The 144,179-nt window shown below is 45.4% G+C and overlaps 4 protein-coding genes across 23 annotated transcripts in view; all 4 read right to left on the bottom strand.

Annotated features, from left to right (window-relative positions):
• Nucleotides 1-14,105, bottom strand: part of ABTB1 (ankyrin repeat and BTB domain containing 1) — a 23,897-nt gene extending 9,792 nt beyond the window's left edge. For 3 of the 7 annotated variants that reach the window (XM_078874815.1, XM_078874820.1, XM_078874821.1), the window contains exons 1-7: nucleotides 13,870-14,105; nucleotides 8,645-8,707; nucleotides 6,734-6,789; nucleotides 4,514-4,658; nucleotides 2,814-2,973; nucleotides 1,255-1,300; nucleotides 383-499 (exon numbers count right to left, since the gene is read on the bottom strand). In XM_078874815.1, the coding sequence (XP_078730941.1) occupies nucleotides 383-499; nucleotides 1,255-1,300; nucleotides 2,814-2,973; nucleotides 4,514-4,658; nucleotides 6,734-6,789; nucleotides 8,645-8,707; nucleotides 13,870-13,925 (643 nt within the window). In that variant the 5' untranslated portion in view covers nucleotides 13,926-14,105. Of the gene's footprint in view, nucleotides 1-382; nucleotides 500-1,254; nucleotides 1,301-2,813; nucleotides 2,974-4,513; nucleotides 4,659-6,733; nucleotides 6,790-7,841; nucleotides 8,004-8,644; nucleotides 8,708-13,869 lie in introns of those variants that run through there. The other 4 variants (XM_078874816.1, XM_078874819.1, XM_078874818.1 and 1 more) reach the window with 4 other exon arrangements.
• A 2,295-nt stretch (nucleotides 14,106-16,400) lies between these two features.
• Nucleotides 16,401-43,316, bottom strand: CCDC66 (coiled-coil domain containing 66). 3 transcript variants are annotated; one of them, XM_078874812.1, is made up of 21 exons: nucleotides 43,090-43,316; nucleotides 40,673-40,737; nucleotides 40,345-40,370; nucleotides 39,139-39,587; nucleotides 37,787-37,953; nucleotides 36,666-36,750; nucleotides 36,096-36,217; nucleotides 35,109-35,248; nucleotides 33,626-33,814; nucleotides 32,489-32,620; nucleotides 29,646-29,839; nucleotides 28,831-28,915; nucleotides 27,539-27,700; nucleotides 26,906-27,050; nucleotides 26,292-26,426; nucleotides 24,149-24,467; nucleotides 22,945-23,206; nucleotides 22,736-22,803; nucleotides 22,135-22,481; nucleotides 20,321-20,442; nucleotides 16,401-19,568 (listed from the first exon to the last, which is right to left on the bottom strand). In XM_078874812.1, the coding sequence occupies exons 1-21, from the start codon at nucleotides 43,098-43,100 to the stop codon at nucleotides 19,470-19,472; spliced, it is 3,324 nt and encodes a 1,107-aa protein (XP_078730938.1). In that variant the 5' UTR covers nucleotides 43,101-43,316; the 3' UTR covers nucleotides 16,401-19,469. The 3 variants fall into 3 exon arrangements, with proteins under 3 accessions (XP_078730938.1, XP_078730940.1, XP_078730939.1); XM_078874814.1 differs by having other exon boundaries at nucleotides 22,135-22,451; XM_078874813.1 differs by having other exon boundaries at nucleotides 24,167-24,467.
• A 21,189-nt stretch (nucleotides 43,317-64,505) lies between these two features.
• LOC144946098 (parapinopsin-like) lies at nucleotides 64,506-83,642 on the bottom strand. The gene is made up of 5 exons (XM_078874811.1): nucleotides 81,467-83,642; nucleotides 67,812-68,140; nucleotides 67,245-67,388; nucleotides 66,491-66,580; nucleotides 64,506-64,682 (listed from the first exon to the last, which is right to left on the bottom strand). Exons 1-5 carry the CDS (start codon nucleotides 81,819-81,821, stop codon nucleotides 64,584-64,586), a joined length of 1,017 nt encoding a protein of 338 aa, XP_078730937.1. The 5' UTR covers nucleotides 81,822-83,642; the 3' UTR covers nucleotides 64,506-64,583.
• Nucleotides 83,643-86,050: 2,408 nt separating this feature from the next.
• LOC144946097 (leucine-rich repeat and transmembrane domain-containing protein 2-like) lies at nucleotides 86,051-139,621 on the bottom strand. 12 transcript variants are annotated; one of them, XM_078874808.1, is made up of 5 exons: nucleotides 139,606-139,621; nucleotides 136,884-137,187; nucleotides 100,801-100,940; nucleotides 95,523-96,122; nucleotides 86,051-91,843 (listed from the first exon to the last, which is right to left on the bottom strand). In XM_078874808.1, exons 3-5 carry the CDS (start codon nucleotides 100,811-100,813, stop codon nucleotides 91,167-91,169), a joined length of 1,290 nt encoding a protein of 429 aa, XP_078730934.1. In that variant the 5' UTR covers nucleotides 100,814-100,940; nucleotides 136,884-137,187; nucleotides 139,606-139,621; the 3' UTR covers nucleotides 86,051-91,166. The 12 variants fall into 12 exon arrangements, with proteins under 12 accessions (XP_078730934.1, XP_078730924.1, XP_078730927.1 ...); XM_078874798.1 differs by lacking the exons at nucleotides 136,884-137,187; nucleotides 139,606-139,621 and adding exons at nucleotides 110,227-110,387; nucleotides 112,789-113,121; XM_078874801.1 differs by lacking the exons at nucleotides 136,884-137,187; nucleotides 139,606-139,621 and adding exons at nucleotides 110,279-110,387; nucleotides 112,789-113,039.
• Nucleotides 139,622-144,179: the final 4,558 nt, after the last annotated feature.

Below are 144,179 nucleotides of genomic sequence, written 5' to 3'. Positions count from 1 at the left end.
CAACCCCGCGAATTCCATATAGCACTACGCTAAATTTGCCGTGAATACGCAAAACGGCAATCATAAAACCCGCGAAAATTAAGGGTTTATTTGTACTCGTTCTCTGCAATATTGATGCTTTTGTTTTGTTGCCGCCGTGCTCAGGCACTACGGACCTCCCCTTGTAAGATAGCTGGGAAACTGGCAACAGGTCAATATTAAACTTAAAACTAAACTCTGTACAGCATCAGTTTAATGCTTAATTTATTTATTGGGTACAACTGTAAACAACAGCCATGTCAGACATGAGTACATGGAATCGGCATAAGCGTTGGTTCAATTTCGACGCCGTGGGTTAACTGGGTAAATGCACAAACCCTGCGCCAGCAACGTCGCCACTCACCAAACTCGTACACCTGCTTGCACTTGGAGTCGAGCTCCTCTATCAACTCCAGCAGCTGGCACTGCTTGGCAAGGCGTCGGCAGTCTTCGATGTTCTCCACGTCCGTGTCCATACGACCTTGCGCACAAACACGCGGCGTCAACGTGAGGTGGGCTTTGTGACGAAAGATAACACCAGGGGAGCCCATGGAGACAAACGTCTCTTTTGCAAAGTCAAGACTCTCCGTGCGTGCAGACGGATAAAGAAACAAAATTGGCTTTCCATTCAATTGAGAATTATCTGCAGTGCCAATTTTCTGTTTACAGCCCCGCAAACAGTGATGGTAATTCCACATTCCCATGGTAGGGAACAGTCTTTCTGCAACACCTCCCCCACAAAGCAATACTTGTTTCATATAGCCTGGACTTTGAAGACATTATGTATACAGGTTTCCCATCGCTTTATGCGGGTTCGGTTTGTGCGATTTCTCATATAAACAGCTAATCCAAAAATTTGATACATGCGGTTTGAATTCACTCATACGCAGCTATGCGGTCGGACACGGCACAACGTTGCTTGCCTGTACTGTGTGTGCTGCTCGGCAGGCTGCTGTCCCGTGCGGTGCATTGCGGCTCAGGTGACTGTACAGTCGGTCTATGCTTTCGTGATTATGCTTTGTGTGCCATTCTTTTTTTGGAATGCATCTACCGCATAAGGCTAGGAAAACCGGAATATATTGTTTATTTTTCTGCACACATGAAATACTGTCGTAAAGGTGCGGAAATTAAGTGACATTCGTTTATCCACTGTATTATTTATTTTAGAATAATCTCTTTAACATTACAAATTCACCTTGTAAGGAAATGCATTATTTGATGTATGATAACACTCACCTGTATAAAGATACTGCAAAATTGAGCCAAAGGCAGCAGGATTGACCTGGAAAGAACATGTTGTTGAATCAGTCATCTTTTTAAGTGAGACATGTGTAGTGGGTTCTATTGAGACGCACGCTCGAGTATGAAGGCAACATGTTTGATTTACTAACACAACAAGTAAGTCTACACTCACCGGGATAACGACTAAGGGCGGTGACCACCACAGATAGCTACATAACCACACAGGAACTCTATATAGTCGGCCGGGTCAGCTAACACGCTGCCTGGCTCTCGACGGCTTGTCCGACGCCCGAAGACCGAGGATCCAAGACCTGGCTGGCAAATTCCATTCCCTGGGACAGCAACAACAACGACGAACTGCCTGCTTCTCCGCACCGGCTTTTATCCGCCCCGGCGTGGCCGGGCCACGTCCCATTCCAGATTCTTCGAGGGTTTCTGGTTCCCCATCACGTGTCCCTTTCACCTCGTCCGGTCACGTGTCCTCCCGGGTTCACCCACAGGCCATGTCCTCACGTGCCCTCTATCTCACCTTTGCCAGGGCTATGCCCCTGCAGTACCCTACGTCACTTGGGACTGCGGCTGCCCTCTAGTGACATCGAGTATGTCACTACACATGTACACATGTGCATATAACCCAAATCACCCTGAATGTGCCTAATGTCGTCACATCTCAGAAGCTAAAGAGTGTTTCAGCCTGGTTAATGCTTGGATGGGAGACTGTCTTCAAATACCAGGTGTTACAGGCTTGTGCTGTGAGGTGGCCAGGAGATGGCAGTTCGGCTTGGTAAAGACAAATTGCTGCAAGGAATGATGGGCGATGGTCAAGAATAATAACGAAGTGGCAGGCAAGGAATGGAACGTGTCTGAGAGGATGTCCACCCAGGACACGGAGCGATGAGATCAGCTGGCGTGCAGGTACTAGCTTTAATTATTAGATAGCAGGTGGAGTTAATGCAGACCTGATGTCTTGCAACAGGTGTCTCTTTGGTGTTTGATCATCTTACCACCTCCTGTATTATTGCCAGAAAGGTTAAAGGGCTATTCCTTTAATAATTGTTTTTTAACCCTTTTATCTAGCAACAAAACTGACACTTTTTTTTACAAGGAGCCATGTTTGCATTGACCACAATACCTGCAGTCGGAATGCAAAAAGGCATCATCTGGTCCAACACCATGTGAGACTAGGCTCTAAGAAAAGCTGTCTCGTGTGTGGACCAATCAATTTCAAGGACAGTGCATACATTATCAGAGTTGTGTTTTTTGTTTGCATTCCGACCGCAGGTATTGTGGTCAATGCAAACATGACTCCTTGTAAAAAAAAGGTGTCAGTTTTGTTGCCAGATAAAAGGGTAAAAAAACTATTATCATATTTTGCTACTGGCAAAGGAGGTCCCAATGGCTATTCCTTTATCATGATCTTGACGCCGATAAAAAGGGTCCCATAGATCGTGGATTCGTGAGAGACGGCGAAGACTTGGGGAGATCTTTATTGAGCGGTGTATTGACCATGGCTGATGACAATGGTGGTGATGCAAGTCATGCCGTTCACCTACCAGTGGGTGCATCAGAGAAATTATGTTCTTGCCCTTCCACTTTGACTGGAACTTCTCAGCGAAGTAGGGTGAGCGGGCGCAGAGGACGCAGCGATGCGTGCGGAACGACTGCCCGTGCACAATGAAGCACACGTCGCTGTAGAAGCCCTGCTCTAGCAGCCTGCACGCGACCACAGCGGCACGTGTCAACGCAAACTCAACTCCGCCAAAAAAAACACACGCGGGAGGAATTTTTTTGTAGCGCAAATAGAAGCCCTTGAAAGACTGTCGGTAAGAGAAACACAAGTGTTGTTTACAAGTGAACTTTTATCAACGCTTGTTTTCCCATTCATAATTGCAAGCACGTACACACACACACAACTGCAGGAGGTGGCCAGGTGGCTCAAGAGGGTAATGGCTATGTAGGTTGCAAAAAAGGTTAAATATACAAACACACAACATCATGTTAGAGCACGTGGCTGGCACCCGTGATTCAACTAAATATTCAAATGTAGCGAGTTCATCATCTCAGCCTGGTTACATATGACTTGCACTGACAATTTAATCTTATGGTTTTAATTGTATGAGATAAACAATGTTGGAAGAGGCTGATAACCCGATGTTTAAATGTGTTATTGGCATTGTCATTAGATGAAGAAATTCGAATTTTGAACTTTCACAGCTAGCTCAGCAACATCCTACGTTAGAGAATGATTAACAATTTTTCACATTACTTCAATAAGGATCTTTGTCCACATTAGGGGCTTTCCCTTAACATACATTGCACGGAATATTGCATGTAGAAAGAGTATTGCGGGTAGAAATAGTATTGCACGTCAAACACATTGTTTTGATAACAAGAGCTGGTAAGAAATCAATTAAGTAAAACTCAACATTAATGTAACAGGGTTGGTTTTTCCCATGAAGTAATTGGAGAGAGGAGGCTGTGACCATCAACTCACTGTGTAAAAAGCCAGCCTAATCATTGAGTGCTTCTGATACCTGAACTCGGGTATCAGTCACCTGACTCACTTCTGATGAATGCAGAACCTCAAGCCAACCTAAAACACACGAAACCGGTGCTGTGGCAAAGAGACCGACAGACACTCCCACCCATGCACACGGGTGCAGTATAGTATCAACAAGGCTCGATTATATGATCGATTATTGCAACTCACTACCCTACGGGACCCTCTGGAAAAAACATTACCAAGCTGCAGAATGTATAAAATAATTTGGCACGCGCCGTGACGGATATTACAAAATCAGACCAAGTCCGTCCGGTGCTCGGTGAGCTCCATTGGCGTCCGGTTGCCCAACGAATACGTTGAGGTCGCACTAATTACATACAAAGTGCTTGCCACAAACGAACCACACTATACGTTGCAAATCTCGTCAAGGAGCATAAACCATCATCACACAAACTCCGGTTATCCTCGCAGCGACTTTAGGCTAACCTTTCAACAAAGACGGTCACAGCATCGTGCACTTTCAGATGCACTTCTGTGGCCGTTTGGAACGCTCTTACTTCCAATATTAGGAAGCCTCTGAGCAATGCACTTTAAAATCTAGATTGAAAACTAATTTCTTCAGAACTGCTTTGAGTTTTTTGCTTGTTGTCCTTCCCCCCCCCGCACCTCCGATTAGTACGTACCGTACGAAAAAAGTTCAGCATACATATATACAAACACAAGCACGGGCAAATTTTATCTGGTGCTCACCTCTCCAGGAAATCATCGTAGAACTCGCGCACCATCCGCCGGGACGTGATCTGCTTGTAATCGCGCAGCAGGCGCCGGATGCGGTCGCTGAGAGCGCCGTACAGGCAGCGCTCGCCGTCAAACGTGTTTGCCTCACACTTGGCACCTGCAAGGTGGCGAGATGTTAACTACCTCGTCAGGTATACAGGAGATCGTGGGTTCGATCCGTCGTGGGTTCGATCCCTACCCTGACGCCTGTGTATTTAAAGTGTGCGTGTTTCTCCTCCCGTAGTGGCGTGGATTTTTCTCCGGGTCCTCCAGGTTTTCCCCTCCACATTTAAAAAGATGCATTGAGTATTTGGCTGTTATAAATTTCCATGTGATAAGCCACTTCGTTCAGCTATCATTTGTGGCCAGGTCACTTCTGAAAAAAGAGCTACATAGCTCCGTGGGCCTTATCTGGTTAAATAAATATTCTTGGTTCTTTCGGTAAAGTCACGTAGAAGGGAAACAATAAAAATATAAAATATAAAACAATAAATAAAAAATAAATATGGACTGACAATTGCCCAAGCTTAAGATCTTCTTCTTTTGTATGGCTCGTGTAGATGCAGAGCAACTAAAAGTTCACACTCAGGTGGTCAAGCCAGCAGCAGCAGAATGTATCGTTGCGATGTCTCCTTCGTATTTGTGGATCAGGCATTGCGTCGTTATGCGTTGTGTATGGTCTGTTCTGGATAACCACAGATGAAGACGAGTTCTGCCAAGGGATGAGTGTTTATGCATGTGGGAAGAAGCCGAAGCATGTGGAGAAAAGCCACACGTTGAGAGGAACACTCTATCCCAAAGGGGGGCACATGATTTTCATCTGCAATCTGCTGTACCGTGTTCTCCTGGAAAGCCATGGCAAGGAAGCACCCTCAACGTCCATGGGACGTTTTGCAACATTGTGCGGATCCACCCACCATCACCTCCACAGTGCTAGATTACAGGAATGTCAACGCCGCCTGGCTACAATTTTAGACATTGGTGACTGGGCTGAAACCATTAAGTCACTGCACTTGAAAAACCGGATTCAATCAACGGCAGCTGCCTGGATTTGAACCCAGAAACTCAGCATTGCCGGCTGAGCTACATGGCCACCTCAAGAGCTTTTATCTTACAGGTAAGTCCATAAGGCTGTGTGTTCCGTGAGGTGTTCATCGGGAGTTTTAAGCATCACAAAAAGGAAAAAAGCACTTTAAAATCACAAGTCAGGCTCTGTGTCATAGTGCTGTAGAGATGTCACTGCATTGACACGTTAAAGCATATGGAAGTGACATTACAGTGATGTCATGAGTGTCATCATGGCGAATTTGAGTCATACCTGTCAACCCCTTATCAGTGCCCTATCTTATTACAGTCCAATTCAGTCCTTATTGGTCACCCCGTGCCCTTATAAATCTCAACGTTCATCCTACAAAGTCCCATCACAAGGGAGAAACACAAACAAAGACACATTTTTTTTAAAGAATACGGGTAAACCGTATGGGTTGACAGGAATGTTGACCGCAACTTGAAACAGTCCCGTTTCTAATAAATGAAGCTTTAAAGTCACGTGAGGCATCCCACAGCCTTGTTTTTCTGTTTACATCTCTGTATAAAAAGTTTAAAAAGTCTGATTAAACACAAGACAAATACATCAATGCCACATAAAGATTAGAACTAATAGCAAAAGCTATAACACAATTCTAAATATAAAAAAAACATAACACAGCTTGTGTGCATTATTAAAAATCTCAACAATTAAAAATGGCAAGTAGATTTAATGAGCATTTTAAATTCGGTTCCGACGGCTTCGTTGCAAGGCCGCACAGGCTGTGCGCATAACGGTAACGTTTCTGAGCGCAACCTCCAACAAATTTATTCTGGAGCCATTATGAAGAAAACAAATTGCAGCCCCATCAGCTGTGCACAAGCCAGCCATGTTCCTTTCCCCATCCCCTGCCGTTAACATAATTTTTTTTACTTTTGGAAGCTTAAATTTTGATTTAAAGCTTTCGTGACTGCAGGGATTCATATTCTTGGTTCTTTCGGTAAAGTCACGTAGAAGGGAAACAATAAAATAATAAAAAATATTAAACAATACAATTCTCACAACGTTTTGACTTTTGGACACCTGATGATGATTGCTTGTGTTGCAGTCAAAACGTCGTGAGAATTTTATTGTCTAATATTTTTATTATTTTGTAAGCTTCTTACCATTTTCCAAAAGGTATTCCACGAGCTCTTCATGGCCGCACAAACAAGCGTAATACCTGAGAATACACAGCATGCTTATTAACATCTTATTATTACACGCTTTCGTTTTCGTGCGTATTATACATTCGACAAAATTTCCTTTTTGGCTCGAACTAAATAACTCGATTAACGCTCTTGTAATGTACCGTGCAGATGACCTCAGCACAAACTGGTAATGGAATACTATAGCTCTAGCAACATCAATTAACAAAAATCCTCTTCTTTGCGACAGTATGGAGGGACTAACATCGGCTGTGCCATCAATCGTGGTGCTGACCACGAATGATGTTTAGCCGCTTATCCACAGGAAAAAAATGCAGATAATTGGGAGTAAATGCCACTCATCTCCTCTTATTCATTAAAATATGCAATGGTTAGCAAGCTGCAACTTGCAACCAAAATGTTACTGCCAGCCCAATCTCGTGACAGAGCAGTTGAGCCAATGGGGACGTTTTCCTCGCCCCTTGTTTTTATTTCAAGTTTTCCTCCACCCATCAGTACGAATGGGTGCACAACAGTTAGGCATATTCTTGGTTCTTTCAGTAAAGTCACGTACCGAAAGAACCAAGAATATGAATCCCTGCAGTCACAAAAGCTTTAAATCGAAACAGTTAGGCAATCGGTAGGTCGCACGTGGTGGGGTAAAGTGTGGTGCACTTCCATCTTTTCTGTGCTAAATAGCCAGTGTGGAAGAGTAGGCCAAAATGCAATACAGAGGGGCTCTCGAGCTTCCTCCAGAGGAGGCCCTTCAGCAAGCAGTGGCATAAGCAAGTGATAGCAGGGCTGCACCTTTACCTTTTATAAAAATATATATATATATGTTTAGCTGTTTAAAATCTCATTCTGAGTGTCTGTCCATATAAAAGACTAAAAACATGCACTGGTCAGCAGCTTAACTGTAAAAACAAGTCACCATGTGCCAATACTGTAAGAAACATCGCCAAAATATTTTGTGTTGCGTGTGCCTGTGCGCGAACTCGGTTTGACTCCTGCTCACAACCAACACGAGTGACGAGTAACTCAAACGGTTTTGGGCCACGTCTAAGTTGACTCGGCCTTAAGTGAGTACCTGGTGCAGTGTGTAAACACCATCACTGTGGAGACAAAGGTGGCCGGGCGTGGTGCTGGTCACAGCACACCGTTGTACGCTGTCCTGGGCTTAATAGGCGCTCGCCAACAGCACTTGCCCCATCCTCAGCCTATGTCGGCTATACAGGGGACCTTCGCGTATCTGTGTGGGGAGCCATGGCGCAGTAGTTAACACACTGCATTATGGACCCGGCAACCTGACTGACCCCTGACCCCTGGCCACGGCTAACATCAGTGGCGAGCGATAAGTAATCAGTTCTGGGCTTGCCTCGGTAAAATCCGCTTCCAATGAGTACCTGCTGCAGTTTCTAAACAGCACTGGGGGAGCCAAAGGTGTCCAGGCATGGTGCTGGCCACACCACCCACCAGAGAGAAATTTCCAGCTATGATCGATGTGCTACAGAGGGATGCTTGTATCTGCACGTGTATCTGTGTCTGCATGGCGAGTGGTGGCACAGGGGGTTCTGTGGACCAGGTAACTTGAGTTCGATTCCCAGCCACGGCTAATAATAACGAAGAGTGGTCACATCATTTGTCCTCGGTCCCCTTGAGGTCCACACTCAACCTTCTACGAGTACCAGGTGATGTGTCTAAATATCAACACTGGGATAATAACAGGCACGGTGCTGACCACGCTGCCCCTTCACACGCCACCGACCATAATAGGCGCTCGCTAACAGCAGTTGTCCCAACAGACTAATGGTATTAAACGGGGCGTTTGTCTTGTTTTGTCTATGTCTGCGTGCATCGTTGTGTTTGTGTGCGCGCGTGTGGTTTACGTACAATGGAGTACTGTCCCATTTATCTCTCACATTCAGTTCCAAGTCCCTCTCTTCCACAATGTCCCTGGAAGGAAGCAGTGGTGGCAATTATGTCAGAGTTGTACTATTGTACACAGCATGAGCGCGCGAGACGTTTAACGAGATCACACATTCACAAGGGGGACGGATGGTCAGTAAAGTCTGGGTGTGGTGACACTCTCCTGACTTGGGAGGTTCACTTAGAGAGTGGGACCAGTCGTAAAATGCCGTACTTAGAATCATTTATAAGCCTGTGTCAATCCACCGGCGGACGTGGGCATCTCCGCACCTTCGATTAGCACGGTTGGCTACGGACGGTGCGAAAAAAGTTCAACATACATGCATGCTTTTAAGTCACGGGGGTTGTTTAACCACACTTCATGAAGCTGGTCAGTGCGGATTGATGAGAGGGGTTGTGGGGTGGGGAGTGGTGGAGGAGAACCAGTTCAGGTATCAATGGCCACTGACGATAGCCATAACCAGAAATGGACCTGAGGCTATAAATTCACAGCAGGGTACAAGGACCCGCTGCATCGCCACTCCCTCCCCGTGGGACCACTCTTACGTCTCCATTAACGTAAGCTCTGGAAACAAATTGTATTCTGCGCTTTGCATAGTAATTATAGTCCATATATTACATAGGTGCGGAAACTCCAGGGACTGGATTGAACTATTTATTATCCTGGGTTGAGAAGGTGTTCATTCATTACGCGGGTCAAATTCATCGGGGCACATTTTATCGAGGCACGCAAAATCAATTAATTCACGTATATTTAAAAGCCAAACTTCCAGTCCGTGAAGAAAATGAGTCGAGTAACAACAGCAATTATGAGTGGTATTGAGGCACAACTCATTTAGTTGACACTGCTTTAGAAAAGGGAGCTGGCTGAAGTTTTGGGCAGACGCAATTTCTTTGGAGCAGAGCGAAGGCAGAGACCGACGTGACACTGCGAGGCTTTGATAAAACTGGGATCTTTTGGTCTTTTATAATTTTGTGCTTCCACCGAGCTATCCGTGTCATAGCATAAGACAAATCAAAGTCGTATCTCTCGCACACCGGTGTGACCCTTCTTGTTAGAGAACAGCCCACAGAAGCGGACACCAGAGAATTACTTCTGAGATCCCTTCAATTGATCTCTAGTCAACAGAGTATTGGGCAACACTTTCCCAACTTTCCTACCACTGAAATTAATGTACTGTATATGTCACAATAGTCAAATCTATATATTGGATTCTCTCAGAGTTGGAAGTTAAAGCGATGGTCATTTGCGTGCAGTCATTACTGACGGACCTGAGTCTATCAACTCACTACTCTTGAAAAGTTGATTTAATACTGGTAGGAACCTCCTGGTTACACCCACCCACAGGGGATTATTGTGTCCGACGTGCAGGGAGGGGCTGGGTGGGGAGGGGCTGGGTGGGGAGGGGCTGGGTGGGGAGGGGCTGGGTGGGGAGAGAGGGGCTGGGAGGGGTGGGGCTGGGTGGGGAGGGGCTGGTCACCCCGTGGTGCCCTTATAAAACTCAACGTTTAACCTACTCACGCCGGCTTGTGCCCGCCCTCACAGTCGGGCATATTTGCGGAATACACCACGCCGCCGTTGACCCTGGCCATTGACCGAGCAACCCAACGTTCCGACCAGCTCCCTCCGCAGGAATGTGTTTACAGGAATCTGCCTGTATTCGAACCCATTACCGGTGATGCGAGCTCAGCACGCCCGACCTAGGAGCCACCCCAACAAACTCAATACAACCGGGAATTTCTAAGAATATTAAGCGCTGTTTTGGCCTCAAACCCCGACGAATATGCTTTTGTTTCGCGAAATCTCTTTCCTAAAGCGTGTAACAGATCTTCCTCTCTTTATTTTCAAGTTACTAGAGCCAATAACACACGGAAGTGCAAAGTAAATGCTTGTTATGTAACCAAACGAGTCATCAAACACCACAATGTGAAGCCTAACAAGTGCAGACAGCTTTTAGTGTTATTTGTCAACGCTACTTTGAGTCGATATTTAACTCGGATGGATTAACAAGCACAGCCACAAAAGACAAAGATCCCCCCGTATAGCCTTAACAGACTGGTAGCGAGCACCTATGAAGCACAGCAACACCATACACGACAACACATCACATTTACGACTATAATGAGTCAAGAATGTCAGTGTGTCCCGCGCATGACGTTACTCCACGTCGACCAGCCCCCCTCATTAATAATCATGAGCTGGTGACGTCACTCCACATGGGGAGCGAGGCGCCTCCTCCCCCCTCCTCAGCGTCAACTTACAACCCTCACTACAAAGGCAGAACCCTCACGTCACGCGATCTCCGTAACGCTGTTGAGACATCAAAGTAAAAAGGACGTCATGATGAACAAGGGATTATCACCTTTATAAATGAAATAAGTCTGTGTCACCGCGGCCTTACAAATTGTATACGAATGGATGCAATTAATATCACATCGGGGTCTGCATTTCACTTGCAAGTTTCAGACTTACTGCAATACACCCGTTCTTGAACGGGCAAAAGGCTAGCATCAGGATAGTGGTGTTCGAAGCACCGAGGTCCAACATGCCGTGTTGGGGGGGGGATGTTTAATTAAATTGACCAAGAGGCCTGCTTGTTCTTTACGTTCTATCACGTCAATGTTGGATTGAGTGTAGTCCCTTCGCGAGACATTCATCTCATTAGGCTAGGGTTCAATAAGGGAGCAACGACAGATTATGAAAACTAAGTGCTTACATTGTTAATGGACGTATGTTGAACTTCTTTCGCACCGTACGTAGCCAACCGTGCTAATCGTAGGTGCGGAAGGCACCTCCAGAGGAGTTGAAGTAGCAGTGGAGTAAGTACAGAATGTTAAGGGTTTTCCTCTTGTTTGGTTATTGACAGGAACTCCTGTTTCCTTCCAATCGAAACACAAAATCTCAAATATAAGGAAACCGGCCAATAAAACCAAGCAAACCCCTATTGAAAATGAGTTATAAGGCTCAGTGGGGAATTATTTGGTTCAAGATGCTATCACACGCAAGTCAAAGGGATTTCCTGCTCAGATAAGTATTCAAGCTGTGCTCGTCACCTGTTTACAGGTCCGAGTCAATGGGCGCTGCGGTGGCGAGATGTTAACTGCCTCGCCTGGTATGCAGAAGGAAGTGGGTTCGATCCCAACCCTGGCGCCTGTATATTTGGAGTTTGCGCGTCTCTCTCCCCGTGGTCGTGTGGATTTTTCTCCGGGTCCTCCGAGTTTTCCCCTCCACATTTCGAATGAACGTGCGTTTGTAGTATTTGGCTGCCACTATCAATTTCCACGTGATGATTAGCCACTTTGTTGAGCTGTCATTTGTGGCTCAGTGGGCCCTTACCTGGTCAGGTAAAAGTTTAGTTTGTGTAAATCCCACATTCCTATGAATGGGGGCGAGTGTATCCATAGGACGACCACTGTTGACTTCCCCCACGAAGCGGTGCTACATATTGACAGCTGAGAGATGATAGGATGGGTCAACCTCCCACCACCACCGCAATCAGTATCTGACCATACAACCTTCCCAATTGTCAGCCTCACTCTACCGCCCAGTTGCCAACACGTTGAACCGAAATTTAAACTTCACCGCCACGTGGTGCAAAGACAAGTGCTCTCGTTGAATATCCATTTGGACAACTTATCCAAGTTGAGTTTGAGGTCCTGGGAAGTCTCAACTCCAGCTTACTCTGGATGCAGCTGCGAGGAGTAATTAACGCGCACGCACTACCAGTCAAGTTCTCGAGTGGACTAAGAGTCTGCTGCTGACCTATGAGGCTCTTCTTAAATGGGTTAGTCCCACAATACCCGCAGGGACTGGTCCATGGTATAGTCTCCAACGAGGGCCCCGAGATCCGCGGCTCGCCTTCTTCTAAGGACTCCGAAGGTCGAGGCTTTGTTCCGGGGGTGATCGCGCTTTCGCCAGAGAAGCTTCCAGACGATGGGACGACGCTTTTGCCTTTGGTAGCCAGGCAATCACAGTCACCAGAGTTATTGGAATCTCTCTCGAAAACTCAAAACTCTTTAAATTTGCCCTTCACCCCCTAGTTCTGGTCGTTTGCCCCGATTCTGTTGTGTTTCCTGCTTCATATACACCACGGCACATTGGGATATACGGATGAAATGCACCGTACACATTTGAATTGCTACTGTATCTGATGATGACATCTGCTGTTGCTGCCGTTCGCAAAACTTGAATGTTTAGTTTTTTGTGTTTGTGGAAGTCTCTCCCTCCTGAAAAAAATACTCAAGTACCCTCCTACAAATTACACTCATAAAGTGTCAGTTCAAAATAGTAGTATTAAAGTACCGTGCGTGTGGTATACAACGTGGGTATTTAGACAGCAAAAAGCTCATTTAATGCCGAGTTCTGTGGTTCAACTCGAATTTTGGACTAACTTCTGCTGTTGATATTTGAGACGCAGTCGTACTCATGAGAACTACTCATTTATCCGCGATGTCCCTTGCCAATCCACCGCTGGTTCAATATCGATCTAGGTGGGTTTATTTAACCATACTTCACCACGCTGGTATGCGCGGGCTTGATGAAGTTGTGGCCGCAAACATCGAACCACGGGCTTGCGTCACCTTTCCAGCCCAACGTCCACACGAAATGGTACCCATTTTACCGACCACGATGATTTCCAGTCAAACTGAACTCAGAGAAGTGATTAAAACAAGTAACAGGTCTCTTTCCCTGCTCAGACGGGCGCGGTTGGCCACGATGCGGTTGTGGAAATTCCACATTCATGCGGCGGGAACAGGACAGCTCGCTCGGGCAATCCCAACAGAGCACAGTACCGTAACGGAGTGATCGCCGAACAGTCGATCACAGTAACGGAAACCCACACCGATGGGTTTAAGGCAACACAGACAAACATTGCACTCCGATTGTAAATGTTGTGGCTTTGCTCTCCCAACACGCAACTTGTGTGTGCTGCACACCGGTAACGAATTGGCACGTGTACAGCTGTGTACGTGACAAACCCTTTAACTAATTGGCTGCGTCGGGTGGTGGCGGGTTTAACGACACATTTATATATTTACGCGATGCGACTCCCCCAAACCCCCCCCCCCCCCCCCGTATTACATACTGTACGTTATAGTTCATGGCGAAAGAACCTCGCTGCGATGTGTAAACACACTCGATACGACGACGATGATAACAACACGGCGTAACAAGCAAACACACACACCTGACCCTGCAAAGGTCGCCTCGCCTGCAACTCACGAACAGCTCGTTAATCGCCATGCCCGCTGCCGTATCTTGCCCTCTCGTCTCAGTGTCTGGCAGTGGTATTAGTATTGAAGTTTGTATCTCCTGCTGCTGCTGTTGTTGATGTTACAGTATTTCGTGATCGCCGTTTAGAGTGGCGACCTATCAGCTGTTCCCCTTGGCCCCCAACGTAAACACCCACCACGCGCTACTGCGCATGCGCCGATTTAAGCTTGCGGGGGGGCGGGCGGTGGGGGGGACGTAATCGGAAATCTAGCGACGAGAGAGCGCTCGCTCTCTCCCACCCACCCACCCACTCTCTCTAGCCCCCACCCCACAGCACAATTAGAATGGTAATATTGTTGGTTCTTTCGGTAAAGTCACGTATATCGAAATAAAAGCAAAAAAACCTACGATGTTTCGATCGCAACACAAGCGGTCTTCATCAAGCTTTATTTGGTGATTTCGAAAACGTTTATTGGTTTGGCGATTTTTATTTGTTGTAGTACGGAGTTAGAATGATGGCTTTAATCTAAGTTGTCTTGTGGTTGTTTGACTTGCATCCCACTGGGATTTTTGCACAGCGTTGGTGTACGGTGCTTTTTTTCTGGAAGACTTTGCAGTTTTTCCTGGATTTTTCTGTTTGCGCATAGTCACTTTAAGATGTTTTCTTGCTCATGTTTTTGTTTGTTGCGGTTGCACCCGATTCAAGAGCCGAATGGTTCACAGGGCTATACCAAATAAATGAAACTGAATCAGGCGGTCTTCATCATGCGCCTGATGAAGACCGCTTGTGTTGCGATCGAAACGTCGTGGGTTTTTTGCTTTTATTTTTATTTCAATTAAATTTTATTATTTTTATTGTATTTTATTATGCTTTATTTTATTTTCTATCTACGTGACTTTACCGAAAGAACCAAGAATATGAATTCCTCCAGTCACGAAAGCTTTAAGTGAGAATGATGAATCTTGATTGAAAGCTTTGGTTACTGCAGGAATTCTGACTCTTGGTTCTTTCGGTAAAGTCACGTAAATAAAAAATAATAGATCACGACGTTTCGATTGCAACACAAGACGATTGCCTGACGATTGCTGATGTTGCGATCGAAACGTCTTGATCTATTATTATTATTTTATTTACGTGACTTTACCGAAAGACCCAAGAGTCAGAATGTAAACTTGTATTATAAGACTATAATGAAGGAAGCTACATGGCAACCTCAAGAGCTTTTATACTGGTAGGAACCTCCTGGTTACACCAGCCCACAGGGGATTATTGTGTCCGTCCGTCGTGCAGGGAAGGGCTGGGTGGGGAGGGAGGGACTGAGTGGGGAGGGAGGGGCTGGGTGGAGAGGGTGGGGAGGGGAGGGTGGGGAGGGGCTGGGTGGGGAGGGTGGGGGTGGGAGGGGTGGGGCTGGGTGGGGAGGGGCTGGTCACCCCGTGGTGCCCTTATAAAACTCAACGTTTAACCTACGCACGCCGGCTTGTGCCCGCCCTCACAGTCGGGCATATTTGCGGAATACACCACGCCGCCGTTGACCCTGGCCATTGACCGAGCAACCCAACGCTCCTACCAGCTCCCTCCGCAGCAGGACGTGTTCTTACAGGTAAGTCCATGAGGCTGCGTGTTCCGCGATGTGTTCATTGGGAGTTGTAAGCATCACAGAAAAGGAAAAATACTATAAAATCACAATTCAAGCTCTGTGTCAAAGTGCTGCAGAGATGTCACTGCGTTGACACATTGCAGCATATGGAAGTGACATTACAGTGATGTAATGTCACTTCCAGGTGGAGCTGAAGGTGAGGGCAAAGTGACATTACGGTGATGTAATGTCACTAGAGGTGGAGCTGAAGGTGAGGGCAAAGTCCAAGTGTGTTAGACAATGGGAGAGGGAGGGGGTAGAGATGGGGGAGAGAGAGGGGGGTAGATATAGGGTGAGAGAGGAGGGGGGTAGAGATAGGGGGAGAGAAGGGGGTAGAGATGGGGGGGAGCATTGTTCCTCGCTACACACACCCACATTGCTGACGGGAGAGGTTGACAAGAAAACACAAATCAAGTCATGACCCAAAGTGGTTGATGACATCTTTCCAATGATTGCTGAGTTTAAAACCGTCGTCTCGGTTGAAATTATGTCTGTATATATGGGTGGCTTCGTGAACGAATCTTTGTTGATAGGTATGATCTTTGAATTTGGTGATGCTGCTGCTGCTGCTGCGTTATCAGTGGCACACCAAGACAAAAAATTAAGTTTTGCGAACAAATGTTATTTATAATAAAGGTTTTTTTGAGGTGGTTAGATGGCCAGAATTGGTCGCGAAAGCCTACGTGTTACATTGTCTTCTCATTTGTTTGTATGTAATCCGTAGAACCTGTAGTCCACAACGTAGCATCAATACAACTTTGTCAACACATTTACGTATTTCGGAATCTAAGGAGGCATTTGTGTGTGAGAGCGGTTGTAAATAATATTGGGCGATACACGTCTGCATTTAAACTCTTTATTTTTCTAAGTTGAGCACGTCAATTAATACTCTGTTGCAGTATTTGCAATCCACGTCTTTGCATTTTTTGGCAATCATTTAATTATAATAGGTGGTAAGGATTTGTTTGTATAGAACAAGATTCACAATTTCGATTTAAAGCTTTCGTGACTGCAGGGATTCATATTCTTGGTTCTTTCGGTAAAGTCACGTCGAAGGGATAAAATAAAGTTTCAAATTTTCTTGCTGTGGTTTTCACACCTGATGATGATTGCTTGCGTTGCAATCGAAACGTCGTGAGAATTTTATTGTTTCATTTTAATATTTTATTATTTCCCTTCTACGTAACTTAACCGAAAGAACCAAGAATAAGATTCACAATGCTATGAACATAAAGCACGTCGCATATCCACCCCAAATTACACTGGTCAACAAAAGAAAATCTTTTTTTTTCTGGCCTGGACTTTTGCAGCTGTTTTAGACTAATTTCAGGGTGCTGATTCCAAATCTGATGTCAGATTTGCTCTATCACATCTCATTTTTATGCTATCGGCATACCCCATTTTCATTGATTTTACCCGAAATTAACTCTGTCACTTATGATTGCAAGTTGTTGCGACTCAGTGACTGCTTTAGTGTTAAAATATGGTGCTGTATTTTTAGGATAGTGTGTTTAAAATATAATTTTATGTAGATATCCACATTCATTTAATATTTTTCTTCTGCAGTTTTAATTGAAAATGCAATATTTGATATCTCAAAAACCTGATGTGATAGACTGATGCCAGATTTGGAATCAGCACCCCAAAATTACCTTAAAACCGTTGGAATACCTTATGCCAGAAAAAGTGTGTTGACCAGTGTTATCAACTGCTCACCACCCAGTGTGTGATTTGTGCATAGAGTATCTGTCATTTCCCAGGGATGTTCACAAATCCCACCGTTTCATTCAGTTCAGCAATTTTAATCTCACATACATCCGCTTAATTATAAAGCACAGTAAAGCACTTTCTGCTGTTTGCACTTCAATTTAAATCCAGGAACCTGTTTGAGCATGCATGGTATCCTATAGATGTTCACGGATCTGACCTTTTTACCCATTTGCCTCACCCTCCTCCCCCTGCAAGTTGGATATGCGAGCACGTTCTGTACAATCACGAGACAAACATCCAATTTTTCACAGTTAAAAATGTCAATAATTACAGTCCAGTTTGTTTTTAGACATCACATTTTGCTATGGTCCACTGCAAAGGGTTACAAACTTATGCAATCACAAACTACATTTAGGCAATTGCTCACACAAGTACAGTGGCCGTCATCTTCTGCACCCCAATTGTAGTGGAAATACACATCCACCACGTCATGTGCAGCCCTTTGGTCAACCCACTGCTAAATGAGGGCCTCCCTATGCTGTCGGGGTCACGGGGGTTATTTGACCACACTTCACCATACTGGTTGACGAGGTCAGATAACAACACTTCACCAAAGTGGTGAGGTGTGGGTTGGTGAGGTCAGAGGTCACAGATGTGCCAGCACAGAAGTACAGCACAACGGATTTCACTGCCTCGCTACGTAAGTTCCTATCACATCACGCTGTTTAAAAAAACTGTAAATGATGCCATGCAGAATTGTCTGGATTTGAAACATTTCGCACCACTAAGACATATTGCAGTACAGTGTATATACAAATGTAGACCTAGACGATGCGATATTCAAAATGTTTAAATGTTACGAAACTTACAGCGAATAAGCATACAGTAGTTTTCACACGAGCCAGGGTTGGATTGACCCCATAGGCAAATAAGGGCTTTGGCCTTCATGCTTTGTAGGCTCTCCTTTTAGGTCCTTCATTTGACACTAAAGTAACAGCTGAGCGACGGTGGCAGCAAGGCCATCGGAAGTGGTGTTTTGTTTTTGAATTACGATGACGGAATTCGTGAATTCGTGACTTTGCCACAGCTAAAGCCAGGGGAGGGAAAAAATTTAGAAGAAATAGTGTCGTGATTCACGTCTGATTAATTTACCTTGAGTGGAATACATGTCAACTTTACATGGGTAAATAAATATTTGGTGACTTCATACACCTTTGCAATATGTGATACATACTTCGACTCTTTCCCCTCCTATTAACCTGAGGCCCTTCATAACCTTAATCCAGCCCTGACAAGAGCAGCTTACTTTATATAAGTCGTTACACCCATTAGATATTAAAGTGCTAATGTTAACAGAAGTACACAATTGGTTTCCTGTAAACAACTGCGGTGATGGTAATGGCCGGGGGTCGGCAACTTTCGGCTCCGGAGCCGCGTGCGGCTCTTTAAGGGGCTGCTTCGTGACGCGTTGTTCATCAAGGACGACCGTCTCGTATCCACCGCGTGCATTGCGGCCCTTGAAATATTGAGTTATTTTTTTACCGAATTCGAAAAAAACGGCTATTATTACCTTGGTTTCCGACTCCCTGGTAATGGCCAATCGGCAAAAGCTTCCATTGTTTTGTTCTATTCCTGGCATCATTGGACTGTTGCACACGATGTAAAGATTTGTGTGCTTCACCAGGAGGATTAACGAGTGAATTGTTTAATTTACACACTGAAAAAATTAAATATACACTTTACACGAAATTTATCTTTATTAAGTTCTCACATACAACGCAAATATTACTGCACATTATCTTTGTTTTCTAAAACCTCTTTTTCACTGTACAACTGAGCCACGCTAGAGCCGTGCGGAGCCAGCTCAGCATGGCTCAGGAGGCGCCAGGTTATTTTTCCACTGCACAACCCGAGCTGTGCCGCTGATATCACACGCAATGAGCAAGTGGAGACAGCATGTTTGAGTTGTACTGACTGATGTCACACACTGCTTGGCCCCAAGCCAGATTAAGTTTTCTTGTGAGGACAGTTAAGTTCTGGCTCAGGATGGAAAATAGCCAGTGGAAAACCACCTGTATGGATCATTTGGGCCCTGTGCTGGTGTGGCTCTGATGTGCCAATGGAAAATAAATATATTACAAGTTACTCTTAGAGATAACAAAGAGATGTTGCTATAAAGTGCAGAAAGTCTCATAGGTTAAGAGAGCTGGCATCTGCTGCTGTGGCTTTAGCTGGGTTCGCTCTGCATTGGAAACTGAGAGACATCTTCAGCAAGCATGGGTGATGACAGGTAGGTCTCCACCTCCCTTTGCTTCATCAGCAAGCCCTGTCGGTGAAGCAGAGTGGAAAATTACATTAGGAATTTATAACTCAGAAATTATAATGCACATCGTTTCATTCACTCTCACAGGGACAGAATGATTCGCAGGAGCAGAAAACCACAGAGAGTTGGGAATGCGGCCAGAACTGGCACCAACAATTACTGTGGTCCATTATTGGGATGTTGGCCAAAGTCGACCAATGAGTTGCTCCTAATCCCTCTAGCAGTGCTCAACTTCCCCTAGCCTACACCCCCCTCTCTATCTCTCCTCCCTGGCTCCTTCCCCCTCTCTTACCGATATAACCTCTTGTCACGACAGCCCTTTTGCCCACTTCAGCAATTGTTTCTTGCTGTGGTTGTTCCACCTGATGACGGACGCTTGTGTTGCGCCCAAAACGTCGTGATTAAATTTATATTTTATTCCCTACGTGACTTTACCGAAAGAACCAAAGAGTATCGAGCAATAAGTGTTCGTACATGTGGGAGCAAACCAGAGATTGAAATGAACACGTATCGCAAGTTTGTTAATCCACTACTCAATGAGGGCTTCAACATGCCGTGCATGTTATTTGATCAAACTGGACCACGCCGGACAGCGCGGGTTGACAAAGTTGGAGAGAGCATAGATGTGGAAGTACAGTGCAACAATGGGGTTTGCTGCACTGCCTTTTATTGCCCACACTAAAGAAATGTAAGAATTAGATGTTGAAAGCAGTATAATTGAAATACATTTTGTATGCTTTAATGCCATACTGTACCTGTCTGAGTTGAGATAGCCCCTCAAGAATAGCCTTTTGTCTGTCCTTAGACTTCAGCAGCTCCGGGTTGAGAAGAGGATCGCGTGACTGCTCTGAACTATGCCTCCGCTGCTCCAAATATCCTGTCCACAGAACAGAGGTAGCAAACGGGTTTTGATTCCTTACCCGTACCCGGCTGCACCAGGGTCGCAAACGGGTACCCGTACCCGGCTGTACCCGTACCCTACCCGTACCCGGCCAGGTACGGATAGGGTATCGGGTACCTGATTGCGACCTCTGGGATGAAGCCATGTTGCAGGCGCGGGTGGGTTGATTCTAGGAACTTGAATTGTGAGAAGAGACAAGACGATGGGAAATGAGTGACAAACAGTTACTGACCAGTGACTCACGGTCTACCCATACCCGTACCCGGCCGCACCAGGGTCGCAAACGGGTACCCGTACCCGTACCCGGCCGGGTACGGGTAGCCGGGTATCGGGTAGGGTACGGGTATCGGGTACCCGGTTGCGACCTCTGCCACAGAAACAACAAAAACTAATTTTTAATGAGACTGGCAGCTGTTGAGTTTTCAACGAGAGGCATGTCCCGAGCCAACCTGTCACGCGACTTGTAAGGACACAATCGCACAGCACACACACACGCTAATATAGTGAGTAAAGCGTGTTATTGAATCAAACAAGAGTGTTCTTTGCATGTCAAACTGGAACATGTATGTTTCGGAGCTGAAAATAAATGAACTAAAAGGCAACCTTAATATAATCCGTTTATATTTTCCTGGTGCAGTAATTGGCGAGCAATTCCACCACTTGGTTCTGGGCTATATAATGGTGATGAGCAACGTCTGAAGGCTCATTCGAGCAGGAATTCACTTAAGACTTCGTGGTCATTTGAGCCATTGGTCCTAAAAAAAATGTTTTAGTTCCAGCTACGGTGGCATACGCTAACAGTGATTTTAGAGCTTTCGTCTCTCGATCACAGAAATGTATCACAGCAAGTTCACTGTGATAGTTTTTACGAAAAACTAAAATCATTAAAAGACGGGTTATGTGGCAATTTTGGAAGAAAAAAACAAATACGATATGAAAAATCTTCAGAATATGAAAATTATTTTGAAGTATCCACATAAAACATAGTATATAGGGTAAGCGCTCTGCCCATGATCGACTCTCCATGGTGGATACTAGTTGCATTTGCCATCCCAAGTGGTACAGACCAAGCCCATTTTCGATTTAAAGCTTTCGTGACTGCAGGGATTAATCTTCTTGGTTCTTTCGGTAAAGTCACGTAAAAGGGAAATAAAATAAAACATAATAAAATAAAAATTCTCACGACGTTTCGGCAGCTGTCTTTCCAACAGCTCTGTTTCTTCACCTGGCTGGCTGCTTGTGTTGTGGGTCGTGATAATTTTTATTTTATTATGTTTTATTTTTATTATTTTATTATTTCCCTTCTATGGGCAAGATGTGAACTATTTTGCCTGGTATACAAGAGGTCGTGAGTTCGATCCCAAGCCTGACGCCTGTATATTTGGAGTTTGCATATCCTTCACGTGGTCGCGTGGATTTTTCTCCGGGTCCTCCGGTTTTTCCCCTCCACATTTAGCAACACGCGTTTAGGGTGTTTGGCTGCTATCAATTTACACGCGATAAGCCACTTCGTTGAGCTATCATTTATGATCAAGCCGCTTCTGAAAAAGGTCTACGTAAGCTCAGTGGAGCCTTGCCTGGTAAAATAAAAAATGTTTGGTTTAATAGTTTAGTTTAAATTGACGCCGAGTGTGTCCATCGCGGAGGTGCAGAGACATCTCCACGTACCACGGCCGTATCTGTACTGCGACTCGTTGGTTGGTGGGCGTGACATGGGCGCGTCGGGGTCCAGGTAGAGGACATCATCGCTGCGCAGGTATGGCACAAACGCCGCGTTCGGAGGGGAGGTCTGCCCGGCCCTGCTCGCTGGGGCTTGCCGGCTGCGTTGGCCTGTCCCAGCTCCGGCTTCCCCGGCATCGTGCAGCGGAGCCAAGCGGTGGGAGGCGATGTGAACCGCCTCTGGCGTGTGGCCGGCACCCCCCCTCTCTGCGTGGTCGCCACCTTCGCCCGCCTCCTCCTTCTGCTGCTGCCCCTGCGTTCTGTGTCTGAGCGCCGGAACTGGCGGTGAGTCCAGTCTAATTTTCACAGTGTTCAATAACACAGGATCGATACGTAACAGTGAGCGTCAGCCCTCCCTGGAGACTCTATGGAGTGTCAAGACTTAATAGAACCAGCACAGTCTTTATTTAAATACTGTAATATCGAGACTTAATTTCAAATGCCCCGAGCACCTTTACAGATTATACATATGAAATATTCCTGTCACTGTGCAAATTGTGACGAGAGAAGTCTGTGTCAAATAATTTAGTTTCGTAGCAATTCAAAGTACCTGTTTGAAAACTCGGCATTGCTTTGTTGAGTTCTCTGGGTTGCATTGTTGTGTTCCGTCAATGGTTTCTGTAAGAAAAACATGTTTAGCTAAGCAAATTACACTTAAGTTTACACAAAATAATGATGGAAAGGAGGCGTCTTGTCCGATAATTATTTGTTTACATTGTACAAGTATTACATTTGCTGGAAAAAAAAACACTCGCTCGCCTTTTTCTGCACATCCCTTGTCTGGAGTCCCGTCTTGTCCGCGAGTGACGGCAGTGCCCGCGAGGCCTTCTGCTTGTGTGCGGCCTCCCCGGCGTCTTCCTGGCGGGCGGCGTCGCTGGCGGGGGCCTGTCCCTTGCTCACGACGTTCCTGTTGACCATCGCCAACAGCTGCTCCTGCCGCCTCTGCTTGCGCGCCTCCCGCTCCATCTCCCTTTTCCTCAGAGCCTTGGGGTACTTATCAGAGGCTCGGGTTGCGCCGCCTCTGCTCGGAAGACACAACCAGCGCGTCTTCTCGGCAGAGGTCGCAACCGGGTACCCGATACCCGTACCCTACCCGATACCCGGCTACCCGTACCCGGCCGGGTACGGGTAGCCGTTTGCGACCCTGGTGCGGCCGGGTACGGGTACGGGTAGGCCGTGAGTCACTGGTGAGTAACCGTTTGTCACTCATTTCGGGTAGGGTACGGGTATGGGTAGGGAACGGGTACCCGTACCCGGCCGGGTACGGGTACGGGTACCCATTTGCGACCCTGGTGCGGCCGGGTACGGGTACGGGTAAGGAATCAAAACCCGTTTGCGACCTCTGCTTCTCGGGCTCACAGCTAAGGTGCTTGTTAAGGTCTTGAACTGCTCGGGAAATGTTACGGTAATCGTTGCCAGCAACCATCACCAGCAATGCATCAACCATTTTCGACTTTTGTAAGCTGGCAGCCTACGAAATGTTAATAAACAGTCACCTGGTCACGTAGCACAATGGCGTTACAAGATGAGCTTTTCTTACGGGAAAAACAATCAATCAGTAGGCTTTCTCTTTCATCACCTCTGATAAGCACTGCTGGCAACGTACGGTGCGAAAGAAATTCAACATTGTGGCTAGCCATCGAACAAAGATGGTCACCGCATCACGTGATTTCAGATGCGCTTCTGTTGCCGTCTGGAACGCTCTTTCTTCCGATATTAGGAAGCCACTGGACCTATGCAGTTTGATATCTACATTGAAAACGAATTTATTTCAAACTGCTTGATGTGTTTAGTTTGTTGTCCTTCCCCCGGCACCTCCGATTAGCACGGTTGACTATGAACGGTGCGAAAAAAGTTCAACATACATACCTACGTACGCACCTAACCTTTAACATCATCACACGTGATCGACTGCAATTCCAGTAACCCGCCGAAGAAAACAGTGAAGGTAATCGTTACTGACCCCGCTGGATTAACGCACCCCACAACAGGTTTGGTGGTCATGTTCCACGCCGGCTTCAGTTCAGCGTCATCTCTCGGGCTCTTGCGTTTGGCGGCATCGCTCTGGCCCAGCGTCTTGAAAGACGCCTCCTCATGGTGGTGGCCGCTCTGCTTGTCCGCTCCCTTTCCTCCGGGCCTCTCCCTGTCGATGCGACTCCTGCACATGACTCCGGTGTTGCTGTACTCTGCGGGGACGTGCGGCGTGGCGGGAGGGCGCGTGGAGTCCGCAAAGACGCGGCCCGTTCCGTCGCCGCCCCTTGCCGATCTTCCAGTGTCCGCATCTTTAAAGCAACCAGCCAAAGGCAAGAAAAGTAAATATTTATATACGTAACAAAACTCTGGGCAACAAACGTGAAAAAGGGTGTTCCTATATGAAGTGCAAGCTGCAAGTTCACGTGGTAGACAGCAGAGGGCAGGGCAGCAATCCATTGCTGTACAATCTGGGCGTGCCAAGAAATAATTAAATACTGCGCACGTTTCAAGTTGAAACACATTCTTGCATTGCGGGCAACTACTACCTAACCATACCAGTCAGTCTGGAAACCCAACATCCCTGCTATAGGAAGGTGGAATCGTGGGGATATTGTGATAAAAGGGGACCAATTACTTAAAAGGGGTGGGGGTCAAATTAAAGACACGTTCACATTGCAACTCCACTGTCGGAAACAAATGCACAACAATGTTATATAATTACAACATAAACAGTAGATTACAGCAACAAATCAACAAAATGTATTATACAGCACCAGGCCACCAGCCATTAGTATAAATAACAACACAAATAAAACACACTTCTAAAAACATTGCATATTTTGTTTATGGCATCTTAAATTGTTTAAAATTCACTTGCAGCTACCTGGGTTCACACCCAGGATCTCTCAGCGGTTCCAGCCCAGCGCTCAGGCATCCGGGTCAGCTGGTCATTTAAGATAAATAAATAATTCTAATTATCAAAGAACATTTAATGAAACATTTCAAGGAATCTTTAAAAAATTCCAATCCATCCCTTTTTCAGCTGTAAACTAAAGATAATTACTTGCTCATGCCACTGATGGTGGAAGAGCCTCCGCTGGAGGGGGCTGCAGAGAGCCCTTCTCATGGGTATTTTGCCTACTCTTCCAGGCTGGCCAGATATCTTGGACGAGGGAGTGCCCACTAACACACACACACAGCCTGCCGATCGACTCTCGTGTACAAATTGATATCGCTGGGTGGACCGAGGAAGAAGGGGGGTTTAAGAAACATGCCGATCATTTCAACTGCCACGTCGAGAGAGGCCCCAGGGCAGCCCCTGGACTGTAAGCCCGGTGTGCGAACTATTACACCGACACAGGCGTACCTTCATCGATATGTAGTGTGTCCAACTGAGCCGCAGACGTTGCTCCTTTTAGAGGCTACACTTTAATTTGTAACGCCGTAACACAAAGAGGTAACTGCCCCTTGACCAGACTACACCCTAGGGTGGTGACCACCCAGCTAACTACACTATTACAGGGGAGTTACTGCTAGGAAGGGTTGGGTCTCCGACCACGTGGTCCCTCGTAGGACGAAGCGCTTCCAGCTTGAGACGTGGAGCTTCCAGCTTCCAGATGTTGAGCTTCCAGCTTGTAGAATGCAGCGACCCCAGTCCCTCTCAGGGACCCGCCTTATATCCCCCTACGGTCGGGGCCGCTCCGCCCTCGGCCCCGCCCGCCTTCTTGAACATTCTCGTTCCCTCTCGATCCTTCTCAAGAGCTCTCTCCGGACACTCGTCCCCCCCTACCTGGGGCCCCCTGTGTGGACATTCCGGATCACGTGTCTACGGGTCAACCAGAGTGCCATGGCCCGGGGCAACCCTGCCCCTGGGCTGACACTCACCCCCTCCCCCTCGGGAGAGCCCCCACCACACGCTGTGCGTGGTGCCCGCACTGTCCCCGTGCTCGCCAAGCCCCGCTAGGGCTGGTGCGAAACACAGCCACCAACACGGTGCTGTCCACGATGTAGGAACATAGAACGGCACGATCCTTCCGGGCCGGCACCATACAGTGACATCCCCGATGTCACTGCAGATATACACAGCACAGCTTTCCAGACTACAAGCATGTTAAGTAATAATCTGGTCAAACCTGTCTGCACAGCCATGTCCTTCATGGACGACTCTGGTTCGTGGACACGCAGAGTTGAGCGGGAGTGACCATCCCTCTGCCGAACCGTTCCTTCCTCCACGGCCACGTAAACTGGGCCGTCACGAGTCGGCATCCCTTGAAATTGAGAGTAAAGCAAGGGTTATATGTCGACTATAAGTGTTCAAATGAATGATACAAACTACAAGGTGTATTTTGCAACTTAAAATTAAGCATATAAATACATTTTACTCTAAAATGTACATTAAAGAAACATTAAGCTGTGTACATACGATACATGTCATATCTAATTGTTCAAGTCAGTTATGAGAATTGTTCTTCAACTTACTGGTGAGCTGAAACAATAAATAAATAACTGGCCGAAAGAATACATAATCGGCGAGTTAAACGCCTATATTGTTTTTTGGCTATGTTTGGTGTTGGGAGTATTTTAAACGAGACAAATTTGGCAAGATCAATGTTACCTTAATCCAAAAATCTATTATGGATCATCAACATGAAATGATTTTTCTTGCGCCCTCCTTCTCTGGCCAGTGTTCGTTTGCTCTGGCGTGTGCTCCTTTCTTTAATTAACATACCAATATTCAACCACTGACCTTCCCTGCTGCGACGGAGGTTGGAGACGTCATGCCCTTTGCGAGCTAGCTCCCTCATTCTCTGCTCCTGCTTATCACGGAGGGCCTCCTCCTGAGCCCTCTGAACACTCTGGTACAGGTTCTCCGTCTTCCTGGTCCGATTCTCCTGCACGGGAAAAACAGGAGGCCCACAAATGAGTAAGGCCCAGACATGCTTTACGTTTGTATGTATGTTGAACTTCTTTCGCACCGTACGTAGCCAACCGTGCTAATCTGAGGTGGGGGGTAAGGACAACAACATTTCCAACACACCGGTGTTCAGTATTAGTAACGAATTAGCATGTTCTGTTCACGAGAAAAAACCTGACTAAAGGCGGTGTTGGGTGGTGCCGGGTTTAATGACACATTTACATTTACACGATTTAACCCAAAAAACGTAAATTGTGGATATTGGTCACGAAAGCATACATGTTAGGCTGTGATCATCCGGCAACACAATCAACGCTTTAGAGTCAATCGGCATTTGTTCATAAAGCACGTGCATATTCAGGGCCTAGAAAACTCAACAACACCAAGGCTGTTTAAGTCATTCACTGAAACACAAATGCAGCGCGTATTTTTCATTCTTCGCCAATGTGTGAAAAATCGCCGCACCTCTTTTTGCCGCAGCTTGGCTTGCTCCTCCTTAAACTGGCTGTTAAGGCGATGACGTTCCTCGGCGATCCTCCTCTCCGCCTCCTCCTCCTCGTACCTCCGTCGCTCATCCTCCAGGAGCTTCTGACGACGTCGCTCCTCCACCTGGCTGGCTATCGCTTTCTGAGAACAACGCGCGACGTTGCACGCTCAACTGCAGTAACCCATTTAACAACAACAACAGGTTAATGGGCTCTCCGACTGTGCCTTTGACCACGTGCTGTTCGACATGATGTCCACACATCGTACAACCCGAAAACACATCACAGAGCTATGCAGCATAACTGTGAAAACCTACAATTTAAATGCCCCTTAATATCACGTGTCCTTTCATTGAAGTGGTTAATTGTGATAGCTGCTTAACATTAAGTTGTCCTTTTAATTTCTTATTTATTGTTTATTTCTTAACCAGCAAGGAGTGGTGGTGCAGTGGTTAGCCTATTGCATGAAGAACCCGGAGACCTCGGTTTGATACCCGGCCATGGCTGACTCCAGCGGTGAGTGATATCAGAACGAGTCCTGGGCGCTCCCTTTCACCAACTCGCAGCAACTAGGGTGCCGAATTATGATCAGACAAACCTCAAGACTGACAAGACACGGGGCAGTCTTCATCGAGAAATGGATTGAAAAGGGACTATACGGCTTACACTACTTTAAGCAACTTGTCACTGCTCCATCCCCACCCATTATATTCTAATCGCACACATTTGTGCCCATCAGTACTATACATATACATGTGCAGTGACTGACTCGGAGACACTAAGAGTAGGAGGCACTCGGTTTATTAACACGGCCTGACTATTAACACTTCGTAACTACGGTTCCCAGGCAAGACAGCTGGTAGACTGCCTGACTGTGGCGACGCCGAGACGGTGAAGACTCCAACAGCAGCACGACGGGGACCCCACTCCACACGACAGCCCCGAGCTCCCCTCCCGGGGCCCCTCTTATAATGTCAGCGTGGCCTGGCTCTGCCCCCGGCCACGCCCCCTTCTGGAACCTACTAGCGGGTTCTCGACGGGCCCTTTCCGTGACCCTTCCTCTAGATCCCTCTCTGGTCAATCACGTGGCCTGCTGTCAATCAGGGCTGCTGTAAGCTGCAGATCCTCTTCCCTGCCAGCAGGCAGCGCTATGCTGCCACGTGACCGATTCTATGTCACTATACATGAACCAAACATAATACCATATTTTAAATAAGCAATACGTTGAGCTATTTGTGCAAGAATGTAAAAAAAAAAATGTGTGACTAATACCTGATGCTCCAGTTGTTTTAGCCTTTGTCTTTCCCTCTCATCAAGCTGAGCTGGATCCAGAAGGGCTGTCATTGTTCTCAAGTGGCTGAAAGTCAAAACAACAGTGAAACCAAGGTGACAATAACTAAAAAAACAATCTGAACGTCATCTGCGGTTCACACACTCGTTATGCACGTGTCGTTCAACAATTGGGGCTCCTTCCAAGGTGTAATAGCACAGTGGCCCTCAGAGGTCGCCGGTTCCATTCGATCTTTCGGCGCGGCAATGGTGCAAGTTCTTAAAATCTCCCTGCGGTGGCGAGATGTTAACTACCTTGCCTGATACACAGGAGGTCGTGGGTTCGATCCCGACCCTGATGCCTGTATATTTGGCATTTGCATGTTCTCCCCGTGGTCATGTGGATTTTTCTCCGGGTCCTCCGGTTTTTCCCTCCACGTGCGTTTAAGAGTATTTTGCTGCTGTAAATTTCCACGTGGTAAGCCACTTCGTTGAGCTATCATTTGTGGCCAGGTCACTTCTGAAAAAGAGCTGTATAGCTCAGTGTGTCTTACCTGATCAAATACAAATATTTTTTTTTTTTATAAATCGGTGCACCAGTTTGTCGATTGGCAGGTGGCATGTGGTGGGGTCAAGTGTGGGTACTCCTACCTCACCCAAGTTGTCTGGCCAGTGTGGAAGTGTAGGCCAACTACCCTCTACAGCGACTCCCGAGTGAAGACCCTGCCGCCAGTAGTGGCTTGAGAATTGTAGGGCTCCACCTTTCACCCTTAAAGCACGATTAGCGTGGCTCCATCAATGTCAACTTTCTTATTTACCTGTTTCTCGGCGAAGGAAGCTTCGAAGCATCGGTCAAGGGCACATTAGGACTGTGGAGTGGATCCTGGGGATGAAATGTCCTCCCCGCATCAAGGCGGACCGAAGTTACCGCACCGTGGGTTTCAGCCTGCGCAACAGAGGGCTTCTGGCTGAACGAATCAAAGTGCGCCTCCCATTTTCCTTGATCCGCTTCCTGTGGATAAAGAAGGCATTCTGCATAAGCCCGCATGAGCTTGCATAAGCCACAATTAAGTGTACCAAATCGATTCCGTCCCTTAATCATCAAAGCGGGCATACATGTCCCAACGATAACACGGCAATGGCAAGTAACTTGAAAATGACATACAGCAAGATGACATAACTCGCCAGAGGCAACTTTATGATGGGAGAGGGTAAAAAGAAGGATCAAGCGCTCCAAGAAATTAGAAAGTCAGAATTATATAAATTGCCTGCAGTTTTTGGCAAAAACACAACAGTCGTATGTCGTGTGCTATCAGCCCGATAGCAGTGCGCAATAACCCCAAGTTATGGGTTTGCGCAAAACTACATATATTGAGACTCACGCAAAAACTATATGATAGGTACACACATTGTCCAGGTGGTAATGCTGATCTGTGCACCAGCACACCTGAGTTCCCATGTACAAGCGATCGGCTCAGGTGTCACAGCCACTGTGGGTGTACGGACACCCCCCCAACATATTTAAATATGGCTAAGAGACACCCAAAACATCTTGGTCAAAAATGATGGGATTCTTCACACACATTGTCCAGGTGGTAATGCTGATCTGTGCACCAGCACACCTGAGTTCCCATGTACAAGCGATCGGCTCAGGTGTCACAGCCACTGTGGGTGTACGGACACCCCCCCAACATATTTAAATATGGCTAAGAGACACCCAAAACATCTTGGTCAAAAATGATGGGATTCTTCAGTCTGCATTATCCTGATCCTTCAATGAGGAGATGTAAATGCTGAACGTGCCGATGACAGAGGGATTAATCAAACAGAAGTGCATGCACAGTAGGCTCAGTACTGAGGCAGTCACCGGTAGATGAGCAGATCATAATGCAGTAGAACTCATCTCATCTGTGACAAAGCGCGGGGGCAGAATTCCATCTGTAATCTGGCCAATAACCAGGAATGCCCAACTCCCATACTATGGGTCTCTCCCCACATGGGATTGGGAAGCTCTCCGGCTGTTAGGAAGCTCATAATGACCATGTTAGTGCTCCGATTAAGCACACGTAAGCTCTAGGACAGGGTGTACTTGATGCCTATATTAGAGCACTGATTCAACACTACCAATAACCTATGTTAAAGCCTCGGGGCTGGGTGTCAGAGGATTCAGAAATGTCATGTCAGCACCGGTGCGCTGAGATTATTATCGTGCTATACCATGGAAAGATTGCACAATATGGCGATTGCACAGCCAGAATAACAATTAATTAGGACCACGAGATGCAGGGCAACATCACATGGGAGTAAAATGTTGGGCGTCGTGCTGAGCAACGCGCGGTACAACGTGGAAACACATCGGAGAGCTACACAGCACAACCGCAAAAACCTAAGCGGTCATCAAGCTAGAATTTAGGGTAATGCTAGATTTCTTGCAGCCTATGAAGTGGATCAGTGGCTGAGATGATTAAAAGCCTGTCAGAGCACAGAGTTGGCACTGCTGACATTTTGGAATCAAATCCATGCAACCAACCATGAATAAATCTGTTCATCAAGTGGTGGACTTAGGCTGGACATCAAAGGCAGAACAAAAAAAAATAGTTGAAGTACATTTTGTTCACTTCATTCGGCATATATATCCAGCTGCGTGGACACAAAAAAATATATATAATTATTTTGATAGCCACAAGACTCGCTCCTCCACAACAGGTCACATGAGAGACACGCGTGTGGAGAACGGGCAAATGAAGGGATCTCATAAGTAGCTGAGCGATGTCACCTCTATAGCCACACTCGAATGCACTGCTGGCATGACTGATAGAGCAACTGGAATATGATTTGGACAAAAACACAACAACATTTTAAATACACAATGTCTATAGCTCAAACGATACACTCTGGAGAGTGTGAGTGTGTGTGTATTTTTTGTGTGGTAATGCAGCGATTAGCGCACTGCACTATGAAGCTGGTGACTCAAGTTAAATTCCCACTAATAACCAATAACAGCGTTGAATATTTGAACCAGGACCGGGCCTCCCCTATATTGACTCAGCCTCAAATGGGTACCTGGATGCGGTGTGCCAACATCAACATTGGGGAGACAAAGACGGCCGCGCACGGTACTAGCGACCCAGGCCCTCATGTGCCGTGCCCGACTTAATAGGCGCTCAGTAGCAGCACGTGCCCGAATAGTCTGTTGGAGGCTATACGGGGGATCTTTGTGTGTTCACAAGTACTCCCCGCTGCTGGCAGGCAACGGGAAGTGGGCAGACAGACCACGAGAGACGCACCGCCACGTGGCACTCGGAGCCCCGCTCGCGCGTGGCCCTTCTCTTCCTTCGTTCTTCGTCTGACCACGTGTCGTTCATCTCCCCCCTTATTAAATGCCTGGGTCGCGTGGTACGCTCCAGCCAATCCTTGGTAGCCTGCGCCGAATCTTCTAGATTCCCCATCAACTCCCGGGACCACGCCCCTGACTTGTCTTCCCATTGGCTGAGGCCAAGACCAGCAGAACCAATCACCCTAGCTGGCATCCCTTGATCACGCCAGGGCCATGCTCCCAGGCTCTCCCCCCATTGGCTGTAAAGCAGGACCGGCAGAGCCGATCACCACGTGAGCCGGACATAGGCTCTTATTACATGTCTGTGTGGAGGAGAGTACTCACCCCCTTGAGCCAGATTTTCTCTTGCTGTCTGCGCATGCGCTGCTCTTCCCGCTGGTACTCCAGCTCCTCTCGCCAGCGCTGCTGCTTCTCCCTATTGGAGGCGCTGAAAGGTTTATCCCTGGGGGCTGCCTCCTGTTAATCCGAAAGAGAGATGTTAAATATGATTTGGGTCTTTCGGTAAAGTAGATAGGTTCAAATAAAATAACAAAACACACTACGACATTTCGATCGCAACACAAGCGGTCGTTATCGGATGTTAAATGCCTGTAAATATATATTCACTAACGAAACGAATGCATTCACGCAGAATACATGCGACACAATGCTGGTTGGATTTAGAGGCACTTAATAGCAAAAGCAAGCTGTAGAAAAAGGTGAAAGATGTATAAAAACAAGTACACGGACTAATTAACGGAGTGGGTGAAACTGCGCCAATATGCAATGGTTGGCGCAGTTTCAGGCTGCGTTCCCACTTGTAAATGTGTTTCCCACGACACTCAATCATTATCTCTCTCTCTCTCTCTCGGAGCGTGAACGCAAAGTGTGTGCGTTAACACATTTTTAATAATTGTGTGGATTGGATCCATTCTCAGTGGTGAAAGCTTAATTAAGCAAGTCCTGGAATGCAAGGATGCTGGGACAGATGCCAAGAGAAGAAAAGTTCTGGCTGATGACGTGACATTAAGCAGCAAAAGAAAGCCCAATATCAGACAGATTGGAGGGAGTTTGAGCAAAAGTCCCGGCCATTGGGCCGAGGGTTAAACAACAGAAGGTGGAATAGAACATGGACAAGTTACGGCCATTTTTGACACTCCACTGCTTCCTGAGGGCCTACCCACACCGTGTGGGTCATGAGAGTCATTTAACCATGCCTCGACACCCTGATCAGTGCAGGATGGTGAAGGCAGCAAGCATACAAGTGGGAGCATATAAAAAATACAGTGCAACAATGTATTTTGCTATACTGCTTTCTGCTGCCCATCACATAGCCCTGTGATATCTATGACAACCTGTTTGATAGATGCTGGTCACCTATCCAATGACTTTGCACGCTCGATCCTGCTTAGTTTCTGATCATTTGGTAATATACTTTCATATTTATGCAAGGTATAAAGTATGCATCTTGAAAGTACTCACCCCAATGACAAAGGAAGAGCGAATTGCTGCGGGAAGGTCACTGGAAGCAAAGCTCTGTGTCTGCCCCATTGCCATGGAGTCCTGGGCAGTGTTCCTGGCACCACTTGCTGTCCCCTGGGCGGATGTTGCAGGCACTGTCAAGTAGCCAGATTCTGGCTGATGTGCTGGAAGGTTCAAAGTGGCCTGCAGCTGCAGACACAGGCGGATAAAAAGTATGAAAAAGATTCTAATTTTTTTTTGGCCCAAGGATGGCCAGACTACAGCAGGGCAATTGGAATTGTCCTACGAGTTGCTGAGCCATTTAAGCACCGTAAAAATGCACATCCTGATCCTGAAATGAAATGTAAAATTATCTTTATAATCACAAGCTAGCCCGTCAATAGCAATAACAAGTCAAGTTTGAACTTTGTAATTAAAGCATACATTTTCTCTTTCAAAAAATTATGATTACTACCAAGATCCAACCGGATGGCACAATGTCAGAATGAGCGGCTCGCAATCGGAAGGTTGCGAGTTCAATTCCTGATTGGGCTTGACTCATCATCCATGCAGGGTCGATAAAATCAGTGCCACTTTGTGGGGAAGTCAACAGTGTTGACCTATGAATCGACTCGCCTCCGCCAAAGCAATGTGGAATTTTCACCATTGGCCCATGGCTATAAAAAGGAGATGCTCAATTGAGCAGGAAATCACAAAATATGTTTTTTTTTTACAGGAGATATAATAAAACAAATAACTTACAATGATGAAATTCACACAATGTATGACATATGAAGTCTGGTCACCACTACTACATGGCTTCATTAAATAATTAATTTACGTCATATTGTCAACTAAAGTTATTTCATAGTCAGCTTTCAGCAATTATAGATTCACATTCACAACATAGCTCACATCATTTGCAGCGTGGACAAGTGTCCACTTTTGCAGCGTGGATAATGGGAAAGTGGTGAAAAACTTTGTGAAAAAGATAGAACTTGTTGGAACTATCATGCACATGGGGCGAGCTAATCATTGGCACTAATGTGACTGCGAGAAGCATGAAAAGGAATGTAATTTGAAACCCAATGATGCCCTTTGAAAACACCGAGGATAAGCAGTCTTTGGCATACCTTGGAGTGATCTTTATAGAAGATTGAAAACTGGATAAGGAGTTTTACAACAAAAAACATTAAAAAACCATGCAATGAGAAAAGTGTGATTTGAGTAAGATATTTGTTCATATATTGGTATTTGCCACACACAAAAAAAATCTAATTGTGATTTCCATATGCCGAATGCATAAAGGGGTGACTATTAGAACATTTACTTGCAGGTACTACTTCTAAAAAGTGGTACTTTTAATACCAATTTACATCAAACCACTTAAAAAAACGGATGAGAACTCCCTCGAACTAACTTTAAAATCCAACGATGAAGCTCAAGTTTTCAATTGATTCTGATCGACAGCTTAGATGATCCTCTTGTATTCCATTGAGCATACCTTCTGATTGAACGTGGTCAGCGGCTGTCCGGTGGCTGATAAGACCGGAGCTCCTGCCCCTGGCTTCCCAAAGGGGTTCCACTCTTCCCTGACCTCCAGCTCCTGTTTCTTCCCACTGTTTTTCAGCGCCAGTTGTTGATCTGAAAATGTGCGCAGGAAATAAAGAGACGCGACAAAGGTATGTGTGTGGAATTTTAATACGTGGGACACTGCACAAAAGCATTTAGGCTTCCCTTTGAATCTGACTGAGCATTTGCCCTCACTTTGAGTTTCATTGTATTATTGCATTCCATTGACAATTCCAAAATGCAAGTTCACCGTTAGAAAAAATGCACATGCAGTACTTATGTATGTTGAACTTCTTTCGCACCGCACGTAGCCAACAAAGCTAATCGGAGTTGCGGGGGAATGACAACAAACTAAACACAAAAAGCCGTTTAAGTAATTCGTTTTCAATTTACATTTAAAAGTGCATAGCTCCGGTGGCTTCCTAATATCGGAAGGAAGAGTGTTCCAGATGGCTGCAGAAGCTCGCGATGCAGTGACCGTCTTTGTTCAATGGTTAGCCAAAAGCCGCTGCTGTGAGGATGACCGGAGTTTCACGTGAGTAATTATTGCAATTGTTTGTCAACCCGCTTATGGATGAAGGCCTCACCAAACCGTGTCATGGGGATGCTTGTCTGACCATACATACTTCGCCACACTGTACGGTACAGGTGAGTGAAGATGAGATGAGGCCTAGTGCTCGTTCAAATATCACTTGCCACTGGTGTTAGCCATGGCTGGGAATGGTCGATGGATTCACAGTGCAATGCGTTAACCACTGTAGCACCATTCATATTCTGGAAAAACACAAATCTTTGTATTCGTAGAGCATACGTTCTTTTATAATAAGTGTAAAATGCTCAATGCAACTACTATTATTATTCAGTGCACGTGTATGTATGTAGCTGTGTGTGTGTGTGCGTCAAAATGTGAATACATTACCCAGCTCTTTTTTCCACTGTGCTTTCTTTGCCTGAAGTATTTCTCGGTCTTTCTCCCTCTCTCCCAACATACCAAAGACACTGCCCGATATTCCTTGCGTCTTCTCAAATGGAGCAGCCGAGCTTAAATAGAAACAACGAAATGAAGCACCAGGTTAATTTAAATGATTGTAAGCAAGTGAGGGCCGATTTTCCTTTATTTAAGTTACCCCAATCAAACTAAAAGCCTCACAAAAAATAGCATTTCAGATGCCTTTTCCAAATCGCTAAGCATAGGAGGGGTCCTTGTGTTGGCATTAAAACTACACTTCAAGACTCCATGGGTACAATGTTTAAAGTACACACTCAACTCTCAGTATATGTGCACTGATGCATCAGTCATTCGCAGGTAAACTCTGTTCAACCAAAAAAGAATGATAATCAAACCTAATGACGTAAACAAATAATCCGTAAAAAAATTGCAAGTGGCACTATTCGAAATTCTCCGCTCTAATGATAGCATATTTTATTTCAACAATTGTACACTCACAAAAGCAGTTCCTAAAGCACCCATAACCACTCAGTTGATTACCTTGAAGCATCTCCAGGCTTGGTTTCATTGTCATACTGAACAATATCCTTTTCCTTGTCCAGCTCTGTTTCCAAAGGTGCTGAACCTAAATTGTATACAAAGACCATCACCTTATTTATTGTGATGTGTTGGATCAGTTTAACTCGTAGGCTTTCGCGACCAATATCAACCATAATACAGGTTTTTTTTGGTGTGCTATACTATTAATGAATTGGTATGTTCTGTTTACGTGACACACCCTACTAATTGGCTGTGTTGGGTGGTGGCGGGTTTAACGACACATTTATATTTACACGGTCTAACCCCTCCCCCCCAAAAAAACCTGTATTATGGATATGTTGGATGTTACGAAAAAAATTAAACTAATCTTTCAACATTTCAAGAAAAGACAATATCCATTGGGTAACCCTGGTTACTCCTCAGCCATAGCCTGTGAAGTAGTTAATGAAAACATAAATCACTATTCATAAATAAACTAATAGATCAAGGTTTTTAATGCGGTGTGAATGTTTATATATAAGTGTGTACTTTAAGAGAACATTCAGCTATTGAGTAACGTTTTAATATGACATACACCAACAGCAGATATACACCATTAACCAACGCCATTTAAGTCTGACTTCTGTAATTTTTCTTCAGGATAAAGCCAAAGAACAGAACACGTCTGCTACTTATAGGTACCATTGAACCTGTCCGGCTTGGTGTCAATTCACTGCTGGATGAGGGCCTCTCCACTCCGTGTGGGTCATGAGGATTGTTTGACCACACCTCACCATATTGGTCAGTGCAGGTTGAAGGGCAGGGAGTGTAGTTGTTGGAGTAAAGTATAATACAAGCAGGGACTGTGGTGCACTACCCTCTGCTCCCAATGTGGCCCATCGTTTTAACTGCCGCGCCGGGCGATTGAATCGAACCACTGACCTCTGCATTGCAAGTCCAGTGTGCAAACCATCACACCCTGCCAGGATCTTCAACTAAACTGTTTTTTTTTATAACCTAACTCAGATAATTTTACATGATCCGTGTTTTTGTTTTATTCTTGCAAATCCCTCCCCACCCATGAATCCAGAAATCGACGGTCGTTGGCCGTATTAACTTACGACACACGGTTGGCTGCTCACCATCAGTGTTGCTGCTGTTCACGGATTGCCCGATGGATGCTAGAATCTGCTGCAGCTGTTCTTGGGTGAGGCACACTAAGCCATTGCCGAAGCTCCCCGTCTGGGCGTTATCGCCGTGCCCCCGCGCGTCTGCCGCCTTCACTGGCCTCCCATTGGCAAGGCCGCGCCTATTGCATGCGACGAGGGAAAAGGACAGATTAGACACAAAAAACAGCAAGTTTCTTTTGTTTAAACAGGTGGGAACTCAACACGCAAGAACGGTCACATTTGCGAAAGTGACATCAGCAATGATGTAAACGATGAAAGCTAAAATAAATCGGGGCGAAAACCATCAAATATAATTCACAGAAAAATGTACGTAACAGAAAAAACACACAACAGTGAGATGCAACGATGGGATGGTAAGCAGGTCGTGTAACAAACGGCATTCAATACGTGTTCAACACTATTAGGTGATAAGTATGTTCATAACAAGATCCCACTTGCTATTTTAAAAGGTCGTGTAACAAAGGGCATTCAATAAGTTTTCAACACTATTAGGTGATAAGTATGTTCATAACAAGATCCCACTTGCTATTCAATTGTAATTTACGTAGCAAATCATCACCCCCTACTGAAACATACTTGGCAGAACCCTCCTGAAAAAGAATCAAGGGACTCAGATTGGCTTTCCTGGGTAGACAAGCAGAATAATAATAATAAATCCCACTATGCCATATAATTGCTAAAGTTTTAGCGGTTGTGCTGTATAGTTCTCCAATGTTTTCAAGTTACCGCCCATTGTCCGGATTGATGTCAAACATTTGGCTCAGTTCCTGAATATTCCATTCCTGAAGCTCCAATCATGGGGAGCAATATGTTGAATATCGTACAGAACCGAAAAGAACATTGGAGATCAAAATGGTAAATTTGTTTTTAGGCGCATTAATGCAAGCTTTAGGCTCTGTTTTAATTTTTCACTGCTGACAATAGTATTTAGGAGTGTAATTTTGCATACATTTATAGATTTCGAGTTTTCTATGCTCAGTATTCATGTGGCAAATTGCATAAGAACGGTTTTTTAATGTGTGTATGTCCCATGCAATGCTTTCACTTGATCTCCTAAGTCACTAAAGTCCTTTACATGAAACCAAAAAATTTACATCGAATTGAAGCGTGAGTCTAATCACGATCCTGACCAGTGACGAATCACGAATTGCGCAAAGGTAATGATTTGTTCCTGCACGTCTCCTGGAAATGACATCATGAGGGAAGTTACAAAATACGACTCTGATATTGAAACATTTCAAATGCTAGAAGAGAGAACTCGTACATAAACTTGCACATTATGAACAGTAAATCAAATACCGTACCTCTGTTTCACTTCTTGCTGGGCTGTGTTTTTGTCCAACCTGCCTCTATTGTTCTTCCCCATCTGCTGAAGATTCTGTCCATTTTCGAGTACGATGGTCTGTCCATTTACAATGGCCCTTTGCTCTTTACTTTGTTGATTCAATTGCAGCAACTTGATTTGTGGGCCATTGGTACTTATATTCTGGTTGAATCTTGCCTTTTGAGTGTGATTGTACTGGACTGGACCCTGGTCTGCCTGTGGGTCACTGAGCCTTTCGGTTGGATTCGAAGTCCTCTGATCGATGTCCGCACGACTCTGTGCAGCTTGACTGTTCCCAAAGGGCGTGGGTTTTGGCCCTCTGCTTGAACTTCCATCACTTGCCGCTCCGAGCCTAACACTGCCATTATGTGCCTCCCTCACGAGCCTCGACCTAAATGGAGATCTCCGTTTCTTCAACTGGGAAGTGCCCTAAAATAAGTGTGTAAATTAGGGCACCATGCACAACACCTATCCGTTCATCACAGCAGGTAATGTACATTGTGAGCAAATGGTGTTCTTCAGGCACAATGGTATGCTGCATTTCATATTTAAGTTCAGTTTAGGTTCAAGTTTAAGTTCAGCTATTCGAGGAAAAAAATAAAAAAATAAAACAACATAAAAAAAAATCCCCAATAATAAGTAAAAGTGCATACACGTCTGGAGATGTACATGCTTGAAATTACAATGAGAGAGAAATAGGACTACATGATTAAGAGAAAATATGCAAGTTCGAGAAAATGTATTGACTGTTAAGAAAACTAAGTGGGCTTGCTTGGGCAGAACGCAGGGCTAGAAGAGTTTAATGATGATAGCCAGTGGCTTAGACTAACAACAGTGGTAGCCAAAGTAGAAACACATCCAACTGAAACGTTTGCCGTGGAGATGGAGAAATGAAGTCAGCTCATTTTCAGGCGCTAGATGGACTGTTGCATCGTAGAACTCTGAGGGATGAGCTCAGAAAAGCCTTATTCCAGCAGTGCATTCATCCTGGCTGATGATAAAATACTGCATTTAATTATTAAACAAAAAATAAGGGATTGCACCGATAGTGGTGTACAAGCACAAATAATAATAAAAACTGTCCAATATTGGAATGCGAACTTAACATGAGAATGAAATGGTATACATTTTAAATTAAACAGAATGTAAATGACAATGCATAAGCCTATGCTTTCTGTATAATTACCTTTGCAGTTTTATTCAAGGGTTCATCTGTAAGAGGAAAAAAAACATCTTCATTCGGTTTTGAAAACAGGATTATATTACCATTTATATTTTACAAATAGCACACTGAACACGTTGTAATGTGCAGGATGACCATATTTACCAGATTATAAGATGCTATGGAAAGTGAGGCGCACCCAAAAGTAATGCTCGGTGTCAAAAAAGTTATACGATTCACTCACATACACACACATATCTGATTAAAACGTACATTTTCAAGTTTTGCTTCAAAATACTGGGGAAAACTGCATTTAAATCTGCAAAAAAATAGCCGGTAAAACATTTTTTACCATGAAATGCTATCACAAGCCTTGTCTTGCCATCCAATGTCTGGGTTTCTAACTTCAGACCATCCCTGTAAATCAACACACACATTTTCAGTGGACTTTACTACATTGCAGGCAAGAACAAACCGCCAATAATAAATAATGTATATGTAGAGTCCTTTCTCAGTCGACTGATGGATGCGGGACACTCCGCATGGGACGAGTTGGTGGAGGTCATTGTACCATACTTCACCACGCTGGTCAGTGTGGGTCGTAGATGGGAACCATAGTCGTGGGAGCATTGAACCAGAGTCCAGCAATTGATTTTGCTACACTGACTTCCTTTGCCCACCAACTATTCACAACAAACTGACCGTAGCGGTCACCTATCCAAACACTATCCAGGCTATCCAAAAAAAGGTGTCAGTTTTGTTGCCCGATAAAAGGGTAAAAAACCAATTATCATATTTTGCTACTGGCAAAGGAGGTTCCAATGGTGTAAATGCTTACCCCGAGCTCTCATACTCTGATGGTGCATTGTCTTTGAGCTGTGCGCCTTTTGGCGTCATCTGGTCCAACACTATGTGAGACTAGACTCTAAGAAAATCTGTCTCGGGTGTGGACCAATACAATTTCCAGGACAGTGCATACATGATCAGAGTTGTGTTTTTTGTTTGCATTCCGACCGCATGTATTGTGGTCAATGCAAACATGGCTCCTTGTAAAAAAGGTGTCAGTTTTGTTGCCAGATAAAAGGGTAAAAAAACAATTATCACTATCCAGGCTTTTAAATCCTGCTAAGCTTCTGGGAGCTGTTGAGATCAGGCACATTACATGTGATTTGGTCAACGTCAATTCTTGCTCAAATGAGTTTCTCTGCTGTTTACACCTCCTAACCAGTAGTGGGATTCCACGTCTCTGTGTCCGTGGCGAGTCTATCCATAGGGCAACCAACGCCGACATTCCCATAAAGTGGTACTCAATTTGTCGGCCCCAGATGGAGCCAACTCCTAAACCAGGGTTGGAACTCACAACCTTCCGATTTCGAGCCAATAGTTCGAAATCGGAAGGTTGGCCATAGGATAAAATAGAATGAGCTGTAATGCTGCATAAAAATACCGGAGTTCATTTGAACATACTCACTTAGCCTTGGACTGGTGCAGGCACACTTTGGAATTGGTGTTGTACTTGGCCATTCCACACACAGTGGTGGCATTCTTACCAACACGTGGAGCTCTTTAGGGGCACTTGTCACAGTAACTTACACACTCGATGAAGCTCCATGAGGCGCATGGTCGATGTCATTGGCAAAGCCCACGATTAACAGTGACCTGCGCTACGAACTCGGGACATATATTTAAATGCGGAGACCCAAAATGTAGTTAATCTCATTTAGTATGTCCCCCCAACCCCCCCCCCCCCCCCCGTATATTATGCTGCACGCCAAGGCATAACGAGTTTGTGTTGAACAGGATCCCATAGTTTATATGGAATGCTCTTGCCAAGAACATCTGGAAATCTAGCCACATTTATCAAACAAGCTTGACTTTCTGGGGAGACGCAGAATGTTGAAATCGCGAAAGAGTTGTGTAGCTGATATTCATTTTTTTATGAATATACATTAAATGGAGAAATGCGGTGGAGTTCTACTGACAATTTCCTTTTTTCCCAACCTCAGGTGCATTTCTGGCCACGGATGACACCAGAGGCAAGGTGATGTCCCAATCACGCTGCCTTGGTGCCTTCTCCCCCAGGTTAACTCAGCCATAAACGAGGATTGCGCTTGATGTGTAAACATCACAAAACCCACGTGTGCTGTGCCACCCTTAATAGGTAGACTCTGCCTGAAATTAGTACGTCGTCCCAACAGCCTGCACGGTAAATGACTGCATGGGACATGTTTGTTTATAATACTACACACTACATTATCCGCATTTCTGCTAACGGGAGCGGTGATGCAGCGGTTAGATTCTCGGTTACGGATAACATCAGCGGCGCCTATCAGAACCAGCTCTGTACATCCTCGTTCACCAACCCGCACCGCCGCCCAAAGTGGTGAAGGATGGTCAAACAATCGACACGGCGTGCAGAGCTCTTCCTGCAAGCGGTCGACAATTCGGCAGCTGTAATCGTAGTCCACGACACTCGGACATTAACAGGAGGCCCACTGTACGGCTCACTGTTCGCGAGCACCTATGAAGGTGGGAACGACACACGACACGAGGATAGGTGGCCGGGACACCGCCCAGCCGGCGATGTTTACACAACGCGCCAGGTACGCATTTGAGGCCGAGGCGACCTAGGGGAGACCCAGGACCGGTTCAGATAATCGTCAACGGTGTTGGCCGTGAGCTGGCATCGAACTCGGCTCCCGTCTTACAAACACACACACAAGCGTCAATCGTCAATCGCTGACAACAGCAGCAGTAAAGATTCCGTACCCGAGGTTCATGGCACGTCGTTCATCAGCAACGACTGTCTGCGGCAGGGTCCTCAATTGACAACGCGTGCGACATTAACGCGAAATAAACAAAGCAAACAAAACGAATGCGGCTTCCGTGGCCACTTGAGCGAAGAGGCCTTTGCACAGCCCAGAGCCTTCAACGCTCGCGTGGGTTTCCATGCGAACCCAGCAAGAGCGACGCTCATTGGCCCCGTGCCCTTCGGATTCTCCGGCCAATTGGATGGGCGTCAGGGGGTGGCACGTGGGTTGGGGTGGGTGGATTGTTGCAGCAAGAAAGTCCCCCCTGGCATTTCATTTTTATAATAAAGGTTTTTGGGTTAGATCGCGTTAATTATAAATGTGTCGTAACCCTCCACCACCCGACACGGCCAAACAGTAAAAAAATATGTCACGTTTTTCAATGGACTAAATCATTCACTTCTTTAGCCCACCGGTGTGCTGAAGAGATAATCAACAGCATTTTAAAATTTAAGTATTACGACGTTTCGCTGATAATTACAATCAGCTTCATCGGGCAAGTATAGTGAAGCTCTCCTGTTGCTTCCGGTCTTAAATAGAACAGCATCAGGGTGACGTCATCATTTAATTCAATTCAGTTCAATTTCACTGGTATTGACCAGGTCCCCAATTCGCTGGCTCATGCCCGAAGTCAGTGAATTTGGGCCCCAATTGACTGACTTTGACCTGGTCCCAAATTCACTCACTTTGACCTGGTCTCTAATTCGCTGACTTCCGCCCGAAATCAGTGAATTGGGCCACAATTTAATGACTTGTGCCTGAAGTCTGTGAATTGGGCCCCAATTTAATCGGGCCCCATTTTATTGGGCCCCTATGCACTCACTTTGGCACCAAATTCGCTGACTTTTCCATAGACAGTGATAACGTGATTAGTCTAGCCTTTACTTATTGATACATTGTTTAGCCTCGCGTTTACAGTACGTTAGCAGAGCCATTTAGAGTAAGTGTTGATTTAGGCTTTTCGGAGGTTCTCCAATTACACCGTTAAAAGGCTATGGCCCAACGGTTTAAAGAGCCGTTATGCTTGTGAATACGCGACGATCCTGAATAATTAACAATCACGAAGCAGTTGCCGACCCCTGCCCATGGTAAACTGGACTTCCATAGTAAACTGGATTTCAATGGTAAACTAGACTCCCATGGTGAACGGGTTTTCCATGGTAAACTGGACTCCCATGGTGAACTGGTTTTCCATGGTAAACTGGACTTCCATGCAAAACTGAACTTCAATGGTAAACTCGACTCCCATGGTGAACTGGTTTTCCATGGTAAACTGGACTCCCATGGTGAACTGGTTTTCCATGGTAAACTGGACTTCCATGCAAACTGAACTTCAATGGTAAACTCGACTCCCATGGTGAACTGGTTTTCCATGGTAAAATGGACTCCCATGGTGAACTGGTTTTCCATGGTAAACTGGACTTCCATGCAAAACTGAACTTCAATGGTAAACTCGACTCCCATGGTGAACTGGATTTACAGAGTAAACTGGACTCCCATGGTGAACTGGTATTCCATGGTAAACTGGACTCACATGGTGAACTGGTTTTGCATGGTAAACTGGACTTCCATGGACAGGGGTCGGCAACCAAAATAACAAGAGCCATTTTCTTCAAATTCTGGAGAAAAAAACCCGTTGTATTTCAGGAGCCACAATGCACGTGAACACAAGGCGGTGGTTCTTAATAAATACCAGTCACGAAGCAGTCCTTAAAGCCGCAGGCGGCTTTGGAGCCACAGGTTGCTGACCTCTGCTCTAACCCCATACCCCAACCCTCAACAAGCTTTCCACCTGAGTCTGCAGAGAACCAATTTCATGAGATGGATTTGTCAATCTACGGAAGTCGGCATCGGCAAGCATTATAGTCGTATCCAGGCATCTGAATACGACACAAAACCACAGTCTCCTATTCTGCAAGCAGCACAACCGGATCCCCCAGTGTCTTGTGTAGGGTGGGATCACAGTAGCCTGCAAACTCTATAATTCAAAATTATATATATTTTAACCCCTCCACATTGCAAAAAGACCACACTCATCTTCGGAATGTGAACATTGTGTATCTCTTGAACAACTATGTACTGAATTACAAATAATCTGCCAGCTTCTTTGAAATGCAGATTCTAGATTTGCCATATTTAAGTACTTCGCATTAAAGAGATGCGGCCGACTTTCTTGCATTGTGTAGTTTATGAGGCGTTTGACCAGTTTATCTGCAGTATACAGTATTGAGGAGCTGCAGAAATATAGATGACATTCCAGTTTGTTTTCGCATCGGCATAGGCTAGTTCTTATTTGATGTCTTTTTGCAGACTTGCATATCAAGTGTAAAAAAATACATTAACAGACCCATTTACACCTCATGGATATTATAAAACCTGTTAACCTTATAATCCGTAAATTTATTAGATGAAATCAGCTGCAAGTCCAGTTCTTGTGCGTCCCTAATCCATTTTTTTTGCGGATTAAATTAATCGCACAACCCTTTCCTACCGTAATCCACAGCACACCATGTCGGCACGAAAATGCTTTCGTGCATTAATGGGCTCGCATCCGCGATGCCCCCCTCTGCATTATGGAGTTCTGCTGTTCACCCTTGGAAATAAATGATCACTCACCTGAACCATGTGTGTGCCCCTGCCTTCTGAAGCCACACCGAGCTTACAGGATGACGATGAACCAGGACACAACGTAGGAGTTTCGTCTAAACAGTTTCCATGTGTTGTTTTGTATCGGCCTGTGCTCTTACGAATACAAGCTAGAGAAAGAGGGGACAAGGCTGGGCCGGCTACACAATGCCAAAAGCAAGTCAGTCTAACAACACGGATACATCTCCCGCTTTATTATTAAAGGTAAAAGAATGACTAAACATGTGATATACCAACAATAGGTTTATGTAATTAAGAACGTGTATGACCTGTAACTTTGGGCAATGTTTATTGTTGGGACTGTACTAGGCATCAGAAAACATGAATAAAAAAAATAAACAGCAACATGTAACACATTACAGTACCACACTAAGAAACAACACAGACCAGCACAACCCATTAACAGCACAATAACACAATCCAGTACACCCTGATGCAGTGTTGTAAATTTCGCATTCCTCTTGCATGGGTAACTTTATCCATTGGATGTCATTTTGATGTCACGTGACATCCCAATTCCATCACCAAGGCGTCACTATGACGTCAATGTTGCAACATTTTAAAGAATTAAAAATAGTACGTTTATTGCACGTTAAAATATTGATTAACATTGTTTGCTAATGCAGGATATTAAATATAAAAGTTTTTAAACATGTTTAATTATAATCAAACATATCCACATATGCTGCATTTAAATGTCGATTACGCATTAATATGCTGCATTGGAATGTTGTCGAATATCATATATGTCCCTCATAACGAGCGACATGCGTTTTTGAAAAACAGAACACAACTCGAATCGCGCTGTATGAAGTCTATTGTCCCATAGACATACATGTTATAAGGGGGGATTGCGTTGGGGCATTTATTAAAAAATTTACTTTAGCCCTTTATTTACGAAATACATGAGTGTAACACGTAATATTAACATAAATCATAATTAAGATTGAAAAGATTACTACTGACAAAGATTACTTAACAAGGAGTAACTTCTGGGCTTATTGAATGCTTCCGTGGGCAGCAATTCCAAGGAGCACCGCCCGGGCCCGTGACACCCGGCGCTGCCACAACGGCGGTGACGCCATCAGAATTTTTATTTTCACTTTGAAATTTTGTCCTTGAAAATTATTTGGAAAAATGTAAATAAAAATTGAGCACACCACTGTGGAAGGCATAGCAGAAAGGTGTGAAGTATGTCCCTACAAGATAAATCGCTTAGCTGCAAATTCGCGCTATGGGAAAGAGGGGTGCATTTCGCGATGGACTGTTAATTTAAATATCGATTTTTCAACTGCTTCTTGCGCCTAATGAATCGATAATATACAATAAACTTTTATAAATGTAGTTCTGCTTGGATAGTGTATGGGATGTATGTCTGTGCTGTGGCAGCCACAAACCCACCTTCCCTCCACAAATCAGGGCACCATCTTCGGAGAGGCAAGTGTGGGTATGGAAAACAACTTCCTTTATAACAAAAGGATGCATTTGGCCGTGTTATTGCTGACAATACTATCATTTTGTTAACTAAATTAAACAAAACAGTTGCTTGCTTGGCATTGCTTCCTTATTTTATGCTCGTGGTACTAATGTAGGCCCACATCCACAAGCCTGTTTGACCGATTTTAATTTTACCTGGGATTGGAGTGGCTTGCTCGGCTGACTGCAGTCTCCTGCATCTCCCTCGACTATGCTCTAACATTCCTAGTGGCTCTTGGCTTCCATTCGTCAGTATATATAAAAAAAAGAAAATCAAAAAGAACACATCAAGAATGTATTTGTTTACAGGAGCACAGGGCTGGTTCAGCCTGGACCAGACAACAGCTGCCAGGGGCATCGCCTAGTTCGTACGAGCCCTGTAGGATCTGCAACGGGGCCTCCTGCCCACCTTTCTTGGTCTTAGTAATCTGGTATCTAGGACTTCTGGTACATGGGCTGTAGGGCAGTCATACTCATCCTGTCTTAATACAGAGATGGAACGATGTTAACAACCTCCATGACAGACTCCCACCTCTCATGTGCACGCCTCCTCGGATATTGACATGGCCAGAGCACCAACACGGAGCCCCCATCAAAGGCCTCCGATCCTTCCCACTACTCCTCGAAGCAAATTAAGAGGAACAACACCGACCATCATCACAGACCCCCATCCTTTCTCTTCCCGCAACATGTCGAGTGTGGGACCCATGTTCGTGACCCTCATCTCACACTCCCGCTCCTGTCCATTACCGATACAAACAAAATCTGACGCCAAATGGAGCCCATGACTCCCTCCAGCTCCATGCCTTGACTCAATTCCGTCCGTGCTGAAACTGCACCTGGCTAGCTTTTGAAAACGTGTGCAAATTACACGGGATTTTGTTGCAGGAATAACGTGTTTGCTTAAGGAATGAAATCCCAAGATTAGTCTCAACTTTCGTGTACATTTTATTTGTTTTAAAAAGGTAAATGTTTTATTGCACAGAGGTTACAGTCCTCATGAACCTTAAGCATGAACAAGCTATTTGTAATTTTCCATCGTCCCCACAAAAGGCAAGACCACTTAACAATGCTTTTTGGTACCAATTTATCCTCAGCACCAAATCGTACTCTTTTGACTAAAATCAAGAATAACACTTACATTTATTTCTAAAGTGTCATCTAAAGTTGTAAATTCATTATGACAATGGCATATTTGCCACATAGCCTACAAGAGCAACAGCAACCACAGGAGCACATTAACCAGTGAAGGGCGCTTCAACAAGATGTAAATGTCATTGCTTTAGAATGTCTTATAACCACACCACCAATTTAAGACAGCTTTACATCCCACCAGAGTCCTGCAAGAGGTCGGGTCACCGTGGATGACCCACACAGCGGATTGCTGTTCGGGTGCGGGTCGGACATGTGTCGTGAACATGCGATTAACATGACCGAACTCGCACCCGAATGGCAAGCTGTGAAAACTGTTGCGTTCCAGCTCACCTGTGCGGGTCAACTGTGGTAGCCCATAGGTAACTCAACCCATTGCAGTGATCTTACCTCCACCGACGTTGTTGCCGACAGGTGGTGAATTTGCCCATGAAAACCTCTTACTCAGTCAACAACTGTAAATAAACTTCTGAAAGAACTGATGTTGACAAGTTTTTAAATCGACATTTGCAGTGGTATTAACACAGGATTCGCTAATATGTGGAGTTTAGATAAACAGTAACTTTCTTCTGGATATCATAGTTGTCTCTTAAATTTAACATAACGAAATATAAATTGTGTTCTTTTTCCAAAATTATGGAACCCACTCAAGCCAGATCTCCATAGGCTTTACTTAAATGAAGCATATTAATGGTTACAAAGAAAATCGGAGAGCTACAATTGTTGCTCATGAATGAGACATTGCTTTTCAGTAGCAAAAATTATATCGTTGCAGTGCATCAACTCACAAACCAAGGTATCCTCAAGCGAAAGCTATTTTGTTGAAGAGCTTTGCATCTCAGCACTGGACAAAGCTTTTGGTAGGCTGTAACAATAATGATCAGAAAAGTTTAGACTTGATGTTACAATGGGAGATTGGAGTTTGCATTTTCAGTCCCGCTGGTTCCACGCTATCGGTGGGCTTTGCCAACGGGACGTCACACTCGGCAGCCACAGCTGCAGCGCAACTCCTGGGCGAGGGTGAAGAGTGACCCGTCACAGCGCCAAAGTTCACGTGCACAGCCCGGTGATTAGGACATCTGTGAACAAGCGCCTATATCCAGGGACACCACCACCCTCGGCGCCTGCCTTTTGAGACAGGCGTTTACCTGCAAAAAAAATATAAGCATGTTAAATCATAAACTTGTACCTTTGATATTTAATGCTATGGCCAAGTGGGGTAGTGGTTAGGGCAAAGGTGGTCAATACATGGATCAACATTTTTTTGTGGGCTCTCATGACAAAACTGAACAAAGGCTAACTAGTATAAAACAACATTTGTTTCTGCTGATGGCAAATAAAATGTCTCAAAGTTGCACAATCATCACATCACGGTCCACGGGCAGATAGCCCGAATGTGTCCACTGCAGATTTCGTCATTTGTTTACACTCTCCCCTGTCTTGTGCCACTATGCTCAAGTAGTGCCACATCTTTCTGGCCCCAATCTCTTATGTCATCGTTAAGCTATTCATGCAGCCAGCTATGGCTACAGGGTTTGGTGGTACATGTTTATGTCGTTTATTGTGAAATTTCGGTCACAGTTCCTATGATCAGTGTTACATTGCTTATGGCTTTATTTTGGTGATTTCGACAACGTTTTTTGGTTTGGCCATGATTGTTTGTCGTAGTACGGAGTTAGACTGATGGCTTTAATCTAAGTTGTTTTGTGGTTGTTGTTGTTGTTTGACTTGCATCCCACTGGGATTTTGCACACATCGTTGGTGTATGGTGCTTTTTCTGGAAGACTTTGCAATTTTTTCCTGGATTTTTCTGTTTGCGCATAGTCACTTTAAGATGTTTTCTTGTTCATGTTTTTTGTTTGTTGCGGTTGCACCCGATTCAAGAGCCGAATGGCTCACAGGGCTATACCAAATAAATGCAACTGAAAAAACTGAAAAACTAAAACTGTTAGGTCCTTCCATTTTTCCGAACAATACACTTTTAATATTCCAGAATTCAACAATAAAAACACAATAACTTGTGCCAATAGATGGTGTTTGGTGTATTGGCCACCACTGGGATAGGTGATGTGGTTTGAAATCGAATTATATGATCAAATCGTGTCACGGATCTAACTTGGCCATTCATCTCTGGAGGATCTACACAATGAGTGCCACCTTGTGGTAAAGTCGACAAAAGTCGTTCTCACAATAGGAATGTGGGACATCCACTACTGGTTGATGGCTGCACAAAGTTCACTTTCCCCACGTGTATTTTTTTTCCCCGGAAACCACATTAACTTGTTATAGTCTCGTACTGATAATAAACAATGGCCGTTTTGTTTCTATGTTTTGATAATTTTTTATAGGGTTCAGATGTATTCTTTCGTTCTTTCGGTCAAGTTACGTAGATATAAAAATTCTAATAAAAAATAAAGTGAATAAAAATGTCTTTTTTTTAATTCTCTTTATTATTATTTTTTATTATTTTCTATCTACGTGAATTTACCGAAAGAACCAAAGAATATGAATTCCTGTAGTCATGAAAGTTTTAAGTCAAGGTTCAGATGTGTTTAATGTTAAATGTGCTCTTTAACATTTCTACACTTAAAAGCACTCAACAATATTTGCAGCAATTCAACAAAGGGATTGTCCACAGATGTCAACATTTGAACGTGAAGTAATTATATCGGCAAACGAGATATCACCTTCCTCATCCACCCCCGGCCATGGGTGGTGCACCGGGTCCACTACCATGGTTTATCCTGCCCATCCGTCTCTGGGGACCTCCTGGTGGGGGCCTGCAATACAAAGCAATTACATCGGAGTTATCAGTGATAGCATAAGGAGACAGTTTGCCGACGGCGACAGGATGTTGCGCATTTGTTACTCAATAGTGGTGCTAGCAAACTACTAAACAACATCTTAAAAAGACTCAAGGTAATATCTTGATAGTGTGGATGTGTACAATACATTCAAAAAAATCAACTAGGCTATTCTGTGCAAGTTGCTGTATTCTAGTCTACCAAAAAAAAACACTCAGCTTTGCACTTATAAAAGGTCAAAAAGATTTTAACATTATGTGAAACACGTTTTAAATATAAATTGTTCACCAAACCTGCTTAAGTGTAATAAACCTTGCTCGACACTTTTAATAGGCTACATCAGCTAGACATCTGCTTTCAGGTGCATTGATTAATAAAGCGAAAACGCTACTTATTGCTGTGACTAAACATTTAATATGCATGCAATAAAGCAAGGACACATCACCATTTTCATTTACAACTAGACACCCCCAAAAACAATCCCTCCTAAACTTACCACACAGCTTACCAATACAATTCCATTGCTATTTTCTATTTATGAGGCACCTTCACTCAAGGAGCTTCAGGAGGGTGACTGCTTCATGTACAGGGAAGGTTTTTTTCCAGTGGAGGGGTACAAGGAGGACCGAAATCAGGATTGGGCCACAGGGAGGCAGAACAGAGTCAGAGAAGATTGGAAACGAAGAGGATGAGGGAGTCGATCTTGATTTGAAGCTGTCGTTAGTGCAGGAATCCATACTCTTTGGTTCTTTCGGTAAAGTCACGTAGGTAGAAAAATAATAGATGACGACGTTTCGATAGCAACACAAGCCATCGTCCTCGGGTGAAACAATACAGGACGAGGGAGGACACAAAGAAATGAGAGAGGCAAGATGAGGTGGCGAAAGGTCATGGAGAGATGTAAATACTGGCGTCAGGTATCTGAAAAGGCAGCGGTAGTAAACGGGGTGCCAGTGACGTTGAGGGAGAAGAGAAGTGTGAGAGTTAAAGCGGAGATGGAAAACAGCTCGTGCCAAAGCATTTTGAATTTATTAGAGAAGAGTGAGAGCATAGGTAGGGAGGCCAAGAAGAAGATCATTACAGTAGTCCAGATGGGTAAAAAAACATTTGTGTTGTTTCTGGTGTGGGCTAGGCTTTGAAATATCCATCACTCACTGGTTTGGAATCCAATTGTGGCACACACTACTTGAAACTGACATGGTGGCCCCTTTAAACCTATTCTCCTACATATGGGTACATTTTTTATGAGAATCAGAAACCATAGAGTTGTGTGTAAAGCCTTACAGATACATAATCCCAACTTTATAAATTATACTCTTTGGTTCTTTCGGTAAAGTCACGTAGGTATAAAACAAAATAAAATAATCATTAGCATTCCCAAAATGTCTCAAGGTATGGCTTGGGCTGACGGCCGGCCAATAATATGAACTCGGGGTTAACCTTACTGCTCCTGTGTCAGAGGACCCCAAACAGACCACCAACAACATTTATGGAGAAATGATTGCACATTATTTCAAGACTTAATGTGTGCATTCCTGTGCATGCCAATTCATCGTAGAGTTACTTAAACTCACCCTCTCCCATCCTGCGACGGAGTGTAGTTTGATGTGTATCCACGACCCCTTCTTGTCAAATCTGGCTGGAACATTGTCTGAAAGCTGTGTAAAAAGGATGTATATATTGATAAAATAATTTGCATGCTAACGTTTCAACACCAAATAGTCATGAGGTATTCTGCAGTATGCTCCAAGCAATTTAAGGGAATACTTCTAAATTCATTTAAGTCAAAGATCAACTTACGCTGAAAACCATCCTCATTTTTAAAACATCACAGCACTCATTACATGACAGCTACTGTGGTGTATAATGGACAGCCTACTGAACTTTCAATCCACCAATTTTCAACAACGCATGGCATATATTAAAGTTTTCTTGAGAACACCATAAACGAAAATGTTTCCCGGTACCATACTGCATTGTGCATTATTCCAAACATTATCTTGCAAAAATAAATGTCCATCAAAAGTGCTGTGCAAATACTGGGGTATAAATATGTAATCGTACATCTCAGAGATGCACTACTTGTTGTCATCATTAGACCTCCTTTGCCAGTACCAAAATATAGATGCTTACCCTGAGCCCTCATTACTTGGATAGTAAATTGTCTTTGGGCTGTACGCCTTTGGCGTCCTCTGGTCTAGCACCAATTGAGACGAGGCTCAAAAGAAAGCCGTCTGATGTGGACTAATCAGTTTCAAGGACAATGCATATATTCCTCTTCTTGGTTCTTTCGGTAAAGTCACGTGGAAGAGAAATAATAAAATAATAAAAATAAAACATAATAAAATTCTCACGACATTTCGGCCACAACACAAGCAGCCGTCCTCAGGTGAAGACAGCTCTGTGAAGACAGCTCTGTCTCCCATTGCCAGTCTTCACCTGAGGACGGCTGCTTGTGTTGTGGCCGAAACGTCGTGAGAATTTTATTTTATTATGTTTTATTTTTATTATTTTATTATTTCCCTTCTACGTGACTTTACCGAAAGAACCAAGAAGATGAATCCCTGCAGTCACGAAAGCTTTAAATCGAAATTCAATGCATATATTATCAGAGTGTGTTTTTTGTTTGCATTTTGACCACAAGTATTATGGTTAATGCACACATGATTCCTTGTAAAAAGGTTTCAGTTTTGTAGCCAGAAAAAAGGGGCAAAACCCTTTAATTATACTTGTTGTCACTCACAAGAGCCCTACGAAGTTCACGACGCTCCAAAACAGTTCTGGTATCGCCGACAGCCGCCACAACGACTGATGCCGACTCTCCATGACTCGTCCTAAGAGGGATAGGGAACAAAGTATGACAACAATGAGACGAGCACAATGCACTATTCTGTTAAGAGAGCAATTAACTGATGCGTATTACCATGTTTTTTTAACATCATTTAGTCTCATAGTGAAGTCAGAATATATTTTGCGAAAAATTGGTTGAGAAAAATAATGGCATGGACGTAAACAGATAAGGTATTAATAATTATCACAGAAGAAATAACAGTAGAGTCATATTCTTGGTTCTTTCGGTAAAGTCACGTAGAAGGGAAAAAAAAATACAATTCTCACGTTTCGATTGCAACACAAGCAATCATCATCAGGTGTGAAAACCACAGCAAGAAAAGGTATTTAATTGCTTGATTTTTATTATTTTATTATTTCCCTTCTACGTGACTTTACCGAAAGAACCAAGAATATAATCCCTGCAGTCAGGAAAGTTTTAAATCGAAACAGTAGAGTCGTTATGACAACGGATATATATAAAGCAGGCAGCAAAGTTTGGCTCAATAAACATAAGCAAACAAAAAGTCATGTGTACGTGTAAAGTAAATAAATGGTGAAAGGACGCAACTGGAAAACACAACAGAGTTACTGTATGTTTATGTACTGCAAACGGTAGGCAATAACCAATCCCGGATATGTAATGCACAGTATGTGTGCTTACATTCCTCATTAGCATGGAGGAATGTGCGCCTAACAAAGACTTAAATAACTGCAGTAACAATGTATTAAGATTTTGTTAAAAAAGAAAATCACCGACTAAATTAGTGTTGTGAAATATTTAAGAAATAATATGTAAGCTGGGACGATTTGTCTTTTATGTAGATTGATTTTTAAAAAACATTGTAAAACCACTTCATTGTCAATTGATTACTCGGGGCTCTTTCAAAAATATTAGCCGCCTCTACATCCTGAACGCTGACAAGGCCAACAGCATCAACAAATATATTTAGAAAATATTTGTTTTCATTAATATTGGTCATTAACGAAAATATAAAACTTAAAATTGCGCTAAAAGAGGTGTTCCTACTGGACATGTGGACAGATAAAAAATTAACCCGTAAAAACAAAGTTTTTCACTATAAATCCTTTATATGCGTGGCATTGGTTTTATTTTATTATTCATTTCTGTTTTTCTTGAGTAAGAGTTTCACTTTTATCACATTGGTATTGTAAATTAAATATGAAAAAAAAACTTTCCCTAAAAAGTGGAAAATTTTGGAAAAAATGTTTCACGAAAATAAATTGTCACGCACGAGTCTGTGTGCAAAATGTCAGCTCGATTGGATCACGGGAAGTGGGTTAAAAAACGACCGAAAGGTTTGCACGGTCGTAAGCGCGCAAGCAAGCAAGCAAGTGAACTTAATATAAAAGCTTTAAAAAGAGCTTCATCATAGCTCATCGGATTCCTCCAGTCCGATTCTGAAAATATTCTGAGGTGTTTTAGGAAATGATTGGACTTACATTGAGAGACATAAGGAGAGGAACACGCGGATTGGACTACATGAGGACATCGTTCTGTTAGGTGGGCTTTGACAAGAAGTGTTTTAGGATATGCTTGGACTTACATTGAGAGACATCAAGTTAAAGTTCATTTATTAGGTATAGCCCTGTGAGCCATTCGGCTCTTGAATCGGGTGCAACCACAACAAACAAAAACATGAACAAGAAAACATCTTAAAGTGAATATGTGACTAAGTGCAAACAGAACATTCAAAAAAAGACAGCAAAATATTGCAGAAAAAACACCGTACACCAACGCTGTGTACAAAAATCCCAGTGGGATGCAAGTCAAACAACAACAACCTAGATTAAGGCCATCAGTCTAACTCCGTACTACAACAAACAAACATGGCCAAACCAAAAAACTTTTCGAAATCACCAAAATAAAACCATGAAAGCAATACAACAGTGATCATAGGAACTGTGACGGAATTTTCACAATAAACGACATAAACAACATGTACCACCAAAACCCTGCAGCCATAGCTGGCTGCATGAGTCACTCCACAACAGCAGGAGCATCAGTCGGAGTATCATAACTTTTCAATGGATCGGACTACATGAGGACATCGTTCTGTGAAGTGGACTTTGGCAAGACGCGTCGCTTAGAAGGGTTGAAGGCCAATGGTCAAGAATGACAACGGAGTGACAGCCAAGGCATGGAACGCGACCGATAGGGCATCCTCAGAGATGGAGTGATGAAATCGGCTCTTGTGAAGGTGCTTGCTGGATCATTACACAGCAGACGCGATACCTTCATCTAACAGTGGAATGACCATGTCTGCCGATGATGATAACATAGATTCATATTGAAGCACCCCCACCGTCGCCGTCTAACCGGCAAGCCAAGAAAGCCTCGGGCCCCGGGTAGAGAAACAAGGTCAGACCGAGGCCTGAGTAACGCCACCAGGCCGCATCCGTGACAACTTCGGGGAGGGGGGGGGTGAACATCATCATTGTCCATAATCGAGGTTTTTAACGATCGAATGAGCCATCACTCGCTCACGTACTTACTATGTGTGTGTGTGGATGAATCGAGACTCGGTGGGGCGAGTAAAAGCCGCAATGTTACGATTTGAAAGCGACACGCGCAGCGCCCACTCACCATTGACCACGTACGCCATGATCGCGCGACGGTGACGTCACCCGAACGGAAGGCCACGTGACTCGGAATCAGATTCCTATGTATATCGACTTGGAGGAGAAATCCGATGATCTGTAAAGCTCTTTGTGTCACAGTTGTTCCAGTCGGGGGGCACCGGGGGTCAGAACGTTCACAACAACAAACACAATACCAAAAAAAACACGATAGGAGTGCAAAGTATAGGAAATGTAAACAAATCACTTTCGTGACTGCATGGATTTATATTCTTGGTTCTTTCGGTAAAGTCACGTAGAAGGGAAATAATAAAATAAATAAAATATAAAACAATAAAATTCTCACGACGTTTCGACTGCAACACAAGCAATTATAATCAGGTGAGAATCAGGTGTGAAATCCACAGGAAGAACATTTTCTTGCTGTGGATTTCACACCTGATGATGATTGCTGTGGATTTCACACCTGATGATGATGATGATGATTGCTTGTGTTGCAGTCGAAACACCAGTGATGAGTGTTTGAACCGGTTTTGGGCCTTCTATAGGTCGACTCAGCCTCAAATGAGTACCTAATGTGGCGTGTAAAAACATCAGCACTAGGGAGACAAAGGCGGTCGGGCGTGGTGCTGGTCATCCATACTTAAAGATTAAGGAAAACCCCATTCATTGTTTTCCATAGACCGTCTGTTTTTAGATCCACGGAAGTAGAAAATGCTAACGTTGACATGCAGATTGTTGACAGCTCTTACGAGGTCTTTTTTTCCCCTCCCATCGATGGGGTGTGGCCTACGTGCATCGTCTCCACCAAGTAATTTCACTGACTTATCAGAAACCTTTGCTGGGTGTTCAGCCAATGGAAAAAAGTTATCTTTTGAATTTCAAGCAACATAATTCTCTCTGTGTCAAGCAGGTCTATGAGACATTTCTTGGTAGGAAAAGCCACAGACAGATGCCCGTTTTCTTGCTTGGTACGCCACAGAAAATATATTCAGAGACTTTTTAAATCTTTTTCTAAAACAGCAGCCTTCTTAAAGGATATTTCAACAATCCCTCCTCAGGGCTATTTTCTAACAGCCTTTTTAAAGGGTTAGGGTTACTTTCTTTTATGTGCTTTTCTATTTTATTTGTATTTTATCTACTCAAAGCTGCCTTTAGGTACAAGTAGACTATAAAATACTACCACTTGATTGTAATTTCCAACAACAGTATTTGAAGTGTGTTGTCATTATTAATATATATTAATTCAGTTATTATTTAAGAAGTATTGAGATATGCTATAAGTATATTCATATAAAATAGCATACTAGTTCTGAAATATGGACCACAAACGTTGGAATAGTGGTGCTTCCAAAGGGAAAGGCAAAAAATAAAAGGAGGAAAGAAAGGAAATTTTGCTTCAAAGTGTTCCACTCATTGCCAACTTTTTTCAAAAACCCTTTGATAATAATAATGATGACAGCAGCACTATTGTCAGCTGTGAGGAAGAAATTAGCACTAGTTCAGTTTCCAGTAATTTTGTCACTCCCCCAGAGCCATCCTTTGAAGGCGGACCCTCAACAGATAATGGTATATAAGAACCATCAATTCCACCTCAGGAGCAGTTGTACAGTTCACAAGAATCAAATCAGCAACCAACCCATTCCTGTTACTATGAGGTCACTGACCCTGCATTATGGCAAAGCACTTACAGTGGCATTGTTAAGTCAGTGCTTATTGAAAGAGGAGCAGTCCCCTTCCAAAACCGCAGTGAAAAATACCCAGCTTCAGTCCGAGATGGAGCATTTGGTGGAAAGACAAAACATTTCAACAATTAACTTCTGAACTGTATATTGCCAAATGGGCAGAAGGTTTCTAGACAGTGGCTATTGTACTCACCCTCAACAGGTTGTGTGTACTGTTTTGCATGTGTGATGCGAGCGTAAATGGGCAGGCCGGATGTGACGATCCGAGAGGGAGGAGTCAGGGTCACGTGGGAGAGGGAGGAGTCAGGGTCACGTGGGAGAGAGGTTATAGGAAGGAGACCGGAAGACATCTGGAGCAGTCGAGGGAGTGAAGAGGGAGACCACGTTGGGTGGCCGCCGTGCCCTCAGCCGCGAGGCTGATAGGGCTCGCCAGACGGCGCCAGCCAGCGGTGGTGAGGAGAGAGCGGAGTGCGCGGGGCGCACAGGGCGTGCGAGGTTGCACGGGGCTAGCAGAGTGGCTAGCGGGACCGTGCGGGTTGCACGGGGCTAGCGGAGGGCTAGCAGAGGGCGCGAGGTTGCACAGGCAGCAGAGTAGCTGCAGGGCTAGTGGAGGGCTAGCAGAGGGCGCGAGGTTGCACAGGCAGCAGAGTAGCTGCAGGGCTAGCAGAGGGCTAGCAGAGGGCGTGAGGTTGCACAGGCAGCAGAGTAGCTGCAGGGCTAGTGGAGGGCTAGCAGAGGGTGCGAGGTTGCACAGGCAGCAGAGTAGCTGCAGGGCTAGCGGAGGGCTAGCAGAGGGTGCGAGGTTGCACAGGCAGCAGAGTAGCTGCAGGGCTAGCGGAGGGCTAGCAGAGGGTGCGAGGTTGCACAGGCAGCAGAGTAGCTGCAGGGCTAGCGGAGGGCTAGCAGAGGGTGCGAGGTTGCACAGGCAGCAGAGTAGCTGCAGGGCTAGCGGAGGGCTAGCAGAGGGCGCGAGGTTGCACAGGCAGCAGGGTAGCTGCAGAGTGCGCGGGGCGCAAGGAGAGACGACGCTGGGCCGAGGAGGAGGCCAGCGGGGTGAGGAGGAGAAGAACATCAATAAAGGACCAACGGAGACCAACATCGTGTGAAGGAGTCCTTTATTACACATGCAAACTGTTCTCCAGCAAGCTCGGTGGCTTTAGTCAGGGGTTTAGTGACTGGAAGCACTCTGAAAGAATGGGGGAACACGAAAAGAGTGCAGAACACAGACCACGCATGCTTGCCTTGCACCAGCGGACAAAGGGCAGTGCTATAGATGCAGACCTCATGCAGCAACTTGATGGGGAACGTAAATACTGGAGGGACATTTTGAAAAGAGTAGTAGCAGTGATCAAGTTCTTGGGTGAAAGAGGACTTGCGTTAAGGGCAGATGATGAACGGTTTGGGTCAACCCATAACGGTAATTTCCTTGGCATCCTAGAATTGTTATCACAATTTGACCCATTCTAAGCTGAACATAATACAAAGTTTGGTGGAAATTGAAGAGGCACAGTGTCCTATTTGTCATCGACAATATATGAAGAACTGATTGAGCTAATAGGTCAGAAAGCTCGCCAAACAATAGCAGATGAGATTCGGGATGCCAAATATTTTTCAATAATTGTTGACTCCACCCCAGACATGTGGACCAATTGAGGTTCATATTCCGGTTTGTTAACAGCAGCGGGAATGTGGTGGAGCGATTCCTGGGCTTTGAGCCAATTGAGAGCCACACTGGTAAGAGTTTAGCAGATTGTGTGACTTTGATGGTGGATGGCCTTGGGTTGGACCTCTCAAACTCTAGAGGTCAGTCATATGACAATGCAAGTGTAGTGTTGTGGATTCAGGAGACGGCGGAGACGGTTCTTGGAGGCAACACTTTATTAAACCACCTCGATCGGCAGTACAGTCCCAGAACACTCAGGGTTACTGTCCTCCTACACCACTGTCTGGGGAGGTACTGCCTCCGGGCTGACTCACCCTGACACAGGACTACACTCGGGGTCCTCCGGCTATGGGTGCCTAGGGGGAGGCTATTCTAACTCGCCCTAGCCAGGGTGCGAGTTCCGACCAATGACCCACTGGACCCGGCCTTGACAAGGACATCGGGCCAGGGCTTCCCAGGGTCTCACCACTGAGCCGCACAGCGTCCCGGCCCTGATAAGGACAGCAGGGCTAGGGGTCTCAGGGTCCTATCTAGCTGGTCTTCGGCTTCGGTCTTCAACTGGGTCCAGATCGGCTGGGGAGGTGCCCTTTTATGCCCCTTGCCCATCGAGGGGTGGGGCTGCGTGGGATCCTAGATCCCCCGCCAACGCCCCCCCGTTGGGGTGCCAAGGGGCTTAGCTGTGTGGGATCCTGAGTCCCCAGCAGCCCCTCCCCTGGCGGTACGAGGCACCGCCCTAGATGGGCCCCGTCTACCATTGCAGGTAAGTGTGGCCCATCTACGGTGCTACACAAGCAACATGTCAGGAAAATACAATGGGCTACTGAAACAAAAATCCCTCCGATAGAGTATGTGCCTTGCGCAACGCATTCACTTAACTTAATTGGTGTTAACACCTTAGACGGCAGTAGCCTAGAGGCTGATGAGTTGTTTTAACATGTTTCAGTCACTGTACACATTTTGCTCTTCATCCACACACAGATGGGGGAAAGTCTTTCGGAAGAACGATGTCAGACTGGCATTAAAATGGTTGTCCAGTACTCGGTGGAGTGCTCGGGCAGAGTCAACCAAGGCACTGTGGAGAAAATACACCTACATTAGACAGGTCTTCGGTGGTATGTGCAATGATGCTAATAAGAAAAGAGATAATAGAATTGAGGCCGCTGGGCTATGTGCTAAATTTGACATCTTAGAGATGTTGTTCATGACACATTTCTGGGACGTCCTACTTGACCGGTTCCACGCTACAAGCATGCACCTACAGAAAAGTGACATTGACATCTCTGTAGCAGCACAGCTTTTGTCTTCGTTGTGGGATTTTGTGGCGGGACAGCGAGACCAGTTGAGGCTTTTGAAAGGGCAGCCTTAAATGTGACATGTGTCTTTCGGTCATATAAGCACGATCTTCAGCGACAGAGGAAACGCAAAACATTTGCAGATGAGAGCTCAGAGCCAGGTGTGACACTTTTATGTGGTCATTGATAAGCTCGCGGCATGCCTTGAACATCGCTTGGACGCTTACAAGCGTTTGACCAGTCTCTTTGGAGTTTTGTTTATGTCAGATCATGTGTCTAACAGTGATGTCACAGTGGAAAAGGTAAATGCGCTCTCCGCTGCATATCCATCAGACCTGAACATGAACTTTGCCAACGAACTCATCCAATTCAAGTCTTTCATGTCTGACTCTGAGGGTGAGAAGAGGCCAACTAAATTGCTTGAGACGTTGCAGGCACTTCATCTGCAGTCAGTGTTCCCCAATGTTTTCGTGGCACTTCGGATTTTTCAAACTTTGCCAGTGACAAACTGCCAGGGTGAAATGTGCACTCACCCTGGCAGAATAAAAAATGAGCCTCGGAGTAGCGTGTGCCAAACGCGTCTCAGCTCATTGTCACTCACGTCAATAGAGTCAGACCTTGTCAAACAGTTAGATTTTGACAATCTAGTGGATGATTTTGCGAGGAAGAAGGCAAGAAAGACACCAATATAGGGGGGGGGCTCCAAAAGACATGCGCCCAGGGGCCTCACGGGACCATGATCCGGCCCTGCCAGTAGCATCCCCCCCCCTATTCACTTTTACTCCCTCACACCCCCCCACCTCCCCCTATGTTACAAAAAAAATCGAATGTTCTAACCCGCGCGATTTTCCTACGTAAATGAGACAAAAGTCTATCTTCCACCCAATTCCCCGTGTTGTCTATCCCCCCCCACTCCCCCATCATCAACCAGGACGCGTCGAGGACACTCGGTCCTGGCGGATTTTCCCGTGCCGCTGTGTTTTTTTAATTGCGCAACATTTTTGCAGCGTGCCCTTTGTTCTTGTGTACAGCAAAAATCTAATAAAAATATTTTAAAAACTCAACAAGCAGGCGGTGAAATTAAAAACACATACTTCCAGGGCAATCGCACAAGTCAATTGTGACAGCAATCGTTTGTAGTCACACGTACTCCACATTTCAAGCTGTGTTTAATGAGAAACATAAAGTACACGTTGTCCAAAGATCACAGTTATTGAACACGGAGGCTTTCGCGACCAATATCCATTATCGAGTTTTTTTTGGGTTAGAATGCATAAATATATAAATATGTCGTTAAAACCCGCCACCACACGACACAGCCAACTAGTAAGGTTTTTTCACGTAAACAGAACGTGCCAATTCGTCACTAGTACAGCACGCCGGTGTGTTGGAGAGCCAAGCCGCAACATTTGCGATCTGAGTACGACGTTTCGCCAGTAATTACAACCAGCTTCATCAGGCGACAGCCAGATTTGCAATGAATCTCGATACATTTAGCCAGCACTAAATTCGGAACAGTCCAAGAACCTTGTTCCAGGATTTTTTTGCCACACTACATCCATCTTGCCTTATTTCTGTCCTTGTAATTGTTATCAACATCATCTTTATAGGCGTATAAGATATATGGTAGAATAATACAGGACTGTTTAGGGTTATTATGAATTCGCTGTACAATAGTGACAGTGGTAATACCAGCCCACTCCAAGCCAAGCCTAGCAGCGTTTTCACAAATGTACCGAGAAATTAAGCCCCGCATTTGTCCCACCTGAAAATAAATCAATATTGTGCCACAGTACATTTCTGACGTCACCCTCCTGCTGCTCTATTTAAGACCGGGAGCAAGAGGAGAGCATCACCATTCTGGCAAATCGCCCGATGAAGCTGGATGTGATTACTAGCGAAACGTCGTACTCAAACTTTAAATGATTTTGATTCGCTCTTCAACACACCGGTGGGCTAAAGTAGTGAACTATTTGTCCCTTGTAAACGTGACACATGTTTTACTCTTTGGCCGTGTCGGGTGGTGGAGAGTTACGACACATTTATAAATAACGCGATCTAACCCAAAAACCTTTATTATGAACAACTATATATGTTTTGCGTTGTGTTTACAAAATAAACAATTACAAGTCACTCACGACAGTAATTCCTAGGTATACACTTTATATATACAGAGAGACGCCAAATAGATCAAACACTTTATTGAGGAAAATAGCATAGGCTACTTCTACATATCAATAATGCAACACAATTTAACGTTTATTTTGCAATCACTGGCAGAGATGCCATCACCACTCGCTACATATTGCGAAAGATAATAACAAACTCACACGCACATGACGGTGAAACACTGATTATTAAGTGATCTCAAGTGAAATGATAATTTTCTCACAACATGCACAAGGCTTGCTCATGAAATGTCCTAAACTGCACAAGAAGGGGTCGTGATAGATGCGCTCGGAGCTGTTCATATTACAGTAGAAATGTCGACAAAAAAACACAACTGTTATTTTTCAACATCACTGGGAAAAGTTTTCTTTTTGGCAAAAAAAAAAGTGGCCAAAAATCATGCGCTCCAAAGCCAATCGCAAAAAAAAATCTAGACTTGTCACAAAGACACAACCTGAATGCATATCTGCAATTCATGACAAAGGTGGACATTCACGTTTTGTTACGCAGTGTGTTAATACATCTCCAATTAGAACCGTTGGCTACGTACGATGCAAAAGAAGTTCAGCATGCAAACATCGAATATAATCCAGATGATAGCGGCTGTACGTCACAATACTTCGTCTATGGGGAGGAGTGGTGGCGCAGTGATTAGCGCACCATGCTATGAACCCGCCAACCTGAGTTTGTTTCCCTGGCGAGTGATATCTGAACTCGCCCTGGGTTCCTCCCTCTTCGTCAACCCACACTCACCACGGCGAGATGACGCAGGGTCGAACAACAGTGGGGAGAATATCAGCGGTCACACGGAATCATGACCGAGTGAGTTTGAGGGAGGCAATCATCCGGCAATGGATGGGCAGAGAGCAGTGTTTCTACTCTCTGGTTCTTTCGGTAAAGTCACATCGATAGAAGTAACAATAATAGAATAGTGTTTTATTTTATTCTATTATTTTTTCTATCTACGTGACTTTACCGAAAGAACCAGAGAGTGTGGATTCCTGTAGGCACGAAAGCTTCAAGTCGAGCGGTGTGTATCTTCATCTCGGTGTATGCGGGGGGGGGGGGGGGTGTTGCTAACGTTGATCCTTGGCTTAAAACGATTTCTTCATCCACCCCAAGTGATCCCGGTGACTTTAAGCGGGCTGTAGCCTCTGCATCGTGTTCTCTTCGGGGTTTATTCGGCTGCTTTGGTTACGATGGTCACAAAACATGCGTGAGATGTGCTCCCGGAACTGAAGCACACAAGAACACAAACACCCGCGTCAATGCGAATAAGGCAGCACTTTAACAACCAATCATCAATTAACCATGTACATAAGCTCATAAGCCGCTTATTGTTACCGCATTGTCTGGATTTTAAGATGATTCGATGAGTCAGATGCACCCCAAACTTTGGGTGAAAGCAAATAAAAAATGTAACTTCCATGCCGTCTCTCCATATATTTATCTTTTTATAGTCCATTGGCCTTTTGACTTCCCAGAACAATATTTCCAAGCAGCAGCCTTCTGAGTCTCTTAAGCAGTCAGGCATGTAAAAAATATACAGCGTATAACCAGGTGTTATCGGCAAGCTCACTCCATGTAAATGATGGGACCTGGTTAAATGATAAAAATGAACTGTACTCAAACTCATGATGCGTTGCTGTGGAGAATTGTGGGTAAAAGCAAATTTAATAAATATTCTATTGTCTACAAATATGTAAAACGATATTGTACATTCCATTAGCTTTGGGGGCCATTTTGAAAATAAATATTCTAGAAGATATGTAGCCCTGGGAAAGTGGGAAACAAGGGTGTAAAATATAGTGTTACAAGATATAGAATGAGCATGGGGGAAAAAAGTGTGTTTTATAATCGGGAGAATAGAGTTCAATGGAGAGCCACGTGTCAATTCATGATGAAGGCGCTGCTTTAAAATGGGGGAGGGGGGGGTGTCTTCTGGAAGATTATTCTGACCGATCAGGATAAAACATGTTCACGGCAAGATGATTCATTCTCAGGATTACAAGCCAGACTCGCAACGTTTTCGATAAAACACAGGTCGCAAAGACACGTCATAGTTGAGACACTGCGGTAATTTAAGGAAATATTATGGAGCTCCTCCCACGTCATATTCACATTCTTTCACATAAACTACAGAACCCCTAAACCAATCGCTTTCAGACAAACTGGGCATCTTAGAAATATAACAGCATTAGGCAGATTTGTATCGTTATGGGCGACATTGACCACAACATTCTTACGAACAAGTTTTTTTTTAAATTACAAACACGATGCCGTGAACAGCGCATAATTGGAGCATGCATGTTAAAACATCAGTGCATGAGTGTAGGTGCAGGTACTTAAGATGTACATCCACTTGAACACTGGCGGAGCCAGTGGGGGGGGGGGGGCACGTGACCCCCCAATGATCCGATCGAAATCCCTAATTTCGATTGGATCATTGGGGTTTATTAGTAATAAATCGGCATTTTGCGACCCCCACTGCCACTGTGTAGCATATTATTATGTGCCAGGGACTCTATGAGATGATAGGACCATAGTCTGAGTCTATAATTGGCAATAAGTAACGGCAAAGCAGTTATAAGTGACTCAAAATTGTGCGCAGTTGCGTATACAGTACACGACTTCCCTGAAGACATTCCTTCAGCGAGCGCGATGCTGATCACACACGGTTCGAATTCGACCCTCGATCGATGGCTGTGCCATCGCCGCACGCGCATCGAATAAAAAGCAAGGGAAAAGTCCTTACTTACCAACAACTCCTATCATTTTTCATTGCTGGAGGGGTTGCCCCCCCTTCCTGAAAATCCTGGCTCCACCATTGCACTTGAATGGCCGTTGGCATTTTGTCAGCTCGCACATTTCTCTGTGCAGTGACATTGACTATAGGATGAAGGCCCCTTCAGTGGAGTGGCTTGTCAGCTTGCTAACAGGATTTGCTATCGCTACCTCCGCTATTTGTGTAACATGTCATTGCAGTGTGCGCTAGCAACGGCTCTTTTCGATAATTACCATTTCAAGTGACTATGTGGTTTACCTGTCTGTGCATGAAGATGTATATGATGGGGTTGTAAGCACCACTCGACTTGGCCATGTAAACCGGAATAGAGGCGGTGACAGGGGGCACCTGAATGGTTCACAAAACACAATCGGAATTAGTAGGAACTGCATCTGATTCAAATTATTAGGCAATTTGTGAATAATGTTTTTAAACTTACCAAACTTGGGCCATGATGAGGGCACACACGGCTAATAGTTTTCGCATATTGTCACATGACCTCGAACACCCGCTGTGCAACATACAGCTCGTATTTATTTGGTCAATACACCCAGAGTATTAACCAGGGTGGCCACTAGGCTCGTACCACAAACCTCTGCAACAAGAGCCAAACATTATTCTGCTCAGCCGTGTTACTGCCCTGGCAAATCCACTGCTGGATGATGGCCTCCTTATGCCATGTGGTTCGCTGTGACTATTTTATCATATTTCACCACAAAGTCAGTGTGAGCATCTGACCCCGGGGTGTAAAGACCTGGTAGCATAGAGCCAAATTACAACTACACATTATTCTGCACCGCTTATGGCAAGTGCATTGTGGTCACCCATCCATGCATTAACCAGCCTCAAACCTGCTTACTATCGGAGATCTGACAAGTCCAGGCGCAATCTCACCAATTCGGTCATGTGAGCCCACTGATACAGCAATCGGTTTCATCGCTTGGGTGCTTGAGCGGAATGCGGCAAGTCAAATGTGAGGAAGAAAGCTGTTAAAGAAGAAAAGGCCATAAACCTTCAGGTCCGGCTTGATGACAACAGCAATGGCCAGTGCAGCGTAAGGCAGCCAGCAGAGGAAGAAGGCAAATATCATCACGACCACCATGACTCCGACCTTCCTCTCGGCTGTGTCATTGGCACTCAAGCCAAGCTTTGAGACCTACGCACAACCATCGACCAGCAATGATATAATCAGACACTGGGGCATTGACACTGATATAATCAGACAATGGGACATTGACCAGCAATTCTATAATCAGACACTGCGGCACTGATCAGCAATGATATATCACACACTGGGACATTGACACAACATGTAACGCTTTCAGCTTTTCCAGTAACTTAAAAATAATCATTTTCATATTTGCATTATAAAGCAAACCTTCATGCTCTGGTTCATGTCACCAAGCTGGGCAACCGATCAATTTGGCCGGTTTTCAGATGACGGATGGAGCCAACGCATTCCCACTTTCAACCTTACTTGAAATCACTTTAACAAGCACAAAAACAATTCAAAAAACCCCAAAAACAACGAATCACAACCGCCGGCCGAACGAGCCTCTGCGCGCATTGCGGGCACAACCTTGTGTATGGAGATCATCAGCTTGGTGTAGCAGAACAGTATGATGATCATGGGCAGCGCGAAGCAGAAGATGAAGTACGCGGTCATGTAGCTGCGTCCCGACGGGCTGCTGTCGGCCCAGTCGGGCGCGCAGGACGTGCCCACGCCCTCGTAGTTGTAGCGGCCCCAGCCGAAGAGAGGCGGCATACTCCACGCAAGGGCCCAAGCCCACGAGATGGCCACTCCGCAGAGGCCGTGCTGCGTGCCGAAGTGCACACTGCCGAGCGGCTTGCAGACCACCACGTAGCGCTCCACGGCGAGCACGCACACCGTGATGAGCGCCGTCATGCCTAGCCGGGCGTGGGGACAGAACGCAACAACCGTGATGTTGGTGGTGGTGGTGAAGGGGTGTTGGGGGGGGGCCGTGAGGATACTCGCGGATACCTGCGCACGGTCACGTGCGATCCCACGTGCAGCGCGCTCGTTGATCCCACGTGCGCGCGTGCGTTGAACTTCTTTCGCAACCGTGCGTCAAAAACCGTGCGAATCGGAGGCGAGAATTAATATTTTTTTTGTTGTCATCGTCATCATCAGCCCGGGGGTCAATCGAGCGCCGGGCGAAGGCTTCCCCGAGTCTCCAAACCGACAATGTCAATAATCCGCCTCGCACCTGCACACAAACTGATTTCATCGCTCCATCTCCCAAGAGGGCCTAGGTGCTACGAAGAGGGGAGACATTGGACAGGGGAAGGCAGGTCAACACTTGCACCTGGGCCCGAGCTAATCACAGTTTCCCGCAGGTACACATCAAACGGTTGCACACAAATACCAGCTTCAACAAATGTACTCCGTTGAAGCTGGCATTTAGAACAGACAATTTCATAATAGAGGCTTTTTGGGTTAGATCGCGTAAATTTAAGTGATCTCACTATAATCAACGATTTTTGGGTTTAGATCGCGTTATTTATAAATGTGTCGTAACCCTCCACCACCCGACACGGCCAATCAGTAAAAAAAAAGTGTCACGTTGACAAAAGACAAATAGTTCACTGCTTTAGCCCACCGGTGTGTTGAAGCGTGGAACCACAACATTTACAATTTGAGTACGACGTTTCGCTGGTAATTGCATCCAGCATCATCGGGCAATTCGCCAGAATGGTGAGGCTCTGCTGTGTCTCCCGTTCTTATATAGAGCAGCAGCAGGGTGACGTCATCATTAACTCATTAACTCATCAGGTGCAAAGATTTGAGGGGGGGGGTTATTGTAATTATATACTAGATTAGTAATCAGGCTATTGTTACGATGCGAGTTGTAGATTAGTAATCATTTGGAATGTGTTCTATTGTGATTATGCTACATTAATAATCAGTTAGTGCTTGTTTCCCTCATAAGGAATTGTAATGCATCTTATTTAATAATACGCTTCCAGGCCGCACTAAGCCTGTAGCTGTCTGAGCGATTAAAGTTATTTCTGTTTCTCTCAATCTCAATGGATTCTCTAATTAGTCTTTGCCATTAGTAACTAGTTTTACACAACACTTCAACGTTGTCAAAATCAATTGAGTGTCCCTGTTGGCAAGCATGTTCTGCCACTGCCGACAGTTGTGTTTGCGATAGTTTAATATTTCTCTGGTGTTCTTTTAGTCTTACACTAACGTTATGCCCTGTCTGTCCAATATAGCATCTGCCACATACACAATTAATCCGATATACACCTTCTGTTGATAATTTAGGTAATTCGTCTTTAGTGCACGTTACTAGTTGTTGAATTTTGTGTACTGTACCAAATCTTACTGTAATGTTTTGCTTTTGCAAAACACGGGCTAATTTATCAGTTACTCCTGAGATAAATGGTATTTTTATTGTTTTAATAATCTGATCGCTTTCAGCAGTGTTGCTTTGCGATCGTGATTTGGCATTTAGTGCTTTGTTAATTTGAGCATTATTGTAGCCATTCTGTCTTAGTGCTTCTTTAACATGTTTAATCTCTCTCACTAGACTTTCATCATCTGACACTGTTTTAGCCCGATGTATGAGCGTCTTGATTAGAGAGGATTTCTGAGCTGGGTGATGATGCGATTTCGCATTCAGATAGGCATCAGTGTGCGTTTGCTTTCTGTAAACGCTGTGTGTTATTTTACCATTTAGGCCATGCCCAAGTAAAATATCCAGGAACGGGAGTGTGTTATTCACCTCCATTTCCATGGTGAACTGAATGGCCAGGTTTTGTGCATTGAGATGATTTAGAAAATCGTTAAGTGTATCTTTACCATGTGGCCAGACAACCAAAGTGTCATCCACATATCTAAACCAAAAGGATGGTTTTAATGTGCTCGAGGCAAGTGCTCTGGTTTCAAAGTTTTCCATGTACAAATTTGCTATAGCAGGAGATAAAGGAGAGCCCATTGCTGCTCCCTCCCTTTGTTTAAAGAATTCACCTCTCCATAAGAAGTAAGTGTTATTTAAACAATGGTCTGCGAGTTTCGGAATATCTTTTGGTAAATCTGTATTCTTTACCAGTGTATCAAGTAATTTAAGCGACTCGCTCACTGGAACCTTAGTGAATAGCGAAATCACATCAAAACTCACCAAAATATCATTAGGGTTAAGTTTAATATCTTTGATCATATTCACAAGATGTTCTGAATTTCTTATGAATGATGATGTCCTACCGATGTAGGGCTGTATTTGTTTAGTTACATATTTTGCTAATTTATATGTGGCAGAGCCAATTGTACTGACTATGGGTCGTAAAGGGATGCCGATTTTATGGATCTTTGGTAGCCCATACAGTCTAGGTGGTTTTGAAGCCCTTGGCTTAATTAGGAATTGCTCATTTTTTGGGATTAATGAATTTGCAATGATTGCAGTAGTCTTACGTTCCAGAGTATTTGTTGGATCTCACTATATTGTTTGCCAGTCCTAGGACGGAAGCTGTAATATTTACGAAAAAATTGTCCAGAGTATAATTGTGTCTTGTGTAAGTTTAATGGCAGTGAATCTTGCCCGAAAGTATGTCATCAAACACGTCACTGCAGTTCACTTCAGCACTGTATTAATGGCAGTGAATCTGGCATGAAACTACGTCATAAAACGCCTCACTTCATGTCACTGTAGCGCTGCATATAACTGAGCTTCAATTTGTTCAAATTTCCTGCTCTGATACTTTATTCTCTTCTGCTTTCGGTCGCTGGGGTTGAAATAAATTAGAATTCGATACAATATCTGGAAAATCACCGAGAAATGTCTATTTTACCATAATGTATAAGCATAAATGAGACTTTCCTTTTGTCTCAAGTGCTGAAGAAATTAATAAAGACATCAAATCCACTTTGTAGCTGCGTAGAATTATTTATTAGATTCACTTTCAATAACGAGACGTCAAACTTCAAGCGAATTTGCGGGAAAAAAAATTCCACTCGACCTTCTTCTGCGTGAGTGTAAAAATCTCCACCGGCTCATGAATATTAATGACACACGAACAGAATTCTTGGCTCATTATAGTAGTAATTAAAAAAGTTTCTTAGTTCGTAAGATATCTAAATTTATTATGGAGAAATTGGGTTTTTACTGTTCTAAAAACTAGTTTTGTTATACTGCATAGTGCTCTGAAACCTCTTTGTGGTCTATTGCATTTCATATATATTTTTAATAACTTTAAATATAAATGTATCTCCTGAAATAATTGATTAATTGCTCTGTCCGTAGACAGGTTCAAGGTAACGAATCTCCTCTCCATGTCCCGCGGGTTTCTGCTGCTCGCTTAACCTGTCCACGCGTTCATAATTTCTGAACATCATCTAGCATATTGGTTATTTTACTTTTAGAAATTATAGTTACATGGCAAACAGATTATTTCGTAGTAAAAGTTTATTGTGTGTGCGCTAGCCAAGGCCGTAGCCATGGGGTCAACATTGGGGGGAGACCAAATCTTCCAGGGGGTCTGGGGGTCCCAACCCAGAAAAAAAAATCTAAATTTGAAAACGAATTTCCTGCATTAAATATAAAAAAAATACTAACACATGGGATGGACTTTTAATTTATTTTTTACAATAATGTCTAATAGTGTATTGTATTACATTCCTCTGTTTTTACTTTTAATCATTTCTTGTTTCATTGCATGTAATGTTTGAGATTAGGGATTAATAAAGTACAACCATAACCACAATCATATAAACAGCAATCTATGCATTTATTTATATGAAGACAAGTCCAGATATTGTGGCCAAGGTTCAGCAAATTGTTATTTTTATTTACATAGCATAACAATTATGATTACTTTTTCACATTTTTATAGCAATATATTGGGGGGGGGGACATTTTGAACATATTTGAATATTTGGGGGGGGATGTGTCCCCCCCAATTTATATTATGATTACGGCCTTGGCGCTAGCATCTGTGCACCCGTATGTTTTCTGACGTGATTGTTTGGATACACGCTGTGGTCATGGCACTTGGCCAGAAGGGACGATAACCCATAGACGAGACTGATGATTGAATGGCAGCCCACGAAATAGAGCATGCACAACCGTGCAGATGGAGAGGTGAGATCGGGAGTGATATGGATTACATCAATGCAAGCATCCCAATGGATGCAAATAAAGTTGAGGGGGTCCTTCATCTAGCAGTGGATAGATCACGGCTGATGTTGATGACGGTCAACACAGATGGCCACGCACAAAATACAAAATAACTTGAGCTCAGCACAAAAAGTATGCTTAAAAAAACTCGACTTTTTCACCTCAATATTTCGACAGGAAATTCCTTTTCCCCCAAAACAAAGAAGAACAAACTGAATATATTTCACGTGGAATGGCTTTTGTGCTGGAGACCTGAAAGCAGACTCGCTTTTCTCATTGTACAGCATTTGCGAAAACGACAGTGTGTTCGTTTGTACATTTCTCGCAACTTTCACACATGGGATGCATCAGTGACCTACTGTGTGTGGAGCTCGTGATCCAGTGACGACAGCGCGTGCGCCCAGAAGAGAGATGCCCCGTTTAATTTCGCATCAAGGTCTAGTCGTTGGCATCGCGCTCAAAATATTTTTTATTTTATTTGTACAGTCAATCATCCAGGCATGAAATGTGTAACTTGCAGTCCATTGTGTGATCTGATCACTTGCGGTCCACTTAAATGCTCGCAGATCTTCGCTGCTTTTCCCCACAATTAATTCCGTACCACGATTGTGGCCCATGAAAGGTAAAGGCACAGAGCCGCACTGTCTCGCTCACGCCACTGCTGGCAGAAGGGCCCATCGCGAGAGGGAACTCTCGAGAAGCTTCCATCGTCTAGAGCAGCGGTCCACAACCTTATTGACACCAGGGACCGGTCTCGTGGAAGACATTTTTTCACGGACCCGGGGGGGGGGGGGGGTCATCATTGGGTCGTTCCCCCTTTTCAAAGAAGCTCTCCAGCGACGTTTGTTTTTTTACTCCTTGTGGCGGCTAGGGTTAGCTGGTGGGCTTACCAACACTGTGTGACTGAGACGAGTGCGCAATGCGGGAAAGATGCGCGGACGGAAGTGGTCAATAATAAAACAATGGGGGCGGGTTCCACGCGCGGACTCACCGCTCTCACCTGCTGCTGCTGTGCGGCCCGGTTCCTAACAGGCCACGGACCGCTACCGGTCCGTGGCCCGGGGGCTGGGGACCCCTGCTCTAGAGGGCATTGTCGGCCTACACTTCCACGCTGGCCAGACGACTTTGAAGAGTTGGGGACACCCACACTGTAACCCACCGCAGACGGCCTGCTGAGCGACTGTGTTGTATTGGTGACATATTCTGTGCGATTCGCAAAAAGGATGTTTGAAAGGAGTCGTACAAATATTTTTGCCTTATTAAGCGAAATCACTGGCACTCCTGTGCAATAATTTTTGGCTTGGTATAAAAGGGAAAAAAACGGTCAGGTATTTTGTAATTCTACAGCAAATCCTACGTGTTGTTTTAAAGTATTTAACAAAAAAACACTTAACCTGCCAATTTATTATCTGGGATGTGACCATTTCTACTGCTGTGTGGACAGAGGCGTGGGGGAGGGGGGTCATTGCGTTGAAACGAGGTTGTTTGTGCCTATAAAGTACAATTTCAACGAACAATTATGTTACTCTTTGGGGTCTTTCGGTAAAGTCACGTCGAAATGTGTTCAATATAATTGTCTAATTGCAGGCATACACACACACAGCGTTTAAAGTAATTCATTTGTTATTGTGCTCTTCTGCCACCTTTTTATTTTTAATATTCGAGTAATTATCCAGAAAAGGCTCACTGAGTCTCAAGGCTATTTTTATAAACGAAACAATTTTTTATTTTACTCGGCAAGGCCCACTGTATAACTGTTTCAGACGCGACCTGACCACAAATGATAACTCAACCAAGTAGCTTTCCATCACATGGATATTTATAGCAGCCAAATACTCTAAACACATGTTTCTAAATGTGGAGGGGAAAACGGGAGGACCCGCAGATCACGGGGACAACATGCAAACTCCAAATATACAGCAGGAGTCAGGATCAGGATCGAACCCACGACCTCCTGCATACCAGGCGAGGGAGTTAACATCTCGCCACCTTGGTGCAAGCATTAGGATGTTTGGCCAGTGTCTATAGTGCGTAGGGGGAAATCAGAGTGATAACAATAATCATTTGCATTTATAAGACGCATCCTGGAGAAGCAGGTGAAAGGAAGAGGATTTCACAAGTGAGTGAATGACCCACTTGCTGTACTGCCTGTCTCTCGCCACCTCGTAGCCCAGCAGGGTTTGGAGTTCTTCACACGTCTACACGACCCACCACCCCCTCGCCTCCGTGGTGCCGGATCGCAAGTGTGCACCGCTGCACTCATTGTCACTGACAACAGCGGCTCCCCATTCGGTGAATTATATTCGTCGTCTGCATTGGAGGAGGCTTGAGGTGGCAAGACAGGCGCGGTCGATTTTAAAAGTGCCAGCGACAAGTGGCACCAAACACCTTAAGATTGCGTTTTCCGTTCATTTGTATTTCGAACGGATGCTGTGACATGGAGTCATTGTCTGTATACTGGAATTGTAATCCAGAGGTCGCCAACTTGATTCGGGCTCCCGGCGTAGTAGTTGAAACAATGATGCAAGATCCTTAACCCCCCCTCCCACCCCCTCGACCTCTGGTGTGGTGGAGTCTTTCAGATTGGCTGCTGATGTAGATGCAGAGCAATGAACAACGACTACAATTCCACGTTCAGGTGGCCAAGTCCAGATATGGGTGTCAGGAGCAGCGGAGTGTACCGTCGTCGCTTTGGTGTCTCCTTCGTGTTTGTGGATCGGGCGTTGCGTCTTTATTCCTTGTGAGGTCTGTTCTGGGTGACCACAGTCGCATACCGGAGTATTGTTTTCAGCTTCCATTTGTGCATCATCAGGTATCCGCAACTGCCATGGTTTGTGCGGATGCGGTTTAGGTTGGATCATGAGCTTCGTGGAAGATCAAAGTCAGTGATCTTCCTTGTTGGTTCTTTTATATTTGTGAGTTGCTTTGAACTACGTTCAGCCCTCCAAGCTTCATCGGGGATGAATTCACATCGATGGAGGTTAAGCGGATTGGTCCGAAAGGGCTTGCAGCGTGACTTCAAGCGATAAGGAGGGAAGTTATTGAAGTCCTGATGAATGGGAATGCGATTCGCAGATGGGTGGGAGAGAGATTTGTGACAGCACGGGGCAGCCAGGGTGCAGGGCCCGACTTGAGGGTTCCGTGATGCACCGCGTCGCAGGGTTCAGTTGAACACCAACGAGTCGAGTGTGGCTCCTGTGGTGGAGCCAAGTTTGGGTTCTCCCACCTCTTTCAAGACGTCTCGCCAGCAGCGTGCAAGGGCAAAGCAATGTCAAGAGAGGCACTCTCTAACTCTTTGTACTTAAGGCCCTTCCGCTAGCAGTCACGTGAGCAAATACATGACAGGGCTGCACCATCACCAACCACGTTGCGTAACTGGCCAAAGTGAATTTCTCCGCACCAATCCACACATATCATTTAATGCGATCATCCCATACGCAATTCCCTCACTCCACAATTCTCAAGTGCCAATCATAGGCTGTAATTTTCATTCACAAGTAGAAGAAATAATTCAGCGGTATGAGCAAGTACTGTAATTGCAGGGATGTGCCTTTATACGTAATGTATGTGTATGTTGAACTTCTTTCGCACCGTACGTAGCCAACCGTGCTAATCGGAGGTGCGGGGGAAGGACAACAAACTAAAGACACGAAAATATAAATCAGTTTAACACGGAGGCTTTCGCGACCAATATCAACCATAATAGAGTTTTTTTGGGTTAGATAGTGTAAATAAATAAATGTGTCGTTAAACGCGACACCACCCGACACAGTCAATTAGTAAGGTTAGTCATGTAAACAGAACATGCCAATTCATTACTAGTACAGCATACTGGTGTGTTGGAGAGCACATCCACAATATTTACAACCTGATTACGACGTTTCGCCAGTATTTAGAACTAGCTTCATCAGGCGACAGACAAATATAAATCAACTGAAGCTGCGTAGAAACAAATCACTGAAAATGATTGCTTTGCACCCTGCCCCTGTAATTTACAATCATCAATTGTCCGTCTCAGTGTCTGAGACAGGGACACAGTGTTCAACTGCTGATGTACGAGTCGGTGCTGGGGATTATTCTGGAGACGAAATAAGTATTTCACCCTGTGAGTGACCCCTTTTTGTTAAATAACAACAAGACAAACCCACTTGTGAAGGCCTTGGTGCTCTGTTATCCCGTAGCCATGAGGAATTCGGTATGGGCTAATGCCCGAACATGTGATATTCTTGACAGTAAAGCCACATTAATTTTTTAAACATACTCCACGATGAATTATTTGAAATCCTTTCAAGATTGATTTGCTCGCATGACAGGAGCTCGATATCCACACGATACGTATTGTGATTCACGCAAGCTCACAATTTGATGCATGCATCTGCAGTCCTAGCTAGGGATCAGCATCCGATTTACTAAACCAAACCTGTTTGCTGAAGCAACAGTCCGTTAACACATTCCTGCAGAGGGAGCTGGTAGGAACGTCGGGTTGCTCGGTCAATGGCCAGGGTCTACGGCGGCGTGGTGTATTCCGCAAATATGCCCGACTGTGAGGGCGGGCACAAGCCGGCGTGAGTAGGTGAAACGTTAAGTTTTATAAAGGCACCACGGGGTGACCAGCCCCTCCCCACACAGCCCCACCCCTCCCACCCCCCACCCAGCCCCACCCTCCTCACCCAGCCCCTCCCTCCCCACCCTACCCACCCCACCCAGCCCCTCCCTCCCCACCCAGCCCCTCCCTGCACGACGGACGGACACAATCATCTCCTGTGGGCTGGTGGAACCAGTGGGTTCCTACCAGTAAAAAGCAGTGGCGGCTCCTGCAAAATCTCTCAGGGGGGGCAAATGTCTGGATGATTGATAAGGATAAGGTCCACCCATGCAATGGATAAATTAACAGCTTAAGCATGTAAAGGCAACTTCACTTCTTTAATATTAATGAAAAATAAAGTGACTCTTACAATACATCTTGTTTATTTATATACTCACTATTAAAACAAACCACTCAAGTTTCTTTTATTAAAGATTCCACTAGGTGGCGACAAATTATATTGTTGGATGAAACGTGCTTACGTATGATGACGTAAGCACGTATGATGACGTAAGCACGTTAGGGGGAGCCCTCCCGGAAGCCATAGAGAATGCATTGCAGCGCCCCCGTTCGAAAAAAACCATCTTTGAATGTAAGTCTATGGGAACACTCGGGGCGATTCTCAGCTGGAGGGAAATCGCCCAAAAAGAGGCGGTACTCCACAGAACGTAGCATGACGCTGATTGGACTATATCCAGAGGCACAGTGACGGCTAGCGTGACTCTGTGGTTGAATGACATTGGTGGTGCGTCGCCCAATCGCCCTAATGAAGAAACCGCCCCTGGTAAAAAGTATCCTGAAGCAGAGGATTAGTGCTGGATAGAGACACATTTGCCAATGTGATTTGTAACTTTGATCCTTACGCGTGTATCGGTAGTGCTATTTTAATTGCGCTGTGTTCTGGGACTGTTGTTATTGTTTAGCTGCCTTGCCCAAACTTCCTCCATTTTATTATTTTAAAAATGGGCAGAATTTAGAAACGTTTGCAATTCGTGCTGACTGGACATACTTCAATTCTATTTGTCTTTTTCGTGACTTGTTTATCTTGCCTGTACTTTGCACTCTTATAGGTTTTTATATTCTGTGTGTTTGTTTTCTAATTTGACCAACCCCTACTGGACATCTGCGACAAAAAGAGCTTTGAAGCTTATCGGATTCCTCCTCCGGTCTAAATTAAGATCCTGATTCTGACAGCGAGTGCCAAAGCATACAAAATCCCACGTATGTGCACACGCTTGAACTAAATAACTCAGAACGTGAAAAATGTCATCACGAATCTCGGATAGCGAAGCAAATTTGAGCTTGGGCAATCCTTGGATGGGTGACCACTACAATCAAACTATGCATGTATTGTGTGTGTGTGTATGTTGAACTGCTTTCCCATCGTATGTAGCCAACCGTGAGAATTATAGTGCTGCCTTTACGGCTACGAAGAGAAGAACAATCCATTGTTGGTATGTTCTCTTGTATGCACTCTTATATATACTCTTATATGTATACTCTTATATGTATGCATTTACTCCATAGTAGTAACTACTGACTCTATAGTAGTATCTATTTACTCTATAGTAGTAACTACTAACTCTATAGTAGTATCTACTGACTCTGTAGTTGTATCTACTGAGCCCAGTAGTAGCTACTGACCCTACAGTAGTATCTACCTACTCTATAGTAGTATCTCCTGACTCTATAGTAGTATCTACTGACTCTATAGTAATATCTATTTACTATATAGTAGCATCTGCCAACTCGATAGCAGTATCTACTATCACCACAGCAGTGCATACTGACTGTGGTGGTACCTGCTATCACTACAGCAGTGCACGCTGACTGTGGTGGTACCTGCTATCACTACAGCAGTGCACGCTGACTGTGGTGGTACCTGCTATCACTACAGCAGTGCACGCTGACTGTGGTGGTACCTGCTATCACTACAGCAGTGCACGCTGACTGTGGTGGTACCTGCTATCACTACAGCAGTGCACACTGACTGTGGCGGTACCTGCTATCACTACAGCAGTACACACTGACTGTGGTGGTACCTGCTATCACTACAGCAGTACACACTGACTGTGGTGGTACCTGCTATCACTACAGCAGTGCACACTGACTGTGGCGGTACCTGCTATCACTACAGCAGTACACACTGACTGTGGCGGTACCTGCTATCACTACAGCAGTGCACACTGACTGTGGCGGTACCTGCTATCACTACAGCAGTGCACGCTGACTGTGGTGGTCCCTGCTATCACTACAGCAGTACATGCTGACTGTGGTGGTACCTGCTATCACTACAGCAGTGCACACTGACTGTGGCGGTACCTGCTATCACTACAGCAGTACACACTGACTGTGGCGGTACCTGCTATCACTACAGCAGTACACACTGACTGTGGTGGTACCTGCTATCACTACAGCAGTACATGCTGACTGTGGTGGTCCCTGCTATCACTACAGCAGTGCACACTGACTGTGGCGGTACCTGCTATCACTACAGCAGTACACACTGACTGTGGCGGTACCTGCTATCACTACAGCAGTGCACACTGACTGTGGCGGTACCTGCTATCACTACAGCAGTGCACGCTGACTGTGGTGGTCCCTGCTATCACTACAGCAGTACATGCTGACTGTGGTGGTACCTGCTCAAAAATAAAGCTGTCTTTGGTGTGGACCAATCAGTTTCAAGGACAATGCATATATTATCAGAGGATGTTTTTGGTTTGCATTCTGATCACAAGCATTGTGGTTAATGCAGACATGATTCCTTGTGAAAGGTTTCAGTTTGGTGTTTTAACATCTTAACACCTGTTTTGTTGCCATAATAAAAAGGAGAAAACCCTATTATCATTATACATTTTATCACAAAACTTCTTAAACTTTAGGATGACCCTGCACAAAGAGTGAGATTCATATTGTGGGGGTCCAAATTCGACAAGGTAATGACTTTGGATCTTGCTATGTACAGTACAAGCAAAAAGGTTTGACAATTATATATTTGTGCAAACTTTCAGACGTCGGTGCGTTATAGAACGTAATTGAAATGTATATCAGTCGGTCACTAGTTGGTATTGGATGTGTCGGGGGAGCGGTGGTGCAGTGGTTAGCGCACTGCGCTCTAAATCAGTTGACCAGAGTGTGGTGCGTAGCCGTGGCTCGTACCAGTGGTGAGTCGTGATGGAACACGGCCTTGCCTCTCCACCCCCGTAGCATCCCTTCATCACTATCTCTCACTGATCAGCCTTGATACTGCTAATGATGGAAGATAATTATGATAGTTTATGATTACGTCGCTGATGATGAGAATCAGAATATTTATTTGTACTGGAGGAATCCGATGAGCTATAAAGCTCTTTTTCACACACGTCCAGTTGGGACGTGAGGTCAGAAAATGACATCGACACAATGCAAAAACACGATACGATTGCAAAGTATATGAAAGGGAAACAAATGACGTTGGAAATTCGTTTAACCGAAAATGTGGATACTTTTAAGTCGCGTCTAAAAATATATACAGTATCGTTTTAATGCCCCTTATTCTATGTAAGCTCTCTTTCTCTCTTTGCCTTACCTTAACCTTACAAGGCGCCTTGAGACATTAATGGAAGGCGCCTTCCAAATAAACGTACATTATTATCATTGTCAACAACGTAAACAACAACAAACACCGAACTCCGCCACCAGAAAGAAAGCCATCGGCGATGCACGCCGCTGGCCCCGGGTCAAATCTTCCCCTCGCGTTGTTTCGCGGTCGTGACGACACCGCCGCTGAGCGAGATGCCCAGGATGGCGCACCGAAAGTTCATCAGCGCAGCGCAGTTGAGCGGCTGCCACGGCAGCCTGGAGCACAGCGTGCCTTTATTTTGGCAGGTAAAACCCACTGAGATATCAGCTTGATTTTGAAGCTTCCGTGACTGCAGGAATCCATACTCTTTGGTTATTTCGGTAAAGTCACGTGGGTATAAGATAAAATAAATCACGACGTTTCGGGCGCAACACAAGCGTCCGCTTATACTATACGTTACTTTATTGAAAGAACCAAAGAGTCGAGATATAAGATGTTGTTTGTTTTTTTGTTCTTTGGCCACAAATTATCGCTCGACGAAGTGGCTTATCACGTGGACATTTATAGCAGACAAAAATAAATATATAAAGAATCTAAACGCATGACTCTGAATAGTGGAGGGAGGGGGGGAAACCAGAGGACCCGGAGTGAAAAAAAACCACGCGACCACGGGGAGAGAAACTCTACAAACCCCTTCTCGGCGTTAGAGTTGTGCACGCTTTTGGAAGGCGCGGTCGGAAAAGCCTGCACGGGTGTCTGCATTGTGGTCCTATAGGCTGTGCACACTGCGTAATGTCAATCATTATTCTTTCTCACCTGATGACGCACGCTTGTGTTGCGATCGAAACGTCGTGTTCTTTCATATTATTTTCTCTACCTACGTGACTTTACCGAAAGAACCAGAGAGTTTCAATCATTATTGTCAACAACAAACAAATCCTCACCGAACACCGCCACCAGAAAGCCATCGGCGACGCACGCCGCTGTCCCCAGGTCAAATCTTCCCCGGGCGTTGCTCGCTGTCGTGATGACACCGCCGCTGAGCGAGATTCCCAGGTCGGCGCACGCCAAGTTCACCAGCGCGTAGTTGAGCGGCCGCCGCAGGAGCCTGGAGCGCAGGGTGACGACGACGACCAGCCCGTTGAGAGCGATGGACAGAGCCGACGTGATGCCCATGAGGACTGAGAGCGCGATGAAGTTGACCCCGTGCGGAGCGTCGTGGCCGATCGGAGTCACGGGGCCGCTTCCATTGGCGGCGAGTCGCTCCTCGTCCGAGACGTTTAACGGCGGTGTGGACATCGCCGGCGCTGCTCTGTGTGTGTGTCTCGATATCTCTCTGTCTGTCTGGCTGCTCTGTGTGTGTCTCTCTCTGTCTGTCTGACTGCTCTGTGTGTGTGTCTCGCTCTGTCTGTCTGCTCTGTGTGTGTCGCTCTCTCTCTCTCTCTCTGCTCTGTGTGTGTGTGTGTCTCGATATCTCTCTGTCTGTCTGGCTGCTCTGTGTGTGTCTCTCTCTGTCTGTCTGACTGCTCTGTGTGTGTGTCTCGCTCTGTCTGTCTGCTCTGTGTGTGTCGCTCTCTCTCTCTGCTCTCTGTGTGTGTGTGTCTCGATATCTCTCTGTCTGTCTGGCTGCTCTGTGTGTGTCTCTCTCTGTCTGTCTGACTGCTCTGTGTGTGTGTCTCGCTCTGTCTGTCTGCTCTGTGTGTGTCGCTCTCTCTCTGTCTACTCTGTGTGTGTGTGTCTCGATATCTCTCTGTCTGTCTGGCTGCTCTGTGTGTGTCTCTCTCTGTCTATCTGACTGCTCTGTGTGTGTGTCTCGCTCTGTCTGTCTGCTCTGTGTGTGTCGCTCTCTCTCTCTGCTCTGTGTGTGTGTGTCTCGATATCACTCTGTCTGGCTGCTCTGTGTGTGTCTCTCTCTGTCTGTCTGACTGCTCTGTGTGTGTGTCTCGCTCTGTCTGTCTGCTCTGTGTGTGTCGCTCTCTCTCTGTCTAGTCTATGTGTGTGTCTCGATATCTCTCTGTCTGTCTGGCTGCTCTGTGTGTGTCTCTCTCTGTCTGTCTGACTGCTCTGTGTGTGTGTCTCGCTCTGTCTGTCTGCTCTGTGTGTGTCGCTCTCTCTCTCTGTCTGCTCTGTGTGTGTGTCTCTCTCTGTCTGGCTGCACTGTGTGTGTGTCTCTCTCTGTCTGTCTGCTCTGTGTGTGTGTGTCTCACTCTCTCTGTTTGTTTGACTGCTCTGTGTGTGTGTGTGTCTCGCTCTGTCTGTCTGCTCTGTGTGTGTCGCTCTCTCTCTCTGTCTGCTCTGTGTGTGTGTCTCACTCTGTCTGTCTGCTGTGTGTGTGTCTCACTCTCTCTGCTGTGTGTGTCTCACTCTCTCTCTCTCTGTCTGCTCTGTGTGTGTCTCTCTCTGCCTGCTCTATGTGTGTGTCTCACTCTCTTTGTCTGCTGTGTGTGTCTCACTCTGCCTGTCTGCTGTGTGTGTGTCTCACTCTCTCTGCTGTGTGTGTCTCACTCTCTCTCTCTCTGTCTGCTCTGTGTGTGTCTCTCTCTGCCTGCTCTATGTGTGTGTCTCACTCTCTTTGTCTGCTGTGTGTGTCTCACTCTGCCTGTCTGCTGTGTGTGTGTCTCACTCTCTCTGCTGTGTGTGTCTCACTCTCTCTCTGTCTGCTCTGTGTGTGTCTCTCTCTGCCTGCTCTATGTGTGTGTCTCACTCTCTTTGTCTGCTGTGTGTGTGTCGCTCTCTGTCTGTCTGCTGTGTGTGTGTCGCTCTCTCCTTGTGAAGGGAGCAATGAGAGGTGATGCGTTCTGCGCTCGTTTTTTAAGTTGAGCGAGCCAGAGCGCGCGTGTGTGTGGGTGCGTGTGTGTGCGTGTGTGTGGGTGCGTGTGTGTGGGTGCGTGTGTGCGCGTGTGTGTCGGTGCGTGTTTGTGGGTGCGTGTGTGTGCCTGTGTGTGCGCGCGTGTGTGGGTGCGTGTGTGTGCCTGTGTGTGCGTGTGTGTGGGTGCGTGTGTGTGGGTGCGTGTGTGTGCCTGTGCGTGTGTAGGTGCGTGTGTGTGCGCGTGTGTGTGGGTCCGTGCGGAGTGACGGTGGAGCGATTTAACGCGCCGCCGTGTTTACGAATTCGGTGACCCGAGTTCGATTCCTGCTCACGTAACAAACGCCGGTGACGCTTATCTGAACCGGTCCTCGGCCTCTCCTAGGTCGACTCAGCCTCAAATCAATACCCGGTGCGGTGTAAAAAAAAAATCGCCGCTCGGGAGACAAAAGCGGCCGGGCGTGGTGCTGGCCACCCACCCCCTCGTGTGCCGTGCCGGCCATCATAGGCGCTGCTCGTTAACAGCCCTTGCCCCTACGGGAGGTTAATTCCGTATACGGGAGGATGATCTTGGTCTCGTGCGTGCACGCATGGCCACGTGCTTTGCGCGTGCGAGCTCAGGGGTGTCGGTACGCAACTCTGCGCTCGTTTCTTCGCCTTTGTTTCTACAATGAGCTGCGGAAACGTCTGCTGAGTGCAATAGACCTCTTGGTACGATTCGCTTCGTCACCCTTATCGACGCTCAGCCATTTGTGTTTCTGATACTGCGTCGGAGGTGTTATTTTGAAGGTTCATGGCCCGAAACGTCACTGCATGTTTATTCCTTCTACGGCAGAGTTTTTTTTTGCTGACGAGGGTGTTATTGCAAATGTTTTGCTCTCTTAAATCTACATTGCGGTGTTTGAATATACGGGCAGAGTGCTGTTCACAGCCACCTGGGCTCGCAACAGGTGCAGTCGCTGGCGGGCTCGCATTTGGCATTGCCCCATCGCTAGCCGGGACCTTCTCCCGTGATTCGCTGGGCTGCTGTTTAGCTCGGCGGTTCCGGGATTCTGTCCCGGCGACGATGAAAAGTGACTTTGAGGAGGGGCGGGGTGGGTGGGCAAACGCGGAGGTTGATGGAATTCTCACCCTTCCCCTGCCCCTCGCCACAATCAAAATATTTATACTGCAGAAGGAATACGATGAGCTAGAAAATGTCATTTTTCACAGACGTCCACAGTAGGGACGGGTCAGAGAGTTACAGCAACAAACAATACAACAAAAAACATGACGGGAGTGCAAAGAATAAGAAAGATAAACAAATCACTAAAATTATTTCAAAAAATGTTTTTTTTTATTTAGTCAGGTAAAGCCCACAGAGATTGCAGCGACTTTTTGTGACCACAAACGATAGCTCAACGAAGTGGCTCGTCACGTGGACATTTATAGCAGACAAATATTCTATTTTTTCTACATTTGAAGTTTTCGTGACTGCAAGGGTCCATACTCTTTGGTTCTTTCGGTAAAGTCACGTAGGTAGAAAAAATAAAAGATCACGACGTTTCGTGATGACGATTGCTTGCGTTACGATCGAAACGTCGTGATCTATTATTTTTTCTACCTACGTGACTTTACCGAAAGAACCGAAGAGTATGTGTATATATATTCAGTGATTTGTTTAGCTTCCCTATACGTTGCAGTCCTATCGTGTTTTATGATTCTGATGCTGCTGGGTGGATAGAGGTTGGAGGAGGGAATTTTCTAACTCACTCCACTCGTGGTGCCGTTTGTTGCTGACCGTTTGGTCTCTTTGGGCCTTCAGGTTTGTGTTCAGCAGCTGTGATAACAACAAATACGGCCACACCACGTGTCTGGAGTCTCACCTATGCCTTCCTTTTTGCTGAGACGCTTGGCCTATTAAACGCGCCAAGCTGTTCTGCAAGTTCCTTGAAACGTGGATAATTTAACACTCTTTACATAACCATGGAAATGTGTTGCGTTGCCAAACGTTGAATACCGAAATTGCCTTTTCCCAGTTCTCAATTTTTCGCCGAATAATTTTCTTTGGCGGTTTCATGAAAAACAAAAATGTACACGTGAATGTAAGATTTTTTTTACAAACATGCAAATAAAGTCAGTTGCTTGTTTGCTGAACGTCAGGCATTCTGTAGTATTCTTTACTTCTGTCTTCAGAGATTCCCTCTCGTGTGCGTCTAATTTGCGTGAAAATAAAATGGGATCCTTTTTTGTCAGTATCAAAGTATGAAAAAATAACAACAAATTTTACCCTTTCTGGAAATAAAACAGGTGTTACGGTGTTCAAACAGCAAATAGAAACATTTTGCAAGAGATCAAGTTCGCATTACCCACACGTACTTGTGCTGAACATGCAAACAAATACGTGACTAGGCGCTAAAAAAGACTGTCTCTGGTGTAGGGCAATCAGTTTCAAATTCAATGCCATATATTACATTATCAGAGCATGTTGGTTTGCATATTCAACGCAAGTAAGTGTGGTTAATGCGAACTTTATTCCGTTCTATTTGGTGTTTGAACTTCTTTTCACAACTCATGTTTTATTACCAGAATATGTAAACCTATTGTAATTTTTTCATGCGTGAAAATAAATGTCTTGATTGTGAATGGCAATTTTCGGTGGAAAATGTCGAGGGATAATTGGTCAAGATTGAGAGGAAGTTGTGGGACAGAGATTGGCTAATGCAATACAAAAACACGTGAATTGTATTTTGATGTTTAATGTAGTTTAATGGAAGTGCACAATACTTTCTAATAAACCTAACAAAAAAACAATATTGGTATTCAACAGAAATGTAATCATAATTTACATAGTTCAATCATGGACAACACCAGCAACGGAGCTCAAACAACAGTCAAAGTGATTTCCTTGCTCAAATGAGCATTGACGCGGTGCTGAGCCAGTGGTGGAATTTCCTATTAGAAACCATTGTTCACTTCCCCACGAAGCAGTGATAAGTTTATTTGACCCCAGGGAGATGTGCTGGGTCAACCCTCCACCCAGGATTTGAACTCGTAACCCTCCAATTGTGAGCCTCTTCCCTCTGCCGATTAGCACGGATGGCTACGTCCTGCGCAAAAGAAGCTCAACATACACACAATGGACCACTTAGCTGGTTCATGTTATAATAGTAATTTCCAGCCCCTTACCAATCCAGTGTCGGATGAAGGCCTCTCCACGACACGCCAGCTATACTTCACGGGGGCATGGCCAGTGCAGGCTGGTGGATGGAGGTGCCGGATACTCATTCGGATATCACGCGCCACTGATGTCAGCTGTAGCCAGGAGCTGAACTCAGATATGGGGTTCATAGCAGCACAGTACGTCAACCACTGTGTCACGTACTCCCCCCCCCCCATTAATATGTGCTCCTATATTTGAATGGCCGATGTCAAATTGTTATACATATATATATACATACAGCTCACAAAGCAAATGAACCGCAGTGCAAAGATTTTACGTAAACTGCATGACTGCTTTGGAAATGCTGACGATGACCAAAGCACCAGGGATACGCCTGGCCTGGCCACGTCTTGGCACTATCCAGACTCAAGTGTTGAGCCTGGATTAATGCTTGGGTGGGAAAAACACCTCGCCAAAAGCAGGTTGCCAGAGCGCCGTGTAGGTAAATTATAATTTATTGCACTGTACACCAATGCTTCCATGCCAATGCTCTCCACCTTCACCAACCCGGGCTGACCATCGTATGGTCAGATAACCCACGTGACTTGCACGTGTGCAGAGGCCCTCATCCAGCAGTGGATCGACAAAGGTCTGTAGATAAACATGTCACAATGCTCCGATGTACTTTTGATTTCCTGTTAAGAATGTTTAGTTTTTTCTCTCTGAAATAAACGTTGCAGATGAGAGCAAATAGAGGCGTCTACGAAAAGCATAACTTCATCGTGAACGAGCATCAATAAGGACATTTTAAATCGGTGCATTCTACCCACTGCAATGTACGGTTCACAGATATTGTCATTAGCAAAAATAATGGAACACAAAAATGGAGACTGTGCAAAGAAGCGTGGCGCTTTAAAATACTCCGAGACGGACGAAAAATGGAACAGTTAACGCGCGCAAGGGTAAAATACACAATGCGAACTGTTAATGCAAGTGAGCTGGCCATGGGCAGGACACGTGATGGCTAGAAAGGATGATGGCTGACGGGAAAATAATTGTGAAACGGGGTTGGCCGCCGAGGAATGGAGTGGGCCGTAGAGTACGTCTGTGGAGGAGATGGAGCGATGCAATCAGCTGGTGTGCAGGTCCTCGGTGGATTATCGCATTGTTGGCTTGCAGAAACCTTAATCCAGCAGTGCACTTGCCCATGGCTGATGATAACGATGATGATCAAGGTTATTTATCATTTGATTATTTAAAAGTTCATGTTGAGATAAAAAAAAGACCCAGCGATGGAAATGCTTATTACAATCTAAGATCAGGGATGTCACGGTAAGATCCAAACAACTAATCAAAACATGGTGCCGTCTGCTTTGCATGTGCTCCGGAGATACAGCCAGCGGTTAACATCACCCAGAAGTCTGGAACGCTGTTCGGGGATTTTATTTTGGCACGCCACATCCATCTCACTTTATTGTCTTCGTGATATTGCAGTGGTCTGTCTGCAGTGGTGTGCGAAAAGGTGTGTGTGTGTATACAGCGTTTGAAGGATTATAGGAATACACGGTATAATGAAACAGGATGGATAGATCTTCTTGGTTCTTTCGGTAAAGTAACGTAGAAGAGACATAATAAAATAATAAAAATAAAACATAATAAAATAATTCTCACGACGTTTCGGCCACAACGCAAGCAGCCGTCCTCAGGTGAAGAACAGGTCTGTCGGAAAGACAGCATCTGAATGAACACCACCAGGCTTGGCAGCGTATATTTAAGCTGGGTTGGGTTGGAGGGGGAAGAGCGCCTTGACAAAGGGATTTGCATATCAAGAGGAATTTAGCATATTTATGGGAAACGCAGATATGGGTTTAGTCACTACATGTGGAATGCGAAACGTCGTGAGAATTATTTTATTATGTTTTATTTTTATTATTTTATTATTTCCCTTCTACGTGACTTTACCGAAAGAACCAAGAAGATGAATCCCTGCAGTCACGAAAGCTTTAAATCGAAAAGGATGGATAGACATACATTGCACTGAAGTGGTAGTGCCTTACGCTAATACTCCCTACTCCAAGTCACTCTCACAGCGTTGCAGAAGTTATCGAGTGAGAAATTAATTATTGGATTTTAAAGATATTGTACGTGAGCTTTCGAAAAAAAGGTCAATATAAAACATGCTATTCTGGACAATTACCTTGGATAAACGATATCAATTTGTCGTAACCATTCTTGATAATGTTAAGAGCCTAAAAGCCCTTGTACCGTTCTTGAAATGCTCATGTAATTTTTTGCGATGTGGTCCTCGACTTGCCATAAACGATGATCACTTAATGACGTTAACTTTGATGATAATGGATTTCTTGCAAGTGGTAAAAAAAATGATATTTTAAACAATTATAATTAAATGTATGAGTGTATTTACAGGAAAAAAACTTTTCAGTTACTGCTATTGAAAGTGAACTCCTTGCACTCTTACCACATTCTGGGGATTGTAAGATGCTCTGGGAAGTAAGACGCACTTCAAACTTGTGCCTGAACTCCTTTCGTGCTGAATCAGAGGTGTGGGCTAGGAGAACAGACTGAACACGAAAAGTAAAACAATTCTGATCTCTCACATGCAAACACTGCACGGCTGCCGTATTGTAAGATGCACCCTTGACTTTTCCTTCACACGGAACCAGTGGAAACATGTGCATCTTATAATCCAGGCACGACGGTATATATATAATACAACTCATAACCTTGAAGCAATAACGTTACTCTAATCCAATAATATTGCAATATTAATACTGTATTGTAAAATGTAAAGATTGGACCATTCAAACACGTTTTCGGCAAACATAACCTTTCATGATATAAATACAATAGTTTAAGTCCCTTGATTTACAAATATAATAGATCACTTTGCACATAAAAACAAAAAACACGTGTATTTTGGCGTAAAGACTGTTAAAGCTGTATTTGCTTAGCAACACTTATTAATACAATAACAACTAAAGGAATATTAGACTAACCGATTGAAATAAAAGGTCGAATTTAACACTTGCAGCCCAAAGCTGAATAACACACTCACAACGACAAGGGGAACATTCATTAAATCAAAGTCGCGTCTTATTTTTGTTTTTAAAGATTCAATATGTTGCACGGAAATTATTATTTTCTTGAAGCCAAAGAGTAAATAGAGCGGACACATCTGACTTTTCACGGCTCTGCCAACTGTGGCAGCAACTTAAAATCCGTGCCGATAAATGTCTGTTGGCTATAAGATAGACACTCACACGAACACCCCAGTGGGAATGTGGGATAGGTTTTTTTTTACTTTGTTGCAAAATATCCTTTGACAACGACTCTTAAATATTATTTTGTGTTATGTATTTCATATGTGAGTTTTGCATCAAACTAGGACCCATTTCTCGCAATAAGGGGCCTTGTCTATAAATTTAAGCTAGTTGACCAACATTTGTTTAAGCAAGCCTGACTTCTGCTAATGATACACTGATTGTCAAAACTGGTCCAGACTTTGCTGGTATCAAACCAATGCTGCTGATACGATGCACTTCCGGAGGGAAGTATCGCTTTTTTGATAAATTTTCATTTTTGTATGTAGAGAGACGCATATGGGAAAGGAGACGTTATTTTGCCATCATTCATTTCATGTAATCTTTACACTCACGACGCGCGCATTGAGGCGTGCTTGAGAAATCTGATTATTTTACATGAGTCATCGAGGACTATCCTGGAAACACCTGACGACCCACACGTAACACATAGATGTGTTTAAAATAACCCATCCTGGCTTAATTGAAACAACTGAATATCCGATATTCTATGGTTCTTTCGGTAAAGTCACGTATCATAGAAAAAATAATAACAATACAAATAAAGTGAATAAAAATGTATACAAATATCACGACGTTTCGATTACAACTCAAGCAATCGCCATCAGGAGAAAAAAAAATGCTTGTGTTGCGATCGAAACGTCGTGATTAATTATTATTTTTATTTCACTTAGGTTTCATTTTTATTATTTTATTGTTATTAATTTTTCTATCTACGTGACTTTACCGAAATAACCATAGAATATGAATTCCTGCACTCACGAAAGTTTTAAGTCAAAAATGTAATATCCGATTTTACAATTTGTATTGTATCATCTCTCCGGAGATGGCCGAACCATGAACTTAATCATTGGCTTGTTCCTTCCACTGAATCGACCTACCGTGAACCACACACTGCTCACTGGAGAATCACCTTGCGTAGGTTATCCAGTGTTTCCAGGACACCTCCTCATATCTTGTATCTAATTGGCTCACGTGGCTACCACAGCCACTGCAGACCGCTACATTCCCAGCGTGAATCTTTAATGTTATTGCGGTCCTATGTGACAATTCATAGGATGGGAGGAGGTCCAAACGTTAAATGCCTCTGGCCAGGGCTTAATATCAGCCATGTCCACAAAAATATTTCCGCATTCTGCACACCGCATCCAATACACCCTCACCGTTGCCACGGTTACTCGTCACGCGACACCTACCCCAATCATTCTTCCAGCAACACGCAAAATATTCGGATACAAATCAAGCCCTGGCTGTAGCCGAGCATCCCAACTGACAGCTGCATCTCCCGGCACCCACGACGAGCACCTTGCCCAACAACAGCAAACAGCGGCAGCGAAGTTCGCGGCGCCGCTGAATCACGCCGGGGACGGGTTCAGCGGCTCCTTGGCGAACTCCTCGGACGCCTCCTCAGACGCCTCCATCGCGAGCGACTGCCGCTCCCTGGCCTCGTCGCTGCCGCCGCCGCCGCCGCGCACCCTGGACATCATCGCCGCGTACAGGCAGCCGTAGACGGCGGCCACGACCATCATGAGCGACGTGATTCCGCACACGACCCCAGCCACGGCCAGCGTGCCCACCGCGCGGCGCACGTTCACGGGGGGCTGCTTGGGCCGCACGGTGCAGAAGGGGGGGGCAGCGGCGTCGTCGTCGGCGTCGGCGGTGGCGACAAGGGCCCCCGCTTCCTCCCCCTGCTCTGGGTCGCCTGGCGAGGCTATGACCCCGGGCGAGGGCACGACCCCGGGCGAGGCCACGACCTCGGGCGAGGGCGCGACCCCGGGCGAGGGCGCGACCCCGGGCGAGGCCACGACCCCGGGCGAGGGCGTGACCCCAGGCAAGGCCACGACCCCAGGCGAGGGCACGACCCCGGGCGAGGCCGCGACCCCGGGCGAGGTCGTTACCCCGGGCGACGGCGCGAGAGCCGGGTACTCCCGGAGCGGCGCGCACTCCGAGAAGATGTCGGCCGGCAGCGACGCGAGGCTCCGGTCCTTCAGGCTCCTGGGGAAGGAGCACCTGACCTCGTCCACGGCACCTCCTGGCAACGCAAAGTGGCGCAAGGTGAAAGGTTGCGGAGAGGTGCCCGGCGTAGTTGCTGCCACTGCGCAGGATTTTCACGGTTGTTCTGTTGAGCGCTTAGATGTGTTATCGGTTTGGACCACGTGTCGTTTGGTACGAAATCTACTGGACCACCCATCTGCCCCTGCGCCACCCTGCCACGATGGCGGTTGGTTTATGATACACTTCACGTGCATACAATGTTATTGGCTGTCTTGGGAACTTTTTTGTGATTTAAGTTCATGTGCGCTCACTTATATGTCTCCGTGCAGTCTGTCCACTTGTGGTTATACATTCTGTCTGGTGCCTTGGGACTTATTTTACACTTGGGGGAGGCACGATATCAATAAATAATAGTAATTTTAGGAGCAGGGGGTAAAAAAACATGGATCTGGGTGATAGTGCCTTAATGGATAGCAATTTGAGACCTGACTAACTTTGATAAATAAATGACATCTGTTTACATAGAGTATATTTAAATATTTATAATTAATAATAACTTGAGCCGAATAAGTATGGGGCAGAATGCATTTACATTGGTAGCCCTGGGCCAGTTAAGATGAAACAGCATTACTTGGCCAGGAGGCAATAAACCCACGAGAAAGAACGCTCTTGGCGTTCCGTGAAATATCAGCAGGATTCGTGATGAGCTGAATTAACAATGCGAAGATAGTGATTAAACGTTTTCTTGGTTCCTTTCGGACGCTGTCTTTCCGACAGCGTCCGAAAGGAGTTCAGGCACAAGAACAGGTCTGTCGGAAAGACAGCATTCAGACGCTGTCTTTCCGACAGACCTGTTCTTCACCTGAGGACGGCTGCTTGCGTTGTGGCCGAAACGTCGTGAGAATTATTTTATTATGTTTTAGGTTCATTCAGACGCTGTCTTTTCGACAGACCTGTTCTTCACCTGAGGACGGCTGCTTACGTTGTGGCCGAAACGTTGTGAGAATGATTTTATTATGTTTAATTTGTATTATTTTATTATTTCCCTTCTACGTGACTTTACCGAAAGAACCAAGAAGATGAATCCCTGCAGTCACGAAAGCTTTAAATCGAAATTTGATTAAACGTTGTTAAAAATATGCTGGCAAATGCAATGACATGGATGATGATCGTGAGTTAATACATGCTCACAATGTGAATACATGCTCACAATGTGAAGACATGCTCACAATATGAATACATGCTCACAATGTGAAGACATGCTCACAATGTGAAAAGGCTGCACTGAAACTGCTTGCTCACTCCACTCTCCTCCAGGGTGTTCTGGAGAGCCCCAGAGGGTACATCCCGACTCGACCACGCTGCCGAGTACCCACACTTTACTCCTCCACACACGGCATGCCGATCGACTGAACGGGCGCCACGTTGGCGAGATGTTAACGAGCTCGCCTGGTATACAGGAGGTCGTCGGTTCGATCCCGACCCTGATGTCTGTATGGTTGCGTGGATTTTTCTCCGGGTCCTCCGGTTTTCCCCTCCACGTTTAGGAACACGCGGCTAGAGTATTTGGCTGCTATAAATTTCCACTTCGTTGAGCTATCATTTGTCGCTTCTGAAAAAGAGTTACACAGCTCAGTGGGCCTTACATGGTAAAATAAAAATAGTTTAGTATATATGTAGTTACCCATTTACGTTGCTGGTTGGACAGAGGCAGGTGTGATTTAAGAAACTTGCCTTTCGCTTACACCACCACTCACAACTCTTGGCCTGGTGGTGTTCATTCAGACGCTGTCTTTCCGACAGACCTGTTCTTCACCTGAGGACGGATGCTTGCGTTGTGGCCGAAACGTCGTGAGAATTATTTTATGACGTTTTATTTTTATTATTTTATTATTTCCCTTCTACGTGACTTTACCGAAAGAACCAAGAAGATGAATCTCTGCAGTCACGAAAGCTTTAAATCGAAATTTTACTCTTGGTGATTGAACCAGTAATCTCTGGATATCGTTTAAGAATTTTTTTATAAAGGAAAACCCAACAAAAACAAAGCACGTAAAATTAGTAATTGGTATCGAATAAATGTGGAGGAAAAAAAAATCACGAATTAAAATGAAAGAGCAATTTACAACAGATTAATAAAGAAGACCACGATGATTAATGTAACCTTTTAAGAAAATAATGAAAACGGCCACAATGACTAGAACAATTCAGGACAAGAAGGCGAATGTGAATGACTGACCGGGACACTGAGCATGTCAATTTGCCTGTCTATTATGAAGATCTCTTAGTAAACTTTAATATTTTACGTGGCAACTCAGTTGAGATGGCACATCTCATTGGCAAGGACGCACAAGGGTGTCGGGTGACACACATTTTGAAATGTTTAACACGCAGTAGGTTTTCGCGACCAATATCATCCATAATACAGGTTCTTTTGGGGGGTTAGATCGCGTAAATATATAAATGTGTCATTAAATTGAGAGAAATATAATATTCTTAACCGTACGGATAGCTACAGACTTCGTGCTGCTTGGAAGCTGTTTGGGATGGCCACATATTGCAGCTGTTCGAGTTGGTGGTCGAAATAACAATACGGCCACATGTTGAGCTGGTGGTTTAGACAAGGCCGAGAACATTGCACGTGCAATGTGTTGATTCGAGCGGTGCCCTTCTGCAGTTTGTGAGCACACACACCACACACACAAACACCACACACACACTACACACACCATACACACCACACATACACCACACACACACACCACACACACACCACACACACAAACACCACACACACACACACACCATACACCACACACACACACCACACACACACCACATACACACACACACCACACACACACTACACACACCATACACACCACACATACACCACACACACATACCACACACACACCACACACACACACCACTCTGTGTGCTAAATCAACACACAGCATACGATTCATAAATGATACTTGAGTTTGACCACGTCATCAGTGCCCTGATTATCCCAGTAGCACAAGTAGCTACATATGTAGTAGCTACGGGCCCCGCACTTTCAAGCGCCCCGCGCTAAATGCTTTCAAGCTATCAATTCCGGTTCAGTGATTCTGCACTTGCTCTATTACTATAGTACTATACCACCTTCAACTTTTTTGAACGACTGGGTGTTTAAGGTTAGCGATTTGTCATATTATCTGGCTGTATAGCAAGTGAAAAAATACAATTACTTAACTATGCAAGTAAAAAATTAATGCCTTTTGATATAAACGTTTTTATTTATTTATTTAGGGCCCATTTGTAACATATGCTACAGGCCCCGCACTAGCTAAATCCGGCACTGTACGTCATGATATGTCCAAATTAAGTTCATGAAACCCTCTGCCACCCAACATAGCCGTACAGATTAAATTGTCACGTCAAAAATATAACGTCTCAATTATGATTGTTTTATCTCAACGCTAAGTTGATAATAATTGGCACGTTAAACGCTTGTACGAGTGATGCCATAATTTAATTGGCTGTGTCGGCTTGTGGAGGGTTTCATAACACGAGTCTGGATAATTGCGTGGCGTGACCCAAACATCAATTACGAAACCATGACATTGCCTTTGAAACCGCGACCGCGTGTTGAAACGCAACACAGCTTCGCATCGACGCAACGCATTTGCCAACGGCCTCCGCGGAGTACGAACTCGCGACGCCGCCGATACCTCGGTGCGAGTAACGCTCGAGCCAGCTCCTCATCTCGGACAGGTGGCAGTCGCACTCCCAGGGGTTGTCGGCCAGGGAGAGGTCCCGCAGCCCCACGAGAGGCTGCACCACGCCGCCCTCAAGGCTGGCGAGGCCGTTCCCGCGAAGGTGGAGGCGGCTGAGGTCGCGCAGACCGTGGAAGAGGCCCACGGGCAGGGACATCAACGCGTTGTGCGTCACGTCGAGGCGGCTCAGCCGCGGGGAGTGGCGCAGCGTCTCCCCGTGAAGCTCGCGGATCCTGTTGCGGCTCAGGTTCAGCTGCGAGAGCTTGCTCAGCTTGCCGAAGGCGTTCGCGTCGATCGAGTGGATTCTGTTGTCGGAGAGGTCGAGCGCCCGCAACGCTTCGACGCCCGCGAAGCTGCCGGCTCGGATTTCCGTGATGTCGTTGCCCTGGAGGCTCAGCGTGACCGTGTCTGCTGGGAGGTTGCCCGGAACGTCGGACAGCCCCAGCGAGCTGCAGTTGACGAAGTGCGAGTCTTGTCGGCAGACGCAGTCGTCCGGGCAGCCGTGGGCGACGCACGAGGTGGCCACCAGCAAGCACGAGAGGAGGGTGCACCAGTCTGCGAGCACAAAATCCCGTCGTCTAAGAAGAACGGCGGTTCCTGTATAGGGGACTGCAGGCTGCAACGTTGGTACCGTGCAGGAGGAATGTCGACTGTGCATGCAGAGTGACGGTGCCACGTCGCAGCGGCAAAACCCACACGCTTACAACTAAACTAGACTTTAAACTTCGGTATGTTGTTTTTTTATTCTGACCACATGCATTGTGGTTAATGCAGACATGATTCCTTGTTAAAGGTTTCAGTTTGGTGTTTTAACATCTTAACACCTGTTTTGTTGCCAGAAAAAAGGGGAAGAACCTGTTATCTTAGACTTTTAACTATTTTTTATTTGAACAGGTAGAACCCACTGAGCTATATAGATCTTGTTCAGAAGCGACATGGCCACAAATTATAGCTCAACGAAGTGGCTCATCAAGTGGAAATGTATAGCAGCCAAATACTCTAAACGCACGTTTCTAAATGTGGAGGGGGGAAAAAACCCCCAGAGGGCCAGGAGAAAATCCACGTGACCAAGGGGACAGAGAGAAAAGGCAAACTCCAAATACACAGGCGTGAGGGTCGTGATCGAACCCACGTCCTCCTGCACACTAGGCGAGGGAGTTAACATCTCGCCACGTAAATGCCGCACTGGCACTGTGTTGACTAGAGGCATCGACAAATTGATTATCTGGATCGTGGCCTTAGTAACAAATGGGGGGTGGGAGGTGCATGGACAAGAGTCATTGACCGGGGGTGGTGTGGTGGTGGTGGTATGGTGGTGGTGGTATGGTGGTGGGGGGGAGGTGTTGGGGGTGGTGGTGGTGGGGGTGGTACGGGGGGTGGTCAAACACAAAAGGTTGAGTGCCAGTGATATATTTATTAAATAGTATGCCGTTTGAACGGCAAAGCGATTCTGCTTTGTAAATTCCTCATCTCCGGTTAGCGCGGTTGGCCACGTACGAATCGAAATACGTTCAACATTTGTACATACGTGCACACGTAAATGGAATAAGCACACCACCCCAATTTTAATTAATAGAATATGTACGTATTTCCTCCGCTGTTGGTGAAGATGTAAGGTAATCTGATCGATCTATGCATGGTGACTCAGTAAAGGTGTTTGATAGAAAAATCGATGCAATGATTAATATAGATTGTTGAGCTTCCAATACTTCCATAGAATGGTGGGTACGTAAGAATCGGTGTTTTTTTCCTAATATTTGCTTTAGTTGTATTGCATTGGGTGTGTGTGATCCCTGCAGCTACGCTTATCATAACATGTACCACAATAAATCCACCGCTGAGGCCAAATCGCGAACGTAATTTGTGACAATTCATCGCATCACCAGGATGTGAATCTCAGCCATTAAAAGCATGACCGTGATTATGTATGAAGGGTGTTTTAAAAAGATGGACCCAATTTCAAAGCAGTACTGCTTTTAAAAAGATGGACCCAATTTCAAAGCAGTACTGCTTTTCAAAAGATGGACCCAATTTCAAAGCAGTACTGCTTTTTGAAAAGATGGACCCAATTTCAAAGCAGTACTGCTTTGAAATCGGGTCCATCTTTTTAAAACACCCCGTATATATCAATATCGGTCCGTTTTTCCAAACTGAATTGGGTCACGGGGTCAGCGACTCCACCAAGGCCCTCTTCCATCTTGCCCTGTCCTCCGCCAGCGGCGTCAACTGTGGCTCCCGGATCGCCGGTCTCTCTACTCGGCCAGACGCACCACCCCGGTCAACCCAACGCCATCGCCGCTGGGTATTTTGCCTCGAGGACGTCCTTCGAGCGTCTCCCCCAGTGGGGAGAGAGGTGGGGGGGTCTTTCTTTCGGCATCCTTAGTATGTATAGGGTGCTTCAAATAGGGTTATTTCATTTACACTTCTGAGAATTTGCAACAATACCACGAGAAATCTGTTGCCTCCGGACTCTGGGGACCACCTGGAGAAAATTCCAGGCACGTGTTGACAATGATGGCGAATGAGTGGAGACTTTTTTAAGCTATTAACATACATTTGTTATCCGTTCCTTTTCCATGAAAAAAACGATAGTCCCACGTAAGTGATAGCATTTTTTTGAAGCACCCTATACATGTGAAAATACTTTATCATTGCGCGATTTTCTGCTTCAATAAGCATTCCTCTGCATGCACAGTTCCCAGCCAGCGGTGGAAATTCATCGTGCCTATGGCGGGGGCAAGTACACCCATGAGACAATCAACTGTTTATGTATTTACAAAGTGGTGCTCGTCTGTTTTTATCGACCCCTGGCAATAGGATGGGCTGAGTCAACCCTCCGACCAGGATTTGAACTCACATCCTGCCAATCGTGAGCCGCCCACCTTTACCACTTTTATTGACAATGCAGGCACAGTACAACGCTTACACGTGCAATGCCATCTGTAATATTTATTCACATTAATATTTCTGTCACATTCAGTGGTGCCACATCCCTCAGCGCAGATGTCCTTGATAAATTGTATTGACCGGGACCGATCACTCGGCCTCACGGATTCAATACACATCTGAAGGAGTGCGAGCAAAGCTATCTGCCATGCCACAGGGCTCCCTGTGATGTCCCGGAGTGATAATTTCTTTTGACAAAATACCACATTCATTTAAATGAACTTACTGACCTATTCGAACGATGTACAATTCGGTTACATTTAGTCGAATTGCAGCCGAATTAGCTTAACCATGCGGAAACAATAGTTCTTTGTTTACACATCATATGAAGTTAAAATAAGGTATTTTAATGCGGTTATATTGAACGTCTGTTACTAATTTAATGGGCATAATGTAGATTAGACGTCTATTTTCGAAAGACCTGATGTAAATGGTAGACATGTAACAATTCTCGCTGCAGCGATTCCATAAATTTTCGTAACTTATTGGTGCGATTAATTTCAATAATCACTTGTTCTTAGTTTGTTTTTTGCTGCTGTGTCATTTGCATTCTTTCTAACATGGTAGAGTTCCGAGTATGAACACCCACACACAATTAAACGTTAAAGGTGCAGCCCTGAAAGTTATTGCTCACGATACTGCTGACCACCCAGGGGAGAGCTCCTCCGGAGGGTACTTTGCCTACTCTTCCACACCAGTCACATGTCTTGGATGAGGTGGCAGCACCCAGACTTTACCCTACCGGACATTACCCGCCGATCACCAAGTGGCGGTGAACCCATTTAAGCTGCTAGGTGGACAGAGGCGACCTATCCGTTGCAAGACCAACGCGCTTAGCATTGCGCAACAGCGGAAACGTACGTACACTTAAACGTGACTTTAATAAAAAAAAATAACACACGTGTTCAGATTAAACACAAATGGGTCGTGCTTCTAGATTTGAAGCTTTCGGGACTGCAAGGATTCATACTCTTTGGTTTTTTCGGTAAAGTCACGTAGGTAAAAATAAAATAAAATAAATGAACACAACTACATTAAATCACGACGTTTCGGGCGCAACACAAGCGTCCGTCATCAGGTGGGAAAGCATGGCCTACTGCTAATTTAGTTGTTTTCATTCATTTGATTTGATTTCTTACCTACGTGACTTTACCAAAAAAAACCAAGGAGTATGGGCCGTGCGTCTCGGCCTATTCGTATCATCTCACCGTTACGTCCGCTTGTGATCTTTCTCCTTAAACTTTCTTGTTGCCTGCATTAATAATTAATAATAAATAATCTCCCTTTATGACGCGCCCTTAAACAATCGTTCACGGGGCCGCTATGCGTGGACAGGCGGAAAACTGTTTAACATCAACCAAGGGAAAAACAAGAAGTGAGAAAGACGTTGGAAATCAACAAAGATTAATTGTCGTGTCTCGGAAGTCGTGACCTCGAAGGGGCAAGGAGTTCCTGAGTTTAGTTGCCGCAATTGCAAAGGCACTGCCACCGCCATCACCCCCAAGTGTGTACCTCTATACCAGTGAACAATGCACAATCTGAGGATATTCATGATCTTGATGGAATATATGGCTGAAGGACGTCATGGCAATGGGTGTCGTTAGGTCTCATCTTTGCCATTGTCCAACAATAACTTCCACATTGTCCTCGAATCTTACCCTTTGTGCCTTTCTTTCTGCGAGGTGGTCCTTGAAAGGCTAAGCCAAGCGTCAGCAGCATTCGTGCCCCTTATCCCGCTTCAGTTGTTGCAAATGATTCCTCAGAGTAAAGGAATCAAAGCCAATGACAGATTGGGAATAGAATGCACCGAGACGGGTGATGATGTGGCTCAGTGGTCTGAGTCAGAATTGTGGAGATCCTGGGTTCTAGTCCAGGTTTCAGCCAAATTACATTAAACCGAGATCTCAATGTCAGCACACACAAAGAAAAACATTGTGTAAAATGTGGTTATGCATATGTTTTTTGTCTAGAATTTTGCTCTTAGAATTACAAGATTGCGTGACATATACAGAGTATGTGGAAAAGTACATTTTTGTTTAGTTTTCTCTGCTGGGTCAACCGGAAGTCACTGAAAGGAATTTCAGAGGTAGCTCTATGATGTATGCTTCCGTGGGCCATTGTCTCACGTGAAGGTTTGCACCGGTTGGATCATCTGTCTTATGACATGATGCCAATAGCACAATCAGGATTTTTCTTTTTTACAAATTCCGTAAAAATAAGTACTTAGAAAAATAAAAGTGACGTAGATAAATACAACCACTGCATTTATCAAGAGTCAAACACTTACCGCTGATGAGCATGGTTGTTCTCTTTGCGATGCTCGTGTCATTCACAATGTGAAGCAGCCTCGTTAACAGGCTGCAGCAAATGTCTCTGACTGCGTGAACGCGCAGTCAATCGGGCAGTGCGCATACCGTCGGAGGCCACCTTCACACCCGCCACACAAGAATATAAACAACAACAAAACACGATCCCAAAGTTAACCGAGCCACAGCTGGATGAAGTTCCAAGCCGCCCTAGCCGCCACCGCCATCTCTCACGATCCTGCGGATCTAACAATTCACCTGAGAATGGAAATAATAAAATGATACAAATAAAACATAATAAAATTATTATCACGACGTTTCGGCCACAACGCAAGCAGCCGTCCTCAGGCCGTCCTCAGGTGGAGAACAGGTCTGTCGAGGAGACAGAGTCTGACTGTCTCCTCGACAGACCTGTTCTCCACCTGAGGACGGCTGCTTGCGTTGTGGCCGAAACGTTGTGAGAATAATTTTATAATGTTTTATTTTTATTATTTTATTATTTCTATTCTGCGTGACTTTACCGAAGGAACCAAGAAGATGAATCCCTGCAGTCACGAAAGAAGCTTCACATCGAAATTCACCTGAGCACCTGCACGATCTGACCTCACTTTGCTGTCTCTGCAGACGGCGCTCGGTCCCTTGTGTTCGTTGCTCGCGATGGCAGCGACCGCACCTGCACACGAGCGTGTGGACCTCCTCTCGGGCACGTTCGCTCCTTTTGGTTGCTAGTTAGTCGTTGGTCTCGATCGCTGGTAAATCATCCCACGGGGGTAATTGGAGAAAGAAAAACACTATTCTTTGGTTCTTTCGGTCAAGTCACGTTGATAGAAAAATAATGATAAACAAGTGATTAAAAATAAAATAAAAATCATACAAAACAAAAAACCCCACTAATGTAGACTTTAGCCTGGTTTTTAATCGGAGTCAGCGTACTGGCAATCTATAATCTCGAGCAGCGGTGCCCAACCTTTTTGGAACCAGGGACCGGTCTCGTGGAAGACATTTTTTTCACGGACGGACGGACGGGGGGGGTCATCATTGAGTCTTTCCCCCTTTTCATAGAAGCTCTCCAGTGACGTTTGTTTTTTACTCATTTTGGCTACTAGTGGTTAGAGCTGGTGGGCTTACCAACACTGTGTGACTGAGACGAGTGCGCAATGCGGGAAAGATGCGCGGACGGAAGTGGTCAATAATAAAACAATGGGGGCGGGTTCCACGCGCGGACTCACCGCTCTCACCTGCTGCTGCTGCTGCTGTGCGGCCCGGTTCCTAACAGGCCGCGGACCGGTACCGGTCCGTGGCCCGGGGGCTGGGGACCCCTGCTCTCGACTGTAGCCTGGTTATTAAGTTTGCTGAGTGTACTGGCAGTCTATAATGTAGACTGTAGCCTGGTTATTAAGTTTGGTGAGTGTACTGGCAGTCTATAATGTAGACTGTAGCCTGGTTATTAAGTTTGCTGAGTGTACTGGCAGTCTATAATGTAGACTGTAGCCTGGTTATTAAGCTGAGTGAGTGTACTGGCAGTCTATAATGTAGACTGTAGCCTGGTTATTAAGTTTGGTGAGTGTACTGGCAATCTATAATGTAGACTGTAGCCTGGTTATTAAGTTTGGTGAGTGTACTGGCAGTCTATAATGTAGACTGTAGCCTGGTTATTAAGTTTGGTGAGTGTGCTGGTAGTCTATAATGTAGACTGTAGCCTGGTTATTAAGTCTGGTGAGTGTACTGGCAATCTATAATGTCGAGTGTAGCCTGGTTATTTGAGTGTACTGGCAATCTATAATGTAGACTGTAGCCTGGTTATTAAGTTTGGTGATTGTACTGGCAATCTATAATGTAGACTGTAGCCTGGTTATTAAGTTTGGTGAGTGTACTGGCAGTCTATAATGTAGACTGTAGCCTGGTTATTAAGTTTGGTGAGTGTACTGGCAATCTATAATGTAGACTGTAGCCTGGTTATTAAGTTTGGTGAGTGTACTGGCAGTCTATAATGTAGCCTGGTTATTAAGTTTGGTGAGTGTACTGGTAGTCTATAATGTAGACTGTAGCCTGGTTATTAAGCTGGGTGAGTGTACTGGCAATCTATAATGTAGACTGTAGCCTGGTTATTAAGCTGGGTGAGTGTACTGGCAATCTATAATGTAGACTGTAGCCTGGTTATTAAGTTGAGTGAGTGTACTGGCAGTCTATAATGTAGACTGTAGACTGGTTATTAAGCTGGGTGAGCGTACTGGTAGTCTAAATTGTCGACTTATTATTGGTTATTTCAGTAAAATAAACCCTCACTATATTATTAATCACTGCAGCAGAGGATGAGTCGTTGATGCTGCTCTTTTAGGGGCCGTCCATAAATGACGTCACGCGATTTTGGACGATTTTGACCCCTTCCCCCCTAGTCACACGGCGTCACAAAAAGTCAGACCCCCCTCAAATATGACGTCACAAAGCTCTGCCCCCCCCCCCCAAACTAAAACATGCTTCAAATCGCTTTAAACTATTGTCATTGTAGTGTGTATTTAATGTGTCGCTGCACTCTGATGTTGTAGGAGAAAACATTTATTAAAAAGTCTATTTAATTAAGTAGAACGTGTTCTCTGTATTTATTTAAAGTTGCGCATTTTTACGTGACGTCACATTTCTCACCCCCCCCCCTCGTCACACTACGCTGTGGTTGTCCCACCTGATGACGGACGCTGGTGTTGCGCCCGAAACGTCGTCATTTAATTTATTTTATTTTACACCTATGTGACTTTTCCGAAAGAACCAAACAGTATGGATCCCTGCAGTCACGAAAACTTCAAATCTATCTTAAAACCTGTTTTGCTGCCAGAAAAAATGGGGAAATATCAGCTCTCCGATCTTACATTTACAAGAAAATTCCATTTCTCGCCTCCACCCACTTACCCTTGGGCTAAACCCATCTCAAACCTATATAACATCCCGCTTCAGCAGCTCTCCCGCTATATGTTTGTTTCACCTGATGACGATTGCTTGTGTTTCGATCGAAACGTCGTGATATTTTTATTACTTTTTAATTCACTTTATTTTAATTTTTATTATTTTATTGTTATTGTTTTTTTTCTATCTACGTGACTTTACCGAAAGACCCAAATAATAGGGGAAAACTTAGTATTATGCTTGATTCACTTCATGTCTTCTGGCATGAATACCACGTTGCCCTTTTGTGATTATAAATGGAAATTTCCATGCGCACATTTCAGTGACAATATGAAAGCAAATTCGCAATATACAGGAATTCCAGAAAAGGAAGACCTTTGCATCTTGTCCATATATACGTATAGTATTAACGTAAAACTATAATAACACGTGAATGTTTTTACACATAATGTCGTGTGCATATGCCTTACGCTTCTTCTAATTGTATAACCTTTGAATATACGGCATAATTAAAGAATACATCTTGATTTAGTGTCCTTTATCAAGCCACTGCGGGTTGCAGGCCTGCTCACGCCGTGGGTGGCCACGACTGGGTGAGATATCCCTCGCCACTTATGCTTTCTGTGTGCCCTATGAAGAGAGATTCATGTTCGAAGTGAGTTAGCCATTCAATTGCATTGTCTGAGGGTTGGTGAATTGAAGATACAACACCACCTGCAACATTTATATTCGTTTGGAGAAGTGCCAAGTGTTACGCGCCGTGGGGTGGTGTACGTGGTCGCAGTCCCACACGTATTCATATTGTTTCGTCTTCCGCTCAATCTTTCGGCATCCGCATCTTCACTCGCCACAGATATTAGCTCCGGCTAGAAATCGAATGAGGGTCAATGGGTTCAGTCCACAGTGAATAGACTACACGACCTGAGTGTATATACAGAGTTGAACTTAGCATGCCATATGTAGCACTGCTAAGTATATAAAGAGCTGTTTGTTCATGATGTATTGGAAAATCCGGACGCCCATTGTTGACCTGTTCCTGATTGACCTCTACTCTGTCGTGTCCCCGTTTTGCTCCGATTTTTTTTCCTTCCGCCACTTTTTTTCCTTTCTCTTTCCTACCTCTTCCTCAGCGGAACATTTCTCTTCCTTTGCTGTTCTTCTGTATTCTCTCTTTTCCTGGATGATAGCTGGGGGAGCTGCTATTCTTGTACCTGTTTGTCTCATCATCTGAAAGTTGCGCACCATGTTTCTTTGACTTTATATACTTGTTAAAATATGTATTTATATATATATAAAGCTACCGTTGTAAACAGAGTCTTCAAATTAGTTACTGTTGTATTTGAAGTGGACATTTTACGGGTGGAACAATAATCCTTCATAAACACAGGGAACATTTTTTCGCGGAATTCAAAATGCTTTGAATAAAGAATCGTTAATAATCAGTGGAATCAGTCTCCTGCAGCGACTATCGTTCTGACTGCGCACAAGACAATGCAACATTTTGCGGTGCAAAATTAAGGTCACACAACATAACACACCCGATAACAATCAGCAATCCAAACCATTCAGGTTTTAGCATGCCACAAATTAATCATGCAGCATTGTCCGTCTCTTCTCTTGCGTTTAGTTTACGTAGAGTGACCAAGAGAGGAATCAGCTGTAAGTGGTTTAAGCATCAATTTTATTTGTCGGAGAACCGGAGAATTGCAGGTTCACGCACCGACCCACCCAGCCACGGCTTTCACATGTATATTTGGGGCAGTATGAAGGCAAGCGGTCCATGTTTTTTTGGAGTTTGTAATCCTTTGTTATTTATCCTTGCTTTTGGTGTCACGTGTAGCTTTCGTCATCAGGCAGAATTCGTGCTTTCAGAACTCACCCAAAACTCAGCAATAATGCCACGTTTGCTATTTGTTCATGTGCTCCAATAAAAATTGGATTCGTCAGCGCATTAGCCTTGGCTGTCTGTCTGGGTCAGGATAACCTTTGTAAAGATGATTCAATATACATAAATTGTAATGATAAAGTTGGGTTGCTATTATATTAGACTAAAACTGGAAAATGTACTCAAGGATAGTACAAAACTCAGAGATAAAAGGTTGCAATAAACCAAAAATCCAACTTGGTGAATGCATTCATGTCACATGCCGCGCGCACGCATCCCAGTAGTGTCATGATGTGCGACGTCACATCGTGATATCACGTTACGGATTGCATCAACTCCTCATTGTCTACTTCACGCTTCAGCGATGTAACATGTCACGAGCGACCGCATCGCTCCATCTCCTCGGCTGTGTACCCTCCTCCCTCGGATGCCAGCCTGGCATCGTTCTCACCCACTGGCCATCATCGCTTCTCGTGGTGACATGTCGTTAACTTTTCTTCAGCTGTTTTTAGGATAACCTTTACATTATCTATATAAAGGTCTGAATCTGTTTGTATGTGTAGTGTAATAGCGCCGGCTGGTGGACAGCAGCGGCAACTGGGGTGGACAGACGGCATACACGCCCCGGTGAGGGTGTGAGCACGGTGTGTGGGCAGAGAGGAGGAACTGAGGCAATGGTCACAGAGGACCCTGTCTTGAGGCCCCTGGAACTTGCTGGCGGGTTCGAGAAGGGATGCGCGGTCAGGGCGGAGCCGGGCTGCGCCGGGGGCATAAAAGGAGCCGAGAGCGGGGAGCTCAGGGCTGCCGGTTCCGGGAATGGACTCGTCTCGTCGTCGCTGTCGTCTCGTCGCCGTCGTCGCTAAACGTCTCCGCTAGATGTTGCGCTACGAAGGAAAGTAGTTGGCGATCTCAGTCAGTGCCGTCAGTGTTAGGCGGCTAGTGTTGTGTACAGGCTAGGCTAAGCTACTGTGGAGAATGTGCGGACGAGACTGTGGAAGTTGTTAATAAAGAAAGTGCATCCTAGAAACTCTGTCTCGGAATCGTTGACACTACATGTGTATGTCTCAAAAACCTATAGGGCACTTCCCGAAGAGGTAGAAAGCTAAAATTTGGTACATAGGTAGCTTTAAGGATACAAACAACAGGAACAATCAGAAAATCTGAGATTTTTCATTTTAAGGCACCCAAATCCTCATGAAACTATTTGTGCGTGTCATTCAAAAACATTCAAATATATAAGATTGCGTTTTTTTCGTTTGACAGAACGTTAAATGGCAAATAAAATGTAAGCGAAAGCCATTGGTTCTATCTTTAATTGTTTTTGGATACAATGGGTTTTTGAAAGAAACAATACGCATTTCATGATGTTAAAATTTTTATAATTTGAAAACGGTGAAAGATAGGAGCTTCCACTCATAAAATATTAAGTTCGTTCATTTGTGTTCTTTCTCATAAAAAAATGAACGGAATCTTTAAATTGAGCGGTTTCTGATGGGTACGTCTTTAAATATAAGAAGTTGAATCAATTCAACAATTTTTTTTCGGAAAAATAAACATTTTTGAAGTGGTTGTTAGTGTCTGATCATAGGTAAAAATTGAAATAAAAATCATATCAGGTTAATTATTATACTTGTTGAAAAGTGTTTCCTGGCATAGACAGGCTTCATGAACTAGTTTTGAACAAAGAAAAACCTGACGGGTAGGGAAAGCTGCCGCGGCCACTCAGTAAACTCCGATTAGCACGGTCGGCTAAGTACGGTTCTGCTAAAGAAGTTCAACATACATACAATATGATGTCTTTAAATGGCCTATGTTCTCGAATCAAATTGTCACTCTTCCTATATTTCAGTATAACTCCGAGAATGCAAATCTCCATGTTTCTTTGAGAATTCATCAGCTTTGTCTCTATCATTATTTTTTTGCGACAGCACCCATGTTTCTGATACATATGTCAAAGCAGGTATGACACATTAATTAAACACGTTTATATTTCTGAGGACAAAGGCTTTTTAAAGCTTCACAGAATGCATGCACATGTGTGAATGGTCGTCCTTGCTCACACAGTGTGTGAATACGGTGTTAAAAAGCTGACGTGCCATAATGCCACTGCATACATTGTCACCGTTATCATATTTGCACAGCCACAAAACAAAATGTCACGTGCTCCGATAGACACATATTTGTGACGATCTCCACGTTTTTCATTTGAAAGCAATTTTGCATAGCAAGACCATTTTATTCCACGAAATAGTAACGACATTGCTGAAGCAGTTGTCGTCGTTAAGGTTAGCATACCTCACTAAGTACAGTATTTCAAAAAAAGCCATGTTTATTTATTAATTCATTGCAAAACCGTTTTGCCACTGGATATTTTCCGTCTCTCTTCAAGGCCATATGCATAAGATGTCACTTTTTTACACTTACATTGCCCTGTGCATTAGGAATGAGTGACATGGGCAGTGGTTAAGATGTTCTGCACCAGGAACCTAGCAACTTAAGTTCGATTCCTGGCAACGGTATGAATCAGTAGCGATTATCGCAACCGGCTCTGGACCTCCTCTAGGTTTAGTCAGCCGTCAATGAGCGTCAGGTCGTGCGTATAAGCATCAGTGCCGAGGAGATGAAGGTGGTTTGCGTGGTGAAGGCTCCATCATCCACCACTTCGTGTGCCATCCTGACCTTCATCAGTGATCGCTAACAGCACTTGCCCCAACAGTCTATGTAGGTATGTTGAACGACTTTCGCACCGTCTGAAGCCAACCGTGCTAATTGGAGATTTCGTCATAATAGAAGTTTTTGGTTTAGATCACTTAAATATACGTGTCGTTAAATACGCCACCACCTGACAGCCAATTAGTAAGGTTTGTCACCTAAACAAAACATGCCAATTAGTTACTAGTTCAGCACACCTGTGTGTGTTGCAGAGTAAGCCCACAACAATAACAATTCGGGTACGACGTTTCACCGGTAATTACAACCAGCCTCATGAGGCGACAGCCAGAATGACGATGCGCTCGCTCAATGATTTTAGCAATCCAGTGGCCTCAGTTCAATTTCCAATCATGAGTAACATCATTGGCAAGTGACATCTGAACCTTTCCTGGGTCTCCCGTTTGGTTCCATTTGTCTTTGACCGTGGAGGTGCCTGTGTATGAGATCAAGATTTGAATCTGTTCGCGAATTTTTGTTTTCTGCTCAGCAAGATTGATGTGATTGATGTAAGCCATATCTCATGCTAAGAGTAATCCAGGCAACCGATGGCCAAATATTCTGTCGAATGAAATTGAAACATCGACCCACGGCTGAGCCCTTTTGAAGATCGAACTACAAAAAAAAGGCCTGACATTTTTGTTGTTGTAGTGGAGAGACGGCGTACATATAATATAGCGTAATTCCAAACTGTCTGCCAAAGACTAACTCGTACAAATTTTAATTTCATTAATGTGAAAAGCGAACGTGGGCAAGCAATCAAATGATTCGATACGACAAAGTTCACCCTCCCCAGCTCCCCCACCCCTTGCAAAAGCTCACGATGAGTTATTTGTACGAATAATGATTAATCTCAGAATGATGTAAAAAAATGAACAATGGCTCTGACATTTACCTCGGCTAGCGATCGCCTCGCAGGGCGGTGTCGGCCTCGCTCAGTGAACCCGTCAATGCAAACGCACGCCCGCTGTTCAGCAGCGATTCACATTGACTGATTTTTTTTGGGGGGGGGGGGTGGTTCGCGAGATGGACGGAACAAATAAAGAGGAACCCACTGCGGAGTCTAACGAGCGCCGTGTGTGCCAATTGCACGCCCGCAATTTACAACCACGGCAATTCCCGTGGGTGGACAGAGTTTGAGGGATGAAATTAATGTCTCTTTATTAATTTCACTTAGTTCTCCAGCGGAGCCACCCTGAGTCATCGCACTTTATTTTTTTGTCGGGAGGATCCTGCATCGGGTTTTATTTTAATTGAATTTTTCAGATGAGCGTGTGCACGTGGAAGGTAATCGGTGCACCCATAGAACCCCCACAAGCGTCTAAGGGACTCTATCCCCGTACAGATTGAAACAAACTACGATTCGTCTAAGAATAGATTTTACCCTTTCTGGCATTAAAACAGGTGTTAAGATGGTATAACATCAAACTGAAACCAAACTGAGAATCTTTCGCAAGTAATCATGTCTGCATTAACCACATTTACTTGTGGTGAACATGCATACAAAAACACATTTGCTGGTAGTTTATGATCCATTGTCTTTGAAACGGATTGGTCCATCTTCTCGGTTCTTTCGGTAAAGTCACATAGAAGGGAAATAATAAAATAATAAAAATAAAACATAATAAAATACAATTCTCACGACGTTTCGGCCACAATGCAAGCAGCCGTCCTCAGGTGAAGAACAGGTATGTCGGAAAGACGGCGTCTGAATGATTGGTCCACACCAGAGACAGCTTTCTTTAGAAGCTAGTCTCAAAGAGTGTTAGACCTGAGCATGATTTTGTGTTTGCATGTTCCCCACGAGTATATGTGGTTAATGCAAAGCCTGATTCCTTGCAAAGGGTTTCAGTTTGGTGCTTCAACATCTTAACACAACCGTTTTACTGCCAGAAAGGGTAAAACCAATTCTTACATTCCGATACTGGCAAGGGAGGTCCCGTGATGTACGCTTCGTCTACTTGAACCTGCTTGACGTTCACAATCAAACGGGAGATTCAGAAGATCCGCGTGCGATCCACCAACCCTGACCGCCTCCAGAGTGCCGGATCACCGGCTTGCACCGCCTCCGCACGGCTGCAGATGAAAATCCGACAGACACCGGTCACCTGGGTCGGTGGAGTCGCTGTGAGAAAATTCATCTTGATACCATCACATAAATTAAACACTTCACGCGGAGCTCTTCCTGGAGCGTGCTCTTGAAATGTTAATGCATTTGTTGACGCTCTCCCAAATGCGGTACATTTTATAGCGGGTATTTAAAAATGCAGACATTTGCCCAAACCGTAATATATGAATTCCTTTTAAAATCTCAATGCAGTTTTTATGCGATGATCATAAAGGAGTGCCATATTTACACAGGATGATGAACGTCACGTTACATGTTTCGTGTCGTGGCCGTGAGTTAAATAGTACACTGTTGGCGCAATGCATTAGCGAACTAAGCAGACGCATTAGTTTGCTTAGTTTGCATTAGCGAACTAAGCAGACGCATTCGTTTGCTAATGCGTCTGCTTAGTTTGCATTAGCGAACTAAGCAGACGCATTCGTTTGCTAATGCGTCTGCTTAGTTTGCATTAGCGAACTAAGCAGACGCATTCGTTTGCTAATGCGTTTGCTTAGTTTGCATTAGCGAACTAAGCAGACGCATTAGTTTGCTAATGCGTCTGCTTAGTTTGCATTAGCGAACTAAGCAGACGCATTCGTTTGCTAATGCGTTTGCTTAGTTTGCATTAGCGAACTAAGCAGACGCATTAGTTTGCTAATGCGTCTGCTTAGTTTGCATTAGCGAACTAAGCAGACGCATTCGTTTGCTAATGCGTTTGCTTAGTTTGCATTAGCGAACTAAGCAGACGCATTAGTTTGCTAATGCGTCTGCTTAGTTTGCATTAGCGAACTAAGCAGACGCATTCGTTTGCTAATGCGTTTGCTTAGTTTGCATTAGCGAACTAAGCAGACGCATTCGTTTGCTAATGCGTCTGCTTAGTTTGCATTAGCGAACTAAGCAGACGCATTAGTTTGCTAATGCGTTTGCTTAGTTTGCATTAGCGAACTAAGCAGACGCATTAGTTTGCTAATGCGTTTGCTTAGTTTGCATTAGCGAACTAAGCAGACGCATTAGTTTGCTAATGCGTTTGCTTAGTTTGCATTAGCGAACTAAGCAAACGCATTAGTTTGCTAATGCGTCTGCTTAGTTTGCATTAGCGAACTAAGCAAACGCATTAGTTTGCTAATGTAAACGCCTTGGGCCCTTTCGTTCCTGAAATTATGTACGGGGTGAACCAAATACCAGCTCGAATTCAGATCCTAATCAACAGTAAAATATCAATCAACATAAAGTGTCTTTATCTGTATAATCTGCGCGTCTCATCTGTAGATCTCTTATCTTATCATCTCACTACATCGCTGTTCTCTTGTCGACACCTCTCTCCTGTCAATACATCTCTGTATCGTCTAATTTAAACTATAAACGAAACTATATATTTTTTATTTTACCAGGTAAGGCCAACTGGGCTACATAGCTCTTTTACAGAAGCCACCTGCTCACAAATGATAGCTCAACCAAAGGGCTTAGCATGTGGACATTTATAGCAGACAAAACATATTCTAATTAGGGCCGCCAATGTGCCAGCACCACCACTAATAAAGCATATATGTGCCACCGAATTCAAGTTTATATAAACACGAGAGGCGATTTATTTTGTATCTGTGCAACTCCAGTCAGCATGGTTGGCTACGTACGGTGCGAAATGAGTTAAACGCAAGTAATAGAGACCAGGGACATATTAATTTAGCCAGCCTTTTTACCGCAGTCCAAACGAATCGCGAAAATATGAACATCTGTGACACAACCAACAACATGTCAATTCAAAACGTGCCCTTTATAGTGTTAAAGGACAAATGAATAAAAATAGCTGCAGTTAACCAATACGTTTGCACGGATAAATATGATACGTTTATTAAACCGTAGGTTTGTAAATAGAACAAAAACATATATCTCGCTTAATTCTAAATTTGAAGCTTTCGTGACTGCAAGGATTCCTATTCTTAGGTTTTTTCGGTAAAGTCACGTGACTTTACCGAAAAAACCTAAGAGTATATATCTCGCTTAGTTTTTGTGTTAGCTTCCCGTTTTTGGAACGTATCGTTACAAATTCAAACACAAACCACGTATAACACAACGGGCTTGCAAGTAGAAAACGTGTGGTTTTGTCACAGTTATATTTGGTTTAACACGTAGGCTTTCGCGAGCAATATTATAGACAGTTATATTTCTTGTACCACCTTACGTTTTTTTTAAATAGCTAAAACTGCATTGCAATGAGGAAATAAACAGCCCAACGCAAAAACAAACAACACCACCACCTTTAGATGATGTTCCACAGACCCGCAACTCGCCGCGAGGCATATTCACATCTCAGCACGCTGGCTTCGCAACGCCACGCTGGAAGGGAGACCCAACATCGCCCGTACTCACATGCGCCATTCAGTCAGGCATGGCATTCTCACCTGCGACGGCTTGACATCTGTACACTGCCACTTATCCCGGGCGGTGTACCCCCACTGGCCAGCACCATTGAAGTGCTTTGCCCGCGATGCCTTTGAGTCCTCAACATTAGCACATCAATGGCCTTCCACTCGGCCAGTCATGTTCAATTATACATGTCCGGACACATTGTTTGAACTTGCTCTTCACCGCCGGGCAAGCGGGCTGCCATCTCGGCTTCACGGCACCAGATTGGGTTTCTCGAGTGTAACCCTGGCCACTTAAAAAAAAGGGGGGCATATCATTTGCGGGAACACACCGTGCGATGAGCTCCGATACGCGACGAGCTGCGATGCGCGTAACCGTGCACGCACGGGTACGTAGCGAACCAATTCCGAAACAATTCCGTTCCGTGTACACGGCGCTTGTTTTCAAACCGGGACGCACACAAGTGGTGCCGTGCTCTTCTGGGAATCTTATTTCGTCGCGCGGTGGAAGATGCCGACAATGGGGCGGTCTAGTTCGGTGATCCGCTCGATGGCTTTCTGAGATGCCAGGGGGGGAAATCAAATGGCTCCCACAACAGCTATCTCAGTGCGGGGCAGGTTGATGCGATACGTTCCCATACCTGTCAACCCCTTATCGGTGCCCTACCTTATTACAGATTGATTTATAGACCTTGTTGGTCACCCCGTGCCCCTTATAAAAAATCTCAACGTCCCATCACAAGGGAAAAACACAAACAAATAGACACCAAAAAAAGTGCCCGTATTGAAACGGTTCTATGCCGTATGGACCTGAAAACTCAATTCCCCTGTACAAGAATGCGGGGTAAACCGTGTGGGGTTGACGGCGATGCAGTTCCAGGTCTGGGACTCAAGGCCACGGTCTCACTCGGGGTCACATCCCCCCTCATCTTCCCCTCGTGGCCACATCGCCTGGAGTGATTTTGGCACGCCACCCACAGTCGTCTCATAATTTTGGTTTTGTGGTAAACGTTTCCGTAGGATTACAGAGATATCGGGTGCTATTATCGAGGATAGGTAATCTGTTGGCAAGTGCCTTGTGCTGGTAATGCCTACTCTGATGCCAGCCTTGGGAAAGTAAGCCCACTGTCTGAGCTGCGTTATAACTAAAAATAAGCAATGTTAAGCCGAACTGACGCTGCTTAACTTGAGTTGACGAATGAAACAGTCACTTCAAGTAAAAGATTTAATACAGGCAATTATGTGGATATACAAAGCGGGCGAATATGTTCTAACACATCCTGTTAGGCCGCAATGCTCCACATTGGGAAGTGGTGGGTTCTAAAGCTCGTGCACATGGCTCGTGCACATGGCCCCAGTCTCATCAAATCTCGCAAGCGAAGCAGTCCTGAGCCTGGATGGTGCATTGCCGGGTGACCACCACGCATTCACCACGTGCTATATTGTCAGCCGATGGCAGTGCAGCAACATCGATCGTTTGCACAGTACTGTTGTCCACGTTTTCACCAACCAGCATTGACCAGCTTGGTGAAGTATGGTCAAATAACCTGCATGACCCACACGGCGCGGGGAGGTCCTCCTGGATTGACATAAACTAGGAACCTGTGTGTGTCCCACGTGTACATGTACACACGTTAACGACGAACGCGGTGATCTCATTGTCACGCAGAATATCACTGTCGACAAAGAAGTCCGTTGCTCAGAGTCGATGACTGTATCAAGATCATTATGCAACATTTCTGGGGAGATGATGCAACAATACCAATGAACACTCTCATAAATAATGCACTAACAACTACATATAAATACTCCTAAATTGCAACGTAAGGATCAAATTGCAATACAAATGCGGTCCAAAAAATTGGATCGACACTTGTTTCACCGATATCCAGAAAGGGGGAACCTGTGTAGTGTTGAACACCGAGGCACACACTTAACTTGGGGGCAACACGCTACAAGGTAACTACATAACCGGGTCAGTCAGTAACCTCCTGACTGACCCACGATGCCGAGCAGAGAACGTAGATCGGAGAGACGTAGCGCCGAGGGTTGATTCCAGAGTACAGCAGAGGTCGCAAACGGGTTTTGATTCCTTACCCGTACCCGTACCCGGCCGCACCAGGGTCGCAAATGGGTACCCGTACCCGTGCCCGGCCGGGTACGGGTACCCGTTCCCTACCCGTACCCTACCCGAAATGAGAGACAAACGGTTACTCACCAGTGACTCACGGCCTACCCGTACTCGTACCCGGCCGCACCAGGGTCGCAAATGGGTACCCGTACCTGGCCGGGTACGGGTAGCCGGATATCGGGTAGGGTACGGGTATCGGGTACCCGGTTGCGACCTCTGGAGTACAGCCAAGAATGCTTCTTGGACTTCCACTTTATGCCCCTGGGCGTGGCCTCGCTCCGCCTTCGGTCACGCCCCCTTCGAGACCTTTCCCGAAGGATCTCGACCGAGCGTCACGTGTTTCTCAAGCCCCCCTCGGGCCCCCCTCACTACCCTGTCCCGGTCACGTGCCCTCTCGGGTTCACCCAGACGACCATGTACTGACTTGCCCTCTCTCAGGCCGTCACCAGGACTATGCCCTCTAGGGCCAGCGCGCATGCCGTACTCACTCTGGCCCCAGACGCACAGTAGCACTCTTATGAGAGTGCCTGGCGCTAACACCATAGTGACACCCGTAACGTCAAAACACCGAGAGAGAATATAACACAATAACATAATGTCCTTAATTTTAGATTTGAAGCTTTCGTGACTGCAATGATTCATATTCTTAGGTTTTTTCGGTAAAGTCACGTAGGTAAAAAATTAAAATTAATAAAAGTTAAAAAAATACCTACGTGACTTTACCGAAAAAACATAAGAACATAATGTCCATCTGTGAAAACGAGCTTCACAGCGCATCGTATTCTTCCAGTCTAAATACAGATTCTGATCCTGATAATATTAATTCTGAGATTATGCACCAACGCGCTGCGTGCCCCTTGATAGGAAGCATCCTAGTTTAGAGATTGTATCACTACCAACGAGACCCACCTCACGTGGCGAACACCACCGCATGGACACGGATTAAAACAAAGCCCTCTGATTGGTACCGAACGGGGCCTCAAAGGGGATTGGTTCGAGGCAGGTACTTTGAGTGGGAATCGGAGGTAGAAGTACAGCATGGAAAGAGCGAGAAACGGAGGATGGTTGACAGGGAGGGAGGGACGGTTGAAATCCGTTGGGAAAAGTGGGAATGTGATTTGTGGGAAGCGAGAGAGTTAGGGACGCTTGGAGTGAAGGGAATCATTGAAGACCCGCACGTCTCGCGCTGGAAGAAATACAGACGCCTATTATGGAAGACCTGCTGTGTCGGGTATCACTACACTCGCGTGGATACAAGCGTTGCCAGATTTGCCGCATCTCTTTTGCTGCGTATTCTGGGCTCGAATTGTAGTTGCGCCCGCGAGAATGACCGCAGCTTATGACTACGTGCGTGCGCTGATTGCGCCCACAAAGGTTGTGGATTATTTTTTTTTAACTGTGTCCACGATGAATACGTTCTCCGGAGACAAAGCGCACAATGGGAAACATTTGCGTAGCCTTTCCCCCGTTAATTATAAATCCGAATTACTCTTTTATGTCAAATATCGCGCGTCTATTTTCTGTTGTTGGACAAAATTGCTCCCCTTTTTTGCATCAAATTAAGTGTAAATAACTCTATTGGTGAATTACTAGAGCGACATTTCCCACTCCCCCCACCCCCCTTTCCAATGGTCGGCCACACAATACAGCGGTCACTTGGAGTTGACGTCTGCAGTACGACAGTCTGAGTTTTCTGAAATCCCCCCCCACCCCCCACCTCGCCTGAGTTGGTGGTTTTAAAGTGTGGACAAATCGCACCTCTTACAAACCGTCTGGCCAGCATGGGAAGAGTAGACCAAAGGACCATCGAGTGGAGGTCTACCGAAAGTGAGTTGTTTGTGAGAACGACATTTCAGGGCTGCGACGTTACCGTTGCCAAGTTTAATAAAGCCAGAGCCGATCGCGGGATGAATACATAATACGTGTGTGCAGTGGTGATAACAAAACTACAACTCGTTTAATAGACGTTTCGTCCATGTGGCGTCGATTTTGTGTTAATCCCTGCCTTCGAACTTAAAGCCCTTCTGTGCGCGATTAAAATGTATTTAAGAGCGTGCAATGAACGAGGAGGCGGCCATGAAAGAAAGAGACATCGACAAAGACTTAAGGCTGTGAGGCTGTGATGTAATGGTTGGCATTACAGAGGCCACTGCTTCGATTCGATCTCCCAGGATGGGAGTTGAACCATTGGTGAAAATATCTTCAATTCCACCCCTCCCTACCGCCTCCTCTGTCCACCGAGCAGTATCAATGGGCACGCCACAGTCAGTTGAGTGGCAGATCATAGGTGGCGAGGTAAAGTGTCGGTCTACCGACCTCTTCTACCTCTAATTGTATGTATGTTGAACTGGTAAAAGGTTTCAGTTTGGTGTTTAAACATCTTAACACCTGTTTTGTTGACAGAAAAAAGGGGAAAACCTATTCTCATATTTTGATACTGACAAAGGAGGTCCCATGATGTAGCTGCTCACCCCGAGCTCTCATTACTCTGATAGTGCATTGTCTTTGTGCTGTACGCCTTTTGGCGTCCTCTGGTCTAACACCTTTTGAGACGAGGCTCAAAAGGAAGCTGTCTCTGGTGTGGACCTATCAGTTTCAAAGACAATGCAAATATTATCAGAGTATGTTTTTTTGTTTGCATTTTGACCACAAGTATTGTGGTTAATGCAGACATGATTACTTGTAAAAGGTTTCAGTTTGGTGTTTTAACATCTTAACACAGCTGTTTTGTTGCCAGAAAAAAGGGGAAAACCTATTATCATATGTTGAACTTCTTTCGCACCGTGCGTAGCCAACCGTGCTAATCGGAGGTGCAGGGGGAAGGACAACAACACTCAACAAACACACTGAACACAAAAACGCAGTTCTAAAGAAACGAGTTTTCAATCTAATATTTACAAGTGCACAGCTACCAGTGGCTTCTCAATATCGGAAGGAAAGAGCGTTCCAGACGGCCGCCATCTTTGTTGAGGCCCCTTCTGCCCGCAGTGGTGTGAGCGAGGAATTTTCAGGGCCGAGACCTTTGCCTCTGAGAGGGACCGTCGTTCTCTCATTTGGAAGTAGTTCTGACTAATCTGTTAGAACTGCACCATTAGAACCTCATTTGCCAGTAAAAAATATGATAATTAGTTTTTTTACCCTTTTATCTGGCAACAAAACTGACACCTTTTTTACAAGGAGTCATGTTTGCATAGACCACAATACCTGCAGTCATAATGCAAACAAAAAACATAACTCTGATAATGTACGCGCCTTTTGGCGTCATTTGGTCCAACACCATGTGAGACTAGACTCTAAGGAAAGCTGTCTTTGGTGTGGACCAATCAACTTCAAGGACAGTGCATACATTATCAGAGTTATGTTTTTTGTTTGCATTATGACTGCAGGTATTGTGGTCTATGCAAACATGACTCCTTGTAAAAAAGGTGTCAGTTTTGTTGCCAGATAAAAGGGTAAAAAAACTATTATCTGTTTGAACTGCTTTGTGAGCACCCAGCCAGAGAATGTTTTTGTGTTGGCCAGAGGAACTCTGTGGCCCTACGATTATTATGTGTTCGTCGTGGGAATGTCAAAGTACAGTTGATTATTTATTGTATCACTACAGTGCACAGGTTACAAACAATTGCGGCAAATTCTATATTAAATAATAACATATCATCCTGAAATTAAATCGCTGAATGCACACAGATAATGTAGCTTTGCATGACAAGAAGGTAATTACTACTTCAAAGGGAAATTATTTTCAAAATACATGAACACTTTTGTGTCTTTTCAATTGAGCGTAATTTGACAAATGCGCCTCGATTGCAGCAGACACATTTTCCAAATTATAGCGAATGCTCTCATTAAATAGTCATTAAAGGGTGTCAACCTGCAGGTGTATCCTGTGTAATGTTTTGAATCATTCATGCTCCACCAACAGACTCGTATTGTACACGAAGCCTATTTTAATTAGTGCACATGTGGCCTAAAATAATTCTAAAATGCGTCCAATTTGACGCCGACGACAAACAATATGTGAATGTGTCGAGCGTGCACACATAGTGCACAGTAGCATGAGAGCAATGTCCGCTAAATGCGTGCGCGAATCGCGAACAGCCCTCGCCCCGACAGCCTGTTGAAGCGATACGAGAGAAGGGGGGGCGCGGTGGATCTGTGTCTTTGTCCTTTGCTTATCTAACAAACCGTTGATGGACGAATGCAGATCGAGAGCCAGGTGAGGTTTTCCAGGTTGAGCTGCGTGTTGGAGCATTGTGCCTTCGCCCAATAGAATTTGTGATGTTAGGTTACGCATACCTGTCAACCCATATGGTTTACCCCGTGTTTTTGGACAGGTAAATTGAGTTTTCAGGTCCATACAGAGTCCTGCCGTTTCAATACGGCCAATGTTTGTGTCTGTTTCTTTGTGTTTCTCCCTCGTGGTGATGGGACTTTGAAGGATGAACGTTGAGATTTATAAGAGCACGGGGTGACCAATAAGGTCGGAATTGGTCCTGTAATAAGGTCGGCACTAATAAGGGGTTTAAAGGTATCAGTTACATGTGAATCAGGCAGCGGTGATCAGTGACATGTGAATCAGAGAGTGATGATCAGTGACATGTGATCAGTGACATGTGAATCAGAGAACGATGATCAGTTACATGTGAATCAAACAGCGATGATTAATGACATGTGATTCAGAGAGTGATGATCAGTTACATGTGAATCAGAGAACGATGATAACGGGCCGTCCATAACGTGAGCGTACTGGTAGTCTATAATGTAGACTGTAGCCTGGTTATTAAGCTGGGTGAGTGTACTGGCAGTCTATAATATAGACTGTAGCCTGGTTATTAAGCAGGGTGAGTGTACTGGTAGTCTATAATGTAGACTGTAGCCTGATTATTAAGCAGGGTGAGTGTATTGGCAGTCTATAATGTAGACTGTAGCCTGATTATTAAGCAGGGTGAGTGTACTGGTAGTCTATAATGTCCACTTATTATTGATTCTTTCAGTAAAAAAACCCTCGCTATATTATTAATGACTGCGGCAGAGGATGAGTCGACGGTCTGGCAGACATCCCGCCTTGATGCTGCTCTTTTAGGGGCCGTCCATAAATGACGTCACGCGATTTTGGACGATTTTCGACCCCCCCCCGCCTTCGTCACACGACGTCACAAAATGTCAGACCCCCCCTCAAATATGACGTCACAAAGCTCTGCCCCCCTCCAAAGAAGACATGCTTCAAATCGCTTTAAACTATTGTCATTGTAGTGCGTGTTTAATGTGGCGCTGCACTCTGATGTTGTAGGAGAACACATTTATTAAAAAAGTCTATTTAATTAAGTAGAACGTGTTGTCTATATTTATTTAAAGTTGCGCATTTTGATGTGACGTCATATTTCTCAAGCCTCGTCACACATCGTCACAAATGTCTTACCCCCCCCCCCCTAGGTGCGTGACGTCATTTATGGACGGCCCCTAAGTTACATGTGAATCAGACAACGATGATCAGTGACGTGTGGATCAGACAGCAACTCTTCCCGCAGCGATCCACCAACCCCCAGCTTTCTGAACACACTCGTGGGTGAAACACACTCAGAGAACACATTCCTGCAGAGGGAGCTGGTAGGAACGTTGGGCTGCTGGGTCAATGTCCAGGGTCAACGGCGGCGTGGTGTATTCCGCAAATATGACCGACTGTGAGGGCGGGAACAAGCCGGCGTGAGTAGGTTAAACGTTGAGTTTTATAAGGGCACCACGGGGTGACCAGCCCCTCCCCATCCAGCCCCAGCCCTTCCATCCCCCACCCAGCCCCTCCCCACCCTCCACCACCCTCCTCTCCCCACCCAGCCCCTCCCTCCCTATCCAGCCTCTCCCTGCACGACGGACACAATAATCCCCTGTGGGCTGGTGTAACCAGGGAGGTTCCTACCAGTATAACGATTTGCCATCGAGGCCGTATTTCTAAGTTGCTCTTCGCAGCTGCGTCCAATAGGTGGTAGTCAAACACAGTCGACTCCGTGCGACGACGAAGTTGTTATCCTTGCCGAGGTCTGCGAGCGGAGAGCGAGAATTGCGTGACTCATTACGGACGGGAGAGTCATCGGGCAGCATATTTTCAGCATCGTAAGGCCCCACAGAGCGGTGAGTCATCTACTCTCCGCTGTAGTTCAGACACACGTAGGCGGCTCTGTTGGCGATTTCCTTTACGCAGTAAAAAAAAGACGAGAGAGAATGCAATAAACGTGACCAAGGTTTGGAATTCCTGTGCGGTGATTATCTCTTCTTTCTTTTTTACTTTGTAATATTTATTCAAACACAATCTGCACACTGCATACAAATATATAAACTATCTGCTCTGTACACCGTAAGTTAGCATACATAGAAACACATAAATACTTTGATGATGATGATGATCGCGGTGATCATTATTATTATTAATTAACGGAAAGAACTTTCAAAATAAATTAACAATGGAGCGGCGATTAATGCGTTGCTCTTCGACCGAGGGTTGCCACCTCTGAGGTGCAAACAAAAACGGGACGTATCGTGGGGGGGGGGGGGGATAGCTTACAGAAACCGGAAAATTAGAGAACCACATATATATTGTTCGTCTTGAGTGGTGAATTCTTCTTCTTGGTTCTTTTGGTAAAGTCACGTAGAAGGGAAATACTATTTTTATCATTTTATTTTAGTATTTTCCTTTTACGTGACTTTACCGAAAAAAACCAAGAATATGAATCCCTGCAGTCACGAAAGCTTTAAATGAAAATTTGCTGAATTATTCTTCACAGTATTATGATACAATTGGCAAGAAAACAAGCAGCGTTTGAATGCCTCAGGAGAGACGTGCCGAGAATATTCAGACCATACTCTTCCGTAAAGTCACGTAGGTGACTTTGCCGTAAGAACCAAAGAGTATGGATTCCTGCAGTCACGAAAGCTTCAAATCAAGATTGAATATTCAGACCGGTTACTTAAGAAAAACATCGGATGTTACTGGAAAACTCAAAGAGTATGGATTCCTGCAGTCACGAAAGCTTCAAATCAAGATTGAATATTCAGACCGGTTACTTAAGAAAAACATCGGATGTTACTGGAAAACTCGGGACAGGTGGCAACCTCTCCCGTCCCTCCGCACGATGGACGGCCACTCCGACAGGAAACTGCCCGAGTCGTCCCATTTCCGACACAACTCGAGGCCGACGGACAACTTGAGTTGGTGAACCATAGGAGCGGCTTCACCCCCCCCCCCCCCCCCATGATCTTACTGACTTACTCGAGTTTGTCCTGTGAGTTGGGCAGCCTTCTGCCCTTCAAATCTAAGATTTAAATATCCTACGCACGTTCCAATTGACAGATTTGTCGAAGGTTTTTTCTTTTACGCTTTTCTTTCTTGCTCGACGTTGGACATGATGGCTGGTGCCGGAAGGGGAAATCATCGGCTCGAAATCGGCCTCCTGCTCCCGCGCGAATTCAGGCTGCCAACTCGAGCCCCCCCCCCCCCAAATCTGCGTTTTCGGGTTGCTGCTACACCCACGTGGTGTCCGACGTTTCGGCCCACGTGCTGGGTGGGATCTTCTTTGGGAACGTTGGGACATCGTTCGTTACCTGTGAATGGATGGTTCAATGTCAATGTGTCACTTTATTGAGGAACTGCTGCTTGGTGTGGTTTGGAGCTGTTTTCTTGTTGTTTCTGCTGCCTTGCCTTAATCTTGATAAATCGGACTTACATAATAACCCATGCATCATTTACTTATATTTAGTGACTTGCTCACCACTCTTATCGTGTTTATTGTTGTTGTTGTTGTTTGCTGTTGCAACTTGCTGACCCGTTCATACTGGAAATCTGAGAAAAAGAACTTCATAGCTCATCGGATTCCTCCTGCAATCTAAATAAAAAAAATTGATTCCGTATGTTGCATGCATGTATTGTATGTGTGGGGAAACGTCTTTCGCGCCATACGTAGGCAGCCGAGATAATTGGAACAATACGCGCTCTAAGCCGAATGCTCATCTGAGAACTATGGAGGTCAACCGCGAAAACCTAAAACGGCGTGACCAGCTTGAGGCATCTGAGCACGTGTAAAATGGTGTATTGGTAGGAGGGAGCACACACTCGAGTTCTGTGGTTTGTGGTATTGGGGTTGTGGGTAATGGTTTCCAGGCTCGGTTGCTTTAGGTCAGTTCTCTCCATGACAGTCAACCATCAATCAAAGTGCTTGCCACTAAACGAACCACGCGACTATACATTTCTGATCTCGTCAAGGAACATAAACCATCATCACGCAAACTCCGGTCATCGTCGCAGCAGCGGCTTTAGGCTCAGCCATTGAACAAAGGCGGTCGCCGCATCGCGCGATTTCAGACGCGCTTCTGCTGCCGTCTGGAACGCTCTTCCTTCCGATATTAGGAAGCCATTGGAGCTATGCACTGTTAAATCTCGATTGAAAACTCATTTTTTTAGAACGGCTTTGTGTTTATTTTTCTGTCCTATCCCCGCACCTCCGATTCGCACGGGTGGCTACGCACGGTGAGAAAATAGTTCAACATACAAATCATATATATAGGTAAAAGTGCAGCCCTGGCATTGCCTGCTCACGCCACTGCTGGAAGAGCAGCCACCACGAGGCCGAGAGCTCCAGAAAGTGCCATCTCGAGGGTATTTTTGGCCTATTCTTCCAACATCGGCAGGCACATCATATACAGAACACGTTTTACTGGTAGGAACCTCCTGGTTCCACCAGCCCACAGGGGATTATTGTATCCGTTCGTCCGTCATGCATCCTAAAATGGGAGGGGTGGGGCTGGGTGGATAGGGGAGGGTGGGGAGGGGCTGGGTGGGGAGGGTGGGGCTGGGTGGGGCTGGGTGGGGAGGGTGGGGAGGGGCTGGGTGGGGAGGGTGGGGAGGGGCTGGGTGGGGAGGGTGGGGCTGGGTGGGGGGTGGGAGGGGTGGGGCTGGATGGGGAGGGGCTGGTCATCTCGTGGTGCCCTTATAAAACTCAACATTTAACCTACTCACGCCGGCTTGTGCCCGCCCTCACAGTCGGGCATATTTGCAGAATACACCACGCCGCCGTTGACCCTGGCCATTGACCGAGCAACCCAACGTTCCTACCAGCTCCCTCCGCAGGAATGTGTTTTCAATACAATTAAGGGGGGAGAGGCCGGTTCGGTGGTTAGCGCACTGCACAACGAACCCATTGGCCTGATTTCTATTCCTGACCGCAGTTCGCATCAGTGGCGAGTGTTATCTGAACCGGTCCTGGGCCTCCACTATGAAAAGTTTCGTTTGTAAATTTCGAGATTGATCCGGAAGTGAGACGTCATAGTATGTTTCGTAATTCACATTTAAACAGTGTCCAGGATTTAGACCTAAAACTTTCGTGACTGCAGGAATTAATTTTTTTGGTTCTTTCGGTAAAGTCATGTAGATAGAAAACAAACATCACAATTGAAAGCAAAAAAACCATATATATAAAATCGCAAATCTGTCTGTCTGTCTGTGTGTCTGTGTGTCGCCGGACCATACGCAGTTTCATTGGACGGCGGTTGCCCCTGGCAACGGGTAGCGAGGCATTCGCTGCGGGGTGGACGCCATTTTTAATTCCCGTTAACAATATGCGCACGCATTAACACGCGACTCTGAGGTAAATTCATCAAAGTTTCACGTCCTCTTCACTCCCCTCCCACCCCAATGTGTGCAATTACTATTATAGGGTCGGTAGATAATAAAATTATAGCGATTACACAGTATTATTGTAGCGCGGGGGGGGGGGAACGCCACCCGTACCCAGCCTCAGCCGGGTGGGCAATCTAGGCGAGGCCGGAGGCTCTGCACGGTACTAGGCCTCGACACCCCACCACCCTACAGCGGATCGGCGCGCCTCACTAAAACCCTACAACAGATCGGCACGCCTCACACAAACCCTACAACGGATTGGCGCGCCTCACTAAAACCCTACAGCGGATCGGCGCGCCTCACTAAAACCCTACAAGGGATCGGCGCGCCTCACTAAAACCCTACAGCGGATCGGCGCGCCTCACTAAAACCCTACAACAGATCGGCACGCCTCACACAAACCCTACAACGGATTGGCGCGCCTCACTAAAACCCTACAGCGGATCGGCGCGCCTCACTAAAACCCTACAAGGGATCGGCGCGCCTCACTAAAACCCTACAGCGGATCGGCGCGCCTCACTAAAACCCTACAAGGGATCGGCGCGCCTCACTAAAACCCTACAAAGGAAGCGCAACGCATTGTAGTGTCGTGGTTAGCGCGCCGCGCTACGAACCCGGCGACCCGAGTTCCATTCCCGCTCATGGCCACCACCGGTGACGATTATTTGAACCGGTCCTGGGCCTCCCCTAGGTCGACTCAGCCTCAAAACGAGTAACTGGTGTGGCATATGAACATCGCCACTGGGGAGACAAAGGCGGCCGGGCGTGGTGGATCCAAGTCCCGGGCGATGCCGGGTAGTACAGCTAGTGTTAATATATATTGGAGGGGACACATCCCCCCCAATATCCAAATATGCTCAAAATGTCCCCCCCTAATATATTGCTATAAAAACATGTATTGCTATGTATATAAAAACAACAATTTTCTAAACCTTGGCCACAATATCTGGACTTGTCTTCATTTTAATCAATGCATAGATTTCTGTGTATATGATTGTGGTTATGGTTGTACGTTATTATTCCCTAATATCTGCCATTACATACAATAAAACAAGAAATGGTTAAACAGTCAAAACAGAGCAATGTAATACAATACACTATTAAACACTATTTAAAAAAATAAATGAACAGTCCATCCAATGTGTTAGTGAATTTTTAAAAATATTTTAGGCAGGAAATTCTTTTCAAATTTAGATATTTTTCTGGTTTCGGACCCCCAGACACCCTGGAAAATTTGGTCCCCCCCAATGTTGACTCCATGGCTACGGCCTTGAATGGCATGCTATCGACAAAATCGAGTACCTCTGAAACTGTCGCATAATAAATATCCTACCTCAGGGGGTGACAAAACCTGCTGATCTGATGGGCCGTGTAACATAAACCGGCACGTGGCTGAGAGCCACGTGGTGCTTGAGCGGGCCGCATGGGGTGGTCACATGGCCAGTGGCGGTTTCAAAAGTAGAGATCTAAGGCACCAAACCCTCGGCAGTTCCTCCTCCTTCGTTCTATTGCCAGGGGGTGAGTGCCCTCGCCCTCCTCGCCTCAGGATCCTCCTGCTTTTGCAACATGTCTCATGCTTTTCAGCATCACAAGTTGATTTCCCGAGTGAAGCCCATTGAGCTAAGACGGTCTTTTTCAAGGACGATGAAAGTTGCAAATCATCTGCGTCCCTCTCAATTGAGTCGACCAGGAGACAAATACAGCTCACGAGCCGCAGTTTGCCCGACTGCAGGTACACGGTCTTGTCAATGTTTAAATTGTTGTTCAAGCCCCGCCAAGGAAAATTTTTTTTTCGCATAAGTGAGAAAATTGCAGTCTAATATAAACATGTTTTTGTATTGTACCAAGTAAGGCCCACTGCGCTATGTATAGCAGTCAAATACTCTAAACGCATAACGTTGATTATAAATGTTGAGCGAAAAACCGGGGGACCCGGAGAAAAATCCACGCGACCACGGGGAGAACAAAAAAACCCCGCAAAATATACAGCAGGAGTCAGGGTCGGGATCGACCCCACGACCTCCTGTATACCAGGCGAGGGAGTTAACATCTCATCACCGCAGAGCCACTTCATTGGAACACGCTTACCGTCTCTCTGTCTGTGGAAGTCAACTCATAAAATGTATTTAAAAGCGTTCATTTTTTTCTGTTGTATAAACACAACCCCCACTTTCAACGCGGCGGGTCCTGACAGCGCTGTTATACAGCACGTGGGTGTGCTGGCCCGTCCTTTTGTTATCTTGTCACGTTTCTCAAGTCTCCACTTCACACAGTCGGATTTTCTCTCGCAGTGCGTGCCCCGTCGACCCAACACCGCGGAAATTGTTTTTGCGAAATTGCACAGGCGACGTCTGAGTTTCACACTGGCATCACGGGCATCTACAGACCCCCCGCCCGCGTCCCCCTAAAAGGGAATTGTTTCAAATAGTCTTTGATCGCGTGGAATGCAAGGAATGAGGTGCTACTTAGCGTCGATCCACAGCGCGCTGTTGTTTGCAGCATGTAAATGCTGTTGATTTTGTAATGTAACCGACAACTACAAAAAAAAATCGACGCTTACACGCCAATTAATTACTTACTTAAATTGTCCGCGCTCAAATAACCTCCACGAGCCACACGTACAGGGTGTGAGGAGGCCCTCATCCAGCAATGGATTGTCCAAGGGCTGCGTGCACGCGTTGTGTAAACATGGTTTTACCGATGGAAAAAAAAAAGCAAGAAAATTAATTGTCAAGATTTTGTTCGCACATGGAACGCGTCAAAGAGGGGACATGTCCAACCGGAGAGATGGAGTGCCCTGGTGAGGCCTTCATCCAGCAGTGGATTGAGCGTGCCTGACGATGATTATGATACTTAATTTATAATAGTACGTTTATTTATACTGGTAGGAACCTCCTGGTTACACCAGCTCACAGGGGATTATTGTGTCCGTCGTGCAGGGAGGGGCTGGGTGGGGAGGGAGGGGCTGGTTGGGAAGGGGAGGGTGGGGAGGGGCTGGGTGGGGAGGGTGGGGAGGGGCTGGGTGGGGAGGGTGGGGCTGGGTGGGGGGTTTGAGGGGTGGGGCTGGGTGGGGTGGGGCTGGTCACCCCGTGGTGCCCTTATAAAACTCAACGTTTAACCTACTCACGCCGGCTTGTGCCCGCCCTCACAGTCGGGCATATTTGCGGAATACACCACGCCGCCGTTGACCCTGGCCATTGACCGAGCAACCCAACGTTCCTACCAGCAGCTCCCTCCGCAGGAATGTGTTTTAGTCACTTGCTTAGCTTTCCTATATGTTGGACTCCTATGGTGTTGTTGTTGTATTGTTTGTTGTTTTAACTTTCTGACCCGCCCCAACTTGACATCTGTGGAAAAGAGCTTCAGTGCTCATCGGATTCTTCCAGTCTAAATAATGATTCAGATTCTGAGCATTGAGTTTTTGGTTAGGCCACAATTACCTGGCCAAGTTTGTGCCATTAAGACCCTTATTGGCTGCGACAACCTCCATGTTACCATTATACTTGTATATTTTATGAACTGATTAAATATAAATATTGTATTTTCAAATGTAAAATCTCATGATGAAAGCTGTATATAGTATTTATTCATATATTTCATTCGGCTACCGGTGATGGAGGTGATGAAAAAAAGATAACATTTACAAATTGAAAATATGCTGAATAAACGAACGTACAAAAATATTAATGAACAGGACATTCAATGCATTGCTCGACACAATTTTAAACGAACACGTGGGTTCTATTCTCAGCAACGGCGAGCATCAGTGGCGAGTGATGTCCGAACCGATCATGAGCTCAGCCTCCACCGACACCCGCGCTGACCAGCGTGGCGAAGTAGGGTCAAGCGAACCCACGTGATCAACATTGAATGGTGCTGCCCTCATTCAGCAATGGATCGACATTAGGGGCTGTAGGCGGTGTTATTTTGTACGCAAGAACACGGATTGCTTGTTGCTGTAGTTGTAAACGAAGGCATTTGCGATACATGTTCAAGGTGGACAATGGCAATCAACGCCGCAAATTTCGATGAAGCCATCCAGCTTCTTTTCGGATGGCCACCGCCCGATGCGTACCATATGTGAGAGAGCCCTGGTTGGTGCAGCTCCGTCACTGCTCTTCATCATATTGCAGGCTGTTAAAACAAGAGGGGCCTTCGAGTCATGACCTTCCATGAACAAACTTCTGGGCTCAAGGAGGCTCGTAAAGAAGGCGTTTGCAGATGTTTGTCTGCGCTACCCATTCCGCCCTTGACATTAATGACAATTTTAGCATTTTTTTCTGTTGTTGCATAGAGTGCAACCGCTATGCGTTTCTCCCGTTGAGGAATAACAATGTGTGTACGTGTATACATGCGAACACGTGGGTGAGACGTTGTCCAAGGTTAAAGCTTGTTAAGGAATTATACAGAGCTGGGATATCTAAAGTAAGTGAGATTTGGCAGGGCACATTGCTGGGAAGGGACAATGGGGCCACTGGTGAAGTATAATAACGGAGTCGCAGCGTCGAAGAGGATACCCACCGTGGGAGATGGAGTGATGAAATCAATTTAATGAACAGGTGTGCTGGGTGGATTGTTGCATGGCGGGATTGTGAGACATGGCGACGGCGGTTTGGTGAGGCCTTCATCCAGCAGTGGATTGACGATGGCAGATGACGGTGATAATGAGATGTTCAATTAATTACACTGGTCAACACACTTTTTCTGCCATAAGGTATTCCAACGGGTTTAAGGTAATGTTGGGGTGCTGATTCCAAATCTGGCATCAGTTTTTGTCTATCACATCAGGTTTTGAGATATCAAATATTGCATTTTCAATAAAAACTGCAGAAGAAAAATATTAATAAATGTGGATATCTACATAAAATGATATTATAACACACTATCCTAAAAATACAGCACCATATTTTAACACTAAAGCAGTCACTGACTCGCAACAACTTGCAATCATAAGTGACAGAGTTAATTTCTGGTAAAATCAATGAAAATGGGGTATGCCGATAGCATAAAAATGATGTGATAGAGAAAATCTGAGATCAGATTTGGAATCAGCACCCTGAAATTAGTCTAAAACGGCTGCTAAAGTCCAGGCCAGAAAAAAATATTTTTTTTGTTGACCAGTATTATCTAAGTAACGTGTTAACCTTGCTTATTGTTTGATTACTCAATTAGCGGACGATACGAAAAGCGTTTGCAAAAGTCTCACTTTTGTTCCCACATGTACCGTTGGATGAGAGGTAGTGGGTCGCGCACCGTGAGTCATGTGACGCTGGGCGTGGCCTGTAGAGGGTTTCCCACCTTCGGGAAGCAACATGTCAGGGCGGCCACCGATTTTAAACAGGCCCGGGTAACTGACCACAAAAGTAAAATAGTTGATTACAATATTTCATCAACGTGTCGACGAATAAACTCGGCTCGACAAATGTATGCTTGGGAGATGATGATGGCTTGGGTGAGGCCTTTATCCAGCAGTGAATTGAGCATGGCATCTGCTGATTGTGATCAATTGGCAATTAAGGCCAGAAGTCTATTTTGCAAATTATATCTGGGTTTAACGACAAATGCAAAACAAAATTACGTATTTTGGCGTGCTCTCCAGAAAACTTAAAGGCACGAATGAACCAAAACGAAAAAAAAACACCCGAATCAACTGGGCGATAGGATTTTTGCCAAACTCAGAAGGTCTTGAAAGAGGATGCCGGATTGTGAGAAGTGCGCGCGTGTGTGCGCTCCGTTCCCGGCACGTGCCGCCGTTGATCTCACCGGATCGGCTCACCGGAGAGAGAGAGAGATCCCGCACGTGCCGTGGATTCGGCTACGAAAATTATTATCCGAGAATGCCTGGCTGACACGAGGTGGCGATTGAGGTGTCCACCTTGGTGGAATTTTTTTTTTTAATGCTTTTGTTTTAAAACACGGGAGAGAGTTTTCTGAGATTCGAGGCACGAAGCTTAGTTCAATAGGCCAGTATCAGTCATTCGACACGCAAGTGTTCCGGGGTTAAAGGTGTTCCGTGCTGCTTTGCGGCCACGGCTGAGTGTTGCTGGATGCATTGACAGAGGTGAGGACTCCATTCAACGTCTTGGAATGCCTCTGTGCTACGGGAGGTTATGTTGCAAATAATCAGTTATCACTCAACAAACAACACGGCACAGGGAGGGAGCTTTCATCCTCTGCTCACGTGTTTTTGTTGTTGTTGCCAGCCATCCTGGCTTGCGCAAAGTAGGGCTTCCCGTTGAATGGCTGCATTTACACATGTCGTGCAAAGGGGCTGACGTTGAAATGTTTACGTTCTGGAGAGGGCGTTTCTTGCATTTTTGCCGGTAAGGATCCTGCAGGTCAAAGACCTGTTCCCGAACTGAAGATCAGGTGAGGAAGTTGCAAGTGGGCCAAAAAAGGATGGAAAGAAGGAATTTCAACGTAACAAGGGGAGGGGGCGACATTCGGAGCAATGATAATAATACTTGTTAATATGGTCATTATTATTCCAGGTAGTATCGCGCCGCACATTATTTGCTCGTTCTCGAAGGGAGAGAGGACGACTCAGAGGCACGAGGACCCACAGACAAGCTGGAAGGTAGCCACTCGAATATCCGACACCAAATAATTGCCCAAGCTTTGCGGTCCTCTACATATTGAGATGTTATCGGCTAATGAATGAGCCAGCGAGTGAAGATTTGAGTTTTCAAACCAGGATAACGTGTAATTTACAAAGGTAAAAAAAAACCACAACGTAAATGGAATGTGATTGACCGATGGGTTATAATTACCAATGGAATTGAAGTTGGTGGAGGGGAAAAGAAATAAGAGGCAGAACGTGAGATGGCAGGACGAGGTTTTTAGGAGTGGGCCTGATGGTAGAGCTAAGAGATCGTAAGGGGTGGAAGACACGCAGCAGCAGCAGCATGGCCAAATAATTCTTAGAGACATTTCAAACTCGCCCTCGCCGAGCCTCACCCCTTTCTGGATAAACGCACGGGCCCTGCCAAAGGGCATGCTCAGGACCATAACCAGAATGCGAACTTAGGAATTCTAAGCCACCACTGAAGGTGGAAAAAGTCTCCTTAAAATCACCCGCCCACGAGTTGCACTCCATTGTAGCAGCACGGATGTTGGAAATGTGTTGCTGATCATGCCATTAGCGTAGGGCCGTGCGTTCAAGCTGGAAGTAGAGGATTTTTTTTTCCTAATGGGAGGTCAGGCACAGAAGACGTATTGCTCGCCGAAGCATGCACGCATATCGTGTGTCTTCATAGAGTCTTGGCATATTTGAACCCGGTCAACGCAGCAAATCCCTCAGCGCATGTGAACTTGTAAGCAGAACAGAAGTTGCCCTGGACGCGGAACAGTTGAGCTAATGGGTCGAGTTTGAGTTATTTTGGCAGGAACGTAAATTAATGCGGTAAACATGCCTTACTCTCTCTGCATTCGATTTTTTTTCACGCCGGTTAAACTCTTGTCGGTTTAACCGCACCTTCCGATCAGCGCCGCGGTTGGCTACTTACGGTGCGAAAGAAGTTCAACGTACATACATTAGTCGAATCGCTGCCCCGTGATTAATTAACGCACAACACACAAGTACAAATATATAGCCCACACAGACTGTTAGGGCAGATTGTGTTAGAGGGCGCTTGTTAAGGCTGACACGGTGCACGAGATGGTTCTTCTGTGGCTATCAGCACGCACAGCCACCTTTGTCTCACCAGTGCTGATGTTCGCACAGTGCTCCAGCCACGTACTTAAGTCTGAGCTGACCCAAGAGAGGAACAGCAGCGGTTCAGATGTACCGCTGTATCGCTTGTCAATGATGAGCACACAGATCAAGGGGGTGGTGTTGTCAGAATAAACAATCTTGTTCAGCTGCTACTCGCCACTGTTAGTGGTGATTGGGAACCGAATTCAGGTCGCCGGGTTAACAGTTCAGTGTGGGAACCACTGTACAACCACTTACTACCCACGAACACAAATATGCCCCGTATCGCCAGTGGGACTGTTGGGACGAGCGCTGTCAGTCAGCGCCTATTCATTGCTGTGGAGCATCATGGGAAATAACACGAAGATTGACGTCCGTTCGAGGTATCCACAAATAAATGTAATGTTTGCTAGTCATCGGTCTGTCTCGTCAAAAGCCATCTGACAACCCAACAGCATTTAACAAGCCCGACTGCTGATGACACCCACTAGGTCGAAACCGGTCCAGGGTTTGCTCGCTTAAACTCATGCTGCCGGATGATATTGTCTTGAAAAAATCCAAAAGGCTAATGTGTTTAAAGAAAACTACACGTATATATGTTTTTTTACTTATACGCGCAGACAGAGAACGGAGGTGTGCTTACGTAAGCCACATACGCACGAGTGTATGGCCGAGACGCGCACGTGCCGCCACGCGCGCGGCCCAGCTTTCGTTCCGCCAGAATTAATATCTGTCCACTTTGTCATTTCAGTCCGGAGACGCGAGAGCGGCGGGATAGAGCGGGAGCCCATTTGAAGTGTCTCTCAATAAGTCAGCGCAGCGTTAAAACAACCCGCCAGCGCTCGCGTGAAAAGCACTCGCTCGCACGCGCGCTGGAAAACGCCGACACTTACATCGCGCTCGGCGGTCGCTCGCACGACGAGAAAGGACGTGACGCAAACGATCTTGCAGGGGTTTTGGCGACGATGTATGGGTGTCACGTGGGGCTCGCCTTCAAAGCCTCTTCTGATGTCCACTGCCGGTGAGCGGATTGCACGTCGCGACTCGCAGGAGCGCTTTGTATTTGCTCTGCAGTGCGACGGGAGACACCGGCTAGCGCAAGGAAGCCACGAGAGACGTTGACAGATGTGGCCAAACGTATGGAAACACCAGCCATATGGGCTAATTACAATTATAAGAATAATTTAGAGCTCTTTGTTAATTCATATCTTGATAAAGGTCTCCGAATGCTGTTGTGGTTATGTGTCTTTTGTTTGACCATTATTCAGCACACTGGTCTGCGCGGGTTCGTGAATACCACACTGTTTTTCTATCGAATCCTTAACATCTAATAAATGTGCAATGGCATCCTCCGAAAACCCTGGCTGTCTCCTGCGATTACTTTGAAAAAAATTCACGTAGAATTATTTACGCGGCCCCATAAAAAAATGTGTCTGGATTGTTTGACCTTGCTTTATCGCCATGGGTCAGTGTGGGTTGCGGTGAATTTGGGGGGGTTGGGGTTGGGTGGGTCAGTGGGGAGGTAGGGTGTGTGGCCCACGACCAGTTCAGAAATCACTTGCCAGTGATGTTCGCCATGGCTGGCAATCAACCTCAGGTCCCTGGGTTCAAACAGAGTGCGTTCCCCACTGCGCCTCTGCTCTGTCTATCTTAACCGGTGTTCATCATTGCAAGGCACGCGGGCCACTGACGGCCCCCTGGTGGCCTTTAGTGCGGCCCCTGAAGTGCTGCCCCCCCACCTTAAATACACAAAAGCATCGTGCTGCTGTCAAACACCCCCAATGGTTTCAAATGTTTGGCGGCCCTCCCTCGCACCGATGATGTCTTGTCGGTGAAGGTGGCTCACCCACTTCTGAAAATGAGCAAAGAACATTGATATGAATTGTAATGTAAAAAATAAAATACATCTATTAATGCACACACCTTTGCCAATGAACTGCTGGGATGAAGGTCCTCCCACGTCGTGTTGGTGATGGGAATTGTTTGACCGCATTGAACCATGCTGGTCAGTGTGGGATGGATGTAACTGGGAGTCAACTCCATGTTGCCAGGTTAAAAGTGCAGTGCGCAAACCAATGCACGCCCACTCCACTCCTGCCTGTATATGTAATGCATTTTCCACACACATATAATGTGCAGCTCTTTGTCAGTTGACAGCTGGATGAAGGCCTTCCTATACTGTGACATTGTTGACGGAGGATGTTGGCTCTATTTCACTTTGCTGGTCAGCGTTGGTCAGATGCCACTCGCCATTGATGTTAGCCAGGGCTGGGCATCAAACGCTGGTGGCCGGATTCATCGCGCATTGCGCAAACCACTGTCCCGCTGTTCCCCCATAGGGCTCATGCACGTACGTTGAACTTGTTTCTCATCGTACGTAGCCAACCGCGCTAATCGGGAGGTGTGGGTGAAGGACAACAAACTAAACACAAAAAAGCAGTTCTAAAGAAATGAGCTTTCAATCTAGATTTAGCAGTGCATAACCCCAGCGGCTTCCTAACATCGGAAGGAAAAGCGTTCCACACGGTCGCAGAAGCGCATCTGAAAGTTCTCGATGCGGTGCCCACCACCTCTGTTCGATGGCCAGCCGAAAGCCGCTGCGAGGATTGACCGGAGTTCGCGTGATGATAGTTTACACTCCTTGACGAGATCAAGAAGGTATTGTGGTTTATTAGTGGCAAGCACTTGTATTGAGTGCGACCTTATAACAACGTATTTGTTTTGGCAATCGGAAGCAAAGCCTGTCTGAATTCCCTCGTGCAACCGCATACATTTTTGAACAATAATCCAAACTGTAGGAGGTGGGGGGGGGGTGAAGGACATTCTTATTTTGGTTACCGAAAGCACATTTAACATTTGGAAAATGCAAAGCAAACATGCGCTCAAATACAACCACAGTTCTACTATTTATATTCTTGGTTCTTTCGGTAAAGTCACGTAGATAGGTTCAAAGAAAATAACAAAAAATAACAAAAAACTAGGATGTTTCCATCGCAACAAGCTGTCGTCTTCAGGGAAAGGGGGGTTAGCTGCCAAGGCAAACTGTTTATAAGGGGTTTGAAATGGGCGTAGCCCAAATGTCAGCAGCCAATGATAATGCGAGTGGTGGGCAGCCAACCCGACGGTGGTTGGTTTTCCACCAATCAAAGGGCTGTCAGGTGAAAATTAGCATGTTAAAGAGAGATCAGCATACTCTTTGGGTATTTCGGTAAAGTTACGTAGGTAGAAATAAAATAAATCACGACGTTTCGATCGCAGCACAAGCAATCGTCATCAGATGAGACAACTACAGCTGCAGTAAGCCTACTTCAGCAGTTTTTTCTTGCTGCAGTTGTCCCACCTGATGACGACTGCTTGTGTTGCGATCGAAACGTCGTGGTTTATTTTATTTTATTTCTACCTACGTGACTTTACCGAAAGAACCAAATAGCATGGATTCCTGCAGTCACGAAAGCTTAAAATCAAGAGAGATTAGCACGTTAATGGGAGATTAGAACGTTAATGGGAGATCGCAGAGCCGCAACCAAGAGGTGGGCGCGCGAAGTGGTTTGCACCACCAATTCGTGTGAGCAAGGTCTCTGTTTCCAGCTGTGTATCCTGAAGACGACCGCTTGTGTTGCGATCGAAACGTCGTAGTTTGTTGTAATTTTTTGTTATTTTCTTTGAACCTATCTACGTGACTTTACCGAAAGACCCCAAGAATATGAATTGCTGCAGTCACGAAAGCTTTAAGTCAAGATTACATTTTTACTTTTGGCATCATTTAATTAAACAACTCCGAATCGCGGTACCGAGAATTTAATCAGAGTACAGCTCTTTAAATGTGTGCACTTCTGCTGTTTGGCCCACAGTCAAAATTCAGAGCAACTGTTTGGGGGCCGTCCACAAATGACGTCATGCACGGGGGGGGGGGTCAGACATTTGTGACGATGTGTGACGAGGGGGGGGGGGGGTTTGAGAAATGTGACGTCACATCAAAATGCGCAACTTTAAATAAATATAGACAACACGTTCTACTTAATTAAATAGACGTTTTAATAAATGTTTTCTCCTACAACATCAGAGTGCAGCGCCACATTAAACACGCACTTCAATGACAATAGTTTAAAGCGATTTGAAGCATGTTTTATTTTTTTTTGGGGGGGGGGCAGAGTTTTGTGACGTCATATTTGAGGTGGGGCCTGACTTTTTGTGACGCCGTGTGACGAGAGGGGGGGGGTCAAAATCGTCCAAAATCGCGTGACGTCATTTATGGACGGCGGCCCCTTGGCGAATTGCAGGGTTTTCGTGATTAACCCTGAGACACCCACAGGGCATAGCCCAGCTGTTCTCGACCTGTGATGGGGGTGGGACGGGTTCAGGGCGTAGGCCGCAGCATGGATACCGTGCCGGACAAATGTTGAATGTGCATTGGGACAGTCAGTGCCACCTTGTGGCACCAAAACACTCACGCACGGCTGGAGACAAAGACCTTACGAACACAAGAAAAGCACTCATACACAACATAAAACAAGCGTCTTACTAATACAAACAAACACCACGCCGATACACAGCTGGATACAGAGGCCTTGCTCACACAAGACACAGCCATACTCACCATTCAACAATTACCTTGATTTGAAGCTTTCGTGACTGCAGGAATCCATACTTTTTGGTTCTTTCGGTAAAGTCACGTAGATAGAAAAATGAAATAAATCACGACATTTCGGGCGCAACACAAGCGTCCATCATTACGTCGTGATTAATTGTGTTTGATACCCACGTGACTTTACCGAAAGAACCAAAGAGTAAAAATTGCCTTACTACGTTGAACGTCTTTCGCACCGCACGTAGCCAACCCGCAAGTCGGAGGTGCAATCATGTGTGATAGCCAGCTCGCTTCTGACAAAGAGCTCTGAAGCTCAGCGGGCCTTACCTGGAAAAGTAAAAAATAGTTAATAGTTAAAATCTTGATTTAAAGCTTTTGTGACTGCAGGGATTCATATTCTTGGTTCTTTCGGTAAAGTCACGTAGAAGGGAAATAATTAAATAAAATTAATATAAAACAATAACAATTCTTATTGTTTAATAAAAATAATTATTGTTTTATATTAATATTATTGTATTATTTCCCTTCTACGTGACTTTACCGAAAGAACCAAAAAAAGTTAATAGTTGAGTTCATAGATTCCATTCCACCTTCCGGCACGGCATTTGCAGTAGAGGTAAATATTCCCATATCGCTCCACCACTGTCCGCCCAGCAGTATAAATTGGCTGCGTGTGTGGTTGGATAATAATGTGTGGGTGGGCCCACTTCTTCCGACACGGCTGGTCACTCGTGGAAGAGTAGACCAAATACACCCCCCCCCCCCCCCCCGAGAGATCGCTCGAGTGGCGGCCCTTCCGCCAGCAGTGGCATGAGCAAGAAATGTGCGGCTCTGCATCGCCACGAAACGAGGTGGGAACACTGAGACGAAGCCGCGTCGAATCGTCATCAAATGGAACTACTCGGGGTTGAGACTCGTTACGTCGCTAACTTCCAAAGCCGTTCTGCAAGCTGCAACATTCTGATCTGAGAAGCGAATACCGGAGAAATTTCGATTTAAAGCTTTCGTGACTGCAGGGATTCATCTTCTTGGTTCTTTCGGTAAAGTCACGTAGAAGGGAAATAATAAAATAACCTGAGGACGGCTGCTTGCGTTGTGGCCGAAACGTCGTGAGAATAATTTTATTATGTTTTATTTGTATTATTTTATTACCCTTCTACGTGACTTTACCGAAAGAACAAAGAAGATGAATACCGGAGACTCAAGCTCGTCTACGCATCATAACACGCGCTCGCAATCGCGTTACATTTCGACCGATACGCCAAGGAAGAGTTGGAGAAGTGGGCACAGCGTTGAGCAGCGTGCGGCCTGAACCCAGCGAGCTGAGTTCGATTCCTGGCCAGTGCCGAGTGTTATACGAACCGGTCCTCGGTGCGTCCCTTCACCAACTTGCACTGACCAGTGTGGCCGAAGCGTGCTCGTGCAACCACCGCGACCAACGTGGAATGGCAGAGGCCTCTCGGAGTGGTGCAGTGGCAACATTCGTGCCTCGCAGCAGGAAGCGCCTGGGTTCGAATTCAGAGTTCCGACTCGGGTGGCTTGCTGCGTGGAGTTCGTTTGTTTCTACCCCCTTTGTTCTGCACGGGTTTCCTCGGGGTTCTTCCTGTAATGGATGAACACGTACGATGCCTCGATCCAGGGCCCTCCCGACAAATACTGTTGAATCATGATTTGAGGCTTTCGTGACTGCAGGAATCCATACTCTTTTGTTCTTTCGGTAAAGTCACGTAGGTAGAAAAATAAAATAGAATAGAGCACGACGTTTCGATCGCAACGCAAGCACTCTTCATCAGGCCTGACTATTGCTTGCGTTGCGATCGAAACGTCGTGATCTATTATTTTTTCTACCTACGTGACTTTACAGAAAGAACCAACGAGTATAAATACTGTTGAGTTCATAGTATTGTTTTCCTGGGTTAATAAATAATTAGTATTATTATATAACGATGCATTCAGTTTCATTATTGTGTGTTTTTTTTACAGGAGCCAGGGTACAGAGTGCGAGCAACAACAAAACACGGAAGGGGCGCAGAATGACAACGCATTCAGTTGCGAAGCTTCGATAAAGTTTGTTCCTTACCCAGTGCCCTCTACCCATCTATTGGCCCTTCACCTGACCCATTGGCCCAAGAGCTTCGTGATGCCGGACGTCTCCGCCGAGGTTTAGCAATGCACACACACTGCCATAGCTTTACGTTGGGGCGTAGAATTATGATGCACATTTTTTTTTTCTCAAAGCAACATCTTTAGACATTTTCATTTACCAAATAATTGCAGGATGTGAGCCCGACTCGCTGGGGAGACGTCGTGACGTTCGCGCATTAAACGGTGGCTGCCCGCGTACGGTATGCACGATCCGACTTTATAAACCTTGTTACGTGTCTGAGTAATGACTCACACATGGACTGGAGGATGACTGGCCATTAAAATAAAAAAGAGAGAAGGGCAACGGTGATTTCTTTGCCACAAGATAAAATTATAATCGTTGCCATGTGCACAATCCCCCTCCTGTTTAATTGAAGTCTGGATATTGTGTTCTGTCGGCTGTCAAAATGCCACCCAAAACAGGGGCGGTGTGTGGATGGGGGGGGGTGGTGCGCGCGACTGTTTTGCCACGGTTTGGGTGAATGATCGTGGCAGCCCACGGCTAGAAGCCGCTCCGGAGAGCGTGGCAATCCCATCCCACAAATAAATGTGACGCAGTCCCCGAAGCACCGGCGTCTCGCAGCGCCGCACAGAACTCACCGATCGACGCCGATTCTTTTGGGCTCTCCGCGACGAATGTTTCCGTAGAATTTTGATTGAAAGTAAAAAAAAAACGCAGGATGATGAGACGGTTGAGCAAAGGTTGTCCATTGCAAAGTTACATTTTTTTCAAGGATTTCACAGCAATGCAGAGTTGTCGTGACTAACCCGCTGGCTGACCGGTACGGTGAAGTATGGTCAAACGACAACACAGATGACCGCTGCGGTCATCATGAGGTGGCGTCATGCAGCAGGGGATTGACAAAAAACGCCGTACAGAATTATGATGAAAATAAATTATTCAAAAATGTATTTTCTTCGGACTGTGACAGTCATGTTTGTGTTGTGTGACAATACTTCAACCACGCCGGTCAGTGCAGGTTTATGTAACAGTTGACACTTTAGTAAAAAAAATGACATTTGCAGACATCATCGACCAATACTACACTTTCAACCAAAGTGCAATAGTTCAGGTTTGAGTCCAATCACACGGCACAACCCTAACCACAAGAGATTGCCTCTCTGCAAACAGGACACGTGATGTTACTTTCCTCTCCCCCGACCTCAAGCAGCATGCTCATCACCGCTACCGCCCTGCACCTTTGCTCCCTGCGACAAGGGATGTCTTCATCAGACCGTGACGACAGACACGTCTCCCCGTAGGGTGACGGCTGTGTGGATGTCTGCACGTGGGCGTCAGGTCCACGACGTCTTCGACGGGATCCTTCGAGCTGCCCCGCGCACGCCGACCCACGCCGCCCATCCGGGGCGGTGAGTCGAGCGGTGCATCGATCTTCGTTGGGCACCGCCGATCGTTTCAAAGCCAGCAGCGTTCGTTACAGCGTGTGCTCATTCTCTCACTGTGTGTGTGTTCTTCTCTATTTAAAGACAAAAGGTTTCCTTTTTTTGGGGGGGGGAGGTGGAAGGGGGAGGGGAGGTGGCTGTGTCAAACAAATGCCATACATCTGGATGAGCGGCAGATAACAGGCCCTGTAGGTTGACGGAATGAACCCACACCGATGTGCGAACTTGTGCCCACGGCGACCAACTCTGACCCCAATCAAAGGCAAACCATTTCGAGACGACGAATCTCGCAAGTCGCCGACAACTGCTTCTGGCCAGACCATCTGACTCTGGTCGGTGAGATGGTCTGGCCCTATGGGAGAGCGGTGGGGGGGGGCAGGAGCTGTGTTAGTGTGTTCATGGCCTTTGTCTGGAAATCCGCTGCTAAGTGAAAGAGGAACTCGGTCCCTTGGTCAGCAGTCATCGCAGACCGTTGCAGCTCGCCACGGCTCACAAGGTCGGAGGCCAAGAGGCTCGCGGAGACGGACGGACGGACGGGCTGGGGACAGCTACTACATATGTAGTAGCTACATATGTAGTAGCTACATATGTAGTAGCTACATATGTAGTAGCTACATATGTAGTAGCTACATATGTAGTAGCTACATATGTAGTAGCTACATATGTAGTAGCTACATATGTAGTAGCTACATATGTAGTAGCTACATATGTAATAGCTACGGACCCCGCACTTTCAAGGGCCCTGCGCTAAATGCTTTCAAGCTATCAATTCCGGTTCAGTGATTCTGCACTTGCTCTATTACTATAGTACTATACCGCCTTCAACTTTTACGAACGACTGGGTGTTTAAGGTTAGCGATTTGTCGTATTATCCAGCTGTATAGCAAATGAAAAAAATACAATTACTTTACTATGCAAGTCAAACAAAATTTGTTTGAATATTAAGTGTTTTTTTTATTTAGGGCCCCCTTTATAACATATATGCTCCAGGCTCAACACTCGCTTGATCCGGCACTGGCTGTGTGTGGGGGGGGGGGGGGGTGTTGGACGTTGGCAATGGACGGGAGGCCGTCGAGCACCGGTACTGTGCGTTACCTCGCGCGTCGATGTCAACGAGGTTCATGTTGGCGAGCACCTATGAAGGACACCGCTTGCGAGCGAGACATAGGTGAGGCCAGCCCTCTATTGGGCCTCCTCTGTTGCCGACGTGCTGATGTTGACCACGCCACTGCCCCAGGTACTCGCGTAGCAGGCTGAGTCAACCGAGGAGAGGTCAAGGGCAGGTTCGCATGTCAATTACAACATTCCATTCTTGACGTAGACTTTTTATTTCTGAGTGGCAGAGGTTAGCTTTTTTCTCTTTCTTTCTGCTGCATGGCGAAGGTCATTGTGTAATTGAAGTCCCACAAAATATCCCGCTAAAAAGATGTTTTTATTTTTTTTGTGGTGCAAGAGCGCACGTGGGAAAATAACGGTGTGCAACAATTGCCATCGGCCGTGTGGCTCATTGGTGGAGCGAGCGAGTTCAAATCTCGGGTTTCGGTGTTGACTGTTCAGGTCTGACTCGTCAAATAACAATGGTTTCCTTTTAAATGTTCAACTGGCAGCTAAGATAACTGAAGTCAATATTTTTCTTCTCTTGCCAGGTGGCTCTTGCAGTGAGCCAGACAGATTTGGTTTGTGAACTGGGGATGAGGCATTGTGGCAGTTAACCTCTCAGTGGCAGAGTGGGGGCCTCGGTAGTTCAGCTCGAGAGCGACCTCCTTGCCATCGGAAGGTTCTGAGTTCAAATTCTATTTAGGAATAAACTTTTTTTAAATGGTACCAGCTAAGGCCCACTGTGCTGTCGCATAGCTCTTTTTAAGAAGTGACCTGGCCACAAATGATAGCTCAACGAAGTGGCTTATCATGTAGAAATTCATAGCAGACAAATACTCTAAGCGCATGTTAATTTTAAATGTGGAGGGAAACATTGGAGGATGCAGAGAAAAATCCACATGACCACGGGGAGAAAGACATGCAAACTCTAAATATACAGGCAGCGTCAAGGTCGGGTTCGAACCCACAACCTCCTGTATTCCTGGCGAGTTAGTTAACATCTCGCCACCGAGGCACCATCAGTAGTTTAGCTGTAGAGCGAGCTCCTTGCAAACGGAAGCTTTTGATTTCAAATCCTATGAACTATAAACATTTTTATTTTATCTTACCAGGTAAGGCCCAATTTTTCAGAAGCGACTTTTACACAAATGATAGCTCAACGAAGTGGCTTATCATCACGTGGAAATGTATAGCAGCCAAATGCTCTAAACGCGTGATGTTAATTTTAAATGTGGAGGGAACAACCAGAGGACCCGGAGAAAAATCCACGCTACCACGGGGAGAACACGCAAACTCCAAATATACCGGCGTCAGGGTCGGGATCAAACCCACGACCTCCTGTATACCTGGCGAGGTAGTTAACATCTCACCACCATGGCGCCCTAAATTGTAGTTTGGGGGTGACTTAGCTGATCATCCAACAGGGGTCGATAAAATAAACACCGTTCAACACGTAGCTTTTCGCGACCAATATCATCCATAATAGGTTTGTTCGGTTATATCGCGTAAATATTCGACGCGATCGTAAATATAGGTTTAATATTTACGCGATCTAACCCAAACAAACCTATATTATGGAAAATAAATACCATTTATGGGGAAGTCAACAGTGGCTATTTTTATGGATAGACTCCGAAGAGAGGAATGTGGAATTCCCACCATTGTGGCAGGGCGCTGTAAACAGCTGATGAGCGCCACCTCAATGCTTGTGTGAGCAGGAAATGACTTTGACTTGACGCTCAACTGAAGTTCCGCCAAATCGCGATAATTCCACAAAAATATGTTTATTGATCCAAGAGCATATGTGGCAAAATAAACAGTGTACAACAGCCGTGCACACGGCGACAGATTTGCAATGCAATGTACACCTATAAGGTCATGACAAACGCCACCTTTATCTTTAACCGATGCATAAATCCAACGTTACTACGATACATACTCGATGCCCTACATTTTAATAGACGTACGCATTTTTTTTTTAGTGGTGGTATAATATAAATTAACAGTAGAAAAGAGTGATTTACAAGAACAAAACACGTACCGCTTTCACGCATTCTTGTTTTGGTTTTCAAGATTAATGTACTTGCCCGGGCTTTTGCGACCGGTCAGAACACGTGCACTTGCTTAGCTTCGGGTCGGATTAATTACACAGACAGACGAGACAATATCAAAGCTATACTCTTTGGTTCTTTCGGTAAAGTCACGTAGATATTATATATTTTGTCTATCCACGTAACTTTACCGAATGAACCAAGGAGTATGAATTCCTGCAGTCACGAAAGCCTCAAATCGAGATTAATATCAAAGCTATAACACACGATTATTATTCGAGCAGTCGGTGGCGTCTCGATGTCACTGCTGGGGGAGGGCCTCGTGAGTTGAGGCGCGTTGGTCGCCATGTGGCGATGACGTTCCATGATTAAAACACGTTGCCCTGCGTTTTGTGAATAGAATTAGATCTTTGAAAAATATCTATGGGACATTTTAGTTGTTGTTGTTACCGGTATCAAAGTATTAAAAATGAGAATACAGGTGTTTCCCCTTTATGGCAATAAATCAGGCAGTAAAATGTTCAAACCCCAAATAGATTCCATTTTCTTCTTGGTTCTTTCGGTAAAGTCACGTAGAAGGGAAATAATAAAATAATACAAATAAAACATAATAAAATAATA

Source organism: Lampetra fluviatilis, chromosome 40 (genome assembly GCF_964198595.1).
Source record: "Lampetra fluviatilis chromosome 40, kcLamFluv1.1, whole genome shotgun sequence".
Lineage (NCBI taxonomy): Eukaryota > Metazoa > Chordata > Hyperoartia > Petromyzontiformes > Petromyzontidae > Lampetra > Lampetra fluviatilis.
The sequence above is the reverse complement of the archived record's forward strand: the minus strand, read 5'-3'. Positions and strand labels throughout refer to the sequence as shown.

Bases quoted from the DNA above. Each gene is read 5' to 3' on its own strand.
- CCDC66 (XM_078874812.1), bottom strand. The intron at 27,701-28,830 runs GTATTAGTCACA...CGTTGTTCTCAG, and splicing joins TAAAACAACTGGAGCATCAG to AAAGCGATAGCCAGCCAGGT. The intron at 26,427-26,905 runs GTCAGTGGTTGA...CTCAATTTCAAG, and splicing joins CCTCCGTCGCAGCAGGGAAG to GGATGCCGACTCGTGACGGC.
- LOC144946098 (XM_078874811.1), bottom strand. From the start codon at position 81,821: ATGTCCACACCGCCGTTAAACGTCTCGGACGAGGAGCGACTCGCCGCC. The intron at 68,141-81,466 runs GTGAGGATTTGT...ACGCCCGGCTAG, and splicing joins CTTTCTGGTGGCGGTGTTCG to GCATGACGGCGCTCATCACG. The intron at 67,389-67,811 runs GTTGTGCCCGCA...GGTTGTGCGTAG, and splicing joins TGATGATCTCCATACACAAG to GTCTCAAAGCTTGGCTTGAG.
- LOC144946097 (XM_078874808.1), bottom strand. The intron at 91,844-95,522 runs GTATCGGCGGCG...TTGCGTTGCCAG, and splicing joins CGAGCGTTACTCGCACCGAG to GAGGTGCCGTGGACGAGGTC.